The sequence below is a fragment of the Equus quagga genome, chromosome 14, assembly GCF_021613505.1.
Source record: "Equus quagga isolate Etosha38 chromosome 14, UCLA_HA_Equagga_1.0, whole genome shotgun sequence".
Lineage (NCBI taxonomy): Eukaryota > Metazoa > Chordata > Mammalia > Perissodactyla > Equidae > Equus > Equus quagga.
The window spans coordinates 70171634-70315812 of NC_060280.1; the positions used below are offsets into that span (position 1 = coordinate 70171634).

General features: G+C 43.8%; 2 protein-coding genes, 1 long non-coding RNA gene and 2 other non-coding genes across 6 annotated transcripts; 1 reads left to right on the forward strand and 4 right to left on the reverse strand.

Moving 5' to 3' along the window:
• Positions 1–18413: 18413 nt before the first annotated feature.
• On the reverse strand, positions 18414–23089 carry HSPA8 (heat shock protein family A (Hsp70) member 8). Its single transcript, XM_046686139.1, has 9 exons — positions 22960–23089; positions 22034–22243; positions 21512–21717; positions 21088–21240; positions 20443–20998; positions 20025–20227; positions 19590–19788; positions 19126–19358; positions 18414–18834 (listed from the first exon to the last, which is right to left on the reverse strand). Exons 2-9 carry the CDS (start codon positions 22236–22238, stop codon positions 18649–18651), a joined length of 1941 nt encoding a protein of 646 aa, XP_046542095.1. The 5' UTR covers positions 22239–22243; positions 22960–23089; the 3' UTR covers positions 18414–18648.
• Positions 19875–19960, reverse strand: LOC124225899 (small nucleolar RNA SNORD14). Its single transcript, XR_006885122.1, has one exon. It is a non-coding gene; the product is annotated as a small nucleolar RNA SNORD14 (small nucleolar RNA).
• Positions 20297–20383, reverse strand: LOC124225945 (small nucleolar RNA SNORD14). The gene has a single exon (XR_006885160.1). It is a non-coding gene; the product is annotated as a small nucleolar RNA SNORD14 (small nucleolar RNA).
• A 147-nt stretch (positions 23090–23236) lies between the features above and the next one.
• LOC124252172 (uncharacterized) lies at positions 23237–96036 on the forward strand. Its single transcript, XR_006891923.1, has 4 exons — positions 23237–23580; positions 89805–89969; positions 90756–91852; positions 92161–96036. It is a non-coding gene; the product is annotated as an uncharacterized LOC124252172 (long non-coding RNA).
• CLMP (CXADR like membrane protein) lies at positions 26305–115388 on the reverse strand. 2 transcript variants are annotated; one of them, XM_046685421.1, is made up of 7 exons: positions 115012–115388; positions 47729–47886; positions 32252–32453; positions 31386–31553; positions 30822–30965; positions 29864–30005; positions 26305–29259 (listed from the first exon to the last, which is right to left on the reverse strand). In XM_046685421.1, exons 1-7 carry the CDS (start codon positions 115037–115039, stop codon positions 28959–28961), a joined length of 1143 nt encoding a protein of 380 aa, XP_046541377.1. In that variant the 5' UTR covers positions 115040–115388; the 3' UTR covers positions 26305–28958. The 2 variants fall into 2 exon arrangements, with proteins under 2 accessions (XP_046541377.1, XP_046541378.1); XM_046685422.1 differs by having other exon boundaries at positions 30822–30944; positions 115012–115382.
• Between the last annotated feature and the right edge of the window lie 28791 nt (positions 115389–144179).

The window sequence follows — 144179 nt, forward strand, 5'->3', positions numbered from 1 at the left end:
AATGTGTTCTAAAGACAAATAAGGCTGGAGAGAAACTTTAAACTTTATTTGGTAGTCTCATTGTTAGTAATAATATTAGTTTGATTGTTTTAAAACTATTTTATGTATTGTAGAATAATGCTAATAGGTAATCATACTAATGCTGTCAGGAACCAAGATTTTCAATGTAAGAAAAAGATGCAGGGGCAGTGGCCTGCTGGTTGACTCCAATGCACTCTTCTTTGGGGGCCTGGATTCAGTTCCTGGGGGCAGACCTACACTGCTCTGTTAGTGGCCATGCTGTGTTGGTGGCCCACATACTAGAAAAAAAAAAAAAATAGAGGAAGATTGGCATGGATGTTAGCTCAAGGAAAATCTTCCTCAGCCAAAAAAAAAATAATAATAATAATAAAGGATAAATTTTAAAAAGCTAGTAAAGAGAAAGAGATTATGCAGTAAATCCTAATTTCTTCTTTTCTTTTCTTTTTTTTTAATTTTGGGAAGTGACTCTCCACCCGGGGAAGGTGTAAACCAAGGAGTCCAGAATACACTGAGTTTCTTTCCTATGCTTGGGGTTCTCTTATATTGAGTACTCGTTACAAGCAACAGCCATGCACTCAGGCTGCCTTGGGGAAAAATGACTTATTGGGAGGGTGGCCACAAGATCAAAGGAAGGCTGACCAATCACACTTTGGGGAGAGCTTTTGAGTGGGGCAGTCTGGAGGCTGTTTTATTTATGGCAGCATAACAAGTCACCACAAAACTTAGTAGCTTAAAACAACAACAACAACATATTATTTCTCACAATTTTGTGGGTTGGCTAGAAATTCTTCTGTTGGGTTCTCCTGGACTCACTCACAATACAACATTCAGCAGGTGGATAGACAGGGGGGCCAGGAGCAGCTGGGAATGCTGTGAAAACCAGGCCTCTCTCTCCACGTGGTCTTTTATCCTCAAGGAGGATAAACCCAGCTTCTTCAAACAGTGATGGGAAATGTTCCAAGAGGGCAAGAGTGGAGTTCCAAGGCCTATTTTGCAGCCAGACATCACTTATGCTACATTCTGTTGGTCAGAGAACATCACCAGGATATCCCAGATTCCAGGGTTGAGGAACAGACTCCACCTCTTAATGGGAAAGGCCACGCATAATTTATGTCTACTTTTAATCTGCCAAAGTCCATCCTCTGGCCACAATTATTTGCAGCTATGTCTCCCATCAAGAATTGGAGTCTCTGTCTCCACCCCTTGACTCTGGACTGGGTTTGCACCATGTTTTGAATGGTAAAATGCCAGGGAAGACCTGGGTTATAGCGTCCTAGCAAAGTCTTGCCTTTCCCTCTTGGAACGCTCTTTCTGCCATGTGAAGAAGTCTGGCCTAGACTCTATGAGGATTCAAGACCACATGACAAGAAGGCCATCCTGGGCTCCCAGTTGAGCTCAGTTCCCAGTCAATCTGCCACCTGAATGCAGCTGTGTGAGTGGGCCCAACCAACTCACAGAATCATGAGAAATAATAAATTGTTGTTTTAAGCCACTACATTTTGGGGATAGTTTATTACACAGCAATGGATAACTACAGGGGGTCTCCACAGCGGGAGCTGTGCAAAGTCTCTCTGAGTTGTCATTAACACGACTGCTCCAAAGTCTGGCATCCAGGTCTCTTGGCTCCAAGTTGGAGTCAGGAGTCTACTTCTGTATCAACCAGCTATGGCAGGGAGATGAGGGGCCGTGTCTCCCAGCACAGACAGGGGTCGTAGGAGTCACCCACATTGATATCTCCTGTCACCTCCACGCTGTGTCCAAAGAAGGTTGCTCTTTCTGCTTTTAACCTTCAAACCCCAGCCCAGGTAGGATGATTCTGCTTCCTTGCTGCTCTTTAACACAGCTGAAAAATGCTGAAACTTAAAAACAAATTGCCAAGACCTCGAGAGGAACAAGAGACTGAAATAAAGGAAAACAAGAGTATAAAATAATCTAAATAACAAGGTTTCTGGTGTGTGCTAGCTAGCCAGTGATGACAGACGCGATGAATTCTATCAGTACTTACCTCTTATATGCTGAGAGTCATTTTGTCTCTGTTGCAGATCTGACAGCATATCAATATCTTGACCATACAATACACGTCTATAGAACATGGGTCTGTTCTGGGAACTTTCCATTTACAAATTCCACTGGGGGAGGTTTTATTTGGGGAGAGAGAGTACTGCACAGTGTTTAATGTTATAAATTAAACGGTTAGACAGACTAGTATGCTTATTTGTAAAATGGGAATTAAATGTAGGACCTAAGGGCCGGCCTGGTGGCACAGTGATTAAGTTCTTGTGCTCTGCTTCAGCAGCCCAGGGTTCGCAGGTTCAGATCCCGGGCATGGACCTACATACCGCTCATCAAACCATGCTGTGGCAGTGTCCCACAGTCAAATAGAGGAGGACTGGCACAGATGTCAGCTCAGCGACAATCTTCCTCAAGCAAAAAGAGAAAGATTGTCAACAGATGTTAGCTCTGAGCCAATCTTCCTCACCAAAAAAAAAAAAAAAAAAAGGAAAAAAGTAGGACCTAACTCCTAAGAGTTTGGTGAGGATTAAATGAACAAAGCATGAATGGTATTTAGCATAGTTGGCAAATAACGAGTGCTCAATAAACATTTATTGTTGGTAACAAACTGAGAACAGCTTTGAGCACACAGGCATGGCTCATTCACCTTTGTACCCTCAGAATCTGTCACGCTGCCCAGCACATATTAGGGATTCAATAAATGCTCACTGAGTGAGGCACTATTTCTGGGAGTCAGGGCGCATGAGGACACCCAGCAACAAAGTCATTTGCCCAAGGTCACTATTTCACACTACCTCTTCAGAGCAGAGCTTATGAATCTCCACAGTGTGGGTTTCCCTTTAAGTCTCTTGCTTTCTAAGTGTTTAGATCGTACCTGACTGAGCATAAGTCTTGGGGAAAAAGATTCAATCAAAGTTCCAAGCCTGATTCTATTCCAGCCAGAGCTGAGTGTCTGTCTCTCCTTTTCCCTAGGCCTGTGACAATCACAACAAATAGGCTTTTAAATTAAGTAGTGATTTGGAATGTAAGTGAGTGCATTTAAGATGATAAGAGACAGAGAGATCCTAATGGCTGAAATATTTGTCATATCACAAGTAAACGGAGTGTTTCGGGGAGTCACTAATATAACTAATTTTTTCCAAATCCTCCTCTGCTCTGTGTGAGAAGATGAGGTCAGTGCAGGTTGAGCCAGCCCGCAGCGAGCAGCTGTCGGGGGACTGCAGAGAATACTGATGGATGGCTGAGGCGCCCGGACTGTTTTCCTGGGGAAACCAGAGCCCAATTGCTCAAATTAAGCTGAGGCTGCCCAACAACCAGCGGCAGGCTGCTGCAAATGAAAAGGTGGGGAAATGAATGTGCAGCCCAGCCTGCCTCTCCCCAGAGAGGAGAGATGTGCTGATGGGGCGGGCTTGGCCCTGTGCTGGGGTGTCTGAAGGGAAGTTGGAAATAATCTAACGCAACTCCCTCCTCCCATCCTTCCTCCTTCCACCCCCCATTCTTGAATCTCCTATGCAGCAAATGCAGATCACATCAGTCAGACCTCTTTTTGACAGCGCCCGGAGCCTGGCATCTCACTACTTCCAAGGCAGCCCATTTCGATCAGCAAGCTCAGTAGAACAGGGTGCCTCTTCTACGGCAGCCATATTAACATCGTTTGTATGAGCAGTGAACTGAAGCACGGCTGGCCTTGGTCTGTTGGGCTTGGTGCTTGCAGTGTTTAGGCTGACCGTCAAAAATCTGAGTTCAAGTCTTGACCCCACCACCAAATCTGCTATCATATCCTCAGCTGGGAACGACACTTGCCGAGACTCTTCTGGTTTGTGAAAAAGGGGGTGACGCCTGCCTCATGGCCTTTCACAATGGGAAGAAGGGTTGGTGGAGAGGGAGAAATGGTTATTTCCCCTGAACCTCCCAATAATGAAGGGCATCAAATTTAGATTTTGATATTATCTCAAAATAAATATGCGTTCAGCCACAGAGAAATACTAACAAGACTGAAAAGAGATGTGTATCATCCAAGTTGAAACTTATGTCGTTTTAGGGCCATACCTTCTGCAGTACACTCTAAGGAATTTTTAAAATAAATTTCTCCTGGGACGAGTATTATGGTGTTGCACTTTTTAAAGCATTCAATCATTCAATGTAACATTTTAAATATATTACAATTTCTGTAATCTCAGTTTGGCATTTCTTAATATCTTAAGAGTCTAAAAAACCGGAAATGGTCCAGGCCTCTCTCTAAGAGGCTCTGTCTTGCCTGTTTATGAGATTATTGTAATCAAATAAGACTAAGAATGTAAAATTAGTTTGTTATAAAAAGGTTTTATATATTACGTGAGGTATCTAGAGTAGTCAAACTCTTACAAAGAAAAAGTAGAATGAGGGGCCGGCCCGGTGGCGCAGCGGTTAAGTTCACAGGTTCCGCTTCTCAGCGGCCCGGGGTTCACTGCTTTGGATCTTGGGTGCGGACATGGCACCGCTTGGCAAAAGCCATACTGTGGTGGCGTCCCACGTATAAAGTAGAGGAAGATGGGCACGCATGTTAGCTCAGGGCCAGTCTTCCTCAGCAAAAAGAGGAGGATTGGCAGTAGTTAGCTCAGGGCTAATCTTCCTCAAAAAAAACAAAAGGTAGAATTGATAGTTACCAGCCGCTAGGGGGAGGGGGAATGGGGAGCTGTTGTCTCTTGGATACAGAATTTCAATTTTGCAAGCTGGAAAAGTCCCGGAGATTGGTTGTGCAATCATGTGAATGTACTTAAAGCTACCGAACTGTACATTTAAAAGTAGTTAAGATGACAAAGTTTATGTTACACATATTTTACCACAGCTAAAAATATTTTCAGTCTTAAAATCCTTTTTTTTAGTGTTTAATATAACCATTTGGTGTGGCTGCTACTAATAACACTAACAGTAATTATCTACTCAGTCTTTCTTTAAACACGTAGTGAATATCTATTCTGCACAGTGCCGGACATTGGGCAAGGCCTGAGAGAACTTTTAACTGGAGGTGGTGAAGAAATACATGTTACTTAACCTCTCTGCATTACAGTCCCCCTACAAAAGGGGGAATAATAACAGGACCTACCTGAGAGTGTTAAGTTTTAAATGAGCTGTTTATCATAGTGCTCAGAATAGTGTCTTGCATATAGGAAATGCTATATATATATGTTAAAAGAAATAGCATGCTTTTCGGTAAGCCAGTTAATTTTCTGGGCTTTGGTAAAATAATGGGCTACAATAAAAGATTTCTAAGGATGCTTTCAGGTCTACAAATTCTGTGATCCCATACTTTTAGAGGTGAAGCCTTTGCAACCTCCCAAATCATGCATTTAGTTTTTAACCTGTCTAATTGGTTTGTACTAAGACCTTTCTTGATAGTAATTATGTCAAGGTCCAGTTAAGAAACCAGAAGCCACACTAGGGGTGTCAGTGCAGAGAATTTCCTGTGAGAAACTTCTTAAATAGGTAGAAACTGACAAAGCCCAAAGTGGACACTGAGATGCTAACTTCAGGAACAGTCAGTCACCCTCTCTACGGCTGGGGCACGAAGGGAAGAGGAGGGGGCTACCGGAGCCTAGAAGCTTGCAGGAGGGGTCCACAAGGCTGGGACCCAGACCTCTAAGGAGGGGCACTGCTTGGTTGTTGCTGGTGCCTCAGGAGCTTGGAGGAGAGCCTTGTGGAGCACGATTCAGACCTCTGAGGAGGCAGTTTCACCCAGTACTGACAACCTACAAAGGGGGACAATATTTGTTCTGGGTGTGCTGGACAAAAGCTGGAAACTAAAACCTCTTGCCACCGTCATGGTGGAGGGCCATTGCTGGGTGATGCTATCAGCGACAGCAAACAAGAAGTGGGAAGGCCCTCATCCTTCCTCGTGCCTTCCGGTCTGCCTCTGATGCCCTCTAACAAGGGAACTAAACAGGGATCCAACTGGCAAGGAGAAATGTGGTTTTCAGAGTCCCAGGCCCAGCGTGAAAAAGCAGAGTCTAAAAGAATGGGTTTGGAGCTAGAGACAATAGCTTAACAACTGGCATAATAGCCCCCAAACAGCTTCCTGTTACTTTAACTCAGCCATGGATAACGGTTCTGACCTCCGGAGAAATACGGATACGTTCACACTTTTAACTATTCAGAAATACTTCTCCCAACCTCCTCGTGCTTTCCTTTTCCAGCCTGATAGAACCTTTTGTAGATTTCTCCGCTGTGGGCTCCTTAGGACGGGGAGTCTGTGAGACTCATTTCACGCCCCTCTGGACTCTGCATAACACCGTGAACACACAGGTGCTTTCACAGCACTGATGTGAACTGTCAGATTGTGCTAAAAATTAGAAAATTAGCCTTTTTTTTTTTTTTTTGGCAAGGAAAGATTCACCCTGCGCTAACATCGGTTGCCAATCTTCCTCTTTTTTTTCCTTCCCCGAAGCCCCAGTGCATGGTTGCATATCCTAGTTGTCAAGTCGTTCTAGTTCTTGGTTGTGAACCACCACCGTAGCATGGCTCCTGACAGATGAGTGGTGTGGTTCCACGACTGAGAAGCGAACCGGGCCACCGAAGTGGTGAGCACTGAACTTTAACCTCTAGGCCATCAGGGCTGGCTCAGAAAATTAGTCTTTGTATTGAGCCCCAAACAAGTTGCCTATCCAACTTAGCAAACCATCTCACCCACTCCAGGCCTCAGTGTCCCTGGTATGATTAAAGTTCCGGCATCCCCTAGATGAGAACTCTCAATCCCACACTCAAGGGAGTGAGTTGAGAGTGAAATGCAGACGGGATTGGTGGGATGGTCTGTGTGCCCTTTGCCCCTTTCTCTCTCACTTGGCTTAACCACCCTTTCCTCCTCAGATAGCATCAGCATTCGAGAGAGTCAGCCAGTGGAGACCCTGTATAAGTGATGAGCTTTCAGGAAGGACTAAATCTTGGCAAGTTACAGAGATAGAGTCTTGCCTCTTACTGCTCATAGTCGAGTCAGTACAGTGTGGAGGTAACCAAATAGGCTTGGGAGTCAGACTGCCCGTGTTCAGATTTCTGCCATGTCACTTCCTGTGTGACCTTGGGCAAGTCACTTGGCCTCATTTACTCAACTGAAAATCAGAGTTAATAATGCCACTGAACTCAGAGGTTGTTACTCTTCATGACAAATAGTAAATGCTCAATATATGTCAGCTATTTCTGAGTGCCAGGTACTTGACACTGTACTAAGTGTCATTTGCTATCCTGTCATTTAAGCCTTTACATACCTTGTGACTGGGTATATCAACCCCCTTCTTTTTTTTAATTATGACAGTCAAACTTTTCTTTTTTTTATTTTGAGGAGAGATTGGCTCAGAGCTAACATCTTTTGCCAGTCTTCCTCGTTTTTTTTCTCCCCAAAGTGGGGCTTTGTACCTAGTTGTATATTCTAGTTGTAAGTCATTCTAGTTCTTCTATGTGGGTTGCCACCACAGCATGGTTTGATAAGCGATGTGTAGGTCTGCGCCCAGGATCCAAACCTGCAAACCCCAGGCTGCAAAGCAGAGAGTGCAAACTTAACCACTTGGCCATGGGGCTGGCCCCTCAACCCCTTTTTATAGGTCAAGAAACTGAGAGTCAAGTGGTCACATAGAAAAAGGGGGCAGTGCCAGGGTTTTTGAACCCAGGGCTAACTCCAGAATCAGGGCTCAAAGGTGGTACTGCCCCATAAAGGGCCCTTAGGAAATTTGTGGAAACATTTTTGGTTGTTGCAGTGATTGGAGGCACCACTGGTCTTTAGTGGTTAGGAGAGAGGGATGCTTGATGTCTTGCAATTTGCAGGTCATTTCTGCACATCAAAGAAATTTCCACATCTCAAGCGATTCCTGAATATCTTCCAGATATTCAGCTGGTGAACAAAATTTCTATAATTTAGTATGTTAGATGAATGTCCTTCATTTCATTTGGGACAATACAAAGATTTATTCCCCATTTCAGAAATGCATGTTTTGACAGCAGTGCCACTGATTTCTGAGCTAACAAGGCATTGGCGTGAATCAGTCTGCGTTTATAACTCACTTTCACAAAGATTCTGCAGAAGGAGTGAGCATCTCCCTAATTCTTTCTGTTTCCCAGTTTAACTGAATTTGAACATTCATCTATTGAAACACACATTATTTTATTGTAAGTTGTTTTATTCAATTTTCCTTCAGATTTCTAATTACTACATTATATGGAATATTTTAGTTATCTGTGAATTTTATTCCAGGATAGTAAAGAGGATGTCACAAAATTTTTGTGACGCAAAAAAGAGGTTTGAGCTCTAATAGCGTTGGGAACCCCATTGCATTACAGTATACATTTTCTAAAGCCTGGTGGGATTTCACTAACCAAGTTTCCACTCAAATTCACTTCCTGATACCAGTGATCGTACAAGACTGTCCCTTTGTTCATCTCTATGCCACACCTTTCTTCCAATACAAAACTGTGTCCCTTTATTCAACAATATGCACTAGGTCCTACCCCCAAAAAAGAGCAGGTAGCAACTATCTCTAAGATCAGTATTATTATTCCTTTTTTATTGATGAGAAAATCGAGTTCCTGAGTAGTAAGTAACAACCTTGGTACAATTCCTAGAAGGGAATTATAAAGAAAAGCATTCTAAGGGGGAAAACTTGTTGAGGTTTGCACAGCTGGGGGAATATGGTACACAAACCCCAGAGGTCTGACTGTGCTCCATGACTCCCAGAGGCAGGGTCTAGACGAGGGGGATATATGAAAATGAAGCAGCCACAATCCCTGCCTCAGAGGATCTCACTGTCTGGGGCAAGGGGTACAGCCAGATACACAGACATCTCCAAAATGTGTGAAAAGTGCTATACTAAAGGTGCAAAGGTCGTAGGGAGCACTGATTGCAGGAGTCACCAACTTTTCCTAGGAGCGTTCCAGAGAGGCAGGATTTCAGCTGGCTTTTAAAAAGTGAATAGCTCACCAGGTGCAGAAGAAGAAAGGAGTCATTCTAAGCCCACAAGTACCATCCTGGAGATTTTATTCTCTCTTGGCCCTACCTACCTCCATTCTTCCCAGGCTATCTCCAATAGCCACATCTTGCAACACTTCTTGATGCTTCAGTTTCAATCCTTTAAGTGGTGAGTGCCTATGTTTACTTGCATTAGTCCTCTATCTCCATCCTGTTCTCTGCTGGCAGTCTTGTCAAGGATAGATTGCAATGCTCAACAAATTTACCCTTAATATAAGCATGATACCATGATACCCTTTGTTAAAGGGTATCTACGAAAAACCCAAAGTTAATATCATACTTAATGGTGAAATATTAAATGCTTTTCTCGTAAGAGCAGAAACAAGGAAAGGATGTCCACTCTCAGCATTCTATTCAACATCTTACTGGAGATTCTAGACAAAGCAATAAGGAAAGAAAAACAAGTAAAAGGCATACAGACTGGAAAGGAAGAAATAAACCATCTTTACTCACAGACAACATGATTGCTTATGGAAAAAAATCTTAAGAAACTCACAAAACTATTACCAGAATTAATAACTGAATTTAGCAAGATTTCACAACACATGATCAATATTGAAGTTCAATTGCATTTCTACAAACTAAGAGCAAATAATTGAAAAATGAAATTTAAAAACAGTTCTAGTTGCAATAGCATTAAAAATGTAATTAGGAACCAATTTAACAAAAGATGAATGATTTCTTCATTCTAAACTACATTTAATTGCTGACAGAAATTAAAGACCTAAATAAATGGAGAGATATACCATGTTCATGGATTGGTGTTCACTATTGTTAAAACGTCAACTTTACCCGATTTAATCTATAGAGTCATTAAAATCCAATTACAATTCAAGCAGGCTATTTTTTTCTTGTAGAAATTGAGTTGGTTTTCAAAATTTACATAAGAAAGCAAAAGATCTAGAAAAGTCAAAACAAACTTGAAAAAGAAGAACAAAGTTGGGAGGATACATACTATTTGATTTTAAGACTTACTATAAAGCTATAGTAATCAAACTTAATCAAACAAAAACTTAACCAAATCTAACTGTTCCAATTATCTGTCATTGTGTAACAAATCACCCTAAAATGATAACAATAATTTATTTTGCTCGTGAACCTGGGGGTTCACTGGGCTCAGCTGACCAATTTTCACTCAGGGTCTCTCTCTGAATGAAGATGTCAGTCAATTGATGGCTGGGGCTGGAGTCATCTCCAAGGCTGCTTCACTCTCATGTCTGGTGCCCAGATTAGGACCACTCAAACAGCTGGGGCTCCTCAAGCATAGCTCTCTTTCTATGTGGTCTTTCCACATAGGAGCCTCAGGGGGCAAGCTTCCTACAGGACAGCTGAAGACTCCTACAGTGACTGTTCAGAGAACCAGGTGGAAGCAGCATGGACTTAATAATCTAGACTTGGAAGTTACCCAGAGTTACTTTCTCCACATTCTATTGATTAGAAGTCAGTCCCTGAGGCTAGCCCATGTTCAAGGGGACAGGAATTAGACTCCACACCTTGATGACAGGACTGTAAAAAAAATTACAGATATGTTTTTAAATCACATGAACCAAAGAAGTGAAAGGCCTGAAAGGAAAGTCCCTCTTGGCCTAAAAGAAAGCATGGTAGAAACAAGAAAGCACCTGATAAAATGATGGGAAATATCACCTGGGATTCCGAGCTTTCCTAAGGGTCCTGATGAGATAGATCAGCAAGGGCAGGTGGGTAGAAGACAAGAAACCGGGGTGGGGGAGGGACTTTTCCCCACCTCATACAATATGTTGGCCTTACTCAACTAGATGAGGTCCCCAAAATTTCACGTGCCTTCTCTCTTCCACTTCTAGGCCTCTTAAACAGGCTGTTCACCCTGATTAGTATGTCCTTTCTCTTTCCTATGATTATCTCCTACTCATTCCTCAGGTTTAGTTTAGACATTTGCCCCTCCAGGAAGCCCTCCCTGACCCCCAAACCTGGGTAACGCCCCCTTCTATGGGGTGCCATAACTCCCTGTCCTTTGCCCCTTCTGAACACTCAGTAGTGTCTTGTTGCTACCTCTTCGCCTGTTACTTACTAGAGTTGAAGCTTCCTGAGGGCACAGGCAGTGTTTTGCACTCCTCTGCATCCACAGCATCCCAGGAAGGTTGATGAATGACTTAAGTGAGAGTGTGGAATATTCCTGAGCTACAACAGGCCTCAAAGCCACACAACGAAGTGACTGCAAGATCTCTCACTTTGTCCCAAGGTATTGTGCATCACTTCCTTGCACAGGCAAACCAGAACTGGGCAGAGCAGATCTGACGGAGTGATTAGCTAGTCCCTTAGTGTGAATAGCCACCACTGCAACCTGCTCAACCGTGGCCTCCCCTCCGGCCTCCCCAAATCAGCCAACTCCCCTTCCCAGCACCTCTCTGAGAGCAGATCGACCTGCTTCCCACGAAAACCATAGACGCGATAATAGGAGGGGGAAAAAAAAGAGTGGAGGGTAGGACAATTGGTGGCAATGAGATGAACACAGATTAATGATGCAGACCTCGCCCTGGCCACCCCAGCCTGGGCTGGGGAAGGTTCATAGTTGATACCCATTAAAGGGCTTAATGAAATAATTATAATTCACACCCCAGAGCATCAAGGAATCAATACTGGGGAACTTTGGGCCACTCTGGGGGTGGCATCCCACTGGCTTCACAGTTCAGCACAGCAGGCTGAGCTGGTGGAAGTAAATGCAGTTGACACAGAAGTTGCATTAAAAGAGGGCAATAATAGATTAAAAGCTGCCGGGATCCTGGTGCCTGGCCGTCGATACCCTTTATTCCCTACCCCGCCCCAATTCTGCCTCCTCCATGCACTATTAGCCCAAATCAATGGACTGTCAATTGACATCACCAGCTCCAGCATTAATGCGAGCTCACAAAAGAAGCCAGGCCCTATATTATCACTTCTCTCGCTTCCAAATTACCACATAATGCGGGCCACGGGCAGCTTGTGACATGTTAACACTATACGCGATTTGTTGGGATTGGACTAAACATTTCATGACTAAAGATTTCATCAGAGACTTGATGACAGAAATAAACTGCTGCCCATGGGGAAATCACTGGAAATAATAGAATTAGGCATTGTTTGGGAATGAATCCGGAGGGACGATGGGCTGGTAAAGGGATAGAGGGGAACACTGCCCACAGCTGGTGGCCTGTGGTGGGACCTGCTTCAGGGAAAGAGACTGTAATTAAAGGCCTTTCTGTTGGTCCCAAGGAAGAAAAAGTATTTGGATTTTGTCTAGGGCTTACTTTCTATTTTTGTGCAAAAGATGGGGAGGGGATTCCTCTTCTGTGATAACAGAGAATGTGATTGTTATGGGTTGAATTGTGTCCCCTGCCCCCCGAAAAATTATAGTGCAGTCCTGATCCCTACTACCTCAGAATGTGACTTTACTTGGAAAGAGAGTCTTTACAGAGGTCATGAAGTTAAAACAAGGTTGTCACGGTGGGCCCTAATCCAATAAGATTGATGTCCTTATAGAAAGGGGAAATTTGGACACAGAAACAGATGTGCACAGAGGGGAGACAATGCGAAAACATACAGGGAGAAGACAGCCATGAGATTGGAGTGATGCACCTATAAGCCAAAGAACACACGAGGCTACCAGAAGCTAGGAGAGAGGCATGGGACGGTTCCTTCCCTAGCACATCAGAGAGAGCATGGCCCTGCCGACACCTCGATTTCAGAGTGACTGCCTGCAGAACTGCGAGAAAATACATCTCCGTTTTTTAAGCCACACACGGTTTTTGGTACTTTGTTATGGCAGTCTTAGGAAATGTTAACAATAATTATTGTTTAAGGGCCAGCCTGGTGGTGCACGGTTAAGTGCCCAGGGTTCGCCGGTTTGGATCCCGGGTACAGACATGGCACCGCTTGGCATGGCATGCTGTGGCAGGCGTCCCACATATAAAGTAGAGGAAGATGGGCACAGATGTTAGCTCAGGGCCAGGCTTCCTCAGCAAAAAGAGGAGGACTAGCAGTAGTTAGCTCAGGGCTAATCTTCCTCAAAAAAAAAAAAAAATTATTGTTTAATTAGTAGTTAGTAATAACAGCCCTTACTGAGCACTTATTCTAAGAGTCAGGCACAAAGCTAAATGCTCCACATATACTGGCTCATTTAAGTCTCATAACAAACCTAAAGGTTATTATAATCCCCATTTCATAGGTAAAGATACTCAGCTTCAGAAAGAATCAATTGCTTAAGGGCACACACCTAGTAATCTGCAGAGCCGGTCTCAGACAGAAACATGAGAAACACTAAATCAATAAATAACCAAATAAAAAGGTTTCTGGTGAATATTTCCAACGTCTTTTGAAGTGGTTAGTTGCTGCCAGCCTGCTTTCTTTTCAGTCCAATCTAATTTTTTCAACCCCTGCGTGTGGAACCTGTATCTACTTGGTTTGAGAGTCCACAATGTCTCAAATGGAAGTGTAGACACGAGAAAACAACAGCACAGGTAGAAGGGAGAAGGGAGAGATATTGGTCAAAGGGTACAAACTTCCAGTTATAAGATGAATAGGTTCTCGGGACCTAATGTACACCATGGTGATTATAGTTAACAATACTGTACGATATTCTTGAAAGTTGCTAAGAGAGTAGATCTCAAATATTCTCACCACAAAAAGGAAATGGCAATTAAGTGATGTGATGGAGGTGTTAACTAACCCTACTGTGGTAATCATTTCACAGTACGTAAGTGTATTAAATCAACGTATTGTACACCTTAAACTACATGTCAATAAAGCTATGGGATAAAAAGGAAAACAGCACAGCCATGAGTACTTAGTTTCTTGAGACTAAGAACTTTATCATATGTTTCTATTGTTTCTTCTCCTCAATCCTCCTAATTACCAGGGTAAGACACAGACACACACATTTGCAGGTCTCTCTCTCTCCCCCCTCCCTTTGGGGAAGACAGCCCTGCAGCCTTTTTGTGCTTTTAAATTTAAAAAAATCATAAAACTGCTTTACTGAGATATCCATATTCCACACAATTCATCCATTTAAAGTATACAATTCAATATTTTTGTATATTTATTCACAGAATTGTGCAACCATTACCACAATCAATTTAGAATGATTTCATCATCCTCAAACCAAATCCCACACTTATTTGCAATAACTCTGCATTTCTCCCAAGCCGCAAGGCAACCCCCAATCTATTTTCTGTCTCAAAATATTTGTCTATTCTGGATGTTTCACATAAACAATATGTGGTCTTTTGTGACTGCCCATTTTTGAGGATCATCTATATTGTGGCATGTATCAGTACTTAATTTGCTTTTATGGCTAAATAATATTCCATTGTATGGATATACCACATTTTATCTATTCATCAGTTGAGACATTTGGGTTATTGACACTTTTTAGCTATTATGAATAATACTGCTATGAATATTTGTGTACAACTTTCTGTGTGAATGTATGTTTTCATTTCTCTTGAGTACATAACTAGGAGCACAATGCCTACGTCACATTATAATTCTATGTTTAACTTTTTGAGGAAATGCCAGACTGTTTTCCAAAGTGGCTGAGCCATCTTACATTCACACCAGCAGTGTGATCTTCTGCATCCTTGCCAACTTATTGTCTTTTTGATTATAGACATCCTAGAGGTGTTAACGTCTATCTCAGCGTGGTTTTGAGTTGTATTTCACTGATGGCTAAGATGTTGACCATCTTTTCATGTGCCTATTCGCTATTTGTATATCTTCTTTGGAGAAACATCTATTCAGATCTTGTGTCCATCGTAAAAATTGGTTTGTCTTGTTATTGAGTTGGAAGAGTTTTCGTTAATATATTCTGGATACCAATTCTGTATTAGATATATGATTTGCAAATACTTTCTCCAGTTCTGTGGGTTGTCTTTCGTCACTTTCTTAATGGTGTCTTTCAAGCACAAAAGTTCTTCATTTTTATCAAATCCAATACGTCTATTTTTTCTTTTGTCCCTTGTGCTTTTGGCATCATATCTAAGAAACCCTTGCCTAATCCAAGGTCAAGACTTGCAGCCATTTTCTCAGGGCTCTGGGGCTGGCTGTATTCTCTGAATGTTCTGAACTGTGGCCCAGCTTCTGAGGACAGGCCCCATTCCTCCACCCAGGCCTGGTTCACTGTCCTCTCCTATTTCAGACTAGCTGTGCTGCCTCTGCTCACCCCACTCACTCCACATACTGCCCAGATCTCAGGGGCAACCTAAAGACATCAGGTGGTCCTTCAGGCCAAACATTTTGGTAGTTCTGTCATTGCCAACTTTCATTTGGCTAGGGCTACCCTAGGCTTGATCATTTCATCATCTCACGCAACTCTGATGTTGGCTACTCAACTCTGCAAGGTGCAACCATAGCAAAGATCTGTAGGGAGCCTGAGCTCAGCCAGGCAGCCAGCCAGCCAGCCTCACCACTCCAAGACCCATCACCATGGCCATACCATTACAAAGCCCAAAGGGAACACGTTCTACCACTAACCTCTTGGGTTCCTGCTCCATCCCTTTTTATTTATTTGATAAATATTATACGCTTATAATGTGCCAGACACTGGGAATAAAGGAGTGTGTGGATATTCTTGCATTCTTGGGTTTGAGTTTGGTGGAGAATTCAAGCATTTCATACAAGTGTGATGAGTCTCAGGAGCGGAAGGTCAGGGATAATTAGGGAATTAACAAGGGGGCTTAAACCAGAAAGAGTGGATCAGACAGGAAAGACTATTTTCTCTTCCCACTGAGATTTATCTTTTTCCCCTCCATATTTCAAAGCTCTGTCTGTATCCACACCCCGCCAACACACGTACAAATGCCCTGAGATCTCTACTCAAAGCCATACCCACAAGCAGGGCACTTGCTCAACTTACTCAGCTGGGAATGCTTTGCCTGGAACGTCAACATGAATATTTGGGGCTGACTTACTTCCTCAGTATTTGCTATGTTTCCAGTTAAGCAATTTGTGAGACAGACAAAAAACACAAGCTTTAATGAAAATGTTCCAGAAGCTTCTCCTAGGTACTCTTGTAATCATTTTCTAAATAGCTACTGCCATCTAGCGGACAAAGTTGTCTTTACATCCATATGTAGATGACAGAAATGAAAATTCTCAACCTTTCCTACTTACATCCTATCAGTTGCCCCATTCCACCTTAACAGAATCCAAAAGGTTACTTTTCCTTTGAAAGCATAGGACCTGGAAAATTATAGGCACTCAATAGATATTGTTTGAGCAAACAGTTGTTTGCAGGCATTATCATTTTCTTTTCTTATATTACGTTTTAACTACATAAATATTGTAATAATATTGTTCAGAGTAAACATTTCTGTGGCTTTAAAGACAAAATTATTCCTTTAGTAGTTTAAAAGTGTGACAATTACTCGAGCAAAACTTGAACTATGGTAATAAACACACATTTTAAAACACAATTATGTTATTGTTATCTAAGTTCAGTTGAAACCAGCATGTAACTCTTAAAGTTGGACATGGAGATTGAGGGACTGAACTTTTTATGCTCCCTTTTCTATTACACAGGCCCAGCAACATATTGCTTCTCCTGCCTGTCTAAGGAAAACATTTCCCTCTCCCATTTCAGTTATCACTCATGAAATTTAGATAGGACATCAACCTCAAGTTCAACAATTTGCAATAGCTACCACTGATAACTTGCTATGGGGCTAGGTCTGATGGTTTTCACTCATTACATTTGACCTCCCTGCCCCAATTTTCCTACAATGATCTCGTTACTCCAGAGTTAAAAAACGAAAGTGCACTACATTCCTCTTCAGCTGTAACTGGTCTCAAACACATCAAATCGTTGCTCCAGTTCATAAATGATGCAGTTAAAAATAACAAAAACCCAAGTCTGATTCTTCATTAATAAAGGAAAAAATACAAATTACACTCAGACCTGGGCCTTCCCCAAGGATGTGCTAAGAATGTGTTGCTTTCAAACTTCATTTGTGACCCTCAGAAAACATGGGAAGACAAAAATCAAGTTATGGTGCTATAAAGCCCTGGAGAGACTCCAAACATTACAACAGATACATACCTAAGGCACTGAATTCAGTCAACATATTCTTTCAAAAGAAAATTAAGTGCAGCCTCTGCTATGCTCAATAAACTGAACTAGGGTAATGCAGTAAGAACTCTGCAGTTACTGGAGCAAGTTCTTATACTAAGAAACGCAAATTGCGTCACCCAAGAATGGACCTTTTATGAACAGAGAAAGGAGGGCTCAACGAGGTTAAAGTTGGGCCACTTTGCTGTCAGTATAAATTTTGACATGCACACGTCATCATTGAGGATTCAGGATTCTTCTAAACTGACCAGCAGGTGGCAGGCCACCAAGCCTTGTGAATAAAGTCAGCAATCACCTTTAACCCAGTTTCCCTGCTTCAGCCTCGAGGAAACCAGAGGGCTATCAGGGTTTTGTGACTCACACAGGTGATTTTACATGGTTCAGATTTTAAGCTGGCATACTTTTGGCTTGTTGCCCAACAGCATTTCCTGTGTTTAAGACTTGATTCTGAACTCAAGTTCATTGCTAACACATTGCTAACCCAATGAACAAAGACCCACTCAAGCAAATACAGACCTTTGAAGGCAAGCTTACCTAAAGGCAGTCCTATGTAATCAGAACAAATTTGTTACAAAGAACTATTCATAATCAGTTTCTGCCTTTCTAGCCTTTCACATGATTACATAGGCTGTGATTCAGTCAGATGAGATCAGAACTAGATGCCCAATGCCCTTACTTTTCCAAGTTTTGCTTCCAAGGTGAGCAAAGGACCCTTTACCATGTCAACTTCACAGCCAGTTCTCCAAGTTACCTGTCAGCCCTTAGGACTCATGCTGAGAACAGTGAAAAAATGTGCTCACAGAAAAGTTTCAGAAGAGACACCCCACAACAGTCACCTTTTTACTCCATTTCCCCCCAGTTCTCACTGGCTACTCCCTGTTCAAATTGGCTTTGTCCTCTAACTTTGAGCCCTCAAAAGGTTAACTTCAGAATTGGTGAATCACACAGAATACTCTAATATTTGAGATTTCTCCCTTCTAATTTTTCCAACACTTCTTACCCATCAACAGCTTATCCCACACTGGAAAGCATGATTACTGGTATCTGCAGCTCAAACTCCAAAAGGAGTTTGGACTACATGTTACTATAGTTAATTATGAGCCTAGCTACTGACAACGCCAAAACTCCAAGTTCTCCCACTTCTTACCCCAATTCAAAATCTTCCTTACACATTTTCCTGAAGTTGAACAATCTGTATTTAACCACCTAGATACAGTGATTCATTAACACCTAGGCCAGAAAGAAATGGAATCCAACCCCTAAAACCAATGTTGCCTGTTGCCCTTGCAAATATGGAGCCAGACAACTGTAGGGTGCCAATTTTAAATACAGTTTTATTTAAGACATTGCATTTTCCACTTACAATACAGTGCCTATAAAGTGCAATGTTATTTTCCTTTCCCTGTGCATATATTCCATATTCAAGTATCAAGAATGCCCAGTTATTTATTATAGCAGCTCAACTTTAAAACTGCCATGGAATTTGCTACAAATTTGGGTCCTTCAATTGTTTTATGTGGAACAATGCTCAATCTATGCTCGGGTTGGCTTAATCCACCTCTTCAATGGTGGGTCCAGAGGAGGCACCACCAGATGGAGGAGCTCCACCACCAGGGAAACCCCCAGGCATTCCTCCTGGCATGCCTCCTGCACTCTGGTACAGCTTGGTAATGATGGGGTTGCAAACTTTCTCCAGCTCTTTCTGCTGATGTTCAAATTCTTCCTTCTCTGCAGTCTGAGGAGAGAAAAAAATAGTATTACTCCTTAAGCCTAACGCAATCTAATGTTAAAAGATACCAGACACAGAAGCAGCCTACTGTCACATTAAAGACTTAGCTGTATATGAAATCTTGGGTCACTCAGACATCCAAGGAAGGAAGCTAGCTGCCAACATTTGTTATTCTGGTGGAAACCGCGAATGTTTGGACCATTCATCACTGTGACCTTCTAAGCTTTTAAACCCATCTAAGCTTGTGCCTAAGCCCTTACATCCACACCACCCTCAATTTACCAACAAACTACAAACCTGGTTCTTGTCAAGCCAGTTGATGATTTCATTGCACTTGTCAAGAATCTTCTGTTTGTCCTCGTCATTGATCTTGCCTTGAAGTTTTTCATCTTCAACAGTTGCTTTCATGTTGAATGCATAGGACTCAAGTGAATTCTTAGAAGACACCTTGTCCCGCTGCTTTTCATCTTCAGCCTTGTACTTCTCAGCTTCCTGGACCATGCGCTCTATGTCTTCCTTGCTCAAACGACCTGTGAGGTCAATCAGCATGTTTTAGTCATAGCTTTAAGACTGAACATTGAGTTATCCACATCTGTGACCAATTACCACTCTGCAGCTCCTTTAGCAATTAAGAGTGATCAGGGAGCTCTAGATTAAATGCTTTTAGGCAGTAAAGACACTTGAAAAATACAGCTATTACTACACCAAATCACAAATCTTTAAGACCAGATGACAGTGCCACTCAAATGTGCCAAACTTACCCTTGTCGTTAGTGATGGTGATCTTGTTTTCTTTTCCTGTACTCTTGTCCACAGCAGAGACATTGAGAATGCCATTGGCATCAATATCAAAAGTGACTTCAATCTGAGGAACACCACGAGGGGCTGGAGGTATGCCTGTGAGTTCAAACTTGCCAAGCAGATTGTTATCCTTGGTCATGGCACGCTCACCTTCATAAACCTTAGAAGAGAACAGAAATTACTAAGCAATTACAAACGATCTCCAGGTTAGCTTACACAAATCTAGAACTAATAAGGGAAGACTGATCGCTCAGACATCCAAGGAAGGAATTGGCCAACACAAGACTTCTGGTGGAAACTACGAATGGTTTTGGAATCCATCATCACAGCGGGAGAAATCTTCCCCAAGTCCTACAGGATCTCAGTAGGCCAGCCCAAGAAAATACAGAAACGTACCTGAATGAGCACACCAGGCTGGTTGTCAGAGTAGGTAGTGAAGGTTTGTGTCTGCTTAGTAGGAATCGTAGTGTTGCGCTTTATGAGCACAGTCATGACTCCACCAGCAGTTTCAATGCCAAGTGAAAGAGGAGTGACATCCAACAGCAGCAAATCTTGAACATTTTCAGATTTGTCTCCAGATAGGATGGCTGCCTGGACAGCTAGATTAAAAAGACATTAGTGTAAAAAAAATGCAATACAATTCATGTCATCTCATTAAGAAATCTCAATCGCTCAGACATCCAAGGAAGTTGGGCCATCATTAGCTAAGCTTTTGGTGGAAACTACGAATGTTTAAGAATCATTCATCACAGCGAGTGAGTTAGCTTGGGCCTCTTAGGCCACCTGTTTGAACCATTTATAGTAGGGTTATTACCTGCACCATAAGCAACAGCCTCATCAGGGTTGATGCTCTTATTCAGTTCTTTTCCATTGAAGAAGTCCTGTAGAAGTTTCTGAATCTTGGGGATGCGGGTAGAACCACCCACTAGGACAATATCATGAATCTGGGACTTGTCCAGCTTGGCATCCCGAAGGGCTTTCTCTACAGGGTCCAGGGTGCCACGGAACAGGTCAGCATTCAATTCTTCAAATCGGGCACGGGTAATAGAGGTATAGAAGTCGATTCCTTCATAGAGTGAATCAATCTCAATACTGGCCTGGGTGCTAGAAGAGAGAGTACGCTTAGCACGTTCACAAGCAGTGCGCAGGCGTCGGACGGCCCTCTTGTTCTCACTGATGTCCTTCTTATGCTTGCGCTTGAATTCTGCGATAAAATGGTTGACCATTCGGTTGTCAAAGTCTTCTCCACCTAAGTGGGTGTCTCCAGCTGTAGATTTGACCTCAAAGATTCCATCTTCAATAGTGAGGATTGACACATCAAAAGTGCCACCTCCTAAGTCAAAGATCAGTACGTTTCTCTCAGCTCCAACCTGCAGTTCAAGAAGAAATTACCTTATTACCTAAACCTGACAGCTCAAATCAATCTTCAAATAACTCACGTATTACAGATAGTACATACCTTTTTGTCTAAACCGTAAGCAATAGCAGCAGCAGTTGGCTCATTGATGATTCTAAGTACATTGAGACCAGCAATAGTTCCAGCATCTTTGGTAGCCTGACGCTGAGAGTCATTAAAGTAAGCAGGTACTGTGACAACAGCATTGGTAACAGTCTGGGAATAAAAATCGAAAAGATTAAAGCCAAAACATTGCAGTTGGTTCATAAAATAGTCCCACAATCACATTTGTCTACTTGGGCATGCACTCAAGTTACAGCACCAAATTACGGAAACGTTCTGAAAAACGTTATCACCTAGTTTGACAGCTGTTAACTACTGTGTATTCTGTCAGCCAAAACCCCAACTTTATTCCTCAGGGAACCTGGTGCCTAACGTTGCAACCTCCAGCTATTTCCTCTGCCTGTTAATACTGTGCATTACTCACCTTCCCAAGGTAGGCTTCCGCGATTTCCTTCATCTTTGTCAAAACCATAGAAGACACCTCCTCTGGATAGAAACTTTTTGTCTCTCCCTTGTATTCTACTTGGACCTTGGGCCTGCCTGCATCATTCACCACCATGAAGGGCCAATGCTTCATATCAGACTGGACAACAGCATCATCAAATCTACGTCCAATCAGACGTTTGGCATCTGTAAACAGTTATCAAATGCAAATATCTTGTTACCTCGAATTACCTTACACTCCACAGCGGTAAACAGATTTAACTCCTATACAGCCAAAAGTTCATCCAAGTTTTTTCTCGCTGCTACTAAAATATCTCAGCTTTCTATCCTAAACAGTTACAGTTACAAGATGATAGTCATTCAAGACTTTTAAAATTAGTTTTCCCTGTTCTCAGGGATTTCACGGCTGCCTCTTACTTGACAAACTTCTCAAAGTCTCTCAAATTACATGCTGCCTAAACCCCTTAAACGTATGCTGTGGTATTTAAAATCAGTGGCTCACCAAAAACCGTGTTGGTCGGGTTCATTGCAACTTGATTCTTTGCAGCATCACCGATCAATCGTTCCGTGTCAGTAAAAGCGACATAGCTCGGGGTGGTTCGGTTTCCTTGATCATTGGCTATTATTTCCACTTTTCCATGCTGGAAAACACCCACACACGAGTAGGTGGTGCCAAGATCAATGCCAACTGCAGGTCCCTTAGACATGGTTGCTGGCGAGGAAAAAAAAAGCCCGTGGTTTGAAAAACCAATTAAGCGATAGAAATGTTTACCCAAGTCAGGCTATCACGTACGATCACCGTGGCAAATAAAACTACACCTGGCACCTCCCTCAGAATCACTGCCCGTGTCCAAGATAACCACGCGGGAAGGTTCGAGCAGCAATGCTGCAGCGAGGTTGCCGTGCCAACCGCAGAAGAGCCCGCCCCTGGCGGGAGCCAGCACCTGCCCGGAGGGTCTGCGACATTCTGGAGCACGTGGTACCAAGCTCCGAGCTGAACCTCATCCCTCCTTTCCCCACACCGGCAGTCCAGGAGCACCAGGACGCCGCCGGCCTCGCAGTGCTCAGAAGCCCCCTCCCCCACCTTGGGCGCATGCCAAGGATGGTTTCCCCCTTTAAGGATTAGCTACAAAGGGGCAGCCTGCAGCAGCCCGGAAACGGACAACTCAAGGCGCGAGCTCCACTTCCCGCACCCCGAAAGCGGATGCGGCTCCCTCCACGTCCCCGCGGGCGCCGCCCTGCCAGCCCTTCAACGTCCTCGTCCCGACGGCAGCCACAGCAGCGGCCTCACGGCTGGAATAAACCTTACACAGACGGCTCCCCGCACGCCGCCTACGGGACACGCTCTGGAACCCCAGACCACCCGGCCGCCCCAGGCCGCACGCTCTTCTCACTACCCACTAGGTCTTCTGAGGTCAGAGGCCTTACCTTGAGCGTAGACCGGCTCAGGCTGCGAAAACGACACAAACCTAGAAAGCTGCAGCCGCGTTCAATGAGACCGGATTCCGGCCGCCACCCTGTCTCTTATACCCTACCTCAGAACCTTCCAGAAGGGGCCCGCCCCTGCCGGCTGCCCGTCATGGCGCCCTCGACCAATGAGCGCGCGGCTACCTCTCCAAGCCCCAATGACTGACCGACTCTACCTCCGGCCTCGCCCCATCCCGCCCCATCCCGCCCCGCCTCGCGATGACGCACTCACCCCAGCGTTCTGGAACTTTCATTCTCGCCCCCGCTCTCCGAACGGCCCGGGGGAAAGGGAGGGTGGGGCCGAGAGAGCCCGCGCGCGGGAGTCCTCAGTCACCCCCAGCGGGGGTCGGGAGCGTCCGCCTCTGCGCATGCGCTAGCCCGAGCGCACATGCGGGAGGGGACGAAAGGAGGAGAAGGCAGAGGGGCGGGCGAAGTTGGAACCAACCAATGACAGCAGCTCTAGCCGCGCTCTGTATCCGTGCGGAATCGGGGGAGGAAGAGCGCCGCGCCTGGAGGGCGGGGCCGGAGCCGGCGGCCCGGGAGAGAAGACGGAAGTGGAGCGAGGACAAAATGGCCGCGAAGGTTGTTGCGCCCCTCCCCCCCGCCCTGTGTCTTCATCCTCTTCCCTCAACTGTCCCCCAGCATTGTGAACAGGGTCTAGGCCCTCCCAGGGTCCGCATACCCACATTTCGTAGCTAGCATGGCTTTGGGCGAGGGCTGACCCCGAGCGGCTGGGGCGAAAGGCTGCGACCTCAAGGTGCAGCTAGGAGTATCTCGCCTGCGGATACCCGGATCTGGGGTCGGCGGGAGTCGCCCGGCCGTTGCAGGGCCCCGCCTCCGCTTCTGCGTGGGGTGGGACAGGTGAGCCGGGCAGGCCCCTAGAACCTTCGGTTCACTGTGGCGGCTGGAGGTCGGCAGCCCCGCCGCGGAGGTTTGCGGGTCCGACTTTTGACCCCCAACGCCCGATCCTGTGTCGGGTCCCCCAGCGAAATAAATGGCCACACCAGCTTCTTCGCGCCGGGCCTCCACCGCCCGCCGAGAACCGATTCGGCTCCTGGGTTTCCCCCTCCTCCCCTCGTCAGGCCCCGCAGAGTTATTTGTAGAAGACAGGGCAAGGGAGTCGAGCTTTTCCTATGTTGGTGAACCGGGCGTCAGGAACCTGGGTTCCAGTAGCCTATGTCCTTGATTACGACTTTCTGAGCCTGCCTTCTTTTCAGTAACATGAGGTAATACTTTTCCTGCCTTGACTTTTTATTGAGAACTAAACGAGAGGCCGTGCGGAGACGCCTTGAAAGCGTTACTGAACGAGTGCGCAAAATGGTAGTATCCAGAATTTGAAATTGTGGTGCGCGGCGGCAGGTGTTTGGCGCCTTGGCGTGCTAAGAGCCTTTCTCAGGACCTTGAATGCTAGCCGATGCCTTCTTTCAAACAGGCAGGGCAGCTCATGTGCCTGCTTAATAGGTAAGGGGGTACAGATAGGTGAAAAGATTTTTTAAGACTACGTAACTTTTAGTGGCGTGGTTGGAATTAGAAACGTCCCCAGACTGCGGAAAAGGCTGTCAGAAGAGTGAGGACACATTTTCCTTGTGAAAGCCAGTAAAGCCTAGAGAGAGATTGAAACATAAAGAATTTTCTTTCTGTGTTTGCTTTTGGTGGGAACCGTTGGCTTGAGTCCGTGGGCGTAGATACTTCCGCACTTCTCAAGAAGTTAATTTTATGTGATGTTTTTACAACGTATTAAGTGCTTTCATTTAGCACATTTAACCATCAGAACAATTCTTTGAGATATATATTATTCACCCTATGTTAGGAGAAAAATGTGATTCAGAGATGTTATAAACAGCTGGCTGAGCTGCAATCGAACTCTTGATTCCAGAATGTTTGGTCTTTTTTATTAGTTACGCTACGGTGTAATTTCCTTTTTAAAAACACACGTGCTTCCAACTTCAGAAAGAGAAAGATGTGTACTGTGGGAGGCTCTTCTCAGTTTTCCTTGGTATCTACAGTTTTTTCCCCACTCAACTTATCAAATACAATCTGAACTACACCCCACATTTTGCAGCTTCTGTAACTAACCTCTGAACTACCTAGAATATTGTAACCACTGAACCAGTGGAAAACAGAACTCGGGTCCAGATCCACTGGTTTGGGGTATCCCACCTAATAGCAGTGATTAAAGAAAGTGGAACAGGCAACTTCTGTTTCTGGTCACTCTCAGAGTGTGTTCCAGGACTTGGACTATGTCCTTGTTAAATAGAATGATTCAGAGTTTACATATTTGAAGTTAAGAATATGATGAATATCCTGTCTCCACCTCTTTAAGTGGAAGGGGTTTCAAACACAATCAGGATCTAAAAGTCTGGATGTATGGATGATGGATGCAGTGCAGGAGTCTGAGATCTAGAGTTTCTGGGGAATAGGGTCATGATTAACATTTTAGTGCCTGTCACATGCCAAGCACTGTCATAAGTGCTTTGCATAAATTACCCCATTTAATTCTGTGAAGTGTTTTTTTGGATTTATTTGAATCTCTTGGTGTTTACTTTTCTTTTCTTTTTTTTTTAAAGATTTTATTTTATCCTTTTTCTCCTCAAAGCCCCCCAGTACATAGTTGTATATTCTTCGTTGTGGGTCCTTCTAGTTGTGGCATGTGGGACGCTGCCTCAGCGTGGTTTGATGAGCAGTGCCATGTCCGCGCCCAGGATTCGAACCAACGAAACACTGGGCCGCCTGCAGCGGAGCAGAGCCGGCGAACTTAACCACTCGGCGGCGGGCCTAGCCCCTGTGTTTACTTTTCTGTTGCTACTTCATCTTGGCATAAAATACTTGCTTAGTATATAGTGTTTGTTATTTTGATAAAGTTCTTAAGGGCAGGAACTCTCATGAACACTGCCATCATTTAGTATCTCCAGTACTACATAGAATCTTGCCTTGTGAGAAAAAAGTACTTGGTATATTTGTGACTGAAATCAATAAATAATAGGTCGTACTCAGTCTGAGTTGTGTTCTTCACTTGGCAGCAAGCTAATAAACAAATTTCCAGTTCAGCTTATATGAGCTTCAGCCTCCTACAGTATCGCCTTTACTTATTTTTTAATTGCTGATACAGATGCATCTGTAATAAATATTTGGTTTTTGCAATCAAACATAGGCCCAATTACAAGGCAACTTAGAAGTTAAAATTGAAATATAAAGTTTAACACCAGAAATGAAGTAAAATTAGGTCTTTTTGCAATAGCAATTCTGAAATTATTTTTACACAGTGTAACAACAAAGGCATCAACTTCATTATTTTACAACTTTAAGTTTGGTTTATATATTTTATTGAAATGGTTATTCTCTAAACATCCACATCATTCCATTTGTATTTTCTTCCTACAAACATTTTTTCTTTCACCATTTAATTGTTTTATCCCTCTTGTTTGTTTGTTTCATATTAAAGAATCAGAGTTAGTTGATTTGCAAGTTAATGGAATATGGTTTGAACCAGTTTGAACCAGTCCTGACCCTGTCATATCTGAACCCAAAAGCCTGACTCAAAGAAGTGCACTATCATTGCTGAGGCTTCAGCACCTTATCTCTCAGAATCTCCAATTCCTAGAATTTCTCAGATTTTAGGTAGTAATCTGTTTTGTGACTTTTTGTAGATTTCCAGTGTGAATAGATTTCAGAATAATCTGGATATTCAACTGGTATTTTCGTTTTCTAATAACTAACATGTTTAAAAATCTAAACCTCCTTTTCATGCATAGCAAACTGTTTCCTGCTTTCAAGGGCATAGGCAGGAAACCTTAGGTTCAAAGGTAGTAAATAATGATAAGAGCACATTGCTAGTGATGGTACAGCTGCAGCCTCCACAGTGTACTTGTCTGATAATGTTGCCTGAATACCATACTACCAGAAAAATAAAAAAGTAGAGTAAGGCGTTTTATATCTTACAATGAGGCAGTTAGTATAAGAAGCATTCCAAATATGCCAGCCCTCTTAAATTGAACTAATAGCAGACATTCTTTACATTACTTTCTCAATGTGTCTTATTTGCCACCTTTGTTTTTAGAGGAAGACAAAACTCAGATGAAAACTTTCACCCAAGGATAAACCCCTATTTCTTAAAGGACTTTAGAAGGAAATGCATTTGCACTATTTGAGGGCACTATTGTGAGAATTAAATGTAGAAATAGATAACGAGAAATGGGGCAAAATCCCAGATCAGCCTTTTCCCTTTAAGCATCTGATTTCTATTTTAGAAACAATGCTTTCATCACCATATTCGGCATTATATTTTCTTTCCTATAGCCTGCTGCCCTTTTAATAATAATAAATATTTTGCTCTCCCAATGGCGATCTGTTGACATTTGCACTAGGGTCCATGAAGAGTTATTTCAGATTTAGTGTTCTTGCCATAGGATGCATTTGACTAGCAGAGTAGTGAAAACTATTAAGAAAACAAGTTATTGTATTGGAGGCTGCTGCTACCTTTTTATTTTTCAAACACCTTCCTTCCATTAATCAGCTCTTCTGAGAGCTGTCGTGGTGAATCATTTGTGCTAATTCTTTCCAAGAGGCTGACAATAAAAATGTTAAAAAGTACTAACCTAGCCCTCTCCTGCCGCCCACCAGTTATCCTCATCATCTCTTCCCTAAATGTTAATTCCCTTTCCTTCCAGCCCAGAGCTAGACTTCCTTAGAGGCTAAGCTGGGAAAATACTGAATTTCTTCCTGTCTAGCGTCTCAGGAGGGAATCATTATGACATGTGATGCCATTAGAAAACGTTGGTAGTCCCTGATCTTTTTGATAACTAAAGGCTGAGAATCATCAAAAGTCCCAGGTTCTCATCCTTCTCCTAAAATGAAAGAAGTGGAGGAATCTCCAAATTTGGTGCAATACTAAACTTCCTTATACCACTCCTTTACAAAGTAAGAAAAAACTGATCTAATTTTCCCTTTTAGTCTAGTCAATCTTGAAATTCTGATTTCATATGTTCTCAGAAAGAAGAGAATATAATGGTATGTCAGATGATCTTTCAGCATCTTTAAAAGATCTCTTTTTCTCTAGAATACTTCTAAGGACATTGTTAAATGACATATAGTGAATGTTTTCTTGCTCCAGAGATATCTAGCAGGGAAGTCCTTAGAGACTTCTGATTTGAGGGGAAATCCACAATTGTTCCAGTATATATTTCTGATATTTGTCAGTGACCCTCTGAACATCGTTAAGATGGAAAGTTCTTCATAGTCCCTTGTCAAACATTTTGGACACCTTTTTTGGTTCCTTACAGTTCAATGTAAGTAGGAAGATTAGTAGTGGATAGAGTGGGAGAAGCTCATTCATTCTTTTCCATCTCCCACTATGTGAACTTCTCTTGAAGTTAGTATTCAAACCTTATGGTAAATGAAGTCAAGTCAGAATAGAAGAGATACGTCTCCTTTTTGGAGTTTCTCAGAAGCAGTAAGCCCAGTACATGGTGCAAATAGGTATAATATAAGGCTGTGAGTTCTGCTTGACTCTGAATACTCACAGTAATCCAGTAGGTTTGCAGAAATGCATAGAAAATTTATGAACAATACATCATTTCTTCTTGACAATGGTGAATCGAAGTATTGATACAAAACATCTCAGGTGAGAAGTTTCAAGTGTGTTCACTTCCCTTTTCCCCAGCCTTTCTCACCACAGGTCCTGGTCAACAAATGCACAGATTTGGACTCCTGCTTTCCCCGACTGTAATCTACAGACACAAGTAGATTCCTTTTTGGAGATGATCGGCTTCCATCTTTTTTCTTGTTTCTTGTCATATAAGGAAAGTGCTCATTTGAATCTGTTCCATGCAATGCTCACTACTACTTAAATGACCTCTCATCTGGTTCAAAGGGGTTGTGTACCTGGTGACTGAGCTTCAATGACTAGAATAGTCCTAAGATCCTGACTCCTAGGAAAGCACGGGAGTCAAGTCCACTCTAATTCAGACAGTTTGGAAGGCTCTGCTCTGGCTGGGGATCATGCTGGGTGTAGTTTCTGCTTTGGTCAGGGTAGCATGGTGGACCTTCTTTGGCTCCGAACCTCTCATCTCTGGCCTCACTAGGCTGTATGCGTGGGTGGCCAGCCCTGGCTGGGGTGGTGCTTCAGTTGACAGTGTCTGCTGACTGCGTGAGGCACTATTTGCTGTGGAGCGAGTGGAGGAAGAACCAGAGCGTGAGCTCCGAGAGCCTGAGGAAGAGGAACTAGGTTTCACAAGGCGAGCTTTTGGGGCTTCGGCATCTTCTCTGAAGAGGAAAAACAGCAAAGATAAATTTTAATACTGGCAGGACTCTGATAGCTTCCACTATGGTTGCTTCCCTCTGAGGTTCCCCAATAAATTCCCCAAGCTGTAAAACCTCAAATAATACCTGTGGAAGGCAGCCATTTAGGGAAATAGGGACTTTGCCATTTCCCGAGACTTAATGGTTGGCTTAGGCAAACGTATGTTTTCTTAGCCCAAGGGTCAATCCTGTTATTCTGGGAGAATGTGCACTCACCAGTGAGATGGTCTAGGCAGCACTCCCCTTGGTTTGGGGTTTCTCTACGGAAACCCTTTCATGGCCTGTAGGCTATGCCCATTCTTTATTGTATGCCCTTTATAAGCAGAAGTGAATCAGAAGTAACGTAAAGTTGATCCTTTTAAGCCTCTGTGGAGGATAGATAGTTTCACAATGAAGTTGAGGTAAACTAGACCTTCTGTCCCTAGGCTGGAACTCCTTACCTACCAGAATAATTCTTTTAACGGACTCATGGTTAAGAGGAAAGGAGACATTTATGTTGGCTGATCACTGTGGAGCTGGCTGTAGAAAGGAAGCCTAGTGGAAGAGGGGATTTTGGAGGGAGGTTTACCGAATTTCATTAGGTCTCTCTTCTTCCTCATATCTTTCTTTGTCTTTCCTTCGGATTAGCAGCCACACCAAGAGGAAAATCAGCAGGGCTCCAGCCACCATGCCTGTCACTGCTCCTGCAACCATGCCGATGCTTGGTACATCTATTTTCTCAGAAACAAAAGCAAAAGTAAAACCAAACATAAGCTAGGAAATATATGAACTTAAAAATCATAAGTCCTGGACAGGATGAGTATTTCCAGGTCTTTATATCTAGCTTCCTGAGTTCCCTGTTTACCCTTTCGTGGTATACAACTATCCCTCTTGATAGTGAAGAGTAGCAGAATATGCCACCTCAAAATATGCGTCTTTATATTAGGATTATTTTAAGCTGATGATTATTATTTTTTTGAGGAAGATTAGCCCTGAGCTAACTGATGCCAGTCCTCCTCTTTTTGCTGAGGAAGACTGGCCCTGAGCTAACATACATGCCCGTCTTCCTCTACTTTATGTGTGGGACGCCTGCCACAGCATGACTTTGCCAAGTGGTGCTATGTCTGCACCCGGGATCCAAACCTGCGAACCCCAGGCCACCAAAGCAGAACATGCGCACTTAATCACTGCGCCACTGGGCTGGCCCCTTAAGCTGATTATTTTTGAAAAGCAGCAGACAGGAGAAGTTTTGAAAAGAGAAGTTACCCTTTTGTAAACAAAATTTACATTTATAAAGGAAATCTCCATTTGGTCCCCTCCTAGATGTAATAAATTTCTTTAGGGGACTGGTAAATTCACACATCTATGTAAATATAGAGTTAGCTACAACTGTTGAGTGGTCCTTGCAACTACTGCATTTATTTTAGTGCTACCCATGTTCTTCTGGAAATAAAGATTTTGACCTTGACTTTACTCTTACTTGTTATTAAAAATGTTTTACACTGAACCACAATGCAAAAACAAAAACAAACCTTTTGGATACTTACACTGTACAGTCACTCGCACCACACAGCTTTCCTTCCCAGCCTCATTGCCTGCTGTGCACTGGTAGAGTCCAGAGGAGGACATAGTGAGGTTCTGCAGCAGAACATGTCCGGGGTTGTTGTAGTCTACACAAGCAGAAAGAATGACTAATCCCCTTAGTGACAGGATCTATATTGTTTACTTTATTGCATCATTGACTTAAGATTCTCTAATAAAATTTGGTAAGGGTGAGATGATAGAATGTGGGAAGAAGGGTGAACATTCCTTTAAATTGTAGTGCATCCTCAAAAATTACAAAATATTGTGAACATTTAAGGGATAAACATAATGAGATATAATGGATTTATATAATACATTTCTTCTAAATCTCTTTTACCACTTTTAAGTACCATTTGAGAAGAGAAAACAGATTTTTCTGTCCCAGTTTACGCATGAAAAATGGAAGTTCAATGAAGTTCAGCAGTGTATTCAAGGTCACATGGTGAGTTGCTGACAAGACCGGATTTAGACTTCATAGGTAGAGTACTGTTCTGCTGTCTCAGTAGACTGACAGAAAGATGACTTACCAATCCTAGATTTGGGAGGCAGGTGTTCATCCTCTCCCTCCTTCTCTCGGATTCGCTGCCAGTAATACACAATGGGCTTTGTGCCAGAGGATGACTCACATTGCAAAGTCAGGTCACTTCCTTCTGTCAGCTCTCCTTCCAGTTCACACTTGGGCTTTGATGGTCTCACTGGCCAAAAACGAAGAAACATTCAAAGATCCCTAAACAATAGGTCACTGGAAGAACTACGTCCTGTTAAATTGTTTCTCCAGCCATCCCTATGGTCAGCTTGTTGGGATTCAGTAGCCTTTTGCTACCTAGCCATGCTTTACATCACCTGCAGAAACGCAGCCAGCTCCATCCCCTGCACACATAAACACCCAATTCCAGCTGCTTCCAGTGGTGCTGTTGTAGTTTTCAGAGGCTTCTCAAAGAATAGATACTGTACTTCTCAAAGAACAGATACTTTTTTAATTGGAAATTTTAAGAAAGTTGAGTGTGATTTTACTAATACTGAAACGGATAGAAATTCGTTAACTTGGAAGCAACTAAGTAGAGCTTAGTAGTTCCTGCTTTCAGAAAACAGAAATGGATTTGAATCATACCTGAGACATGTAAGTTAAGTACAAGGAGACCATTTAAACATTAGAGGATATTTAAATTTTGTAATAGGCTACTATGGAAAATTGTAATTATTTTTTCTTCTTTTACTATGGCTAAAATACAGAGTATATATACTTCTTTCCAGGGAGCTGGACTAGGTGACCTCTGAATATATAATACAAAGTACTGAACAAGAAATTTTGTACCACCATGATGCATTTGGCTATCCCTTGCGGAGACCTTATTAATAAGATGTAGGCATTTACCATAGCGCTTTGTCTTACCTAAGACTTTTAAGATGACGTTGCTCCACGCATAGCGCCCTGAATTCTTCACTTTGCAGGTATAACGGCCCTCATCACTGGGCTTCAGAGGCTCAATCTGCAGGGAAGCATCTCCTGCCAGGAAATTGGAAGCAAAGGCCACTCGGCCCTTCTGTTCCTCAGTAAAGTTACTGTAGACCTGACGGCTGGAGTAAGTGATCACCTGTGGGACAGACCAAGACAGGGTCAAGCAGTGTGGCTTTCAGTCTCCTGCTGATGTCAAGATCAGATGAGGGAATACTCCTCGTGGAACAAAGCAGTCAAGCCTGGGGCTGATTCTAAGGGCCTAAGAGACCTCTGTTCTAAAGTTAAAAATACAGTATGTTCGTCTAGGCCTTGCTGCTTCTAGAAATTGTAGAATTTTAATTATAAAGTAGTAATTATTTCATTAAGTGCTCAGAACCATTCCATTTTATAGGTAAGGAATTTTAAATTTGACATACATCCTCAAGGTCACTCAGCTAAGTCAAGGAAAGAAGGAAACGCACATACTGGTATCATGAGTTGACTGAGAATGGAGAGAATAAAGGAGAAGGATGAGGAAGAGACTCACCTTTCCCCTGCATACCCTTTCTAACTTTTGCATTTTTCACCACTTGCATGTGATCTGTTCAAAGTGCTAGGAGCTACACTCCTTGTGCTAGGAGCTTGCTTTTACATCTCGTTTATTTCTCACACAATTTTTCCAAGTAGTCATTATCCCATTTCACAGACAGGTCGCAGAACCGGCGCTTGAACATATCCATCTAAACCCATCTAGTTCATTGTTCTGGTATACCACGGTTATGTCTCTCTTGCTTTCTTTTCTCACCTGCATTCATTTCACTGCTAATTGACTGCTCTTCCAGAAAGGTTGGAAATGAAGGAGAAAAAGTAAAACTAAAAACTCAATTTGTTTTGTTCTTAAAAAGTTTAGAGTCCAGCTGAAGGGATTGGAGGAGTTGAATAGTAGAAGTTAATGCTTAAAATTCAGGTCTGACATGGAGGCCTTCATTGTTTGGCTTTCCTTCTTTTTTGGCTTCACTACAGATTAGTAAGAGTAAACTATGTCCTTTCCTTTCATAAAATACACATGAGCTTCAGGTCTTTGTTTTCCAAGGTAGGGAGACCAAAGTTTAAATTTCCCCAACAGAAAAAAATAATCTTGATTTTTACTGAATTTTCATCTGCCTGCGTCACAACCTCTGTTCTTGAACCTTTCTCTAATTCTCTTAGTCCATTGTCTCACTCCTATTAATCACGAAAACCATGCTGATCTGGTCCACCAAGACTTCAGTTTTGTCTTCCCTGCCCCTCAGTAATCATATTCTTAAACTCATTTGATTTAAATGTCAGCAAACCTTTACCGGAATGACTCCTTCCCATCACGTCAGGAGGAGGCTATTCAGATTAGTAAAACCCTTTACTTGTCTTCAAGTAATTTATAATCTAATAGGATTAACAGGGAGAGAAGTATAAACATAGAAACAGGAATGATTAACTTGAAATAGTATCAGAGAGAATGTCCCAGAAAAGTTAGTGGCATTTGAGTTGGGCTTTGAAAGATGAGTAGACTAAAGAAGAGATGATAGAGGCAGGGAGAAGAGGGCTGGAGGGAGCATTCCAGACACACAGAATGGCTCTAAAAAAAGGCATGCAAGCATATGGGAGTCTCCCGAACACATTTCTGGCAGCAGCTGTTTCAAATTGTTTCACTCTACTTAAGCCCTTAACCCCATCCTCGATCACATGATGCTCTGCAACTCATCAAATGCTTTCCTGAAAAGATTTGAAACCGTCCAATAAAATGTCCATCAATTCTCTCTCCATTATATCACACCTCTTCAGTATCATCCATTTTGCCCTTACCACCTCTCTGAGAAAAGTGTTTTCTCCTTTCTCTGAATATTCTTTTTCTTCAGCAAATATTTATTGAGCTCACATGCCAGGTACTGTGCAAGGTGCTGGAAAACAAGCAGCAATAACACACAGTTCCTACTTTGAGGACCTCACAGCCTTGTGGGGGAAAAAATGGGGGAGAAGGAAATAAGAAAATTAAGGTAAATACTGTGATAATATACTTAAAACATTTTCAGTATTTAGTTTTGCCCCCTCATTTCAACCAACACCACTATTGTGATAATTATTGTGATAATATCCTTATCTCTAACTCCAGCATATTTTTGAGCTCCAGTTTCATATTTCCAGCTGCCTGGCTGCTGTATATTTCTGTCCCCTCCAGTCTACCCTACATAGTAATGTAAGTTAATGCCAAGTTAATATTGATGTAAAACTCACATTAGCTCTTGTCTAGCTTTAAAACCTTTAATGTCTCCCCGTCACCTCTCAGTGATGACTAGGTTCAGTCTGGGGTTCTCAAAATGACCTCTGCATTACCTTCCCAGTCTCATTTCCTATTTTGTGCACCTCACATACCTGGGTTCACTCATTTCATTATTTTCCTTTCTTTAATAGGTATGCTTTCTCTGTATTCGTATACCTTTGGGAAAACTGTGTTTTCCCACTTACAAATTCCCTTTTCTCCATTTCTCCACATAAAGAATCCCTATTCATTCTTTTAAATCCAAAATCACTGTTAACTCCTTATGAAATCTTCCTTTATATGACACTGAGACTAAGAATGGCCTCTTTTCTTTGCTCTCATCCACAGCATTTCTTTGCATCATTTTTACGTGAGGAGAAATTATGAAAGACTTTGGGCAAATATGTTGCTAGGTCCCCTTTCTGTAATGCTAGGTGTTGTCCAGGAGATCTTCAGGCATTCTGATTTTATATATGTCTATTGCCCTTGATTGTCTTTGGCTAGGCTATTTTACAATTCCTCAGTCCTTTATTCAATAAACATTTACTGAAAACATATTCTGAGCTTGGCACTGTGCTAGAGATGGTAACAGTACAAAGAAATGAGTTTTATAAGTGTTCTTGGAGACCAGGACATGCCACCCCAGAATGTGCCGCTTTGCATGTGCATAAGAATTAATTTCAGCTGAAGCCATTTGAGCTCCTGAAATTCCTTATCTGCCTAAAGGCAGAGCCTCCCAGAAGAATGAGTGTCATAAATTCCATTCCTTGAAACAACTCTAATATTCTCTTCCGGGAGACCAGAAATTGGCACCACACCCAGATAGACATTGTCACAAACTAGCATATCTCCCATCTGTTCTCCTAAAGGCTCATTTATCTTTCCAAAAAGTCATTTGCTTTTCCCTAAGTACCCCTTCTCCCCATCCGTTTCCCCTACTAAGTTAGGTATATAGAATCCAAATCCTAACTACCCCTTTGAGTTACTCATCTCTGGGTACTCCCAGGTGTTAGATACATAATGCATGCCTTAATAAACTTCTGTTTGTTTTTCTCTTGTTAATCTATATTTTGCCAATCTAATTTACAGTGCCCCGGCCTGAGAACCTAGGAGGGTAGAGGGAAAAATAGATTTTTTTTCCTCCCCTACAGTTTTAAAGGTCAACTTTTTTTTTGAGGAAGATTAGCCCTGAGCTAACATCTGCTGCCAATCCTCCTTTTTTTGCTGAGGAAGACTGGCCCTGAGCTGACGTCCATGCCCATCTTCCTCTACTTTATATGTGGGATGCCTGCCACAGCGTGGCTTGATAAGCAGTGCGTAGGTCACACCCGGGATCCAAACCAGTGAACCCCAGGCCACTGAAGCGGAATCTGTGCACTTAACTGCTGTGCCACCGGGCTGGCCCCTAAAGGACAACTGTTTTCTAAAAAAAGTAAAATGATGACTTTCATAGATATAGAAAATAAACATGTGTCAAAGATTTTATTTAACTCATTCATTAACGATGGAACCAGAAAGATGTTACAACAGCTTCAAATAAGGGTTGGACTGCAAGGATTTATATTCTCCTTCAGACAAAATTCATTTGCATCTCTATGGATAGGAAACATAGGCATCGCCATTAGCATTCCACAAGTTAATTTCTATTTCTGCAGAAATTAATACAAGAGGAAAATTAGGCCTATCTCCAGAAAACTTGGACTCTGAGCATGATGTTCAGGAGGCACCTCCCTGGGGTATTTGTGCAGGGGAGGGGCACGTTTTCAGGCTGGGGTAAGAAGAGATCCTCCATTGGTATGATAATGAGGGGAATTAGATCTCTTCAAGGCTGTTCCCCCTGACCCCTCTCCTCTACTGCCTCCTCCCTTCACATGTGGTCTCCTGGTTCAACTCCCTGAGTCTGTAGTTAGAGTCCTTGAAGGGCTCCTGGGAAGAGCACTGGGGAAGAGTGTTTCCTTCTGGCTGGGATAGGGGTGGAGGGGGCTGGGGGTAGCTTCACCAGGACAGCATCATCAGGCTGCTCCCGAAGGCTAAGGTGAACTCTTGAAAGACCTCTGTCAGCAAATTGGTAAGCATGACCAGTTAAAGAATATTTAGGAGCCAGAAGAGAGGGTAGGAGGAAGATAAGTTGTCATCCAGAGCTACGGCTGGAAACGTGAGCCAAGGCTGGACTTGAATGTTAAGCTAAAGAGATCCAAGATGAGAATCATTTAGTCAACGACTTCTGAGCCTCCACCATGTGCCAGCGCCTGTTGTAGGTGCTTGGGAGATACCAATGAACACACATGTAAAAATCCCAGCCCCTGAGGAGCATATATTCTAGTGATGGGGAAACAGACACAAAAGAACATTATAGGGTATATTTGACAGTGTGAAATACTCTGAAAATCATAGAACAGGGAAGGTGGGCCAGGGGGACAGATTGCAATTTAAATAAGATGGTCAAGGTAGACCTCTCCAGAAAGTGCTATTAGAGTAAACGCTTGAAGGAGATGTGGAGGCAGCCTTGAGCTATCTAGGGGAAGGAGAGTTCTAGGCCAAGGAAAGAGCCAATACAAAGGCCCTAAGGTAGAAGGTACCTGGCATATTTGTGGAACAGCAAAGAGACCACATAGCTGGAGTGAGCTTTTAGGAGAATAGTAGATGAGGTCAGGCAATGGGGGCATATCATAGACCTCGTGGTCCATTGTAAAGATGATGGCGTTTACTCTGAGGTAAATTGGGGTCTATTAGAGAGTTTTGAGAACAGTATCATGATTGATCTGTTTTGACAATAGGTGGCAGGAGGTCAAGAGTGGAAACAGGAAAACCAGTCAAAAGACTATTGTAAAGATCTAGGCAAGAGAAGCACTGCCTCCAGAGTGGTAGCAGTGGAAGTGGCAAGAAGTGATCAGATTCTGAATGTATTTTGAAAATAGAACCAACAGGATTTCCCAATAGACTGACCGCCTTATTTAAATATGTATTTGTGGTATGAGAAAAAGAGAAAAGTCAAGGACTACTCCTGTGTTTTTGGCATGAGCCTATGAAACAAGAAAATTGCCATCAACCAAGAGGGGCAAGATTGGATAGGGCAGGTTTGGGGTCAGTGTGTAGGGTGGGAAGGGGAATCAGGAGTTTAGTTTTGTACTTATTACATATTAGATACCTGTTAGACACCCAAACTGCTTTGAATAAGCAGTTACATATATATGAGTCTGATGTTCAGAGGTGAGGCCTGGACTGGAAATACGCATTAGGGAATTAAAAGTATGTGGCCAATATTTAAAGCTGTGAAACTGGGTAAGATCCATGAGGGCATGAATATAGAGACTAAGAAAAGAGAAAGGAAAATGAAGCTATCCAAATAGTGGATATCTAAACACAAAAATGAGAACTCAGAGTAAAATACCACCAACCTCAGAGTAAAATAAATGACTGTCATGGATCTCTTTAGCTTAACATTCAAGTCCAGCCTTAGCTCTGGATGACAACTTCTCTTCCTTCTGACAAATAAAAATGGCAAGCAATAGGATATATTGGAGTATATGAGGAAGCCATTTGGTATAAACCTAATTCGGCCTGACTTTGTTTTTTCCAAAAGGGCCTGACTGTGGCTATTGAGCATGCATTGTATATCTGCTTAGACATTTCCTATGGCCAGAACAAAGGCCCTTGAGATAAAGGTGCAACTTTCCCCCACATTGGCATTTCCTTAGGGATAAGCATCTTTCCTTAGGCTAGGAACTGATTGCTACAGTCACCTTTGACCACCCAGCTTCACCTGTGACCAGTCAGCTGGAGACAACAGACTGCCACCCTGCTGTGTTCACTGAGACAGAAGACCTACCTGCTGTTTCCATCAATCTCCATGCTGACAGAACAGTCTCGCGACTATTGTAAAAGGGACATTTCAATCCTATGTGAAACATCCCGTTTAGGGGTATATAACCACTCTGTGCACCGGGAAGAAAGGCCCCGGGCCACGGTCCTCAGATTTCAGCTCAGAATAAACTCACCCAAATTTTCATTTATAGATTTGTTATGGATTATTTTCGTCGACATCCTACCCTCTCTTCTGGCTCCTAAATATTCTTTAACTGGTCATGCTTACCAATTTGCTGACAGAGGTCTTTCAAGAGTTCACTTTAGCCTTCGGGAGCAGCCTGATGATACTGTCCTGGTGAAGCTACCCCCAGCCCCCTCCACCCCTATCCCAGCCACAAGAAAACACTCTCCCCCAGTGCTCTTCCCAGGAGCCCTTAAGGACTCTAACTACAGACTCAGGGAGTTGAACCAGGAGACCACATGTGAAGGGAGGAGGCAGTAGAGGAGAGGGGGCAGGGGGAACAGCCTTGAAGAGATCTAATTCCCCTCATTATTATACCAGTGGAGGATCTCTCCCTACCATACCCTGAAAACTTGCCCCCTCCCCAAAACACCATAGGTAGGTGTCTCCTGAACATCATCTTCATGCCGAGAAATGTTCTGGAAAGTACAGGAATGCATGATTTCAGTCAAATGTCCAGTGTTTACTCTCAGACAGACGTTGTGTCTTGAATTTCTGCATTCTTTTCAATAGACGCTGCAAGTGATGGGGGGAGGGGCAGAGGGAAGGAAAGGGATTTAGGTCTAGGAATATTGGGTTCAGATCCCAGCTCCGAAATCCATCTTGGGCAAGGGCCGGCACCTTTTAAAGTCTAAAAGGTTTAGAGTCCAAGTTTTCTGGAGATGAATTAAGGTCTAATTTTCCTCATATATTAAAAGAAAATTAGTATAACAATTCTTATTGTTGGAGGCCAACTTCACAGGCTTATAGCAAGAATTTTAAGAGATGCCGGCTGTGAAAGGGCGTTGTTCCTTCACTCGGTGACTATTTAGCGACTGTTCTGTGCCAAGCACAGTGCTTGGCTCTGGGCTTAGGAATGTAAATTAGATGCAGAAATGAAAATCCATCAACACAATGCAATACACTCAGTCAGGGATTTTTGTTCTTATTTAGCAAACATTTATATGGTATGTATTTTGTGCTAGGCACTGTTCTAAATGCTTTACAAATATTAACTCTTTGCATTTGAGGAAAAAAAGGTAGCATGATACAATGAAAAGTTCAAGACAAGATTAGGGAGATTAAGGAAGTTAGTCTCTCCAGTAAAGTGCTTAGATTTAAGGCCATTCTTTTGTTTAAAAAATGTTTGTAGAGTACCTTCTATGAGGTGGGTACATATATCTCAATCTGAGACTGAGGCAGTTAGAGTGTAATCCTGCTAGAATGGGGTAGTTCTTTTGGGTCCTCTGGTATTCATTAATTAATAACTGCATTTCCCATTGAAGGGGGCATCCCAGAGAAGAGTTCCTAGGGCCAGGGAGAGATTCCTATCCTAGTCTTATCCTTTAAAATGCAACCAACCTCATTTGCCAGGCTGTGGCCAGCATCAATTCTGAGGAATTTCTTAGCTCCTCCTCACTGCTTTTTGTTTTTCTCCCAATCAGATAAAACCTATGAACTCAGACCCAGAAAAATGCACATAACATATTGTTTTGCAAATAATTCCAGAGGGTTCCTAGCATTCAACTAAAGCCCTGTGCTTTAGACTCAGACCAGGAAGAGCTAGGATCACAGCTCTTCTCCCCACATAGTACTTGTTTGTTTTAAATGTTTGCAGGGCGTTGTTGGCCCCACATCCTGCTGCACTTCATAGAAAGAATAAGTTCCTTGTGGGGTGGAAAAACCTGCCATAGAAATGCCAACCCGGTGGGACAATGGGGAGAGGAGGAAATACATTAGCAACAGGAAAACACTGGAAGCTTTAGAACTTATCTCCACTGTAAGACTGAAGGTAGGCGGCTGAGTTTGGAGATAGGACAAGTAAGCTTGAAAGACCTAACAGGCATTCAATTAGTGTTATTTTCTTTCTTTCTGACTTTTCCATATTTTCCCCGGGTGCATACTCATCTACTAAGAAGTCAGTTTGTGCTTCTTAGGAAGAATGAAGAGATTCTAAACCTAGAAATCACTAAAGACCTGGGTAGTTTTTAGGAACTTTGGGTTTTGTGGGCTTTCAGAGGTTGGTGCCTCTTTTTTGGTCTGGGGGATTTCTCTCTTGTTCATTTTAATATTTGAACTGACATCAAGAACTACTTTTGTCTTGGGCCTGTCTGGTGGCGCAGCGGTTAAGTTTGCACTTTCCGTTTCTCAGCGGCCCGGGGTTTGCCAGTTCGGATCCCGGGTGCAGACATGGCAACACTTGGCAAAAGCCATGCTGTGGTAGGCGTCCCACGTATAAAGTAAAGAAAGATGGGCACGGATGTTAGCTCAGGGCCAGTCTTCCTTAGCAAAAAGAGGAGGATTGGCAGCAGTTAGCTCAGGGCTAATCTTCCTCAAAAAAAAAAAGAAATACTTTTGTCTTGAAAGGTGCATTTGACTTTCGAGAGCCTTCATAGGTGTGGACTAGAGTAGACTCTGGCTGCTTTGGACAGCTGGAAGTACAGTACTGTAGGAGCTTTCAAATTCTTTTGAACAGACACATATTAAGAAATACATTTTTCTTCGCGACCTAGCATACACATATATAACTGAAACATAAGGTTCATGAAAGAGTGTTAAGTGCAGTACACTCTGATATTTTCTAGTCTGAGTTAAAATGAAACAAAACAAAAACAAAATGTCTAGTCATTTAGGATCCACTGCTAAATCCTAATTTTAAAAAACGCTGCACCAGGGCCCAGTGATTGGGAGAGCTGGCTAGGAAGTCAAATGGTTTACTTTCAAGTGGGAGTGCCTCCACTTAGAGCTGTGTGCCTCGAGTCAGTTAATTAACCTTTCTAAACCTTAAAGTCTTCAATTGTAAACCTGGGATAAGCTACTTCATAGGATTTTTGTGGGAATGAGATAATAAGCACTTATGATCACTTTTATTAGGCTGATTCTGAGTTCAAGAAAGCCTCTCAGGTTTCCAAAATTGTTCAGCCCAGTACCCCAAGAATATTAATCATTCCATGTATTTGTATAGCAGAACTCCCCTGGGTTGAAAGCCTCCATCTGTTTCCCATCACCTGTACTCACTGGACTGAAGCTTGGCCCTCTGAATGTGGGACCTAAGGCCAGTGCAGCCTGGACCATGCCTCACCTTTGGCCCCTGGCCCTTACATCTCTGAATAGCCTAGTCCCCAAACTCCATGTCCCTTGATTTTGAACAAATGTCTTCTGATGTGTCTTTGTCTTGGATCATGCAGTCTTCTTCTGAAATGCCTCTCCCTCTTTTATTTTTGCCTAAACAACACCTACATTGGCCTCAAGATCAAGCTCAAGGGTCACCTTCTGTGTACATAGCCTTTCCTGGCTCCCTGGTTAGATTCACTGACTCCTTCCCGCGAGCCTCAGCACTTTGGGCACATCTATACCATAGCACTTTAGTACATTCAGGAAGCGCTGACTCCTGTCTGCCTGTCTCTCCTTTCCCCCAAATCCTCTCCCAATAGTTAATGAGGAAAAAAGGGATAGCTAAGGTAAGTATTTAACATCTTTGGAAAGCAAAGATTATACAACTCCAAAATAATCTTAATATAATTAAATAACTATTACGTAATATGAGAATTTCACACACACACTTCTGACACAGATTGGGGCTTATTTCCATCCTTCCAGTTTGGCTCAGTTTTTTTCAGGCATACATTAAATCTCAGATGTTTGTGTGTCTCTTTGTTTTATTTTGTTTTTCATTCTAGGAAATGTAATGCTGAGACTAAGCCACTGATTGAGGTGTGATGGGAGAACAATGAACATAAATTTAATCTTTTTGCAAACAAACAAATTAAATATATGAATTACAGCTGCTGTAGGGCTGTTTGTCTTCTGACATTCCTGATGGACCTGTTCCGGATGCAGTTTTCGAGAGAGGAGGCAGGACAGTTTGTTAGGCCTTGGTGTGGAACAGATGGATCAGCTCAGTTTTCTGGTAACTGCTCTGCTGTGCCATTGTGAAACTGCTTTGAATGAGATGGATGTAGGCCCCTCTCTCTATGTTTTAGATAAGGATTTTTCTTGCTCAAGGCCAAAGTGAAAGGGGGAAAAGGTGAAGGGGTGGCCGAGAGGCTTGGCATGGGAATTGGAACATCTCTGTCCTAATTTCTCCATCTGAAAAATAGAGGGGAAAGTTTTCTGTTGTGTGTTCCTGACTGATGTTGGGAGAAGTGGTCACTCTTTGGAAAGTCCAGGGTATTTCCATCCCTAGAACCAGAGGGAAAGCTCCAGTGTTCTAGTGGCCATGCTATCTAGGCTGAAATTCACATCTTCCTGAGACTGCCTACCCACCTCCAAATGTTTCCTGCGTATCTGAGTATCCTAGACAAAGGGACGAAAACATTTTCTCTTCAGATTGAAATGCAAAGCTAAACTTGGGATCTAGGTCATTGGTTAGCCTACTTTTTAAGCACCATGTCCACTCCAACCCTTTCAGTCACCTTCACCCTCATTCCCAACACCCTAGCAATTAAAAAGCTTTGGCAACTTTACCCACTAAGTTTTTATCATCCCTTCTTGATATCCCACTGTCTGTGAGTGTAGTTGAAGCCCTTATTGTACAGCCTGAAATTATTCAACTGGTCCTGCTTCTACTCAAGTCCCCCTTCAATCAGTGTGCTACACAGTGCCAGCGTGATTGCTCTAAAATGCAGACACGTCCCTTTTACTCTTAAAATCCTTCAAGAACTCCATGACATTACGGGAAACGTTTGAAGCACCCCAGCATGGCATACAAGACTTTCCATGTTCTGGTCCTGCAACTTCACAGGCTCACATTTTGCACTCCAACTATACTAGCTGCTTATAATCTTCCAGAATTTTCCAGCCTTTGTGTCTGTGCTCTTGGGATTTCCTCAGGGCAATGGCTTCTATTAACACTCAGATCAGCTGTGCCTTCTTATAGAAAGCTGTCCTTGACCTCTCCCCTCCTCCAACTACTCTTGGCCAATAGCTCCTCTTTTGTATTCACCTAGAACACTCTGCTTATCACTATCACTTACTTCTTTTTTTTCCTTTTTGAGGAAGATTAGCCCTGAGCTAATATCTGCCACTAATCCTCCTCTTTTTGCTGAGGAAGACTGGCCCTGAGCTAACATCCGTGCCCATCTTCCTCTGCTTTATATGTGGGATGCCTGTGTAGGAGTCTGGAATTGGCACCCCAAGATATGTCTCTTTGGCATCAGCATTATTTGAGGCTGATTGCTTTTGATAAACTGGGACAGGGAAGGAGGCTCTGAGGAATGGAACTTGCCCTTTGTTAGGACACATTTACATTTGTAAGGTAAATCTCTATCTGTAAAAGGTGCCTCCTTCTCTGTATCAGGAAGAAGAAAGGAGATGACCTTCTCTCTAGAAACTCTTAATCAATGCCAAAGGCAAGGACTTAAATCTGCATTTTATTGTGCTTGTCTGGTAACCTCCTGTAACTGACTTCCCTCCCCCTCCCAACGGTGGCATTTCTTTAAGGATTAAGCATCTTTCCTTAGGCTAGGAACTGATTGCTGAGCTCACCTGTGACCACCCAGCTCAAGACAATAGACTTGCCTCCTGCTGTGTCCATCAAGCGCTGTGCCAACAGGGCAATCTTGTGACTGTTGTGGGAGGGACATTTCAATCATATGTGAAACACCCTGTTTGGGGGTACATAACCACTCTATGCACCCCACTTCTTCAGTGCCCTTTCTTCCTTCCGGAAGAGAGGCCCCGGGCCATGGTTCCTCATAAAGCTTTGTTTAATTTTCTCTTGCTATTCTGTCTCATGTGAATTTAATTCGTTCTCCGGCCAGACGAACCCACATTTTGGATAGAGGAAAAGTCTTCCTCCCCTACACCTGCTACAGCATGGCCTGAGAAGCGGTGCAGATCCTTTGGAACCCAGGATCCAAACCGGCAAACCCTGAGCCACCAGAAGCAGAACATGCAAACTTAACCTCTGCGTCACCGGGCCGGCCCCTGTCACTTAGTTCTGAAACTGTCTCTTTAAGAATTTTTCTCTTCACAATAGAGTGTGTGTATAGTGGGAATCCAAGAAATATTAATTAAATTTAACTAAATTGATTTTGATCTTTGAGAACTTCCAATAGTGTCAAGCTTTTTCCTGCATCAAGTTCTTTGCATAATTAATTCTGCCTGGAATAATTTTCTCCTCACACTCTCCTTATTTCCTACATAGCACATATTACAATTTCAAATTATTTATGAAGGTAATATAGCTAGTAGTTAATGATGCGGGGTCGGTGAGCTGAGGAGTCGAAAGAAAGAGTTCTTAGACTCTTACGATCTGGCAGTAGTGCTCTTTTATTTAGAGAATAGAATAGCATGGGGACAGGACCCATGGGCAGTCAGAGCTGCTGCTGCTGCCGCTTCTGCTGCCCCTGCTGGCATGAGGACAGGACCCATGGGCGGGCAGAGCCACTGCTGCTGCCCCGAGTTGAGGGTTAGGGCTAATTTTATAAGGCATGGGTATGTGAGTCATCTCTTTACAAGACAAAGGAAAGAACATGAAAAAAAGTTAAAATGGTATCAGTGCAGGTGGGGTCTGGTCCTTGGGCGTCCCATGACTTTTAGACAAGAATCAAATCGGATTAAGTAAAGGTTAGAAAGGTTAGAAGCCACCACCCTAAATCAGTTACATGAGATTGCCAGACAGCAACCAACTTAAGTTCTTGCCTTCCCCATTAAGAGTTTCTAGGGACAAGGTCATCTCTCTTCTTCTTCCTGGTACAGAGAGGGAGGCATCTTTTACAGATATTTACCTTACAAATGTAAATGTATCCCAACAAGGGCAAGTTCCATTCCCCAGAGCCTCCCTCCCTGTCCCAGTTTATCGAAAGCAATCAACCCCAAACAATCCCGATGCCAAAGAGACGTGTCCTGGGTTGGCCAATTTCAGGTCCCTACAAGGTCATCCCCTCTTCCTTCACAAATGCAAATATCTCTCAAAGAGCAAGCAAATTCCAGTCCTCTGAGCTTGCTTCTCATCTGCAGTTTTTTAAAATTAACCAGCCTAAAATCCCCATCAGTTAACAGCCCAGGTACTGATGTCAGAGTGCCTAATTTCAAAATGCAAAATGGGTGACCTTAAGCAATTTTCTCACTTTGTGTGTGTATGTGTACATGCCTCAGTTCCTTATCTATAAAATGGGGCTAATAATCCTGGTTATGAGGATTGAGTTAAATGAGATGATATGTGTTAAACAGACTTGTGCCTGGCATGTAGCTAACATTTATTGCATTCTACTTTTAAACAATTTTTTAAAATTTTTGAATGTCATTTTGTTGTAAACTCCAAGAAGGCAGGTGCTCTGATATCATCTTCATTATTGTATTCCAGTGCCTAGTATGGCATACAGAAAGTGTCAGATGAATTCATGTAATCTGAATGACTGAATAAATGACAACCCTTACTTTAGACTATTAACTGAGGATAAGTGGAGAACTGTGAGTGCTATCAGAAGCCATACGACTGGCCTTCCTTAAGCAACAATTAACTTCCTAAGCCCTTATACTCACTTACGTACATAACCAAGCAACTCTTTTTTTCTTGAAAAAAAAAATCTAGTTTAAATTTCATCTAGTTTCAATGAAAACACTTGGGTGAAAGTTAGATGAGTAGAGTCATTCTTGGATTTTCATTAACAGAACATGGGCTCTTATTTACTTCATTCAGAACTGAGAGTATCATGTCTAGGACTGACTAAGAAGTTATTGGAATAAACATGCTCAGGTTAAGGTGACCTTGCTCTACAAAGAACAGAGAGAGTCTTAGGATGACGTACTAGAACAAAATGACAAACTGTATCAAAATAACAAGGCGATGTAGCCAGTTTTTTAAGCAGGGTAAACTCCACTAATGATCCTGAAATTTATTTTCAGTGAAAACCTTAGCTTTTCCCCACATAAACAATCTTATAAAATTAGTGATATAGACAGAGGAGAGGAAAGGGCAACTTTTCACTTTTTCAGTAGGGAAGGAAGTAAATCTCTGAAAAAGAAGGAAAATCTAAAGTCAGCTTCCCTAAGTTACAGAATTTTAAAAATCACACATTTTGAACAAATAGATGTAAAAAAAAAAAAATAAGTCAGTGGGTAAAGGGAGTGAAAATAGTTATGCTAGAAAACATAGGTTGAGGAAAGCTACAGTGGCTGAATGCAGCCAAGGCAAAAAGGATAATACCAGTAGGTTACTCAGTTCTCATTCTCTAATAAAGGCCAGCCGAGTGGATCATCAGGAGCAGAGTACTACAGGTTCTGTTCACACTGCCAAAAGCTTATAAAAACCAGTGGACCATCATGGTGGCCCTACCCAATCTGAGCCCTGAAGACCCAGGGACAGCTCCTTTATTTTCCAAGTCTGGAACCAGTATCAATTCTTTTGCTGTCCAATTATATGTGTGTTAAACATGTTCATTCATGTCCCATACTTGTTCCTCTGTATCATATTATTTATCATATTGCACAGTCTTAGAGGTTGGAAGTCATGGCTTTGTGCAAATCTTAAGCCATATGGTAATGGTTTCAGAGGAGGAAGAGCGGCAGGTTTCCTAGTGTAGGTATAGTTCTGGCTGCTGGACTAGAAATTCAAGGTACTGCATCTTAGTCCGCTTCTTAGGAAAGACATTAATCGTGCAGGTTCCCTCCTTGGGCAAATCATAGATGCCTTTCCAGTAGTTCTTGCTTGCCCAAAGAACATAGAATCTCTTATCCTCACAACACAAATACCCTTTCTTCTCTATAGTTTTGTATCTAGAGTCTTTCAATTATCAGCCAGATGAGAAAGCAATTCTAGGGGCTGGCCCCGTGGCCGAGTGGTTAAGTTCGCACACTCTGCTTCGGCAGCCCCGGGTTTCATAGGGTCGGATCCTGGGCACAGATACGGCACTGCTCATCAGTCCATGCTGAGGCGGCATCCCACATGCCACAACTAGAAGGACTCACAACTAAACATATATACAACTATGTACCGGGCGGCTTTGGACAGAAGAAGGAAAAAAATAAAATCTTTAAAAAAAAAAAAAAGAAAGCAATTCTAGCCCTTTCTGACCCAATGAGAAAGACTGGAGGACTGAGGAAAGGCAAACACAGGAGGCCAAGGAGAGAGAATGAGGGGGGCTCTAGTCAGGTGTGTACTCACCACTTTTTGGTTCCCTTCATTATCGGTGAGTAGCCATTCGATATCCAGGGTGTCTTTTTCTGGAAGCCCCAGTTGATGGTGACAGGGCAAAGTGACCTTTTCCTCTGCCACTCTCTTGATCTCAGTGTGAGTCCCCAAGGTTCCAGCATAGTAGGAAACTGGAAGAGGAAAACCTCTAATGAATAATGCAATGTGTGGGGAGCAAATATTACAACTAATAATTATTGGATGTTGCTGCAGGCAAGGGGTAAATCGAGGTGTTGGAAGAATCCTAGACAAGAAGTACTGGAAGTCCTGCGGTCTCACTCTGGCTCCTCCATTGAGTGAATTCATCACGTCTTCCTTAACCGCCTGAATTACACTCCTACTAATGCCCGTCTTTCCTACCTTACTGGGTTTTTATGAACAGTGAAATCACTCAGGTCACCAACAACTGTCTTTTTTTTATTGCTGAGGAAGACTTGCCCTGAGTGAACATCTGCGGCCAGTCTTCCTCTTTTTCGTGTATGTGAGCTGCCACCACAGCATGGCCACTAACAGACAAGTGGTGTAAGTAGGTCTGCGCCCAGGAACTGAACCCAGGCCACTGAAGTGGAGCACACAGAATTTAACCACTAGGCCACTGGGGTTGGCCCACAACAAGTTTGTCTTTTGATCCTTCTCTCCCCTACTAGTAGAGGCTTCTAAAAGGATGGAAACCAAAGGAGAAGGCAGGGGTTGGCATCCTCCCCAGAACAGGCTCCTGATGCCAGTTCAATCCTTAGAGTCTTCTTAGAGACAAGTTTCCCTCTCAGACCTCTGAGTAAGTGCAGGAATGCCTCTAGGCACAAGTGTGCTCTTATAGGCAGTTCCTGCTTCCCTTAGTGACACACGTTCTCTCATGCCCCCGACTTCTCTCTCTCATTCTTTATGGTTTCATATCACATGGTTTCAAAATATGAGGCAGCTCTTTCTATCCAAAACAAAATTTTGAGTTACCACATTTGGATCCTGTCCCGCCATCCATCTATTATCTCTTTGGCCAATAGGAAGTCAATTGCACTTTTGGCTTTCTTTACCTCTAACTTTCATCTTTTTCCAGGAATGGTATTTTGTCAGCAACTTTGGACTCCGAGCTCACCTTCTCTCTTTCCTATTAATCTCTCTCTTAGTATCTGACTAAAGCTCTGACATTGTTGACTGTTAAATCTACAGTATTGATGACTGATGAGTTGATGAAACCTCATAGGATTCTAGGTATGATGTGTCTGGCATTCAAGGTGTGCTTCAGCTGCAGATCCTCCTTTACTTCCTTACACAGTGATAAAGAAGCTCAGCATGAAAAGTGATCTCTCTCAAATCTTTCACGGTGTAAAAGGGTCACACAGCCTCCAGGTTGGAATAGCCCCTAGTGCCAGGGCTTGTGTGAAGTCCTTTCTCCTGGAGAGAACTCACTCTGCCACTTCAGAAGGGTTTTAAGCACTAAAGACCAAGGATCATGACTAGCAGAAGCATGTAAACTACCTCTCATTTCCTCTTCATTTCCCAAAATTGAACAGCAGCAAATCTGTGGGAAGGAAAATGGCCTGTATTCTTGCCTGCAGGGAAACGAAATGAGGAAGGGGGGGAGGGACGACTGTGGTTCTCTCTGCAGGGGGGCTGATTGGGCTGAAACTGCAGGGTTAGAACCTCAAAGGTATCCACTCTAAAAGAAGCAGCAGATGGATTCCCAAGCTCCATGGCAGAGAAAGGAGACTATAGAAATCTGCTGGGCTTAAGGAGGCATCTTCAAAACCAACGGGATAAACTCCTTGTAGGGTCTTAAGTGACATTCTCAAGAAGGTTTCTGTTATTTCTGTTTAAAACTTGAAACTACGATGGGAGTGGCCACCATTTAGTGAGAACTTCCTGTCGCATGACTCTTCACTGAGCACTTAACCCTATGAAGAAAGGATTATTATTCAAGTTTACTGAGAAAATTTAAAGAGATTAGCAGCTTGCCTGAGATCACACAGCTAGGAAGTAACAGAGCAAGGGCTTGACCCAGATCTGTCTCACTGCAAAGCTCACGCTCTGGCAGCCATGCTATGCTGCTCATGCCCTGTGTTTTGCGTGGCATCCCAGATGTCTGGTTCTCCCATTAACCTGTAAGCTCCTTAAATTTAGGTACCATTCACCGCTGCATTCCCAAAGCACTCAGCCCAGTGTCTCGCACACTGCAGATACCCAATAAATATTTGTTGAATTGTTTTGAATCTAACCCATACACTCATTTTACCAATGAGCAAACTGAGTCCAGGGATAAAAGAGCTGCCCCAAGGTCCTACAACTCATTTAGTGGCAGGAATAACCTATGTAAAACCCATCCTCCCTCAGTCCCCATAAAGCAACTATAGAGCAGCAGGGAAATTAGGAGTTGGCACTGAACTAAGCTAAGCTTATAAGAAGGAGCTTTGGCTCCTACCCCTTATCACTTTCCACTGGACCTACAATGCTCAAATGAAACCAGTGCCCCAGACCCCAGGTAAAACTGGTGAACCCAGCACCAATTTGGTGCATACAGTAGGCACTTACTACACATTGAGTAAATAAATGCAGAGAATCAGCTATGAAAGTTGCCGATTTGAGCCACTAGAGGGAATCAGAGGCTCAGATTTGGTTGATATCCTGAAAGGAAAGGAACAGTGGTGGGTGGTGTGTTTTGCCAGAGCACCAAGTTCTATTTATACCACATTCAGAATTAAATACAGCAGTGCAGGGAGGGGGCCCCTCAGTGAATATAAATGACTTTACCCAGGCAAGGAGCCTCAAGATCAGAGTGCACGAATCTCTAGTTTTCCCTGAACCTCAGCTCCTCAGACTCCAGGAGGCCATGGGGCTCCCTGCTGATTTCTCAGGTCCTTCTGTGCTTTTTTGACCCACACTGGTATTCCACAGCCTAAGCAGACAGGGCCCTGGGCGCTGTGTATAACTCTGAAGCTTGGCGGTGCTCGTGGGGGCTGCTGAGCATGTGTCTGCCACCTGGTGGGTGAGTGAAAGGGGCAATCCAAACACCCCGTGGCTAGACCTGGGTTCCCCGGGCATTGAAGGGTTCATCTTCTTTAAGAAAGACCTTAGGGATCATCAAAATTTAACTTACAAGGAAACTGCAGCCTGGAGAATTGAAACGTCAAGTCACAAGCTAGTTAGTGGCAGAACTGCAAGTAAGGGAATAGTCTCCCCTGGGTGTCTGGGACTTTTGCAGCATTCAGTGATGCGGAGAGGTGCTGGAACGTGCCAGTCGTGAGGACAGCCTCTGTAGGCATGTGCAAAATGCAGTCATGGAAGCCTACGGCTCTCCATAAGTGGAGCCTTCTGCATACAACTCAGGCACTTAACAAAAGACCTTTGGGAGCTTGGGAGAACTATCCTCTCTGAGCCTTCGTGTTCTCCTCTGCAAAATGGCAATTAAATGAGACGCTGAGGTGAAGCACCTAGTGATGGCACACAGGAGTCTCCCCCTAAAATGCTCTTCTCTCCTAGAAGCAGGGGCTTTTTCTCAGATGACTGCTGCCTACATTCAGTTAAGACTAGTTTGTGGTTTTCTTTTCTAAGGGGATTTACATTTATTAAAGATTCTCTTGAACCTTCAAGATCTCCTACAAAGAGATGGGGTAGGGGTAACATTTTTTCCCCAACATGAATACCTTTATATCACTGAGGGAAAATAAGCTACGTATTTTGAAGATGAATCCATTGAGAAGATAATAGTAAATTTTTAAAAGGCAATTTCTATAACCAATTGACTATTCTATTCACATTAAAACACTCATAATTGAAGTCTTTTTTTGTTTGGTTTTTTTGAGGAAGCTCAGCCCCGAGCTAACATCTGCCAATCCTCCTCTTTTTGCTGAAGAAGACTGGCCCTGAGCTAACATCCGTGACCATCTTCCTCTACTTTATACTTGGGACGCCTACCACAGCATGGCTTGATGAGTGGTGCTATGTCCACCCCTGGGATCCAAACTGGTGAACCCCGGGCCACCAAAGCAGAACATGCACACTTAACTGCTGTGCCACACTGGGCCAGCCCCCATAATTAAAGTCTTTAAAAAATTTTTATGTACAGTGGCCAGCCTGGTGGTGCAGTGGTTAAGTGTGCACGTTCCGCTTCAGCAGCCTGAGGTTCCCTCGTTTGGATCCCAGGTGCGGACATGGCACCATTCATCAAGCCATGCTGTGGTAGGTGTCCCACGTATAAAGTAGAGGAAGATGGTCACGGATGTTAGCTCAGGGCTGGTCTTCCTCAGCAAAAAGAGGAGGATTGGAGGCAGATGTTAGCTCAGGCCTGAGCTTCCTCAAAAAAAAAAAAAAAAAATTTGTGTACAAAGAGCTAGAATTGTTTCTGGGGTCAGGTAGATGTCCTGAATGACCCTTTGAAGAAATTCATTTAGTCCATCTTAATGAAGCCAACATCCTTCACGTACTGGCGGAAACATTGTTTCCATCCCATATTGAGGCCGTATTTCCAGATCAGACTGTGTTGGTTTGAGCAGAAGTGGTACAAATGAGAACCATGGCTGAATTTTCTCATGATGGCTCCCTGTAGAACCACAGACGCTTTCACAGATGCATCTTGCTTTCACAGATACAACAAGGCAAAAGGCCAGGGGTAACTTTTAATAGAAACTAGGATGTTGCATTTAAAATATCTATTTCTCTCTTATTTCCCTAACAGAGAATTCTACTTCTCAAATTCTTCCTGAAGGCCTACAGAGCACAAGTTGCCTGAGATCTCATGGTTGGGTCTACATCTTACTCTCCAAAGAGATCCAAAGAATGGATCCTCCAGTGCTACCATCATCAACACAGGCACACATGCTCCAAGGCCCCATTTAGAAGAGGCCACAGTGCTTGGTGCATAGGTTGAGCACAAGTGGGTTCTTTTTTTAGAATTGAGTTGTTGGTTCCAAGGCTGTGTAGACGTGCAGTTTACAAGTAACAAAGTTAGAGAGCCATACTAGTGATGGTCCCATATCAGGATCAGGAGCTGTGCCATTCACAGTGTTTAGTGTACGGCAGGGCACCCGCTAATGGGCAGTTGAGGCGTGCAGGCTCCTTCTTCCACTCAGTGATTGCACTTTTCTCAATGAACCTGTTTACTTACCTGAATGGGAAGAGAATTTTCTTGTGTTTTGTTTTACACAGAATATTTGAAAAAGTATCAGGAAAATCAAAATCATTGAATGTCAGAAAAATAAAAAGGATTTTGGAAATTTTAAATCAACTTCTCTCATTTTATGGATCAAGAAATTGAGGCGTAGAGAGAAGTGACTCACCCAAAGCCCTCCTGATTTCTAGGCTAATATCTATAAAATTCTGTGTGTGTGTGTGTTTGTGTGAAGGCATGTACCTTCCAGACTGTTTCTGGAACACTGTGTGCAATTCAAGATACAGCATGATGCAATAGAAGGAGCATGAGCTTTGGGGTCAGGCAGATGTGGATTTTAGTAGTGGCACAAGACCAGTTAATTCCTTGACAGCAGTGAGTCTTTTTTCTTCTCTGTAAAACGAGCATAAAAACATCGACTGTGAAAGATTGTTGTAAGGATTTTATATGATATACGTAAAACGTCTGGCACTGGCATGTCATATACAGTACATATGCAACAAATGGTAATTATTATTAATAATAATTGTACACACCGTAGTTTGAAAGACAAGGAAAACCGGAAAAACATGCTAAGGAGGCGAAGCAAAATTGAGAGGAGTCTAGAAGTCAGTGTGCTTGGTAACTGTTAATATTTGGCCACATTTGCTTTGTCTCTTTCCCCATATATATATTTTTTGCTGCACCAGTTGAAAGTAAGTTGCAGATAGTACAGCACTTTACCTGTAAAAGTTTCAGCAAGCACTTCCTAAAAATAAGGATGTTCTTCTACACAACCACAACATCATCATCACACCTAAGAAAAGCAATACTATTGTTTGGAAGATCATTTCTGACAAGAGTGGCTAAGGAAGACTCTGATGAGTGAGCGGAACTGAGCTAGTTCTAGAAAGACGGCCAGGCTTTTCCTGCACAGACATGAGGGAAGGAACAAAGCTTTCCTAGTGAAGGGAGCAGCTTGAGCAAATGGCAGCACCTGTGCTCTGTCTGCTCCCCTCAAGCTCTCTCACTGTGAACCAGGGAAGTTTCTCTTCTACATATTTTGTCTTCTCAACCCCATACCCAGCCCAACCCCAGAATCTCTTCAGCCAGCTCCCTTTATGAGGCCTTTGGAAAAGGAAAACCACATTCACTATGAGCTGCTAAGCAGCTGATATATTTTAATGTCTTCTCAAATGCAAACACATATTTGATATTTAGAGAAAGCCTAAAGCTAAAGGAACGAAGCTTGCAGGTGATTAGTGGAATTGCAGACATCTGGGAATCAGTGTGTTGCCTTGCTATTTTTTCCTTCCAGGAGGTGAGCATTTGTTCCTGGAGTCCCTAAAATTAGTGGTGTAGGTGCAAGGACCTAGGCGGCAGCCTGAGCCGTGGGCTTTGGGAAGGGGAGGCAGATTTTGAGCTTCCTCCCCCTTCCCACTAGGCTGTGGGTTGGTTTTCTTTACTTTTTATTTTCTAAATTTTTTTTAAACATTGGCACCTGAGCTAGCAACTGTTGCCAATCTTTTTTTTTTTTCCTGCTTTATCTCCCCCCAATCCCCCCGGTACATAGTTGTGTATCTTAGTTGCAGGTCCTTCTAGTTGTGGCATGTGGGATGCCACCTAAACGTGGCCTGGCCAGCGGCGCCATGTCCGTGCCCAAGATCCGAACCAGCGAAACCCTGGGCCACTGCAGCGGAGCGTGCGAACTTAACCACTCGGCCAGGGGCCGGCCCCTGTGGGTTGGTTTTAGAGGAGGAGAAGGAGCAGGGGAAGGGGAAGGGAGGAACAAGATGGAGTCGGGGAGGAGGCTGACCCAAAGAGGAGAGCAGAGCAGAGCTGGAGGTAGGAGGAGAGGAGAAGGAAGGGAAGAGGGAGAACCTTGTGCTGATAGAAGACAGTTGAAGAAGTTTTCAGACCAAACACAGGCTGATTAAAAATGATTAACTCAGGGGGCTGGGCTGGTGGCCGAATGGTTAAGCTCGCGCGCTCCGCTGCAGGCGGCCCAGTGTTTCGTTGGTTCGAATCCTGGGCGCGGACCTGGCCCCGCTCATCAAACCACGCTGAGGCAGCGACCCACGTGCCACAACTAGAAGGACCCACAACGAAGAATATACAGCTATGTACTGGGGGCCTTTGGGGAGAAAAAGGAAAAAAATAAAATCTTAAAAAAAAATGATTAACTCACCTCCTTTCCCCTTTGTAAAACACTGACTCAATATATACTCTATACGTATTCAACCACATTAAAAAATTGCACTGCGGGGCTGGCTCCTTGGCCGAGTGGTTAAGTTCGCGCGCTCTGCTGTGGCGGGCCAGGGTTCGGATCCTGGGCGCGGACATGGCACTGCTTGTCAGGCCACGTTGAGGCAGCGTCCCACATCCCACAACTAGAAGGACATGCAACTCAGGTATACAACCGTGTACGGGGGGGGGGGGGGGGGGGGGGGGGGGGGGGAGATAAAGCAGAAAAACAACAAAAACAGAAAGGTGCCAAGGGAAAAAAAAAGATTGGCAACAGTTGTTAGCCCAGGTGCCAATCTTTAAAAAAAAAAAATTGCATTGAGTTCTTGTCAGTTATAGTGCTGGAAATATGAACATAATTTCTCCTCTACCCTCAAACCATTTGAAAGCTAATGATTAATAATACTTTACATTTATTTAGTAATTAACAATTAAGTCAGGGGCCAGCCCCATGGCCGAAAGGTTAAGTTCGCGTGCTCTGCTTCCGTGGCCCAGGGTTTCACTGGTTCGGATCCCTGGTGCAGACATGGTACCGCTCATCAGACCATGTTGAGGTGGCATCCCACATGCCACAGCTAGAAGGACCCACAACTAAAATATACAACTATGTACTGGGGGGACTCCGGAGAAAAAGCACACAAAAAAAGAAAAGAAAAAAAGACCGACAGCAGTTGTTAGCTCAGGTGCCAAACTTTAAAAAAAAAAATTGTCAGCTTGTTCAAATGCATTATGGCATGTGAGCCCCATGACTACACTGTGAGCTAATGTTATCATCTCTGTTTATTTTTATTTTTTTCTGAGGAAGATTAGCCCTGAGCTAACATCTGTACTGATCTTCCTCCACTGTATATGTGGGTTGCCGCCTCAGCATGGCTGACAGGTGGTGCAGGTCCGTGCCAGGGATCCAAACCCACGAACCCTGGCCACTGAAGTGAAGCATGCCAAACTTAACCACTATACCATGGAGTCAGCCCGTTACTTCTGTTTTAGAGAAGAGAAAACTGAAGACCACACACCTGAGGCCACACAGCTGATGGGTGGCACTGTGGTTGACATGACCCCACCTCCGATTTTTATCCTATTCTCTTTGCCTTGAAATTGGCTGGCTGGAAACACAGAGATCATGATGATTAAATGCAGATGGCACAGAGGTAGGCAGCAGAGCTGATCTGATTGGACACACTTAAGATCTATAATTATCTTGCTAGCTGGGATCCTGAGTCAAAAGCAAGACGAGTCCAGGCTGTATTAATAGAGGTCTGATGTCCCAAACATGGGGAGCAACAGCTTCGTTGTACTCTATGTTAGGCAAACGAGCAGATCCAGAGCATCTGTGTTCAATTCTAGATGCTGCACACGAAAGGGACATTGACAAAAAAGTTGGCATTCAGAGGGTTGTGACTAGGGGATGATGGGGTCTGAAAAACATATCATATGAGGAATAGTTGACACAATTATAGGTGAAAAGTTAGGAGGAAGAAAAACTAAGAGACAGTATAGTAGCTACCGTCCAACATTTAAAAGGCTACAAAACAAGTAGTAGGCTTATTGGATGTTGTTCCTGAGGGCAGAATTAGGTCCAGATGGCTTAAGAGATTCAACCATAAAATGACAGACTGAGAGATCTAAAGCATCCCTTTCCAGTTCTGAAATGATATGATTCTCTTGCAAAAGATTTATTCCATTTTGGCTTAATATGTTGATAGACTTTCTAACAGTCCTGTGTGATAGGAGAATGAGTTGTACCATTTAGTGAATTTTCCACTACTGGAGTCGTTCAAGTGGGAGTAAGTCAGGGGTTATGAAAAGGATCATTATATGTTGATGTGGAACTCGATATTTAATGTCTTTCCTAAATCTAATATTCTATGAAATATTTAGTGATAAATATAATAAATATTCAAGGCACTGTCCTAGTTGAATGGGATGCAAAGTATAAGATACAAATGTATACTATAATCTGTCAATGTATTGTGTCATCATCAATTTGCTCTTACACAGGTTATACACATGGTCTAGTTTTGTTCCATTGTCAGCATTACTTTTAAAGATTGTCAAAGTGCTCTTTGAAAGAACTAAAAGGAACTGGCCCATGTGACTATAACATTTCTTTCCTATCTGTGGATATTTTAATCCACAAGGGGGCAGAATTTACTTAGACAGGATTAGCCATCCCTCACGTTTAATATAGTTCTTATATTATTAGTAAAAAGAATTATAATTGACAAAGAATTATAGACTACCTAGGATTTAAGCTTGATAAGCACTTTGTTGCCGCTTGTAGTCATATGTTAAATTTCAAACCATCTGCATTTAATTTTCAAAAGCCACGGGAAAAAGGAAATCTTAGAAAATATGGTGAGGTATTTGAGAGGAAATTTATCAAGGAAATAGAAACATACACTATTTTAATAACTTAAGGTCACTGTTTTAACTTTTCCCAGCTGAAATGGATGCTTACTTTGAGACCAAAAAACTTGTTTTAATTGCAGAATGTATTATGAAACAAATCACTCAGGTACTGTGAAGTATTGTCCATACAGAGTCAATAGGGAAAGGCAAAGAGGGAAAGATAAAAAAATCTGTCCCAGATAGCTTAGAAGGACTGAGGAATCAGGAAAAGAACTCACACGGTCCTTTCAATCTTGGAGTTTAGCTTTGCTTCTAGGCCAGTATCATACTGAATTTAAAAATCCTGAAATGCTCTGGTTGTATGTAATCTAGAATCTCAAGCTTGGGTAGGCCTGCTGAAGGTCACTGTCTTGCCTTCAGGGAAATTTCATATTTAAAACTAGTCTGCTGAAATGTATCAAAACGTTCATATTCTCTTATTATCATTGAGAATCTGAAATCACAGCAAGTCTATTCCAAGATCTTGACAGATCTGTTAGTATCAAATTTTTTATTATAGTATATTATAGGCTATTCCGGATACTGATTTCTACAGCATTTCCTTAAACAAACACCTTATCCTCAATGCTTCAGATTCTAGGTGCTACAAACAGGAACATTGACAAAATACTTGGCACCCAGAGGGGAGTAACCAGGAGTGCACATTTGTTCAACGAATATGAGTAACACCCCTGTTACCGTACCAGATGCTGCTGGGGATACAAAGATGAATGACGTTGTCTTTTGTCTATGAAGAGATCACAACAATAGAGGAAACTAGCACCCAACAAACCCAGTTCAAGGCAGTGTGTGATCAATATCAACGTGAGGGTCATAAAATGGTATATGAATTCAGAGGAGGAAGATCACCAAGGTGATCAGGGGTGCTTCATAGAAAAGGAAATATTTAACATGGGCCTTGAAGAATAGATTGGAATTTTAGCCACTGTAAACGATAGGTGATGATTGGAAATGGCAGCCTGACTACTTAGGAAACCAGTCACTAAGCTGACCTCAGCATTTGACAGATTGGAACACTGCTGTGGACCCTTAGTCCTGACAAGTTCTTAAAGGCTGGTCAGCAATATCACCTAATTAGCATTAAGCTGTGCCATTGCCTTCAGACTGGACGTTGACCGTTTGGGAGTAATGTTTTATCCTGATTTCTCTAGTAATAATTGTCAGGGGGAAAATGCCAACCTGGTCTACAGGGATCACTCTGCCACTCAGAAATACACAAGTTATCCTCAGAATTCTGTCCTCAGTAATATGCTAGTACAAGTATTCATGTTCACATATGCAGAAAAACATACACACACCTGTCCAGAGACCCCACAAGCATGCCTGTGTCAGTACACAGATCAGATAAGAATGTGTGCCTTTGATTCTGAGATCCCCTGCTAACCTATTTCATTGACCTATCTATTTATAGCCTCTATCTCATTCTAAATGCTAAGTCGCTTTCTAAATCTAAATCTTTTATTACCTTCAGCAGAGAGATTTGAACAGAGGGGGAAAATTAAAAATAGACACAGACTTACGGCTAAGAGGGCAATAGTCCATTTTTAGGGATTCGTGGCAGTGGAGAATTGAGACTGTGTTGATAATTAAAATCCACTGATAAATTAAAGCTTCAATTCAGCCTTTAACTTTATCCTTCCTCCTCCAGCTTCCTATTAACACCAAGGAGATGACTGGTCTGAACTTCCTCTCTTTCCCCTCTTAGTCACTCTCTCTCGGGACAGATAGAAGAGCCAGGAAACAAACAAAAAGATAGTAGAAATTTGTCATCAATATATTTTAAAATCCCCATATGGAAGCATTTATTAATAATAGATAATTTTTGAACACATGTGCAAAGCATTGTACTACTCGATTTACATTCATTTCCATTTTTAATCTTCTCAACAGTGCTGTGAGGTAAGCACTATTATTATCCTCATTCTGCAGACAAAGATACTGAGACGCAGAGAGACTAACTTGCGCAAGGTCAGACAGTTAGTAAGGAGTAGAGCTATGATTCTAATACAGCCATTTTAGCTCTAATACCTATACCCTTAACAGCATATTATACTCTCTCCCTGTATATATATTTAACAAAAATTTTATTGATCTGGAGTTACGCTAGTATTTTTGTGAGTTCCTTCAAAGCTTTTCATCATCTTCTTTTCTACTCTTGGTCATATACAGAAACGCTGTTAGAAGTCTAGAGAGTGGTACTCTTGGAGGAAGGGGTAGTGAGTAGAAGGGAACATGGGGAGGCTTCTAAGGAGCTGGCTATGTTCTATTTCTAGATTTGGGTGCTTATCACTTGGGTATGTTCATTCTGTGAAATTCATCAATCTCTACTCTTATGATTGTGCATTTTTCTGTGTGTATGTTGTACTTTTTATTAATTATCTATTGCTGCATAACAAATTGTCCCAAAACTTTGTAACTCAAAACCACAAACATATTTTATCTCATAGTTTCTGTGGCTTAGGAATTAGTACAGCTTAACTGGATAGCTCTGGCTTAAAATCTCTCATGAGGTGCAATAAAACTGTTGGCTTGGACTGTGGTCTGATCTGAAGGCTTGACTGAGGTGGGGAGAGTCCATTTCTAAGCTTACACATGTGGTTGTGGGTAGGTCTCGATCCCTTGCCACGTGGGCCTCTTCACAGGGCTGCCTCACCACATGCCAACTGGCTTCCCCCAGGGTGGGTGATCCAAGAGAGAGCACAAGAAAGTGCCTAAGATGGAAAGTCAGAGGAGATATCTCATCACTGTTGCCATATTCGGTTTGTTATAAGCAATTAAATAATTCCAGCCCACACTCCAGGAGAGGGGAATATACTAGGAAGCAAAAATCATTGGGGACAATCTTAGGGGCTGCCTACCACATTCTTTAATACAAGTTTCAAAATTATACATTAACTTCTTCTGCCTCCCTACTCACAATGATAATCATTGTCTTATAGAATTAACAATGCTTTAACCAATTCACTAGTTTTTTGGCAACTGCAACATCCCTTAAGAGTAGATTATGACATGAATTATTCTTTCTGTTTTATAGAAATGTAATAATAAGGTTGATATTATCACTTTTATGTTTGTATAGCACTTTTCAGATTTCACAATTCTTTCCCATACATATTTGGAGTTTTGTTGTTCAGAATAAATGGGAATTGTAGTTTAGTGTTAGTTTATCTGAAAGTACTCTGAAAATTATGAAAATGCTTTATAATATTAATAATATCTGGCATTTATTGAGTGTTTACTATTTGTCAGTTACTGTATGCTAAGGGATATGTATGTACATATATATTTATACCTAAAAATTCATTTAATTATTTAACCCTATGAAGCGGGGCTTTGCCTCATTTTACAGAGCAAAACCTAAGACTCAGAGAGGCTAAGTAATTTGCTAAGGTCTCAGAGCTTATAATTGGTAGAGCCAAAATTTCAACTCAAACAGTCTGACTTCAGACCTCCTATGCTCCACAAATGGTATAAACTATAACCTTCATATCACTCTGGCAGTAACTTTTCCTGGAATATGTCATGGGGCAATTTTTTAAAAAGCTGTGCCATCCTGATGTGAGGTGGGGAAAAAGGAATTATCTTCAAAGATTGTGGCAGGTAGAATGTGAAAGACAGTAATTCCCCATATGGCACTTATATCCAACATTAAAGAATGTGGTAGTCTTTCTTCAAGAGGCTGACGCTACTGACCTATGATCATTTGAATAAAGTGTTTGGAATATATTCTTACTAATATGTTCATGAAAAAATGACCATATTCATCAGACCATTCAATTAACACAGATTCTTTAAAAAGGGTTTAAAAATAACGAGCATATTAGATAAGCCCTTAAAGACTACAATAAGCTCTAATATGCTTCTCCATGAAGTGTGTGAACAGAACTATAATCAGGCCTAGCTCATGCTTCACAAGAAACATCTCAGCTTCTCTTCTCCCAGAGACAGATAATGGCAATTAAAAATCTGGACCTTGATCTGGATGCCACTTAATGATGGTGTGCAGATAAATCGGCTAGAGCAGACTTCAGCTTCTCACATTAAGGTGATAAGAATAAGCCCCGCGTTGCAATTGAGCTCCATATACCCGGTATGTATCTCTGTAGAGAACGTCAGGTCCAGCAAGGGAGGATTTGTAATGCCGAGTAATTTCTCCTAACTTTACTTTCTTCCCGTCATTACCCACACCCAAATGACTCAAATGGCTTCTTCATGCTCATTTATTCATTCATTCACTCATGTATTTACTCAAGTGACCTAATTATGAGTCTTGGCTTTGGCTTGCCAGAGGATTGTCTTCCAGATGATCTAGGCATTTTCACTAGTGCAGCAAACAGGTTCTGGCTGACCTCCCTTTCTCCCTGCCCACAGACCCAGTGAACCTCATACTTACAGGAGAGGAGTAAAGAACAAGAAATGACCCAAGTGCTTTATTATTTAAGATGGGTGGTTCCCAGATCTAGTTAATTATTAGCATCATTTAAAAAGCTTTAAACACCTTTTTTGAATAATGTAATATAAGCATATGGTAAACATTTAAATAGAACAGAGTAGCATACAGCGAAAAGTGGGTCTCTCCCCCACACCTGGCCTTGTTTCCCTCCTTCAGGTACCTGTTACTAGTTCATGTGCATTTGATGTCTCACACTTCATTTCTGGTTCAGCTGCGTATAGATTGTTGGGTTGGATGTAATTTTCACTCAAATTTCAGAAGGCATCACTCCATTGACTACTAGCTTCCAGAGTTACTACTGAGAAGTCTGATGCCACTTTTAATTCCAGTCTTTTGTGAGTGACCTCTTCTTTCCCTCTGGACGTTTTTAGGGTCTTATCTTTATCTCTAGAGTTGTAAAATTTTATCCTGATAGGTTTTTGGTGTAGGTCTTTTTTCTCCATTTACTGTTAGGTCATTTACTCTGAAATGTCAGGAAATGTTATTACACTATTTAAAAATAATTCCTTCCTTTTCTCTTTTCCTCTTTGTACACATATGTGTCAGATATTGGACCTCTTGGCTTGATTCTCTATTTTTTCTTTTGTTTGGCACCTGAGCTAACAACTGTTGCCATTCTTCTTCTTTTTTTTTTTCTGCTTTTTCTCCCCAAATCCCCCCCCAGTACATCGTTGCATATTTTAGTTTTGAGTCCTTCTAGTTGTGGCATGTGGGATGCTGCCTCGGCATGGCCTGATGAGCGGTGCCATGTCCATGCCCAGGATTCGAACCGGTGAAATCCTGGGCCACTGAAGCAGAGCGTGCGAATGTAACCACTCGGCCACGGGGCCAGCCCCTCTAATTTTCTTATCGTTGTCTCATGTTATTTGATTGAGTTGTCCCAAGAGTTTTTTCAAAGGATCTCTTAGGAGGCATTATAAGATAGTCATTAAAATCAGGGAGTCAAATACATTTAGTATACACTCCTTTCTAGTTGTATAACCTTTGACAGGTTCCTTATCTTCTCTGAGCCTCAGTCTTCTCATCTATAAAGTGGGGAAAATAATTGGACCCAATTCATGGGCATGAAATGAGAATTAAAGCATGTTATGAGGATTAAGTTAGTTTTAATACCTGTCTGGTACATACTAAATTTTTGAGAGTAATTATTAAGTTCCTTTTGAATAATATTCTACAATTTCTCCCCTTATGTCTCTGAGGATATTAATCACAGGGTTCTTTTCATAGTCTGTTTCTATTTGTTTTTCTCTTACTTTTCTTAAATCCTCATGTTGGAGACAGAGATACTAAAAAAGCTTTTTGGAAGTACTATAAGTGAACAGGGCTTTTTGCACAGTGGATTTCTCTGTAGGCTTTTTCATCGTGGAATTCCCAAATGCCAGTGTCTGTAGGCTTTTCTTGGAAGCTGTTCTTTTTCTCCAGAGAAGAATTCTTAAGTCACCCCTCTGTCAGTGGGAGGTGGGTAATGGCTGCCAGTGGTCTCTGAGCGGGGCGGGTAAAGGGTCAGAGGAGTCCTATTCAGGATGCAAATCAAACAGCCTCAAAGAAAAGACCTACAGACCCTGACTTTGGGAATCCCTGTGTTTACAGCTGGTCCTTTGCTCTTTGCTGTGCCTGAAGTCTCTGAGTCTGGTTCTCCCAAACTCCCTTCTCCTGTGGGATGGGCGAGAAGTTGGACCTTCTCTGTGGAGGGTGCAGGAGAAATTTAGACCTTTTTAAGCAGATTTTCACCTGATCCCCCAGCTTTAAGCCCGTGCCTCAGCTCGACTTTAGCTGTGTAGCTTCCAGTCCTTGAGCCTTTTCATGAACTGGCTTGCCCTGTGTTAGCAGCTGGTTTTCAGCCACTGTGATTTGGTAAGGCAGTTGTCTCTCCTCCATCTGCTTCCCTTCATCCAAACATTTGTCAACATTTCTCTTTCACCTTTATGGCCTCCCCCATTCTCTTGTCCTTGTGGATTTACATCTGTTTATTCTTTCATTTTAATGAGATTTGGGGAGGACACAGGAAAAACACCTGTGTTCAATCTACTGCATTACCTAAAATACCAGTAAGCGATCTGGGGGGGTAGGTATTGTCTTCTATACTGTAGACATTTTCTCTGCTACTTTTTTGAGAACAACTAAACACTTGATAATATCTGTGACTTTTTATCCTCCCACTTCCCCTGTTCAACAGATGGTCATCTTTGCAGGGTCGTGTTCCTCATCTATGACACTGCTGTCTAATCCTGTGCCTGATAGGACAGTCTTTTGGGAACAGAACTGCTTGTCCTTGTCCTCAGGATGCTCATGTTGGAGACAGGGTGGTCACATTCCTGCTGGAAAGCATCTCTGCTGCAACATCTTTTGCTCAGCATGATCGCAAAGGAGAAAGGATGCTTCCATTTCTACGCAGATTCTCTCTTCTCCGTAAGAACTCGCCTGAGAGAAGGGTACCAGAAAAATGTGAAAGCAGTTCCTCATATGGAATGAGGAAATTGCCAGTCGTTTTGCTAATTTTTGACCTATGAAATGCATAGAGAAAAAGAGCGTAGGGACATTTTTTAGTGTCTTGTTTTCCCCCTTCCTTCCCTCCCTCCCTCCTTCCTTTCTTCCTTTTCATCAGGTATGTTGTATTTCAGCTATTTTGGTTCAGACTGGGGAAAAATGAAGCAAGGTTTCAGAACACATTAAAGGAGTACTGCAGAAATCTCAGGGATGAGGCCATCACTCTGGTGTAATGAAGCCCTCCCCGTTCCGCCCAGCAGAGCTCCTTCCTTCCCTCTCAGCACTTTTGCTGTGTTTGCAGCTTGGAAACCCAACCAGAGGCAGAGGCCTGCCTAGGAAAAATATTTCTTCAAATCTTTCATTTTCTCTGTGGTCTTTAAAAGCCACTGTGGTTCTAAGTCCTGGAATCAGCTTTTCTGGGCATATCACATTGGCCTCCAACTGTGACCTTTCTCAGGGCATGAACTCTAGAGAACTCTAGCAGAGATCTGAAGACTTTTGTCCATGAGAAATTGGTGGCAAGCCCTATGAGGAGCTGTGTGGGACACACAGGCAGATTTCCTAGACCACCAGCTTCTCTATCAACCAGTGAACCAACAACTTGACCATGTATTAGGTTCCAGCGTTGCACAGAGATTCTGTGAAAGATACAAGAGTAGAATTAACACCGAATTCCTGATTCCTGCCTACACGGAACATCCAAAAGAGTTGTAAATTGTATGAAAGAATTCTGTGCAAGAAAGCACAGAATTGGCACAAACTCTAACACCACAGGAGCTCAGAGGAGATGGAAACTAATGGATGATGAGAATCGGTGAAGGAAGTAAGACTTCCAGTCTGAGGGGTCATAGCATTTAAGTATGTAGAACGAGTGACAGGTTGAGGGGAACTTTGTTGAGACAGAGAGGCAGGACTAGTGCTGGATGTTTGAGTTGCAGTGAGTTGATCACTTAAGGTTGAATTGCAAGCGAAAGAGAAGGGGAGCTGAGGGAAGAGAGCAAGTCATTTGAGGAGAGACTTAGAAAGGGAAAGTTTCTAGAGAAATACCATTTGAACTGGCCCTTAGAGAACAGCTCTGTGGTTTTTTTGGTGGTTGTTTTTAGTTTAACAATAGTCTCTGTTTTTATTTTCGATTTTCCCAGCTGACTGGTTTATCATTCTTTGAGATTAATTCAAAGGTAGCTGGAGACTTATTTTTGCGCCCCCCGCCCCTCCACCCCTTTGTAAATCTCCAAGCTTTAGGTGGGCTGTAGTGTCACAGGTGAGTGAATTGACATAAAAAGGGATTCGGATATATTTCATTCAGCACAGGTCTGTCTGGCAGCAGAGGCCTGGAGTGCCAAATCCCCACTTCCCTGGGTTGTGCCTCTGAAATAATCTAACAGCCATCAGCCCATGTTGCTTTTTAGAATAACTGGTCATATCATATCATTGCATGTCTGTCATTCATTCATTTAATAAATACTTATTGAGTACCTGCTAAGTGTCAGACACTTTGAGGTGCTGGGGATTCAGCAGTGAACAAAATGGATATTCTCTTTATTTTGTACCTCTCAAAAAGATACGCTTATCTTGCTGAAGGTCATAGGCAGTGTGACAGGGCCACACAGAGTTATAGAATAATCACATAATCAGTATTTTCTTGGAGTGTGATTTTACTAAATGGTAAGTAATTGAAAACAATGCCCTCTATTTAAAAAATATATATGGATGGAACACAAAATCCATGCACATTTTTAAGCTAAAGCAAGACTTTAAAGAAACGCCCTTGTGGCGGGAGGTTTTGGATTATGTTCCCAAATCCTCAGAGGGGCACATGCATGCTTCTCTGCCTTTAGGAGCACTTGGGTGGGAAAGTTTGCAAAGCACTGCCTACTTAACAACCTCTAGTGGCTTCACCAAGGCCCGCAGGATCAAGTGGAAACTGCTTCGTGAGCATTCAGGGTCCTTCAGGACACGGTCCTAGGCCACTTTCCGTAGCACTCACTCTCCTTGCTTCCGATGGAAGGAGTGACCATTTCCTAAACACGCCAATTACTGAACACATACGGAGCACCCACGAGGCTCTGTGCTGGGATGGGGGTTCATGTTTGACAAAGACACATTCCCGTCCCCAACCCACAAAGAGTTAGTCATGCTCTTTTCCGCCTCACCTTTGCTGCCTGGAAAATCCCTCTCCCCCTTTCAAGTTTGTTGCTTTGCCTGAATAGCATGAATTTCTTTTATCTGTTTTCCCATTCTACTCAATGGACACTACTATTCTAGTCCATTTTGTCGTGCCTAAATATTTGCTCATCTTTTCTCCCACTAGACATTAAGCTTCCCAGGCAGGGACATTTTTGTATCCATCTTTGCAGTTATACAATGCTTGTCACCAAATAGGACTTCAATGAATGGAAGCTGAACTAATTAATTTTTCAGGGGGACAGGCAAATTCTCTGTGAAGCTCATCTGAAAGCTTTAATTAATTTATTCATCATCTATCCCTTCATTAATTAAATATTTACCAACTTTCTACTATTGAGCCAGGCTTCTGAAGGTAATAGTGAGGAAGACAGAATTAGTCTCTTCCCTCAGGAAGCTTATAATTATGTGAAGAAGACTCTCAGGCATAGAAGAAAAATACCTAATTATAGGTATTTAATTATAATAAATGTGATAAATTAATATAATTAAATAATTAAATGAAATCTGTAAATGTGACAAATGTTATAAAGGAAAAGTACAGGAAGCTATGAACATATAATTCCATCCTTAAATATACTTTGATTTCTTAATATCCATACAGTTATATTGTTTGATTATAGTAGAATTCCTCTTCCTTTTCAAACTTTTCCTTAACTTATTTAAGCCCTTTTTGAACTATACTGTTAGACTGTTCCACCTGCTGAGATAATGACTTCTTTTCCATGTTGGTAAAGAAGACTTCTTGTGTAGGGAAGGGGGATTGAGGGGGACAGCCTCTTTCACATTTTAAAAACCAGAGCAAAACCTTCCTACAGAGGAAAAATGATAGCAATTCTACACAAACTCTTTTATAAAATAGAGAAGGAGAAACACTTCTCAACACATTTTATCAGTATTACTCTGATCCCCAAAGCCAGATCAAGATATCGTGCGCATACACACAAAATCACAGACATGAACATAGATGCCATCATCACTTAACAAATCAAGTCAAGCAATTAATACAGAGAATAAGGCATCACCAAGTGGGTTTTATTCTCAGAATGTAAGGTTGGTTTAATATTAAAAAAATCAATCATTGTAATTACCCATATTGATAGAAAAGGAGAAAAGCAATATCATTTCAGTAGATGAAGAAAAAGAATTTAACAAATTCAACACCCATTCATGATTTTTAAAAAATTCTCAGCAAACCTTAAAGGGAACTTATTAAAAAACAAAAAAAAACAAAACCAAAATGGAACTAGTAGTTAAAAGGTGAAAAATAATTAAAAATTTAATCATCAATGACATTTTTTCAAATTGAGTCATCAAATGTATAAATGTGGGAAAAACCTTGTGACACTTCTATGCTAATAGCTAATTTTATTTAGCACTTGCTAACAGCTCTATGAACATTATTTTACTTAATCCTTACAAACACCCTGTAAAATAGGTACCATTCTTATTCCCATTTTACAGATGATGAAACCAAGGCTTAGAGAAATCAAATAATTGCCTAAGGAAATACAACTGGTAAATGGCACAGCCAGTATTTGAACCGTAGGTCTGTCGTTTGGAGTTTGTGGTCTTAACCATTGTTCAGTACTACTTCTCAACTAACCACTTTATCTTATAAATTAGTACACTGAGCATCAGGTGACATTGATTCAAGTTAATAGCAAAATTGGGACTAGAACCCAGGTCTTCTGACTCCTGGGGTACTGGTTTTTTCCAGAAACTGTGTTACTTTCACATCTAATCCACCCACCCCTTCCTTTTTCACCAAAACACACATTTTTCTTCCTTAAGAAGCTCCAGGCCTGAAATACTTGAGAAATAAATATAATTTAGAGAGCCAAGGATTGAATTTCATCTTCTGCTCTGTTTAGCATTCAAAACCACTAAGCCACATAGACGACACTGCCCACACTCAGAAAAGAGCATGTTAAAGCAGGATTGAGTGGAATCCTCCCTTCATAGGAATGCAGATGGTGACAAAGAGAAAGTAGTAAAGGAAAAAGAAGGTAAAGAAAGTTAGGAGTGGGGCTAGAGAATGCTGTATGATATTCATCTCTCAGAAATTTGAAATTCTGGAGCCTGAACAGGGGGTGTAAGTGCCCCAGGAGGCCTCAAACTGGCCCTTTTGTGACAAAGATCAGTTTCCATCTTCCTACTCACAGCCAGAAGGGCCTCTTAGAGCCACCAAGAGGTGCTGGGAAGTGGCCCCAGGGCCATTAAGGCTCAGAAGCTTTGCCCTGCCCTTTGGAAAGATGTGGCAAAGTTAAAAAGGAAGAAAAAATTCTTCACAATCCACGAACGTGAATTAAGAAGAAAAAGAGTATGGAGTGGATGGTCTCTAAGCAGGTCAGGAGGGAGAAAAACAGTGTCAGCAGCCTTTTACACAGTTGAAGTCCCTTAAGCCACGCTCTCACCCAGATGGAAAGGAAGCCACCTTCCCTGGCAGGCACCCACCGTGAACCGCACCTTTCCTGTGTCCACACCATGGAGGGGAGTGCGGAACAAGCATTTTGAAAATGTTGGGGAAGAAAAAGTAGTTCAGGAGTCAGAAAGTAGTTCACAAATCTAAAACTTGGTTGAAAGTTGCTTCTAAGCAGCACGTGGTACACATGTACTTATGATATTCAGACACAGCAGAAAAAGTGTGCTACGACCTGCGTAGTCTGCTTTTCTTCCCAAGTAGATTTCAAAAATAATATACATCATTCCAAAATAGGATGTAGATGATCATTCTTCCTTCCCCCAAAATAGTTTGACCACTTAGTTTTAGTTCTTTGTTGTCCTCTCTCAGGTACAGAGACTATCGAAATTTACTTGCCCCATCAGTTCCATTAAGAAATATTTCCTGGTAGCCACGGAGGTTAGAACATAAATATGGAAAAGAATATTTTGAGTCTTGGAGAGAATTCTTCACTCCTTTTAGTTTAATTTTATATTTTTAAGATTAGGAGCAAAACAAAACAAACGGGCAATAACAACAAAATTACCCCAAAACTTAGCTCCTCCAAACTGTTAAAATAGTAGGTTTAACAACAGTGAGGAGAGTGGCTACCTGAGCTGGCTTAGGTCAGATTGGAGTCCTGATTCTGCTCTTTACTGTGACCTTAAAAAAGATCCTTGACTTTACTAAACCTAGTTTTATTATCTGTAAAATGCATAATAATAGTCCCTATCTCACAGGGCTATTGTAAAGATTAAACGCAGTGTAACACTTGTTTTAAAGCCCATAGAAGGTAGTATGAAATAGATCTTTTCTATTATCATAAGGAGTATAAAAGGGGAAAGAAAGTAATAATCCTAGGGGGAGGGAGGACATATACTAAGAAACCTCTAAGGAAGGAACAGAACTGACCCCAAGTGGTAAGGCAGGGCCTCTGCAAGCACAAATAGCACCTTTTCTCAGCAAACTGCAGAAAGATATGACTTATATCTTCCTCCAGGCTGATCCAGTCCCACGCCAGGCCACACAGCTGGTGAGTGGGCAGCAGCCCTTATTAAGGGACTCAGCCAAGGAATGATGCCCTGGGGGAAAGGTCAAAGATAAATACTGTACGATTCCACTTATATATGGAATAGGGAAAGCTGTTTGGAGGGTAGCCTTGGAGAAGGCTATTTCCTAAACAACAGTTTCTCCAATGTTTCCTATTTCTCTATGCTCTGAGAGTATAATTGCCCACTAGGGAATTCCAGAGTTGTTGGGATGACCTGGAGATATGTTCAGGGAAACAGGAGAAATTTCCAGGGACTTCAGTTTGGAATTGACAGGACCTAATGACTGGACATAAGCTGGAAAAGTAGCATAGGGCTAGACCAGGAAAAGTTTGCCTGACATCGTAAGGAGATTAGAGTTTATCCTTGATGCGTAGGCAATGGGGAGCCAAAGGGGTTTTTAAGCAGGGGTGTTTCATGTTCAAATTTACACTCTAGCATGAGAGCTGTGTTAGCAGTGTGACAAATGGACTGCAAGGGGAGGGCTTGGTTTCATGGAGGCCAGCTGCAAGAAATCTGAGAGCAGCAATAAACAAATTAACTGTTTTTGATCCTGTGAAATTTTTCCTTTTTCTCATTCACCTCAAGAACAACAAAATACCCAAGAAAGTTGTCAAACATCTTTGCAATGTTTATGTTGACATTCTTAAAAGTAAAGTATTTCTGTGAAAACAGCCATCTTGATTTATAGAGTGTATAAACTGTATGTGTGTATGGTCAAAGCTAAGGACTTGACAGTTAATGTCCCAAGAGGGAAGAACAGTGAAAAAATATCCTGAATGAGATGTCTGTCGTAGATATTTTTCAGGAGTGTGGGCTGCATATTGAGTTGTTTGAAGTAAGATGATTGCCCATAGATTTTTATTTCCAGTGTGGCATTTCATAGATAGAAACTAGATTATTACTTTTAAGCAATACTTCTGAAATGCAGGCCCAAAATATGTTAACTAATAACTTACCATAAGTGGAATCTTACTTATGGGCTGGCTAAGAGTCTTTGGTTTTAGGTGTGACTGCTGCCAACGTGGACTGACAGGGTTTGTGCTCATTCCACACTAGGTAACCAAACCTGTGTCCAGTTCCCCGAGCCCCATAGAAGTTTCCATGCAACTCCTGCTTTTCTAGAAAACCAAATTAACCTTCCACGTTGGAATGTTGAACTTTCCTTGCAGACCCTTCTTTCAAAGTTCAGAAAGTGGTATCAGCTGCAGAGGAAAGCCTTCAGAAGGAGGAAGCGGGAGCGCGAGTGTAAGAGGAGAAAAGGCTGGTGGAGCCTGCAGGGTCCCAGAGGGGAGATGGCCATCTCCTAAGAATAAACAGTTTCACCAGAGGCAGCGCCGGGACATCTGCTCGCTGTTTGCTTTGGACAGCGCTGGCCAAGAGGTCTCAGGGTTACGTTCTCCCCGGAGATCCAGAGCGGCCCCCAGCAGCCCGGGCTCCCCGAGCACGCTGCCTGCAGCCTGCAGCCAGTCCCCTGGGGCTGCCAGCGATTTCCGGAACTTTATGGAAAGGGGAAGGCGGAGTGAAAACTGCCTCCCGAGGGCGGCCACCCCCGCTGGGCCCAGCTCCTCGAGAACAAAGAAGTCAGTTGGGCGCCCCGAGCGGCTGGGCTTCTGCGGCGGGCCCGCCGGAAGGCGCCAGGCTCGGTGATTGAAACCACATGTGCTGGAGGTTTCTGAGAGCCGCGACCCAGACACCAGGGAACAGGCTCCGGCCCCCAACGTTTCCCTTCTCCTTCTGGTCTCCAAAGTCAGATCCTCTGAGGGGCCCTAGACCGCCAGTATCGGGGCAGAAAGAGCAGTAGTTGTTTCTTCTTCTTCTTCTTTTTTTTTTAAATTTAATGAAAAGGCATCCTCTTTCCATCCCCCAGAAAACAGAAAATGACTCGAAACCACCAAGGCCTGGGGCCGCTGCCTCAGAGACCCCTCCTAGATTTCTCTACCTTTGGGAGATGCCCTAGTTACCTCAGTATGAGACAGCAAAAAGGGGTAGATTCTTTTTTCTTTTTTTGGTGGTGGTGGTAGGGGGAGGGGGTGGTGAGGCAAATTTATCAAACTAGTATAAGATATACATTAACCCTTTTCAATTAAAAATTTTTTTAAATTACAGGACTAATGCATAAGTATATTCTCATCATAAAAAAATGAAAACACTTCAAGGCCTCCTTTGACGCATTCTCCCCAACCACCCCCCAAGTAATTCCTGTTATTAATTTTATGAATATTCTTCTAGATTTTCCTCTGTGTGGTTATATGTACATGTATGTGTACGTATAGAAATAGAAAACTTTGTTTTACATTGAGTGAAAACAGGATTTTATTGTATGTATTGTTTGTAATTTATTTTCAGTAGGATTTGAAAGTTTTTCAGGCGAAAGTAGAGTTTAGCTTCAGCTCCCAAATGGGATTTACAATCAGAAAAGGTGAAAGAAAAGCAAGATAGAAGGATGAGCTATAGAAGCTTATCAGCACTTTCTGCCTATGGGTCAAATCCCACAACACTCCCTTTTCACGTCCCCCAACCTTTTGAATGGCCTGGAATTAAGAATGATTTTTAGGAGGGCTAGCCCTGTGGCGAGTAGTTAAGTTTGCCCACTCTGCTTCAGCTGCCCAGGGTTCACTGGTTCAGATCCTGGGCGTGGACCTAGGACTACTTGTCAAGCCTTGCTGTGGCAGGCATCCCACATAAAAAACAGAGGAAGACTGACACAGACATTAGCTCAGTGACAATCTTCCTCACAAGAAAAAAGGACGGGCCCCTTAGCATAGTGGTTAAGTTCGGTGCACTCTGCTTCGACCACCCTGGTTAGCAGATTCAGATCCCTGGCGGAGACCTACACCACTTGTCAGCCATGCTCTGGCGGCAACCCACATATAAAGTGGAGGAGGATTGGCATAGACGTTAGCTCAGGGCTAATCTTCCTCAGCAAAAAAACAGAATGTTTTTTACATTTTTAAATGGTAGAAAAAAATAAAAGAATAATGTTTCCCGACATATGACAATTATGTGAAATTTAAGTTTAGTGTCCATAAATAAATTTTATTGTAACACAGTTATACTTGTTCACTTTCGGTGCTATATCAGACAATTCTCTGCTGCTCTTCATACGGTTTTCATGGCCAATTTTTTTGGAAGTGGATGGCCAGGTCCTTCTTCCTAGTCTGTCTTAGTCTGGAAACTCCACTGAACCTGTCCACCATGGGTGACCCTGCTGGTATTTGAAATACTGGTGGCACAGCTTTTAGCATCACAGAAACATGCAGTTGCCACAATATGACAACTGACAGACGGGTGGTGTAGTTCCCTGACCAGGAAACCAACCCAGGCTGGGGCAGTGAGAGTGCAGAATCTTAACCACTAGACCCCAGAGCTGGCACAAAATTAATTCCTGAATTACTTTTAGTAATTTTTTTATGAGGTGGCTTATATTGTCTTGTATTCATCATTTGCATCTCTCTTCCTCTAAAGCATAGTGAATGCATTTTGAAGACAGGGACTGTGTTTATAACTCCTTTGATTTTGCACAAGTACACACAAAGACTTCAACAGTACTTATTACTCAAATTTTCTCCTCTCTATGGAGGCCCAGCAGATGGGCTATTGTTTTTGGCAGAGCCAGAAAGAGAGAATTCAGTTGATGTAGTCAAAGTTCTTCAGGTTTGACCTTGATCCTGAGTATCACGGGTGGGTTAGGGGAGGCAGTGGGAGATCAGATTGTCCAGGCACTTCCTTTAGGGATACTAGAATGATCTTAAAAGTTGTTGAAAGGTGAGCCTAAGATTAGAGAGTGCCTCTTTAGGGAAGTTTCCATGGCACCTGGCAGAGGGGGAGCTGGGAAACCTACAGAAAGTGGCTCTGACCTCGGCACAGCATAGTCAAAACCCTAAGTGAGAGAAGGGGGAATTGGAGATTATGGGGTTCCTGGTGTAAAATCACCTAGGAAAAGTTGTGGATGAGGTCCTTGGCTGGATAGGATTTCTTAAAATAGGCAGTCTGCTCCTGGACATGAGCTCACGATTTCTTCTCTTCAGGCCAAAGTCTCCCATCTCATCTCTGCTGTCTCTGCATAGGTCCAGGAGGGACACATCAAGAACCTAGTGGAGATTCCTAACAACCTGTTCCCTGGCCAAGCCTCTCGTCTGTGCAAGGGCACTGCCAGAGTTCTGGGTGGTCTTACTTCTAGCTCCCACTCCCCAATGTTTTAGCAAGCTGTCTAAGAGCAGGACCCATGGCTCACTGTCCCTATGTGGTGGAAGGAACACCCTGACAACTGACCGTGGTGGCTAGTTGAGAGCTGCTGCCCAATGTGAGGGCTCTACTAAGTCTGGCCACGGGCAACTAAGGGAGGAGGACACCCCTTTCACTTGCCAGCGTGCTGCTCTGTGAGCGGGTTCAGATCCGCTAATGGTTTTAATGTGCTGAGTGAGCCGTGCTTCTACCCTGTAATGCAGAGTGACATTGCACTTCCGAGCCTTAGTGAGCTTGATGGACTCGCCAGGAAATAGCACCTACTGCATTACCCCTGTCACCTTGCATGTCCCCTCCTGCTCTTCAGCTCACACCTATAGCCCTCCCTGGAGGAGAATATTCCTGACACCAGCAAACTTGGTTCTGGGCCAAGGGCAGGTAGCTCTCAGCTGCGTCAGTTTCTCCCAATCATTAATGCTGGTTAGGGTGGGACAAAGTGCACAATGATGGCTCAGGTGAGAGGCTGTGAGGCAACCCGCCCCAGCATTATGTCCTCTCATTCTCCTAGTGATGCTTACAGTCCTGTTGGTTAGACAGCCATTCATGAAGGTTGCTTTTTCCTGGTAAAATCTGGATATCCCTGGGAGGGGTAATCCATTTCAGCTGTTAGCTTTCACTTGTCAGAGGGCAGTATAATGTAGTGGTTAAAAGCAAGGATGCTGGAGTTAAGCACCTGGGCTTGACATCAAGTCCCACTACTATTTTTTTTTTTAAATATGCCCATTTTTTTTTTTTTGAAGATTTTATTTTTTTCCTTTTTCTCCCCAAAGCCCCCTGGTACATAGTTGTATATTCTTCGTTGTGGGTCCTTCTAGTTGTGGCATGTGGGATGCTGCCTCAGCGTGGTTTGATGAGCAGTGCCATGTCCGTGCCCAGGATTCGAACCAACGAAACACTGGGCCACCTGCAGCGGAGCGCGCAAACTTAACCACTCGGCCACGGGGCCAGCCCCAAGTCCCACTACTTAATAGCTGTGTGACTTTGAGCATGTTTCTTAACTTTTCTTTACCTTGCTTTCCTCATTTATAAATGCAGATAAGAAAATCATGTACTTTTAAAAAAAATTTGACTTTTTTGTGGTAAGAGCACTTAAGATGAGATCTACCCTCTTAAATTTTAAAGTGTACGATACAGTATTGTTAACTGTAGGTATAATGTTGTACAGCAGATTCCTAGAACTTATTCATCTTGCTTAACTGAAACTATGCTGGGTGATTAGCAACTCCCATTTCCCCCTCCCCCTAGTTCCTGGCAACCACCATTCCACTCTTTGGTTCTATGAATTTGACTATTTTAGATACCTCGTATAAGTGGAATTATGCAGTATTTGTCCCTCCTGACTGGCTTATTTCACTTAGTATAAGGTCCTCGAGGTTCATCCATGTTGTCTCATATTGCAGAATTTCCTTTGTTTTTAAGACTGAATCATAGTCCATAAAAAAAGGAGAAGGGCAGGTACCAAATAGCGTGGTTGTAAGGACTAAATGAGATTATCCATGCAAAGTGTTTAGCGCTTGGCACATGTAGGCACTCAGTAAGTTGGTTCTTATTATTTCTTTATTCCTCTTGTAGTAAGTGCCTGTTGTTTTGGGAAAACTGAGATGAATCAGGCGCAACCCTTTTCTCAGGTCACAGTCTTAGTGGGGAGTTAGATGGGTAGACAAGAAGAAGTACGCTCACCCGTCGACTCTGTGACATGTCCTCATTCTTAAAACTCTGCCCTTAGCTTGTGTGACACCCTGTGCTCTCGGGTTCCCTCCTTTCTGGTCCCTGTGGTTGGGTCTTCTTCCTCACGGGTATGTCCTGTGAATATTGGCGCTGCCCCAGGCTCCATCTGCAGCTCTTTTCCGTCTCTCCCTCCACACTGCTCTTGTTCTTCTCATCACCCCCCGGCTTCCATGCACCTAAATGCTGGTAACTTCCTAATCTAACCCTACCACCTAGACCAAGTCCCGCAGATCCAGCTGAAGTCGCTCTCCTTGGATGTCTTACAGGCACCTTGAACTCAGAGGGTCCCAGACTCAGCACCATAACCCCTGTGTTCCTTAGCTGACTGAATGGTGCCATCGCCTGCTTCCTCAGCCAGAACCAGAGAGGCACGTGTGCTCCCTCTCCTCCTTTGCTTTACACTCACCCCCTCCCCGCCAGTCTCCCAATGCCTTTGACTCTGACCCCTCTCCATCCCTGCTGCCCTGCTGGAGTGCACACCTCCAGGATATTCACTGAGTTTCCTCCAAAATGGACTCCTTGCTTTCAGTTTTTTTGTTTGTTTTTGAGGAAGATTAGCTCTGAGCTAACATCTGCTGCCAATCCTCCTCTTTGCTGAGGAAGACTGGCCCTGAGCTAACATCCGTGCCCATCTTCCTCTACTTTACATGTGGGACACCTGCCACAGCATGGCTTGACAAGCAGTGCACAAGTCTGCACCTGCGATCCGAACCGGTGAACCCCAGGCCACTGAAGTGGAACATGTGAACTCAACTGTTGCACCACCAGGCTGGCCCCCTTGCTTTCAGTTTTATACTTTCCAATTCATTCACTACCTGTTTTCTAAAATGCCATTTTTTTTTTTTAGGTTCAACTTCTACTTCAAATTCAGTATAGTAGAAAGACCCATGGTGACTGTCGCTTGGCTCGCCAACCTCATCCCTTGTAACCTTTCCATTCTGTGCTATGTTCTAGCTGCACTGAATCCCTTCCTATAATATGAACCTTTATACCTCAGTCTTTGCACTCACTGCTTCATCCACCTAGAGCACACTTCCCTACCCTTACATCCTGCCTGTGACCCCATGGATTACCTTCCACTGGTCCCTCGAGACTTAGAGGTCACATCCTCCAGCAAGCCTCGCTTGATTGTCCCTCCTCTGTGTTCCCCGAGCACTGTCTGCATACCTCCAACCTGGCACTCTGTATTATGACGTCTCCCCTCCTAGACTGTCAGTGCCTGGTGGTTCAGGGCCATATCCTTCCTCACTACATCTTCAGCACCTTGTGCAGTGCTGGTACACAGAAGGTGCTCAGGAAATGGTAGTTAAAGAAATGAATGGAGGTAATATAACTTGCCTTTCAGGGAGGCAGTATAGAGTAGTGGTTAGGGATGTTAAGTCTCGAGCCAGACTGTGTACATTCAAATCTTGGTTCTGCAGCTTACCTAGGAGTAAGTTACTCCATCTTTCCATTCCTCAGTATCCCCGTCTATGAAATGGGCATAATAATAGTACAAAATCTCATGAGTGAGTGGTGAGAATTAAATCAGTTAACATATGCAGGAAACATAGAATACTAACTGGCATGTTTTAAGTGCTACGTAAGTGTAGCTGTTCCATCTAGGCTTGTAGAACTTTTAAGTAGCTTTCAAAGTTTGCATTTGACCCAGGTCTGTCTGACCTCAAAGCTTATGCTATTTCCACTATACCGTGCTGTCACAGATTTGTATGAACTCTGCACAAGGGCATTTGGATGGAATCTGAGTAGAAAAGGAAGGAGCAACAGTGGTCTGAAGTTCTGGCAGCTTAAAGTTTAACATACAAGGATGTGCCTGATTGTGGCAAGAAGATGGGGAGAAAATTTGGCCCTATAATAGGACCATCCTAAATTTACATGTTCATAAAATGAGTTGGTTCCTGTTCTACTTTCTGTCAGTCGCGTGGGAGCCACAGATAGTCTCTTGACAGCTTAGCAGCTGGGGAGGATATTGATGCCTAGGATTGTTTCGTTGAACAATGAGGATCTTTACTCCCAGCATTCAGACCTTCTAAGAGATGAACAGATCATGCATTGAAGAACTCCCAGTCTTTAAACTTCTGCCCTCATCCCATCTGTATCTCCTTGACGTTTACAGTAGGAAGAGGGCCAATTGGGTGCATGACCCAGGCTCTGGTCGTTACTCACATTCTTAAAAATTAGCAAGACTTTTCCTTCACCAACTTACTGCCTCTGTTCTATTCCATAGAGGCTGAGGTCTAGCGTGTCAGCCTGATGTCTTGGCTTCTCTTTGAAACATCAGTAACACATTAAGGGCTACTTCCACCCTGTCACAGCTGTACCCTCACAGAGCATATGCTCACTGCTTTGCGAGGCAAGGGTCATATTCTATTTCCTGTACAATCAAAGCATATGCTCAAACACTGGAAGTGGGCTAGGATGTGGTGAGGGGTGGGCCAGACACAGGGGCCCTGAATTTTAAGGAAGCAGGTGATAAGAAAGTGTTGCTTAGCTTCTTGAACTCTTAGCGCTTTTGCTGCATGCACAAGAATGGGATTTGCTCACTGTAGAAAGGGCCTAGGTCAAATTGCAACACTAAGCAGGAAGACGTTGCTCTTCCCATGAAGAGAATAAGTTCTTGGAAAGCAAGGACTATCTGTTGCCAGTCTTTATAGTTTTCACAAAACCTACTTATTGAAACAAACTGATTTAGGAGCCCCCAATTATAGTTATATCCCAGGAGAATAAAAGAACAGCAGGTCAAGTGATTCCAGCCCACCTAAGCTTCTTGATAGGCAGAGTGAGAGGAGAGCAAGTCATGCTGATATATTCGGGTGTCTCCATCTTGTCTCACCACCTTTCTCCCACAGCCAGACTTGTTCATTTAACAGGGGGCTCTGTTGTTCAGGGGCCATGTGCCAGGCAGAGATGCAGTGTGGGGATGGCAGCAGGAAGGAGGGAAGGAGGACAGGAGACCATCTAAGAGTTTATGGGAAAGGACCTCTGGGGTGAGGCATGGAGAGGAAACCATTGGTTTCTGTCTAGAAATCTATTCTATAAATAAGTTATTTCACGTCATCCATGCTATTTCCCCAGCAATTCTGTACAACAAAGTCCATATGTGAAAAAGGCTGCTGCCTGTAGTGACCTGGTGGTCAAAGCCATTTCCTTGAAGTTTCCTGGTCTCATAGAGGTCTCCTTTAGGTTGGATTTACTTGACTGCATATGAGGCTATCTAGGGGACATCTGTGAAGTCACAGACACTTGTCCTCAAGGTCCTTCACCCCTGCTTTTTATGCTCTTTCATGCCCCTCTACTGGTGTCCCACCTGCTCACTTTCATTCATTCGCTCACTCAGAAGGTGTTTATTGAGCTGCTAACAACTGAAGAATCTTATGACATATTTGGTATGCAAAGACAAATAAAATCAGGTCACTTTCCTGGAGGAACTCATAGTCTAGTGGGAGATACAGATATATGAATTCATAATTACACTGTAATATGCTAAGTGCTTGTAAGAGGTGTGTGGGAATGTTGCTGCACTTACGTTCTCCTGTTCCAACTGAGCAAAGTCAGGAAAGAATCTGATAAATTAATTCATGCTGAGATACAGAAGTCTGATGAGAACAAAATGCATCACCCTTCCCAGGGGCATTTTTGCTTATTTCATAGCATCTTCATTTTTAGCATGTTTATCAATCAAAACCAACACAGTCTGTCTGTTTTAAATTTTCCCAGTTCTAGGACCACTCCCTAATCCAGGCTCTCATCACTTCACACCTATCCTGATTTTGAACAGCTTGCTGGCCCACCTCTTCGCTCTCCAAGCATTCTTCACAGCCTGTCAGATTAATTTGCCTATAGCACAATTCTAGTCGTAGCCCTTACATCTGCTGCTCAAGCAACTTAAACTCTCTCCACCTCAACCTCCTCATTTATAGAAAGGTTATAATGATGCCCTGCTGATTTTGAGGAAATGGGATAATTTCTATTAAAAATCATAATACTTGTAAGGAGTTATACACAGATGTTATTATTGGTATCATTTTACTGCCTAGCCTAAAAGCCTTCGGTGGGAGAAAGCCTGTCTGCAGCCCAGGCCTACTCACTCTAGCTCCAGCTGACTTTCTCAAGTGCTTCTCTTCTCCTCTTCCACAAAATGAATGCTCCGATCTTACAAGATTGGTCTAATCGACATCCTCTGAGCATGTCTTCTTTTTTTTTTGAGGACGATTAGCCCTGAGCTAACATCTGCTGCCAATCTTCCTCTTTTTGCTGAGGAAGACTGGCCCTGAGCTAACATCTGTGCTCATCTTCCTCTACTTTATATGTGGGACACCTGCCATGGCATGGCTTGTCAAGCGGTGTGTAGGTCTGCACTCGGGATCCAAACTGGTGAACCCCGGGCCACCAAAGCGGAAGGTGTGAACTTAACCACTGTGCCACCAGGCCAGCCCCTGAGCATGTCTTCTTAAAGCCCCATCTGAACCATTTTCCATGCTGTTCCTTCCACCTAGAATGCCCTCTCCTCCACCCCCTCCCTCACTCTGCCCTCATCCGAATCTTACTCTCCATTTTGGCTAGCTCAGTTCTCACCTCTTCAGGAAGGGCTTCTTCAAACCACTCTGGCTCGTGGCGATTTCTCCATCTTCTGAGTTCCTTCCTTCCCACAGTACCACACACCTGGCAGGTGGCACAGCAGCCTTACTGATAGATTTACATAGCTTTTCACATGAGTGTCAATGCTTTCCTCCTCTAAACTAAACACTCCTTGTTATGGGCTGAATTATGTCCGCCTCAAATTCATAGGTTGAAATCCTAATCCTCAGTACTGCAGAATGTGTAGGTATTTGGAGACAGGGTCTTTAAAAAGGTAATTAATTTAAATGAAGTCATCAGGGTGGGCCCTAATCCAGTATGACTGGTGTCTTTACAAGAAGAGGAGATTAGGACACACAGCTGCAGAGGGAAGACCAGAGAGAAGATGGCCAAGGAAAGAGGCCTCAGAAGAAACCAACCTTGCTGATAACTTGATCTTGGGCTGTTAGCTTCCAGAACTGTGAGAAAATAAATTTCTGTTGTTTAAGTCACCCAGTCTGTGGTATTTGGTTATGGCGGCGCTAGCAAACGAATTCCTCCCTCAAGAGCAGCCACTTTTGATTCGCTCCAAAGCTCGAATTAGGGAAATATTTGCCTCATACCTTGTCGTTTTTTTCCTGTCTCCATATTTCCTCCTGTATCTTTTCATGTTGTATTTCATTTATGTCGCAACCAGACTGTCAATTGCTAAAGCACAGAGCTATGTCTTCTATTGACATACCCAGTAGGGCCCAGAAAGGGACTTTGAGCACAGAGGTTGTGGAAGGAAAGCCTGAAGGGGAAGCATGTTGAAAAAAGTGTTTCAGCCACTGGGCTGATACAGATTGCCCTCAAAGGAAGTTCGTTGAGGACGCTTCTTTTTCCTAAAGGTTTTCTCTAGGAAACTCAATCTCTTGCCATGAACCGCATCTGGCTGAGAAAGTACAGAGCAATGACATTAACCGTAATTGACATTAAAGCATCCCCCTGGACCACTGCTGATGGAGCTCCCAAGGTTTCCGGGCTCGGGTGCAGCAAGCACTGACATTCAAGCTTGCCCATCGTCTGGAACACTGAACCCGTCTCCTCTCCCCAGGCACAGAACAGCCTCCAGGCTTTGAGCAAATAAGAGCTGCAGCTCTTTTCTCTTCACGGAGGAAGGCGCCACTGAAAACTTTTATCTGATCTTTTTCTCTGAACTTCCTTTTCTCTCCTGCCAGCATCTCTCCTTTGAGTCCTCTTGCCACAACTAAATCTGTCCCCAGAGATTTACCTCTCCCTCTTAAAATTTTGGCCCAAATATGGAAAATACCTAATCCTCTTTCTTTGTGCTCCTTAGTGAAGCAGACACAGGCTGGAAGATTCAAAAGGAGCTTTACTATGAACTAAAAGGGGGAGGGGAACAAACATATGCAGAGCATAAAAATATTTATGAAGCGTTTGTCTTTAAACAGCTGGCCCACTTAACTGGCTCATAAGGACTATTCTTTCCACCTCTGGGTTGAGGAAATTCCTCTTTAATTCTTAGGCTTTTCTTCCTTTGGTTCTTTTCTATTCCCTTTCAGAGAAGCATTTGGGATTAGACACCTGGCATATACGGGCCAAAAAATGGGTCGATGGCCACCCCGGGATGAATGCAGAGCCCTCATACTTCTCTGCTCTCATTCCTCACAGCAAGACAGAGCCTACGCTGAACAGACCCTCTCACACCCTCCTCTATGCAGGCAGTCTCAGGGATGATGTCTGTGCCCCCATCCTGACTTGAGTTCTATTTGTCAACGAGAAGCTGGTTTCTCTTTGTGATTGGAGTATAAGCCAGCAAACTTGAAGACACAAAACTAGCTCCCTATCCCAATGCTCTGACTAAATAACATATTTATTATAGGCATCTTGGCTAGTGGGACAGCCCTCCATGGAGGCCAGATAGGCAATGGCCTGTTCTGTTGTATTTATGGGCCCACTTGTGGGGTTTGGAGGTCTTGCCCATTTGTCTTGTCCATGCAAACAGGGCCTTGAAAAGGTGTATATTTTATCCCGGAGTTTTATAGTTTTAGCCTGGAAGATACCTCGGATCTCTTATCATGTCAGATATCGTGAAATATAGCATAGCACGTCAAATAAATAAGGTAACACTTAGAATTAGGGAATGATCATTGGTTTGGAATCAGGAGGTCCAGGCTGGAGCCCTAGTTCTATCATTAACTAATCTCAGTGAGCCAAGGAAAGGCCACGTAAGGTCAGAGTGAGAAAATGGCCATCTGCAAGCCAGGAAGAGAGCCCTCACAAGAAACCAAATTTGCCAGCACCCTGATCATGGCCTTCTAGCCTCCAGAACTGTCAGAAAATAACTGTTGTTTCAGCTACCCAGTCTGTAACATTTTGTTGTGGCAGCCCAAGCAGACTAATACAGAGAAGTAGATCCTTCAGCCGCAGCCAAGCCTTCAGATGACTATTGCCCCAGCTCGACTGTAAACTCAGGAGCAATCCGGAGCCAGAACCACCTGGCTAAGCTGCTTCTGAATTCCTGTGAAAAAATAAATATTCGTTGTTTTAAGTCACTAAATTGGGGGTGGCGGGGTGGTAATTTGGTATGCAGCAGTAGATAACTGATGCAAGAAGTGAGGGAGAGAGCCCTTTATCCCAAGGCAGTATACTCCGCAGGGCACTTGCATAGCTGGAAGAAGGAAGCATCATTTGTGAGACTTTACCTGGGGGACAGAGCCCAGCTATGCTCCATCCCACATCCATTAATGATGATACCTTCTTCCATCTATGCCAAAGGGTGGAGAGATGTGGTGGACAGATGCCTAGCTATGCTCCATCCCACAGATAACATCTCCCAAATGATGCTTCCTTCCTCCCAGAAAGATTTGCTAAGCATCCCCAGCAGCAGTGCATATGGCTCCAGGAAAAGCCACCAAGGATATCACAACATGGACACTTTCTTTTCAGGATTCTGTCTTTTACTTGGCTAATAAATTATTTTGGTTAAGATTTCTATTGAATACTGAGGCTTATGAACAAATGAATATGTAACAGTTTTAGGAGCAGAAACACTCAGAGATATTAACTCGTGAGACAATGAAGAAATCATGGGCATTAAATACCTGGAATCAATTTATTAGCTGGCTCTGCACTCCAAAATAAAATTCAGAGGAACTTGGAGAGGTGATCGTCACAGTGGTGGAATACTGAGTAGGTTTAGGACATTAGGCCTAAGCTTAAATAATTCCAGTTCAGGAGAATCTTGGAATGTTAGAGCTAGAGTATCTTAGAAATCGCCAGGACAACCTCTTTATTTCACCATGAAGGAGAAGTGAAGGCCCGGAGGCCAAGTCACTTGCCCAAGTGTAAGTGATATGGGTGTAAATGATGGAGCAGAGACTAAAGCTCTGGCCTCTGCATTTGAAGTGCAGGTGGTTCCACGCCCTTCAGGGCTGGGAGGAGAGCGCAAAAGCCATTGCCTTCTTGCGAGGGAGACCTTGGACCTGAGTCAGCACTGCACCACTGCCCCCCCCCCGCAGCCATTTCCTTATTTTCTCCTGCTCCTCACTATGTGGTCCCTTCTGCACAAAACCCCCAGGTTTCGTCTCAGAGGCTTTCTCACACAGATCACTCAACCCACCTGAAAAATACTCTATGCTGATGAGAGATCACCTTACAACTGTTAGAACGGCTGTAATAACCAAGACAAACAACAACAAATGTTGGAGAGGATGTGGAGAAAAGAGAACCCTCATACACTGCTGGTGGGAATGTAAACTGGTGCAGCCACTATGGAAAACAGTACAGAGATTTCTCAAAAAATTAAAAATAGAAATACCATATGACCCAGCTATCCCACTACTAGGTATTTATCCAAAGAACATGAAATCAACAATTCAAAGAGACTTATACAGTCCTATGTTCATTGCAGCATCACTCACAATAGCCAAGATGTGGAAGCAACCCAAGCACCCATCAACTGATGAATAGATAAAGAAGACGTGGTATATATATATACAATGGAGTACTACTCTACCATAAAAAAAGACAAAATCATTGCATTTGCAACAACATGGATGGACTTTGGGGGTATTATATTAAGTGAATAAGCCAGACAGAGAAAGCCCAACACCATATGATTTCACTCATACGTGGAAGATAAACAAATACACGGAGATAGAGAACAGATTAGTGGTACCAGAGGGAAAAGGGGTTGGGGGGTGGGTGAAAGGGGTAAAGGGGCACATATATATGGTGATGGATAAATAATAATGTATAAGTGAATTTCACAATGTTATAAACTATCATAACCTCAATTAAAAAAAAAAGTACTCTATGCTGCTTCGCTCAGACTCTGATATCCAGCAAGTCTTTGTCAGGGTAGGAAGACCGTGTAAGGGACAGTGGCCTGGAAGGCAGGGTTAGGTGACTGGGGTGCTAATACTGGCCACCTGAGATCTACCCTGGCATCTTAGGCAAGTCACACACTGCTTTGCAGCGCCGAAGTGCCCTTCCCATTATAGCTGCCATCTCATCAATGAGAGAAAGCAATCCCTTTGAATGAGCTAGCTAGCTAACTCTCAGTGTGCTTAAATAATATAATGCTCTGATCTTGATAAAATGCCTCTCTCCCGGAGAAGCAAGGCCATGGTGGAGAACTCAGCACTGTGGAAGGTTGGAGTGCCAGTTTCCACTGCTACAAATCAGACTTGGAGACTCAAGGGACAGTGCTACCATGGCCTGCTGGCTTTGAGTGGACCTGTTCACCTATCTGGGCCTCACCATCTCCCTCTTTAAAAGACATTGCTTGTTATTTTCTCATCCGTGCTATGCTGTTGGATATATTATTTTCATTTTGCAATAAGTCCCAAAGCCAGTAGATTACTTGCGTATTTACAGTCCCTAAAATCAGAGTTAGTTCAACTGCTGTCCTCATATTGTGCTGTATTAAACACAAGAGCTTTGGAACTAGACAGACCTGGATTCAAAATCTGCTTTCTCACTTCTTGGCTGTTGGACTTGGGCAAGTTGCTCCGCCGCTCTGAGCCCCGGGTTGATTTCATCTACAAAAGGTGGTGCTAGTAGTACACAGCTCCCAGGGTAGTTATGAGGATTAAATGAGAGCATCGTGCACGGCGCTGCGCAGTGTATGGCACAGAGAAAATGTTCAGCGAATGTTAGCTATGACTGCTGCTATCCTATATCTAGTTCATCAGCCCCTTTGTGTGCCAGGAACTGTACTGGACACCGGGGCTGCAAACATAGACAGCCGCTGCCTCAAGGAGTTCGTGAAGTAGTTGCTATGCAGGGCTGGTTCTGAGGCATTTGGAAAATGTGGGGAAGACCAATGATCTGTCAAGCATTAAAGAAATGAGAGTGCTTAAATATTGGTGTGTGTGTGTTACTTTAAAAAAATGATTAGAGTGGTGTCTGGAAAGCCCAGCAAAAACCCAATATCTCCCAGGAAGTATTTAACAGCTATTTTCAGTAAGAAGTAAATATCAGGCTGCAAACTTTCCAGAATGTGCTCATACCAGATTACCTGCGGGCCATTGTGAAGAGAGCCGTGCATTCCCCCATAGGGCGAGCCTGGGCATGAGAGGAAGGAGGAGGAAGAGACAGAGACCCAGTGGGTGAGAAGGGTAAACAGGGTCTCCTAGTGTCTATTTGGGTCCCTATGCTGCAGGCAACCCTCCAAGCAGGTGTGGGACCCATCGGAGTGTGTGTAACATCTGAAGGAGAACATGAGAATGTGTAGCTTACTGCCCAGAGTCAACAAATGCTGAGAATTTGTGTCCTGAATCAGTTATGATTTATGTTAATTTTACTGCTCTGATCTTGGGATAACTATCTCATGCTTAACAGAATAGGGGATGGCCAACTGACAATTATAAGGCAGTGAGGTAAGTGCTGTTACAGTGGAGAGACGCTGAGCTTTGCCGGGGGCGGGGCACGTAGGAGGGGCAGCTCCCTGGGGGGGGGGGGGGGGGGGCGTGGAGGGGAATGGGGGTGGGGGGGTTGAGGGGGGGAGTGGGGGGGGGAGGTGCGGGAACACCCTGAGGAAGGCTGTGAAGCCCTGAGTCTGTGAGGGTAAGGCGGTGTTTTCCATAAGTCTCTGCAAATACTCTCAGCCGGTTAATAATTGTCGCTTTAAGAAATTCTTTTCAAGTTCTAGTCCAAAAGGGAAAAAATGAGGAATTCGTCTACTTTTTATTACATTTACCATGTTTGTTTGTTTATTATAAAGACCTCCTACCTAATGATAATGATGATGATTTTATTTTTATAACAAGCTATTAAATGCTCTGAGAACCACAAACTCTGCTGATAAGAATTTATTTCAATAATCCAGCTCCACCCTCATGAACTTAATTTCTTTCCTGGGAAGGTAAATAAATAGTGACATTTGGGGAAGGACAGTCCTTAGAAGCATGATTTGCTGAGTGTCTTCTCTATACTCTTTAATGATTTCCTAAATCCTGGCTCACATGAACACTAACTGTTCATTTTCAGGGAAAAGCAGGGAGTGTAGCAGATAAGCAGCACCAGAACCTTGGGAGAAGGGGCTGAATTGTGCGCAATTATTTGGGATGGTTCGGGTTAGCGACAGGTCTTGATTTACTGATTTCCTAAGATGTGTAGAACAGCTTAGGCCTGTTGCACTTCTCTTCCTTAGAAAGCTCCTCCCTGTAAATATCTCAGGCATGAATGCTTCGAAGAAGTTGACAAGAAACTTGCTCTCCCATTTATTGATTTAAACAGGCAACTTTAAGTTTCCTTAGCTCTCCTCTGACAGCGATACTGAAAAGGGGTGGGAAGGGTCACTGCTCATGCAAAGGTAGGTACTGAGTACAAACTTGATGCCCAGCCTGGGCTCTGCCCCATGGGATTTGCAAGACAAGTAGTCTAAGACTTGGTCTCTAACTGCAAGTTACTTATAATCTATTTGAGGAGGTAGGACTAAAATAGATGGAGCAAATGATTTAATGCATTAAATATTTACCAAGCCCCTACCATGTGCTAACCCAGTCACGCTCAGCCTGCCTGTGAGAAGCACTGTGATTTCTTCAGATGCAGAATGGCTGGGCCTCACACCCAGAGCAGTGGCCCTGCAAGAGCCTTTCAGACTTGCATCAACATCATCTGGGAACTTGCTACAAATGCAAATTCTTGGTCCCATCCCCCAGTCTCAGGGGGTGGGAGTGGGGGCAGCAATCTGTGTTTTAACAAGCCTTCCAGGTGTTTATGATGCACAAATGCTCAAATTTGAGAACCATCTGATTCAATAGGCCTGGCGTGGGAAGTGGGAGTTTGGGCTCCTGAATATTTCCAAAGCTGAACAAAGATGTTGATGTGCGGTCAGGATTGGGAACCACTGGGCTGGTAATACGGGAGATGCAGGGATGCAGAGAGCTTAGTCTCTGACATGAAGGAGCTCACAGTTTAGTGGACAATATTAAACCAAATGCTACTGAATGCCCCAGAACAGCTCTGTCTGCGGGAAGTTCCTGGAGGAGCTGGAGCTCACCCTGTGTCTTAGAGCTGAGCAGGATTCCAGAAGGCTGCAGGAGGACCTTTTCAAGGGACAGAAAAGCAAAAGGGCCAGGGCCAGGAAGGAGAGGGAAGAGCAGACAACCACCTGCTCTTTACGCAGCTCTGAAGACAGCATCCATTTATTCAATTAACAGACATTTCCTGAGTGTCTACTCTTACTGACTATTTATGATTTAGAGCTCACTAATTGCCAAAAGGGATTGGAGGTGGTTTACAATGTGAAAACACATCTAACAGAAAAATAATGTGAGGAGAATAGAGTCCCACTAAAAGGAACTGGAAGACACATCTTTCAGGCACCTGGGATGAATTAATTGAGGCCTTGCTGGGAGCAGGGCCCTGTGACAGATGCTGTGGGGTTTGCCGAGAGAGATGAAGGAGGCAGAAAGGACAATCAAAATGCACATCAATAACCCTACTTGGACAAACAGCTACAGCAGTTTAGAGGTCATTTCCAGCTGTCGAAGTGGGTGCCTGTGTCTTGAAGGAGGTCAAAGGTGTGGGTGCTGAGATTAGGGCCACAGCTGGAAGTGGGAAGGAGCATCAGTGGAAGGAAGAGTATCCACAAAGTCCCCAAGGGAAAGAAGTAATGGAGATAAAGAGTTGGATAAATCAACAGGAATCGGGAGATTTCGCACAATGAAAAAGCTGAGACTAAATCTTAGAGGGGCTTACCTTCGGTTGGAGAATCTGTGTCCAGCTTGTGTTAGTAGGGAGACGCTGGAGGTGTTACAGCAGGGAAGTAACAGGAGGCAAGTTATATTTTAGGAAGTTGAATGTAACAGAAGCAGGTAGGGTGGAGTGGAAGTAGAGACTATAGGTAGGGAGACCACTTAGGAGCTTATATCTAATCTAAGGGGGATTTGGATGGCCTGAGCTGGGGATGGCAGGAGCAAGAGAAAAGAGGGTAGTTGAAAGAGAGGCTTTGGAGTTATAATGGACAGCTTGCTACTCAAAGTGTTTCAGAATCTGCATTTTAAAAAGAATCTGCATTTTAACACAGTAAAGTTAGAGAAGCCTTGGTTACCAGGACCTAGCAACCTCCTGAAGGTAGGGAGTAGGGGGACATTCTAAGATAACATCAGATCTTCTGAGGATTGGATCATAAGGGTTTGGGGGTAGAGTCAGAATCAGTTTGTGTTAAGGCTGAGAGGACCAGCATGGGGGTTCAGGGGCTCATAAAGGGAAATGTTGCGAGCCAGTGTTTGCTTAATTTTTGTATTTTTACTCCAAATCATTGTATGGTGGAGCGACTTAAATCACATTGTATAAAATTCTCTCTGTAAAATGGAGAAATAACAATATTGCCCTGATTTTATGTTTTATAGGAAAAAAACCCAAATGAACGCACCAAATTTTTGTCAACAATAATGATAATAGTGATGATAACGACAAATACTACCATTTACTGAGTGATTGCCCTGTTCCAGATGAAGTACTAAATAGTTTACTTCTATGCAAATGAACAGTAATGTACCTACCCCAAATTTCCCTTATTTGTTATAAATTTTTACCTTTTGTACCATATAATTTATCTATTTATCCATCTGTTTCCCCCAATAGACTCTTGGTTTTTCCAGTAGTTAACCTAGCATCTTACAATGAACTCATTTTTTTTTTTTTAGTGAATGAAAATCCCGTTGAATGAGAGTAGCTATCCATGCAGTGCTTTCAACACCACCATACTTTGGCACATATTACCGTGCACTCGCTGATGTATCTGCCTCATAGGAAGAGACAAGTTTAGTCATTCTCCTGTTCCCAGTATTGAACCCAGTGTCAGACATACAGTAAGTGCTCAATAAATTTGGATGAGTGAATGAATTTGTAGTTTGCACTAAAAGGTTTTTAAAATGTGTTAGTCAGCTCCTAAAGTTAATAAAAGGAACCTCAGAATCCTCAGATTTGAATTTCACCAAAGAATGTTGTAACATTATCAAGTATGTTTTCATTTGGGCAAGGAAGAAAGGATGTCATAACAGAAGTGTCATGATTTCTACAAAGTTCTAGGAAAAGAAACCAGGAAAATGAGATTTTGACAGTGTCATTCCACACTATGGAGAGGACTGGCTGTTCTTCTGATAAAAACAGACACCTCTTCAGACTGGAGACACCTTCTCCAGTTACACCGGCCTGGTGGGAGGATCCTCATATCCATGAGAGCAACTTCCGGTCTGAAACCTGGCCTCCTGAGGATATGTGACCCCCCCCAGTCAGAGTGTTCAGAGCAGGTAACTAGCCTTGGGACAGCTGCTAAAAGCAGCCTGACCAAGCAGAAGGAAGTTTGAATCCTAGCTCCACTAGATGCTAAATCTGAAACCTTGAGCAATTTACTTGGCCTCTATGAACCTTCGTTTCTTCATCTGTAAAATAAGAATCAAACTAACCTTTCAAGGTTATGAACATTAAAAAGTAAAATCGCGCGTGTAAAGCTCATAACCCAGTATCTGGTACCTAGCACAATAATATCAATGCCCCTTGTCCCTCCCCTGCCTCTGCCCATCCTTCTCCCACCCACCCTCAGACATTCCTCTCACGGTTAACAAGGACATTATTATTCTTCTGCATTCCTGCAGGTGCATGCAAGCGCATGGTGACCACCTCAAAGTACTGTTTTCCTGTGGCCTCGGCATCCACAAGCCTTCTCCTTTTGTCATCATTATTTGTCGTTTCCTGACACGCTAGCAATTCATCCAGCTAGCTTTGAGGACAGTGTTCTTTTTACCCAACTCTAAGTCTGCAGGACTGGTTCCAAACCCTCTTCTTAACCTTTCATCATCCTAGGCACTAAGAGAGCACAGAGTCTACCTAGGACCCACGTAATCCACTACCCTCTCCTGAAGCAGACACCATGGAAATCACAATGATGCAAAGAGGCAGAACTTGCCAGAGGTCAATGACTAGATTGGACTGTGGATGCTGTCAAGCCATCTTTCCCTTTCCCAAGTTCTGTTAAATGTTTGCTACTTCCAATATGCCTAAAAGGGAAAATTAAAGAATAATTCAAGGGGCCTAGGGACTGAATTCCCTACCACAAAACCATATGGGCTTGTCCTACATTAAAACTCCGCTAAAAATTCATGGTTTGTGGCCACGATCCTTCCATTCCTTCTACCCTCCAACCTGTCTTCTGCGCTGGCTTGCTCTTACATCGCAGACTGAAGAGGGAGCAGTTGAGCCTGAGTTCTGGGAAATTCCTAGGGTTTGCAGGTAGGGAGGTTTCTAGTAGTTACCACCTGCCTCCCCAAGGCCAGGAGCCTCCCCTCCAGCTTCATCACTTTCACCCAACCCCAGGGCTCCACGCGCTTCGGAGGGATTGCTATAAATGGTCATCAAGGGGAAGCGGCCAGAATGCCAAGAGCTACAAGCCTGACAGAGCTTGTGTATCAGCCTGACAGCTTCAATAGCCCAGAGTCTACATGGAATCCCAAACAGCCCTCGTTTCTTCCTCCCCAACCACAGGCCGCCTGCCTGCCTCCCTGGCCTTGTTTAAACAAGATGAGAGCAGGCTGTGTTTGGACTAGCAGGCTGGTGGCCTTTCCCCAGTGCTGGAGAGCAGGTCAGCGTCACTGCTCAGCCTGAATGTGAAGTGTGCTCCTGCTTTTGGGTCGTCCTGACTTGTAGAAACTGGGGACTGTAGGAGTTTCATCATCTCAGAAGTCTGCTGCCAAAGGTGAGACATGTCCATGAGAAGCACTGATTGCTTGGCTCTGGTGTAGTAATAATTACAGTGAACATGACCGTGTGCCAAGCACGGCATGAGGTACTCTGGGGTAATGTGCATACAGTGCTCAGCACGGCACTTGGCACAGAGTAAATGCTCAATAAGTGATAGCTATTATTATCAATAATCCTATAGATCATCCTACGAAAAGGTAATATTATTATTATCGTTTTTTCTTTCTTTTTTGTTTTTTGGTGGCTGAGGAAACAGACACTCAGAGAAGTTCAATAACTAATTCACGGTTTCATTGCCATCAGGTCAGAAAGATGGAGTGGAAAGCCAGGCTGGTTTGATTGCAGAGACTCTGCCATGCCTGCGTTCCGTGCCACCTCTACCAGAGTGGCAAGAGATGACCACGGAGTATAGCCCAGCTCTGAAGAAGTCACCTCCTTACTCTGGGCTTGCAGTATGAGTTGAAATTATTGACCTCCAAAGATCCTTCTAATGTAACCTGCTGTGACTTGAAGTTGATGATCTCGGGGGAAGGGAGAGCGCCTTCCTAGCGGAGAAATTTGCCTCCTTCCTTGTCCAAGAGAAGGCTCTTTGCAGATGGAGGAGGATTGCATTCCAGGAGAAGCAAATGAAGAGCCTGGGCTCTCATCCAGCCCAGGGAAGAAAGATGGACAGACTACCTGGGGTGAAAGATGCATCAGAAAGCAGAATGCCTGCTCTCAAACTGACTGAGGGACGCCAGTCTGCCAAGGTCAGCGAAGGAAGTAGGACTGAAGAAACCTTTTCCAAAGAATCTGAGCTGAAAATGCTGTCAGAGCTTGGAAATCTGCCATCCTAACTTCCTCTTCCCACTTTATCCACTGCCCTCCTCTGGTCCACTACGTGAGACATGGGCTTTTTGCTCAGAGCAAGCTGCAGAGGGAGGGTCATCTATCTAGCGAGGGCAGTGCTGTGGCACCACACCCCGAAGCCGGGACCAGGGCACACCAGCTTCAGCCAGAAAGCACCCCAGGCTAGTCACCCACACAGGCTCTCCCCATGTACATCGGGATTCAACTGGCTTCGTTTTGTGGCTTTTCTCTGAAAGCCCTCTTTTCCTTCCAGACTTGGAAACAATTGCAGTAGTTGGGCTAGTTACTTTGGAATGAGACGGGGCTGTTCTTGGGTGTCTGAGAACCTCTGGAGCTGCTTTTCTTCTTGCCAATTCAATTGTCCTGCAGTGCCCCTGTGAAGGAGATAGGGCAGCTGAGCAGCTGTCCCTGCCCAATAGTCAGTACCCTTCCCAACTCTAGCCTTTTCCTGTCAGAATTCTCCTCCTCCAAGAAGCCCTCTGAGATTGGATCCAGCAGCAGTTTCTTCTTGTCCTTCCCCCTCTCCACAGAATTTACAAGGTTCACATACTGCTAATCATGTTCTCATTTACATTTTTCTGAGGTTGGTGCTGTGTCTCAGGTTTCTACTTTTTGGTTTTCCTTCTCTAATTTGTATATTCCATTAGACTGGGAGTCCTTTAAGAAGAAAAAACCTCAAGTGTCCTTATCCCCCTCAGTCCCAAGTTTTGCAGTATCCAGTCTGGGCTTCGCAGGGGGCTATGCTGCCTCCATGCAACAGATTCACTTTGCCTTGAAGTCTCCAGTATTGCAGCTATGAGAGGGACGGTGGGGAAATCTCTGGTCTTCAGAGACCCTGGACGGCCATAAGGAGGACAGCAGAACAGAGCCGGTCCCCCAAAGGACAAAATGTCTATTTTTGCACCTGAAAATGAGCTATGGGACCCCTGCTGGGGAATAGCCTCCCAACACTGGGCTCTGGGGAGAAGCTGCGTCCGAAGGCCCAGGAAGAGGTGCAAAGAGGGAGAGATTTTGCTTTGGCTGAGAGGGCCTCCGGGACTCCCAGAGGAATCCCAGGCCTCATATATATTTATGTGAACTTAAGATGCTAATGAACGTTGTGGAGCCAAGAGCCCTGCTGGGCTCCGTGAGCAATCGGCCCCACTCTTAACACAGTCTTCTTTGTCTGCAGGGCTTTAGGTTCAAATTGCAGATCTGGCTTTGGAAGTACAGCTGACATGGAAACCTGCCCAGGCCTATAGCTGAATCACAGTGGGCTCTGGGAGACAGCGGAGCTTCCCACCCTGTTTCCTCGGACAATACACTGAAGCCAAGGGCTGGCTGACGTCACCTTGTCCACCTTCCAGTCTCCAAGGAGGACAGTGTCCAACTCCTTTTACAGTCGGAGGTTTTTACCCTATTCTGAAGGCATCTCCACTAATAATGTATGAGAATTCCTGGAAGGATGTTCTGAAAGGGCTACAGTCTTCCCCTTCACTGTTTTGATGACACCTTTCCAGGGACATGTCACCCCTTGCACATTTGGGTACCAACCAGGAGCTTCCCTCTCCTCTTTATCATTTCCCCAAAGTCAAACCTCTCTTTTCCCAGGCTTCCCCAGAATAATGATCCGTAAGAGCAGATATAGTTTGCTTTAACCTCTTAGAAAGAACTCATTTCTGGGACAGGATGGTAGGACTAGGATCCTCCTAGAGTGGGCCACATGTCACTCAGGCTGGGAAGATCAGTGCTGGCGTTAGTCAGAGCAGGAGCAACTGTCCATGATCCAGGACCGCTTTTCCTAAGGCTCGTGCCACCTCATAGCCTGGATTTCTGAGAGAGACCCTGGTTGTGTCCTGTTATTCCTCAAGTATTCTCGTGCTAGTCAGACCACAAACTTGCTTATATCTGTAAAGGACAGTCTTCCATGAACGTATGCACGGGCACACGTAGATATGGGCTGACACGTCTGTTTGTGCATGCCAGATGGAAGTCTGTGCCTAATAACCACAAGGGAATGATTGCACAGTGCCTGGCTCATTACAAACATTTTAATGCGTATGATCTCATCTTGGTGTGGCTAGGGAAAACAGCACAGGCTTTGCAACAAGATATATACAGTACTAGGTTGTGACTTTGGCCAAGTTTTGAATCTCTAAGAGCCTTACTTTTCTGCTTTGCAAAATGGAAGTTAGTATCCTCATTTTGCAGATAAGGAAACTGAGGCTCAGGGCAAGTGACTTACCTAAGGTCACATAGCTGACAGACTAGGGAGGTATCCAGGGCTCCCCTGTCCATCAGATTTTTTTTAAATTCCAGTGCTGGGAGTCTAAACTTCTATGAACCTGGAGCTTTCCCCCTGATGGAGAGGCCAGGACTTGTCCTTCAGAGTCAGTTCTTCCTACACTTACTTAAATGCTGCATCTACTATAATATGCTTCCTCATATTTCCCTCCAAATTTAGTTCTTTGGAAATAGGAGGGAGTTTGAGAACAATTTTTTTTGCATACTATGCATAATAGGAAGTTCCAACTGTGTTCTCCTTTCCTATTCAGGGAAGCAAGATGGTTAAGAGGAAGGGATGACACAAGCAAAGATTGTCTGGACTTAAATCACATGCTGAATCTGGCTCCTTTTCCAGCTGGACTCTAAAGCGCTATCTCCTGAAATGTAAGATTTCACATCTAGGCCTGACATTGGGTCTCTTTGAGCTGATTTGTTAAGCATTGAAAAAATAAATAACAATGCCTCCCACTTGCTTCCTCCTTCTGAAGATGTGTCTGGTCTCTGGGGAGACTTTGTACTGGATGACCTTGCTGGCCTGTCCCTCTTCTCAAGAAGGCCCTTCTGTCCAGAGGCAGCATCCTAAGGTCCTTTATATTCTCTTTCTATTTCAGGCCCCCATGAATTTTCTTTAATCTAGACATTAGGAAATACTTAAGATTGTTTTTTAAATGATCATTTAAGGATTATTTATTTCATAGCCCGTTACTCAACCCAGCATTCTTTCCCTTGCCTTAACCCATATGGTTTGCGTTCACTGTGAAACATGATAGTGGGATGTCAAGCTTTTGAAAGTACAGGCAGGGAAAAAGGGGAAAGGCTCTATCTTGCAAAAGTGGTAGCTTTTCCTTCATCTTTCATGACCCAAAAATGTAGTTGGAAGCATTTTAGCTTTGGCTGGATTATGATTTACTTGGGCCATTGCATTTGTCGATAAAGACTGCAGCCTTATGAGTCTCAGTTGCAACTGGAAATAGAACTCAGTGGGTCCTAATATCAGAGAAAACTTCAGGGGCCGGCCCCGTGGCCGAGTGGTTAAGTTCGCACGCTCCGCTTCAGCGGCCTAGTTTTTCGCTGGTTCGGATCCTGGGCGCAGACCTGGCACTGCTCATCAGGTCATGTTGAGGCGTTGTCCCACATAGCACAGCCAGAGGCACTCACAACTGAAATATACAACTACGTACTGGGGGGCTCTGGGGAGAAGAAGAAGAAGAAAAAAAAAAAAAGATTGGCAACAGATGTTAGCATAGGTTCTAATCTTTAAAAAAAAAGAAAAAGAAAACTTCAGAGGAAGATGTTTATCCTCCTGCATAAAGAGCTGACTCTGGAGGATCACATCTTGGCCTCTGCTTCAAGTGGAAACTTTAAGGTTCAAGAAGTTTTGACTCCTAGGGCTGTGAGCTACCTCACGAAGTTCTCTCATCTAGTGCTTCCCTAACTCTAGGGTATAATTTGGTGCCACTTGTCCATGATGAAACTTTCATGGTTTCATAAGGAAGTAAGAAAAAACACAGACAATGTAATATGTATGGCGTAAAATGAGATAATGGTAAAATGCTTAGAATGGTGCCTGGCATACAGTCAGCCACTCAGCAAATGTTAGCTGTCGCAGACAGAGAGCTTTTAGGGTATGGTTGTCAATTGTATTTTTGCTATTATTTTTGTTGTGTTGAAATGCCATTTCTTTTTAGGAAAAATTTCAAAAGTAGGATGATAATTCCTATTTTTGTTGAATATCTATAGTCAGCAATATTTTAAAAGTGGGCCCAAATTTATTTTTGAAATTTTACTGGTCCTTGTAATCTAAAAGTCTGAGAAACGCTAATCTAGGCATGCCTATACCCCAAATCAAGTTTTGTCTAATCCATAAATGGGTTACTTTTTGAGTGACCTGAGGAACCTTCACTTCTTGGGCTTTTCCACATTTGTCCACAAGGAATGGCTGTCTCTGGGTGGGGAATTATACTGGTGGTCCATGACTCTGTAGACTTCTTTCAAAGGTCAGGATTGAGCAAATGGAACCCTTAGCCACTGAGACTCATCCTCCTTCACCTTGCTCAGAACTAGGCTTTCCCACTTCAACTACCTATTCTCTCCTGGCTCATTCACACCTGCCGGAACCACTGGAGGTGGAAGCTGTATCTCCCCTGAGAGACAGCCTCATCAGTGCCAGCAGTCCATTTCCGTCCATGAGCTAAGCCTGTCAAGCTAAGTCTCACCTTTGCTGAGAATTGACAGTGTACGTAAAGAGACAGTGCATATATCTCCTTCGCTATTTATATCACACGAGTGAGAATCACCATTTTGTGTGTAATATACTAATACTTCATGGGTGACGTCTGGTGTGAGAGATACCAGGGTAATGCTATGCTCAGCTCTGAGCCTGCTCACTGCAGAGACACGGCTCTTCCCAGAGGTTTAGGACAAGGGGGGTCATTCATTCATGTGTTCAACAAGCACTGTTGTGTACTATGGGTTAGATACTGCGGGGAAAGCAAAGATGGAGCAAACCAAGGTCATGCCTTCAGAGAGCTTACAGGCCAGAAAGTGAAAGAAGATATGTATGTGATTAATTATATTCCAAAGAGTAGAGGTGATTGGTGACATAATGGAAAGTTTATGAGACTTTAGAGCAGACAGAGGTTACTTCAACTGAGAGGAATGAGGAAGGTCTTTAGTAAAGATGGTATTGAAGCCATTTAGCTATCCTGGAGCAAGGCTCTGTCTTTGCATTCAGAGTCCTTCCGGAAATCCTCACTACTTTGGGGTGTTTCTTGCTCCCTTTGATGCAATGGGTATTTGGGGAGGGGGTTTCAGGAGGCAAGGGTGAGGGAAAAGGGGGCAGCTGGGAAGACGGGAAGTGGGTATTGACGCTGTGCCTCCTGCCTCTTGGGTATCCTCTTGGAGGCTCTGGTGGGTCACCTCATCCTTGCTGAATGGAGAACTGAAAAGAAGGGCCCCTGAGCTGGAGGACCAGTCCCATTTGGTTCCATTTTACTTCATTTTCCAGCCCCAAGAACTTGATGGTTGATTTATCTTGAACCCAGATAGAAGGTTCATGGGAATGCAGAGAATTGAGACAGGGCTGGAGATGTGGGCCCTGCCTCAAGTTCGAAACAGATCAGACAGGGGCTGGCCCCGTGTCATAGTGGTTAAGTTTGCGTGCTCTGCTTAGGCGGCCTGAAGTTCACAGGCCCAGGTCATGGGCGCAGACCTAGTCCTGCTTGTCAAGCCACGCGGTGGCGGCATTCCACGTAAAATAGAGGAAGATTGCCACAGATGTTAGCTCAGCTCAAGCAAAAAGAGGAAGATTGGCAACAGAGGTTAGCTCAGGGCCCATCTTCCTCACACACACATACACACACACACACACACACAAATCTGACACCTACAAAATAGTACAGAAGTCTAGAAGCAGAGGGAGACCGAAGGAGCCTACAAATCTGGATTACAGCTGAACCTCAGGTCTAAACCTTCTCCAAGGCTTTCTAGGGATCAGAGATGGGTTTCCATCCTTCCTGGGTCCAGATCAGAACCTGAAAAAATTCATTACTAAGAATGCCATCCTTTCGGATTTATGAAATATGTTTAAAATATCTTGCTTGAGATGATGGTTTCATGGGTATATACGTATGCCAAAAACTTAACAAATTGTATGTCTTAAATATGTGCAGCTTATTGTATGGCAATTATATCTCAATAAAGCTGGATTTTTTTAAGTACTTAGAATTGGTGTCAAATAGCCTCCTCCATAACAACGCCCTCAATAAGTCAAGGCCCTGCTCCCCTGCACAGATTAGGCTCCTTGAAGGTCCTGCCTAGTGCTACCTTGTTCTGTAGGGGGGCCAGGCCTGCCAACACAATAAAGATAGTTAAAACAGGAAACGATCCAAGTCTGCACTATTTCTCACTCAGATTCCCACTGTCCTCATTCCATCCCTTCGCCCCAGCATTTTTCTCCTTTTCACAGTCTGAGAGACCAGGCTCAAATCCTCGCTTTCTCTTACCAATTGAGTGACATTGGACAAATAATGAGTTTCAGCATTTTGCTCATCTATAAAATGGAGATAGCTTAGGGTTCTTATGGAGATTAATTCATCTACATATTGAGTGCCCATAACATGACTTCAATTAACGATGGTCAGCCCAGTTATTATAATAACTGGGTAGAAAAGTGAAAGGAAACAGGAATGTTTAGTTTGTAAAAAGGAGGAGCAGGAGGAGAGGCAAACAGGAAAGGGCTTTTGGGTAGGAGGATGTCTGGCTACGATGTGGTAGAAGCAACATTGTCTCTGAAGCTCATTGGCCGTCACTTGGGGCAAGTCACTTAAATCCCTCCGCCTGAGCCTCCATTTCCATATTTGTAAAGTGGGCATCGATACTACGGGCTTCAGGCTGTGGCTGTGAGTATTACATGAGGTGAAGGGTACATGGAAATGTCCAGCACAGCGCCTATCACTGGTAAATGTTTTTAAAACATCACTTTATAAATTGGAGGACCCTGTACTTGTAAGGTGATTATGGCAGTTACTAATCTTCGTACCCTCCATTGGTGGCAGTTACCAGGGAGGGGGACTCCAGCTCAGAGTCAAAAGTCCTTTTCAGTGGTAAGAACTGTCTTAGAGCGGGAAGGACGTTTTGCAAGTATTGAGCTTCCTGTTACTCAAATGGAGGATGGATGATCATCTTCCAGAAAGGATCTCTGCTGGGTGGAAGGGGGAAGAGACAGACTTGTAAAAGTTTTCAACAAGTAGACATTTAATCTTCTGTGAACAGGGAAGGCTGGGGAAAGGTGGAGGCTGCACCAATGATAATAATGATGATTATAATAAGTACTATAAAGGCAAACCCTATAGCGGCCAGAGGGGACCTGGTCAGCCCGAGCTCAGGGCACTTTCTTTCCATGAGGCAGAGAGAGTGATGGTGGGGACGCTGGAGACACATGCCTAGACGGCTGAGTGTCTGTGGTCAGAGGAGGTTTGGAAATTCTAGGGGAACCACTCTTGCCTCTCAAAACAAGAACTGTCATGCCCCATCATGGGAAGCCCAGTGGCAGCCAGGTACAGTAGCCGTGATCAGCAGGGACATAGGCTAGTACCATTGACCCCCTTCGCCGTCTCTAACTCAGGTGGCCATATTCCTGCAAACAGTCTTTGAAGATGTGTGTATACTTTAAAATCCTTGGGGTTGCTGAGCGGTTGAAAGAGCTTTGGGCTAGGAACCAGGACACTGGGCTGGAGTCCCAGCTCTGCCGCCATTAATCAGCTATATGATCTAAGGAAAGCAGCCTAATCTCTCTGAGCCTCAGTTTCTCCCCCTCTGGCTGTCTCTTCCTTCCTGAGAGATATTTTCCACAGATGAATCGCATTGGCTGGGAACTTGTTGGAAAAACAGACTCTCAGGCCCTACTCCAGACCTACTAAATCAGATCTTGCATTTTAGCAAGATCCCCAGGGGGTCCATAAGCACCTTAAAGTCTGCGAAGCATGGGTTTAGATGTCTTGAATAGTGTATTAACTATGGCACCGGCTTTAAAGTCAGACGGCCTGGGTTCAAATTCGGAGTCCATGGCTTACTAGCTGTGTAACCTTCCGCAAGGACTTAGCCTCTGTAACATGCTGTGTCCTCCTCTGTAAAATGGGATCCAATTATACCTACTTGGCAGAGTTGTTATGAGGATTAAAAGAAATAACGTATACAAAGACCTTTGCTCATAAGGGCTCATCCGTGCTTATTCATCATATCTTTATTGGGCATCTGTGTCTGTGTCAGGCACTGTTCTAAATACTGAGGATACAGAAGTGAATGATATAGACAAAGTCCAGGATCTCATAGAAACAGACAATAGACAAGTACACAAACAGAGGTAAAAAGAAGATTTCAGATTGTGATAAAGGTTAGCAAGAAAATAGAACAGGGTAATGTGAGGGGGACCAGGCAGAGGCTCCGGTTAGAGGGGAGGTTGAGTGGGGCTCAAGAAAGGTCTCACAGAGGCAATATTTGCACTGAAACCTGGAAGGCAAGGAGCCAGCCTTGCAAAGACCAGGTGAAGAGCATTTCCAGGGTTAGAGAGAAACAAGCGCAAAGACCCTGGGACGTTTTCAGGGGCAGAGGCTTGGGCAGGGCTTCCTGGGGTCTATTCTAAGTGCAAGGGAAAGCACTGAGGCAGAGCCAGAGCAGCAGCCCGGAGCTTGTGAGGGCAGGAAGAAGCTGCGGGGGCGCAGGTGACAGCGTCAGCTCCCAGTGCCCGCAGTGGGAGGAACAGGAGCAATCACTGGGGCCGCAGCCTCCCACTACGGAATCCTGCAGCGCCCTCCATCTACACAGCCAGAAGGATTCGAAATTCTCCACCAATCTCTCCTTTGCAGGGTGAGGCCCAGAGAGTGAGTTGCCCAAGGTCACTTAGCACTGCCTGAGGTAGGTCCCCAAATTGGCCTGTAAGCTATGAATGTGTGTTATTTCCAGGGTGAGACTGAACAACTATTTCACCACCGTCTCCACTCCACCCCCGCATATCCTCCCCCTTCCTATGCCCCAGGCTCTGCGTCTCCAAGCTCCTGCCCTGTCACCCACCCCCTGACGCAATGCCCTCAGTCACCGTGTATTCACCTCATTACACACATTCTTGCTCCACTGTTAGCTGGAGTAAGATCCTACATCTTAATGACTAACCTTTTCCAAAACTCCCATTTCAATTCCTGTCTGAACCAAACATTTTGGCATTTAACTACATTCTGCTGACATCTTTCACCATTTCCTCTGTCAGTCTGGTCCCCCCACCAGACTGCGATGAGCAGGGTCTCGGGTCACGTACGGCTCCATCTCCACCCACTGTACCAAGCACACAGGAGCTGCTCCATACTGGAAATCTGTATCTTCTCATAAAATCCACCCACAACCAAGCCCTTCGAGATCCCAGGGAAACAAAACACACAGAAGAAATCATTATAAAACCAACCTCGGTCAGAGACATCTCTCTCTACTATGAGAAAAGGGACGGTTTGATGCTTGGTGCCGGGGTGGGATAAATATCAGAGCAGAAAATCAGCTTTGTCTGAAACAGCTCTAACTGAACGCATGAACACATTCATCTCCAGGCCTGCCTGTCATTCCCTCCCTTGGGCTGCCCTTATTTCAGAGCTCCTGCTGGGCATGTGACTGGGAAGAGACAGAAAGTTGACAAATGTGGGTTATGCGTCTTTCGTTTGAGGCTGCTCTGCAGCCCCAGAAACACAAATGTCTTTTTCTACCTTACCTGGTGCCTGTTAGTTTAACATCTGACAGTCAGTTTTTAGAGCAAAAAGATTAACAAAACATGACACACCACCATCATTTAAAGGATTTGAACAATTGATTTGACCCAGGTCTACTTTGAGATAAGCCAAAGTCTAGAGAAGTTGATGAAATATATTAGGAGTTGGCCAACTGCCTCCTCACCTGGAGCACAGATTCAATTCCTTCTATTTATGTCTGAGCAAAGGGATCACCATGGGGAAGAATGGGCTGGGTAACCACTGACAACTCATTTGCAAAGCAGGATTAGGGTCCTGTGATAAGGAGCCAGGTGTCAAACAGGAAAACACGCAGGTTTGGAATTCTGCTTTTATAGCCGCACTATTCCTTCGGTAAATAACTCTGGAGAGGCTACTATTTGCCAAGCATGGATCTATTATATGGTTTGTCCTCTTTGCTTTTATCTCACGTGTCTGACTCTCCAGACCCCAAGAGTATAGCCTGCTGCTGTCCTTGCACGCACTCTGGTTCATTTGCTGTCTGCTACTCACAGCTCCAGCCTCTCCCCAGGAAAAGGGCCAGTGAATCCAGGAAACTTCAGAGCGTTTATAAGAGCATCATCATTTCAAGGATAGACCGAAAGCTTAACCGTTCATCACTGATGTCCAGACAGCATCAAGACACCCTCAGCCTGTCATCCCAATTGGGTCAAATGTGAGATCTGTAACTCCTTTCTTCCTCGGCCTACAAACCTAAGTCTCGCATGTCAATGCACATCACCTGGGATGATAGCAAAGCTTTTTCCAGGTCAGATAATTCAGGTGCAAGTTTTCCATTTCCCCAACTCCTGTCAAAGGCAACTTAGGTCCTGCTCCACAGCTTCTCAGATGTTTCTTATGTTGGGGGTCGGGGGGGAACCTTGCTAAAATGTAGATTCTGGTTCAGTGAGTCTGCAGCGCGGCCTGGAATTCTGCATTTCTAACAAGCTCCCTGTGGTACCACTGCTGCTAGTTTGGGGATCACACTTTGAGCGGTGAGATATTCCACTGCCAGGATGACCAATCAAATGGCTTTCTCAGGACTGTTCTGGATCTAGCACTGAAAATCCTGTGTTCCATGTCCCGAGCAACCCCTCAGTCCTGAGAAAATCAGGATAGTTGGACATCGGACCTATTAAACAAACTTCACCCTTCCCAGAATAGAGAGCAGCCATACCTGGCAAGGCTCTTCCAAAGGAAGTTCATCCACTGCCCACTCAGTGAGCTGGAGTGGCAATGAGACAACTGAGGATGGAAGCCAGCGAACAGTCCTGCTGAGTGCTGTGGGATGCTGCTGCCACTCATAAGGGGAGCTCATGGGCATGTGCAGGAGAGGGACAAGCAATGATTTGGGAGCCAGATGACCTAGCTTCTCATTTTGATTCTGCTACCAACTAGCTGTGTAACATCAGGAAAATGTCTTAACCTCTCTCTGGTCCTTTTCTATAAAATGGAGGCTGATGATATCTGCCTCACAATGCTGTCATGAGCCAACATATGCATAAGCACTGAGCCTGGAAATATTAATTTTAAATCCCACCAACACTTTCTGTAATCATTGAGTGACTTGTGTTTCCTCTGCTCGTCCTGCCTCAGCGATGCCTCAGTAGAGTTAGTGATATGCAGGGTGAATCCACCAAGAAAGAACAGAAAGAGGAAAGAACAGGAAGAGGACCTTTAACTCCATGTGCCCGGGCAGGGGCCACTGCATTGGCTAAGCACCCGTACACGACTTTTGCCATTCACCCCCAGAGGACCTGAGAAGGGTAAGGAAAGAAATCGGTCAGCATGGCTGGTTGGCTTTGTGCACTAATGAGGCTAAAGTTCAGAACATGCTGGAAGGAGACGCCACATGCCCTGAAAATTATTACATGGAAAAGAAATCACCGAAGTCTAAAAGAGTTGCACTGCTACAGGCTTCCCACGACCAAATCTAAACAGAGGGTTTTCAGGATGTCACGCCACCCCTGCCCGTGCACCTGCTCACGGCACAGCTCTAACATCCCCCTACGGCTGGAGTCAGTCCTGTTCAGGGAGCAACTAAGTGGGCGACCTCTCCAGTGGAAGGATTCGGAGGCATGTTGGTCAGGCCCCTCTACCTGCAAATATTTCCCCCATCTTCTGTTCCATGCCTACAAATAGCATTTCCTCTTTGGGGTCTTTTTTATGATAAATAATCCCATTAAAGATACCCTAGGTTGAGGTAACATCCTTACTTTTACAAGCTTACTCTTTACATTCACTAACTTGATCATGCATAAGTTTGTTCATCTGCTCACTCATTCACTGTTGTCCACGTATCTAACGTGTGCCAGCCACTGGGCCTGGGATTACGGACACTAGAATACTGTCCCCTGCTCGCAAGCACACAGGAAACACAGAGAACCCCAGATCACACTATAATGTGACACAGCAATTCCACTCTAACGTGACACGTGCCATGGGAGTACAGATGGGCCAGCAGAGCTGTCTGCCCGGGAAAGCCAGGGAAGCCTTTGCTGATGAGATGATTGTGGATCCACGGTCTGGAAGGATGGGTGGGAGCTGGTCAGGGACATGTGAAGAGGCAAAGGGAAATATAAGATCAACAGTATGGAGGTGAGGAAGAGTGAGATATGAGGCCTGAAGGCAGACCAGGGGCTGGTACCAGCAGTAGCTTAGGATCAGTTGAGAGCAAAACCTTTCAGGAAAGGTTGTGGGCTGTGAATGTGAAGAAGTGGGAGTGGGGACAGGCAGGAAAAAAAGCAACAAATGAAAGAAGAGCTTCACAGAGTTCATGCTTCCTTCTCTTCTCTCTCTGCCTCTCTGTCTCTGTCTCTCTGTTTCTCTCTCCATCTTTTCTGTCTCTCTGTCTCCGTCTCTCTCTCTGTGCCTTTGTCTTTCCCTCTGTCTCTCTCTCATTAAGTGCCAGATCTGAGAGCAGGCCATATTGGGCCCAGAGAGAGAGAGAGAGAAAGAGCAAGGAGAAAGTCAGGCCAAGTGGCCGGCATGTGAGGGACTGTCACCTGGATTCCTCAGGGCCTGGGAAGCTGCAGGACTCCGGGAACAGGGAGTGAGAGGCAGTGGAGCAGAGAAGGTGGCTGCAGAGAGGTAGCCCCATTTCCAGGCTCTTCTCCTTTGAGAGAGGAGAGGACGGAAGGTGGGAGCCTGCTGCCCTCTGCTATTGGCTGGAGCTGGGTTGGGGATGGAACTCCCCCAGACAAAAGCAGATGGAGACCAGGCCTCCCCTGGAAACCCAGACTCTACCTCCCCGGCCCAAGAATGCATTCTGAGTGGGAATTCTAGGTCTGCAGAAATCTGGGACATTGTTTAGCCCTCTTCAATGGGGAGAGATATCATATTCTTTGCTATTCAGGTGAATGGAAAAAAACAGACATTTTTTTCTCACGTTGAGGTTTTCCTTTTCTCCCAAATTTAAAAATGAATATAATTCAACAAATTTTGAATGTGAGCGTTGGGCTCATTGGAGTCTAATTTTGGTCAGGACAAATGACTGCCTGAAAAATGGAGAACGCAGGGACCTGCACTTCCTTATTAGGCCGAATCCTCAAAGACCAGGTGGACCCTGAGTGGCCCTGGTCTGTGCCTCGCTATATGTATGTTATCCATCTATCTCTCCATTCCTGTCTTCCCCAGATCAGTGCCGAAGCAGAAGGCAAACTCAGCTCCCATCTCCTGTTTTGCTATATTCAAGCTGTAGAGCCTAGGACAGAACACCTCACCTCTTCAGTCTCACTTTTCTGACCTGTCAAATAGAGCTAATAATTCCTGCCTCACAGCTGGTTGTGAGGATGCAAGAGCTTACTTGTATAGAGTCCCTAGCACAATGCCTGGGACCCAGCAGGTGCTCAGTATAACCATCCTCGACACCCAAAGCAGAAATGAACCACCCAGGATTTGCCTAGGCTGGGGCAACCCAAGGTGGCCCAGGCACTCGGGAACGTGTAGTGGAGAGCCAGAGCCTAGGAAAGAAGGCCTGCACGTGGTGGTGTCTTTTCAGCAACCTGCAGACAGTACGCCAAGCAGCATAAAGAAGGGCACCTCTTGCCCAGGGCTAAATAGCGCAGAAAGTTACTCTCCCAGAGCAGCTGCAGAGAGCTGGGGCACAGACAGGGTCCACATGCCTCTTGGGGTCCTGAAGCAGGGCGACATTCCCAGAAGGACATCTAGGAACTTGTCTGCAGGGTGGAGGAACAGCAGTGGCCAAAGCTCCAAGGCTGGCCCTGCTGATCTGGTGTCAGCTGACTTTACACGGACCCTCCAAACATCCACTGGCTGAGCCTCTCCCAGCAAGGACAGTCATGGTAATAATGACAGCCATTTATTCACTGTTTATTATCTACCAAGCAGGGTGCTAAAATTCTTTATGTGCATTGCCCCATTTAATTCTCACAACAAACCTATGAGAACTAAGGTCAGGAAAGTGAAGTAACTTATCCAAGGTCACACAGTCATGAAGTGGCCGAGCTGGGCTTCAAAGCAGAGGTCTGAGGACCCCAGGGCTGGGCTCTTTTAGAGGTTGCTACACTGCTGGTCCACATGGAAGCCTTATGCGCTGTCCCCGACTCTCCCCCTGAAGAATGATTGGAAATAATTGGAACTGTCACTGGAAGTAATGCGAAGTGACAGAGGCTGAGTTAGAAGGCTTATTGCTCCGAGTCTGAACGATCCCCACAAACCCAAACCTAAATTTAAACAATGAAGCCACAAAGCGATTTCCCTCTCCGGGATTTGATCCTCCCACCCTCACCCCCAAACAGAAAAAGAAGTAAGACCATGTCAGGGGCTGAGTCTCCGTTCAGCACAACGAATTTCTTCTGGAACAGAAAGTTTCTCCTTCGCTTGATCCTAATCACTTTCCATGTAGAGGGAGACAATTAAAACCTTGAATGCACAGACCACCATTCTTAATTAAGAGATCCAAATTCATTGATATATTTCTTTCTCTCTCCATTTTTTAACATCCCATGAGGGATGAGGAAACAGAGGTAACTATGTTGCTGGCAGGTTGTGATGAAGAATGAGACCATAACTTCAAGTAGGCAAGGACATCGGGAGATTGACTCCCTCCAGGAAGCACCTGGCCGGATGCCAAGGACATACCACTTAATCTATACTTTCTGATGACGATGGGGCTGATCTGTCAACCCACCAGCTGTTTATTTAGCACCAACTCCACTAACGTGCAAGTGCCGTGAGGGATAAAGACACAATCCCTGAAGACCTACATGGAAGAAATACCCTATCTCCACAAGACAGCACATAAGTTGCTTCTTCCCTGGGACTCCTAGAAACCTTGGTACTTTCCTCGATTACGGCACTTTCATACAGCTGTAATTCGTTGTTTATGAATATGTCTTCCCTACTGGGCTGAGCTCTGAGATGGTAGAAAGTGTACCTGTTGTATTACTGGAGTCTCAGAGCCTAGCCCAGGGCCTGAACTACAGAAGATGCCTCCCTTCTATAACTGTTTTGTGAGTGAGAATGTGAATGGAGTAGAAAATGTAATAGTACACATGTGGGTGGTAAAGAAGATCATAAAAGGGAGATGAAGGAGCTGCTGCCGCATCCATGAAGCAGAATGAGCTCAGAGAAGCTGCTCTGTAAACCCCAGGAGCTCAGCGGTTTTAGCTTAGCTTTTTCATCCTCCCCTGTTGCTATTTCTATGCTTCCCCCTTCCTCCTCTCCCTCCTGCTCCTCTCCTTTCTTCTCTGTCCCCTTTGTGACCTGAACTCTCCAGATCCTCTTTGCTGCCTCACTTCAGAAAAACTTCCAATATTCCACACCGACGGGGGAACCCTTCTGTAGACGGTTGCCCATTTTTTCTCCTTAGTATGGGCACAAAGGAAACAGTGCCCCCCCCCCCCCCTGCCCCCCCCCCCTCACCCCCGCCGGCTTCTATTGAAACAAAGCCGCCTTCGGTCTTATCACCGCCAGACTTCGGCTGAGGCAGCTCACACAGAGAGAGACCCAACTGACAGTCACTAACAAAATAAAGGTTGTTTGATTTGGGCATTCTTCCCCATTTTGGTCTATATGGTGCCAAAAGAAATAAACTTTTATATTTCTAGATTCCAGACAGTTGGGAAGCTCAGATAACCAGAATTTTTCTTTTTTGTACAGTCTGCATTCTTTTTTGGGGAGAGGGGGACAAAGAAGTCAAAACTGCTGAAAACAGAAATTTAAGTAGAAAAAGCAACATACAGGGCAAGTCATACCCAATCATACACCTTTACCACCCACAGCCTGAGGACTGTGTGCTAACCAGGGGGGCTCACACATCCCTTTTGCCTTGCCCAAAGCAGGGCAGGGTCTCTACAACCATAACGGTGAGTACAAGAGTGTTCGGATCAATTGGAAGGAACTCATAATCAATCTACGATATATGTAGTAATTCCGGGTTAAAAACAATAGTCATCAACCCAAACAAATCATTTCTTAATTATGTGAAGGAAGCGGGGGGAGGGAGTGGGTAATAAACCTTCTAACTGAATTTTCCACTGTGGGATTTATCGTTTGGCATCCTGTAAACAAAGTCTCTGCTTCAGCCTGACCCTCTCTTCTTGGTAACACAGAAGCCTTGATTTCAGAATAACTAAGTGCCTCCTGGTAAACGGAAAGCAAATGGTCTTTGGAACCCAAAGTGCTAGGTTGGCGTCCTGGCTCAGCTGTTTACTAACGGGGTAATCTTCAGAACCTCGCTTTCTCTCTAAGCCTCAGTTAGTTATCTGCAAAATGGCATAATAATGATGTTTACTCTCAAAGTCTAACTTGAGGATGAGATAAGGTCTGTTACCATACTTCATAAACTAAACCTTGTACAATGTTAGAAACGAATTCTACTGTCACAATAATCCTACCCATATAATCCTCTCTCGGGTACTATAAGTGAGCCAATAATACACAATTCATATTTCAAAATCCAGCCACAAGTTCAAACCCATGCAAGGAACCCAGTGAGCCATACACTTAATGCGTGCACTTTATTACACGTAAATTATGCCTTAATTTTAGAAAGTGAAGAAAATGCTTAATGTTGCAAATAATTTCACACAATAGACCCTCTGCAGAGAAGTCTACCTTGGGTGTCCCTGCTAGGGCTTGCTTTATAGGTAACTCTGCTTAGGATGAGGTCTTCTTGGTGAGTATTTCAGTTACTAAACTTCCTGGGCAGAGGTTTCCGGCCATCCACCCTCGCCTTGAATGATGCTCCCTGGCTAAGCAGGAAGGGCCACAGTGCAGTTCCAGGAGGCGTCACTACTGCTCTCTTCACATTAGGCAGTCGGCCCTTCTAGATTTACAATCACATGCTACCAATGAGAGAGCAGTGCCTGAAAAAAATCAGATAAACAGGTAACACCGTGTGTTCCTGGTCATAAACACATCCAGACCAGTCGGCAAATTCTCAGAATTAAAAAAATCAGAGAAGGCTGGTCGTGTAAGGAAACTTAGAGATAACCTTAGTCTAATAATCCCATTTTACAGAGAAAGAAACAGAGGCTCAGAGAGGTATGATTTGCCAAGAACAACCCAGCAAAATTATGTAGCAGCTAGACCTATTGATTTCCCGTTCTATTCCTTGCAGGCACCCACCCACATCTTTGAGTCTTTGGGTATAATTCCCTTTTCCTGAACATACCAGACATTATACAAAGCACTGCAGAAGTTTCCAGGATTTCCAGTTGTGATGGCTAAATTGAAATGTTACGACATCTGCCCTATTTTTCAGGCAATTTCTCAACATAAAAACCAATGCCAATTATTCAGCATTGAAGCATCTGAAGAGCAACTGTGATACTGGAGCTTAACTACACGAGCTGAAAAGCAGGGAGAGACATTTTCTGTTTCAAGAACGTGCGCTAGGACAGATCATGGAATTACGGGTCTAGTCTCGGCCCTTCTACTGGCTGTTTAACTTTAGCCAAACCTCTCTGAACATTGGTTCCTTCATCATAAAAGAAGGGATAGGTTTAGATTAAGGATTTACTTAGGTTCCAAGGAAGGGTATCAGGAAGTCAATGAACCCCTAGAAGTTATAGGCAAAATTTGATGTCTATGTGTCTTTTTCTAAGAAGAAGATTCATGGTTTTCATCGGATTCTCAGAGAGATCTGGGTCTCAAACTTTTAAGAATCATTTATTTAGATAGTCTGTTAGTTTTCCCCAGTTCTGACAATATTTGACTCTACTTTTTAAAAAATGTCTGTGTATGGGGCTGGCCCCGTGGCCAAGTGGTTAAGTTCGCACGCTCCACTGCAGGCGGCCCAGGGTTTCGTTGGTTCGAATCCTGGGCGCGGACATGGCACTGCTCATCAAACCACACTGAGGCAGCATCCCACATGCCACAGCTAGAAGGACCCACAATGAAGAATATACAATTATGTACCAGGGGGCTTTGGAGAGAAAAAGGAAAAATATAAAATCTTTAAAAAAAAAAAGTCTGTGTAGTTCATTATCATTAGGTACGTTCATGAAATATACTCACGTGTATACTGCCCAGCTGAGTGCAAGACAAAAATAGGATGAGACAGATATGAACCTACTGGGGATGGATCATTATTATCACCATCACCATTAATGTGAGAAGATGAGGGAAGGACATGGAATCTTAGCGAGACCTGTCGTTATACTTCAGACCAACGGACTATGCATTCAAGCCTTCCTCAAACTCATTTTCTGGGAATGACTTCCGCATCCTGGCAGAAGTTTCAATGAAGAAGGCTACTGTTAATCTAGTACTAACATACTCGACATAACAAAATCAGTTTGTTATATTATCTGGTCCCTGTCCATGTAATGTTCTATGTACAATTTTTTAAAAAAATAGTACTGGTCCTATTTGCATTAATGCCAAGGAAGCAGAAAGGCAAGCTGAGGTAAAACTGGGTCCTCACAATTGTGTCATCCACTGTCAAAGGGTGAGAATCCTCCAATCTTTCAGCTTTCTTGACTTTAAATGTTTCAAAGGTCCAATTCTCTTAACAAATAGTTCCCAAGCTTTTAGTTTATGCAAGGTACTGAAAGTGGTACACAGATGAAAGAGACACTGTCCTGTCTCCACGGAGCTTACAGTCTGACTGGGTATTAGATGAGCATTCAGGTCACTGTAATACAAACAAGCATAATAGAAAGGCTACTGGGATTCAAAAGAAGGAAAGAAAGAGTACATTCTGCTGAGGGAATCATGGAGGGCGGCTAGAGGAAGTGGTTTTTGAGGTGAGACTTGGAGGGTGAACGAGATTTTGATCTGCAGGGACAGAGAGTAAGAGGGCATTTTTGGTGAGGAATTATCATAAACAAAAGTATAGAGCCAGAAAGAAGCCTGGGGCATGTTTAGAGCACAGGAAGTAATCCAGGTTCCCTGGAGAGTTGTCTAGGGGCAAGGAGGAGAGGAATTATGAATGATATTATGCAAAATTTTATATGAGAATGAAGTGTTTGTACTCAATATTACAAGCCATGGAGACTACTAAATGTTTATGGGAAAAAGGAGTGAGATCATAGAATTATAGAAATCTTGAATTCACTCCTATTTTACAGACAAGGGAGTCAGAACAAGAACTCAGACAGCTTGCCAGATTCCTAATTCAAATTCTTTGCATTATACCAGGTGCCTCACAAGGTGACACTGGTGGCAGTGTATAGGTTGGAGAACAGAGAGTTCAGGCAGGAGAGCAACATGGCAGAAGCCCAGGAGAGAAGTCCAGGTAGAATAAGAGGACACAAGCCTCAGGGGAGGAGGGCAGGAGGGGCATCGGAGTTGGGGGAGGGGCTGGGGCTGGGGCACCCATGAATCTCCCTTCTCTCTCCTCCCTGGGGCTCACAGCATTACTTGTTCACTCCCATCAGAGAGTCAGGGCATTTGAGTCACTCACTAGCAGGTCCAGAAAGCAAGGAGTCAACTGGTCTATCCTTGTTCAGACTACGAACTCTTAGCCCTTCTGACTCCCCTTCAATACTGTGCATTCTCCAGAAAAAAAGAGGCCAGAAATCATGTCAGCGGTGATCAGAAGCAGCCCTGGAACTGCTCCTTTAAGGGACTAGTAGATGATTTTAGGATTCAGGCAACTCTGGGGTTTTCTTTCTGGCTTTACTAAAAAGTGCCAGAGCATGCCATGGCTCAAAACCACTTTGGAGACAAGGGAATTCAGCCCACAGAAGCACCTCCCCAAGGGCTTCCGACCCTTGCAGGGATGTCAGTCAGAGAGGGGTTCCTTCAGTGTTGCTCCCCTCAGCTCCCTTTCTCTGGTTCAACAGCCTCATCTCGGGTCTCCTGCCTTGTCCCTTGTCCTGCCCGAAATTCCTCTCTTCTGTGACTTCTTGCTTGAACAGTTTATTCAACTTAGAGCTGGGACATCATGAGTCTGAGTCTGTCTCACAAAGGCATAGATGTGGCAAAAGCTTAATAGTAGGTGTGAATGATGAACATCCAGTTGTGCAGAATTCTAAGTCAGTAGTCCACTTTTTCTCTTCTACATGGCTTTAGCTTGTAGCAATGTTATAAAGACAGAACCAAGAAAGAAATCATGAGAAGTAGCTTCTGTGAAAGGACACAGTATCAACCCAACAGATTATTTTCTCACCAGAGGAATGATTACAGGTAGTAGGCACTCAGTACAGAAGGGCCAGCGAATCAATGACATCTTTTGTCGCCTCAGTGAGTTCCTCTATCTCATGAACTGAGAGGACAACCATCACCAAGCCTAGCTGATTTCAACTGACCTTGTGGGCCAAAGTCAATTTCCTCTTTTCAATGTAAACTGTGCCCAAACGCTTCTGAATAGAGAGCAAGTCCTCAAAACCATTTAGTTTTGTTTCCCTTCCCCAGGCCTCTCCTATAGGGCAGGACCACGCTGACATCTCATGCTTGATGAAGAGAACTAAACTGGACTTCCCTATGGAGAACACTTTTAAGAGCCCTTCTGTAGTGACAGAAGGTTGTATACCTGGCGGTTTAGTGAGTAATCTCTGAAGGCAGACAACCTACATTCGAATCCTATCTCTGCTAATTATGAGCTTAATGCCTTGAGCAAGTCACCTCTTTACACCTTGATTTCTTCATCTGTAAAATGGGGATGATAATAGTGGGTAGCCAATAGTGGTGTGAAGAATAAATGAGTTAACAAGACAGTACATATAAAGTGCTCAGCATAATAAGTATTTAATGAATTCTAGTTGTTTTTAATAAAGCAGCTCTGAAGTTTGAGTCTCCTGAACATCTGGTAATAGATAGCTTAGGGTAGAGGCTAGTAAAGGTGACAAAGGTGCCATCCAGATATGCCAGCTGTGTACAGGGGTAGCATTGCAATACTTGGCTAGTATTTAAAGAGCTTTGAAAATAGTGGTTCCCCAACTGCCCTGCTTGAGCAATAGTTTCGGAGAGTCCATCTCTTGTATTCCTCTAACCTAGGCGGTTGGTGGCCTCAGGCTGGCCTAGAGAGCCATGCATATGGCCCAGTGGGTTTGTAAAGTTTAAAAGAAAAAAATAAAAAGAGAGAGCTCTAGACATCCATGTCAGGGTGACTTTTTATTGCCTCTCACTTTTGTTTGGGGGTTTTCTAGACATCAAGCCCTCTCAAACTCCTGGAGTTTTAGGCTGTCAGAGCTAGAAGAGACTCAGGAACCATCTAGTTTTCTTGTTTGGAGCTAAACAAACTGAAGCCCTAGATACTAAGTTGTCCAAGGTCACCCAGCTAGTCAGTTCAAAACCAGGACTAGTTCTTGGAGGCCCGGCGTCCAGGCAAGCGCTCACTGTCCCACGCGCGGCTGGCTTTTTGGTTTTCTGAACTCGAACTAACTTTCGGTCCAGTCCCTGGGTGGACCCCGTGCTTCCGTGGTGCATATCCTGACTGTTCTTCAGCTCTCGGCCTGCCTTCCCTGCCCCCGGTGCCTCAGAGACTCTCAGTCTCCCTCCTGTCGGCTCTTGCCCACACACATCCTCAAGTGCACAGTCCTGCCCAGTCCTGAAAACCCACCGGCTTCCAAACCAGGTGAGTCTGTGCCTTAGGGCCTCTGAGGCCCCAGGAGTCCTGCCTGAGTGACACCCAGAGGGACAGCAGGAGGGCTCCTCCCTGCCCCAGAACCGATTTCTCTCTGGTTCTTCTCTTTCTCTCCATTTTTTCCTAAGTCTTCGTGGCACTCGCTTTGCTCAGTCTCCCTCAGGTTGGCTCTTCTGCTTCGTAGTATCCTTCTCTTTTCTCTCTTCCTCTCCACCTTCCCCATTTCCCTCTTCTTCCTTCCCCGGGTCATGGCGCGTTTGCACCTTCTCGGTGCTCCTGGTGCTCTGCCCTTTCCCTCTCCTTTCCTCTCCCGCTTCTCTTCCTCCATTCCCTTCCTCTTACTCTTCAACACATCTGTTTCTAATCGGAGCCCTCGAGGCGCCTGTTTGAAACAAAAAATCTTCCCCCACCCTCAGGAACCTGGCACAAAAATTCCTGAGTAAACCTTCCTTCCCCGAGTTCTCCGGTTTCCCCAGATGCTCCTGAAACTAAACACTACCCTCCACATCCATCGGTTCACGGCCAAACTCGACCAGGAAACACCCCCACCCCCAAGCCTGCTCCAGGGCCCAGATGTGTAAGACGTTTTCGATGGCCGACTGGGCGGCCCCCAGCTGCCAGATGTGCTCCTCTGCAGCCGGGAGGCAGGGACCGAGGAGTCCGGCGCACTCCACGGGCTGCGGGGACAACCGTTCGGAGCCAGCGTCCGGGCTGGGACGCACGACTGTGTTTGCCCAGGGCCATCCGATCTCCTGCCCTCGCCGAGGCACTCACCTAGCCAGAGGAGGAGGAGGAGGGTCATCCCGATCCCCGGACGCGGGCACTTCCCCGCTCAGCCGCTGCCTGGCTCCGGGGCGGCCGGGCGCAGCCGACGGACCTTTGGCGAGCTGGGCGCGGCGCCTCGGGGTGCGCGCGGGGTGGCAGCAGCCATGTGCCGGCGCGGGAGCTGGCCCCGCGCCCCCGCGCCCAGGCGCCCGCGCTGCCCGGCGCGGAGGGGCTTCCAGCGCTCGCCCCACCAGCTCGCGCCCAGACGGGAGCAGGGACCAGGGTCAGAGAGGAAAAGGCGAGGCGGAAAGGCGCTACTGCTTCGTGGAACACTTTTCCCTGTTTGGAAAGAAAAAGGAGTGAAGAAAGAGAGAGGGGAAAAAAAGAGAGTGAGCTGGAACCACATGGTTGCCTCCTCCCGGCAGCCCCTCCCTCCCTCCCTCGCTCGCTCGCTCCCTCCCTCCCAGCGTTTGGGGTGAGCAGCGGGGCCCGTCGGCCGGCGGAGAGCGGGAGTCGCTGGGCAAGGCTCCACCTCGGGGCCCGAGCGAGGGCCCAGGGGGTCGGGGCGCGCAGAGGCGGGGCGGCTGCGCGAGGCCTCGGTGTGGAGTTGATTCTCTGTGGGAGGGCATTGGCGACACCTCGGCTAAGAGCCGAGGGATGAGGCCTCAGTCTCCCGGTCTGTCCTCACTTTGCCCTTCCCTCCGCTTCTCTCTGGATCTTTCTCTCGCTCACACTCGTTCTGTCTGCTTCCGTGTCTCTCACAAATCTGCCCTGTCTCCCTCTTCCATCTCCTTCCCCCTCCCTCCCTCTCTTATTCACATTCTTCTGGCCTCTCCTCTCTCACCTTCTCCCTGCTCTCCCCTCTTTTCTCCTCTCCTCTGCCCTCCCGGTCTGGTTTTGTCAGTAGGAAACTACAGACCGACCATAGAGACAATAAGTGTGGCAGTGACAATTAAGACAGTCAAGCAACCCGTCTGGCTGTGGCTTTCCTGGCTTCACTGCCTGTTTTGGCACCACAGGCGCCCTTTGCCTCCCTTTCCCTTGGCCTTTCTTGTCCTCTCTTTTTCTTTCTGTGGTCAGTATTTACAGTCGCCCGCCCTCAGATCCGGGCAGAACTAAGCTAGCCATCAGCCCAGGGAATCCCGCTCAGTCCAGAGCTCAGTGGGTGGGGTCCCTTAGGAAGCGCTGGAGCAAACCCCACTGCATGTGGCCCTGGCCCAGATATGCACACCCCCCACCACCACCCCTTTTAGAGAGAAAAGAAGGCCGAAGGCATGGAATTCCCTTTGTGCAAGGGCCCAGGGAGCTGGCCTAGGAGGTCCGCGGAGGGCTGGGGGTCAGCGCTACCGGTCTGCCTTCTGGGAGGGGACTAGAGAGGGACAAGGCAGTGAGGGCCACGCTCAGGTCTCAGGTGTCTGGAGCTCCTGCCGTGCACATGTGTCCTGGGCCCTGAGGAACCTTGGACCTGCGCTCTCGGGTCCCCAGCCTCTGGATGTCCCTGAAGCAGTGGACTTTCCTTCAGCCACACTAAGACATGCGGAACTGCTCACCTTCAACCTCACCTGAGCCTGTATTGGGAGCCAGGGCCAGGGCTCTGAGAAGCTGGGTTCTGTAAGAGAGATTGACCCCTCCAGGCAGGACAGGCAACCGGATCACACGTTGCCCTGTTTTCCAGTCCTCTCTCCAGGGGTCTTAGATCCCAGGAGCTGAACAGTCCTCTCTAAATAGCTAGTCCTTTCAGGTTGTAATCAAGAGCAACCCATTTCACAGATGAGGAAAGCAGAGGCTTGGAGAGGCTATGGGACTCTCACAAGGTCACTCAGAAGGAATGGGAAAAGCAAGGGCTGTTGCTGGGGTTTGGGGTCAGCTGTGGAGTTGCTGTGGTAGAATTCCGGCATTTGTTCAGCCCTGCTTCTTCAAGAACTTTTTATTACGCATCCACTCTGTGCCAGATGCTTTTTTAGGTGAGGACACAAAGTGAATAGAACTTGGTTATTGACATTTTTTAAACATTTGGAACTAGTATGTTATGGCAGCAGCTGTGGACTGGGAATCATGTCAATTATTTAATATTTATCTTTTTATTTAATTCTTATGACAATGCCAGAGGATAGGCATTTTTAATTCCACCTTAAAGATGTGGAAACTATAACCTAAAGAAGTTAAATATCTTGCCCCAGATCACAAAATATTAAAACTCCTCTATTCTAATATTAATATTCTAATTTAGTATTCTAAAATATTATTATTTTTATATTACAAAATATGTAAAAGTTCTCTTTGACTCAGTACTTTCATTTTCCATTTTATGCTTCTTATATAATAAGGGAAATAGAAATATTCACAATTATAATACATATGTGAATGTGTTGAGAAAAATGTTAGTTTTTCTTAAAGGCTGAAGAAGGTGGATGGGAAACTATAGAGTGAAGGTGACTTTTTGTTATTCTGCTTTAAAATTCTATTTGACATTTTGATATAATCTCAGACTTACAGAAAAGTTGCAAAAATAGTACAAACAATTCTTGGATACTCTTCACTCAGATTCTTCTCTTTATTTCTTTCGAAAGGAGATACTTTCGCAGCAGTTTTAAAGCCCCGTCTCTAATCCTCCATCGCTGGTGGCCTTTCTCAAGAACCTGGTGACACCATTTATTGCTTGAGGGCTGGAGTGCACATGGCGATAGTTGTGTGTTTAAACCCATGTTGCTCAAGCTGAGGGTAACAAGATGCCTTCAGTTTCAAGTCATTAGTCACCAGCATAGAAAATGGTTTGACTAGGCTGAAATTGGGTCATAAATACTCGGTTTTCCCATGTCTAAAGTCTTATAGCTAGTAGATATTTGGCATATATTCCCTGGGGAGCGTCCTTGGTCCCCTGGAGATGACAGTGCCTAAATCCAAGGCCATTTTTCCATTGTGACGCAGCTGTGGCTCAGAAGAGCAGAGTGCCTCCTCAGATGGCTTGTAACTCAGCAACCCATGCCTACCTCCACTGCATCTCACACTGATTGGGCTGGGTGCCATGGGGAGCCAAAGAGGTATGTGGAAGTCATCCTAAACGGATGTCTCAGTCCAGTGGGAGAGAAAACATAAACATGTGAAATGTTTCAACAACAGTACAAGAAAGTTGCGTAGTTAAGTGCTGGAATAAACTATCCTGGCAGTAAAAACACTGGGAATTCCAAAAAAGGAGGGGGCAATGTAGGCTGGGGCAGTTGTGAAGGTTCCTCGGGAGAACAATTCTTGAGCCAGGCCTTGGGGGATGAGTACAATTTCAGTAGATGAGAGACACTGGGGAGGACCACTGAGGGGTCGGGGTCAGAGGCACTCCTGGCAAAGACATGGAGTTGGCAATAGCTTTGGTGTATTTAGGGGGCATTGAATGAAATGAAAAATTGGTGTTGGAGCAAAATGCCCTGGAACAGTTATCCTGAAGCAAAATTGTGAAGAATCCTAACGTGAGGCAAAGGATCCTGGAACTTGTTCTGCAGCTTCTCCAGACTCATTGAAAAACAATTTAGCAAAAAGAACCTTGGTGAGGACCATATTTTAGGAAATACAAATTAGCAGCCTCTGGGCAGAGGGTCACCCAAGGGTTGGCCAGAGGTGGAGAGTTTAGCATCCTTTGCATCTCTACCAAGTTCCCTACCCCCATGCTTTAATGTGGACAACTGACATTTTCCCAATATTGTGTACAGCGATGTGCATATGAAGCTTCAAGACAGGTCTCATATCCGCCCTACACTATGGGAAGCCAAAGAATGCCACCCCAAACGTCTTCTCAGTAGGAATTTTAGAGCCACTACAGGGTGTGCCTGAAACAGTGGAAGAAAAACCTGGCAGAGGAACTGGTTAGAACCTTGCATTAAATGGGGAGATGAGATGGGCCGGGGGGGGGGGTGGTGAAACAAACATGGAAGACATTTGGAAGGAAGATTAGACAGGTTAAATACCCAACAGTGATTGTGGGCGGGAGAGGGAGTGGAAGACAGACAGGTGCCAAAGGTAGGCATAAGTGATCTAATATATTGTTATATACCCTAAGATTAATAACAGCTATTTCTTGACCTCCTAGTATATTCCAGGCACTGTAAGCATCATCAATCAGCCTCACAATACCATATTGCAATGAGGAAACTAAGGTTCAGAAAGAGTAAATAAATTAGTTATCATTCCATGGTTAGTAAATTGAGGCAGGATTTGAAGTCAGAAGATTGAAAGTCCTTATATGTCGCTGTCTTTTGATGGCACTACTCATGAACAAGGCAAGTCAAGTAAGTTAACTTGTCAGGAGGGGAAAGATCAATTTAATTTGAGACGTGGTAGCTTTGAGGGGATGATAAACCATCATCCATCTATCCATTCATTTGTCCATCTATCATCCATCTTTCTATTCTTTCTTTCAGTCAATAATTCAGTAAATCTTTGTTAAGCACCTACCATGGGCCAAGCCCTGGGAAATCAATGGTGAACAAAGTGAAAGTTGTCCTTGCCCCCCAGAAGCTTATGGTGAGTTAAGGAAGATGAACAACCAACAAGCCTTCCCAAGGTGGAGTGAGAAATACTCTGAGAGGGAAAGTGCAGAGTGCTGTGGAGCTGACCCTGAACCTAGTGTAGGAGATGTCAGGGAAGACCTGGGGAAAGTCCTATAAACTGAGTCGGAGGGGAGCGTGGTGAGGAAGAGGGAGATCTGTGCTATTGTCTCATTGCATAGGACACCTGGGAACCATGGACCACATCTTTTCATCCCTTCGAGCTCCAGTATCCATCCACCTTTGCCCATTTCTCTCAGATGAAGACACATGCTCATGAGGGCATTCAGGAGAAGGCAGCTGTGGGATAAGGGAAAGAGCTCTGGGCTTGGAGGCGGACCGTTTGAGTTCTCAGTGGCTTCGAACAGATCCTTTGACTTCACTGAGCCTTCCTTTCCTCCTTTCCTGACACTGTTATGAGGAAGAACTGAAATTATGGTGAAAGCGCCTACCGCAGTGTTTTACACATAGGACACTCAGTAAATATTTGTTCCAACTAAAACTTGAGTTCTTGGGATTCCATTCCCTGCAGTAAAAAAGAGCCAACTTCTGTCTCGTTTCCTTTTTCTATTAAAACGTGGTTATCTTTATATATTCTTTCCTGCCCTGCAAGAAGACTTCTTGACTTGACTGTTCAGTGTGCTGGTTCTTTTTCTGGCTTACAGTTAGAGGCCCCAGCTGGCTTTCAGAGTCTTGAAGGGACACCTTTTCCTGAGGCTGTGTCTGAGGAACCTTGTGTGCTAATGAGGCTAAGGAAGAAAGAGTTCTCACCAAGGTAGAGAAAGCAGCTGTGCACGCCCCATGGGACCTTGAGTGGGGCAGAGGTGAGAACACTGGGCCCTGCTCCTCTCACACCATGAGCCGGCAGTCCCCAGCTTTGATCTGGGTGGCCAGCTGAGAAACGGATTTTTGTGGGGCTAGTGTTTCTCGTAGGACATTTATTAGTGAAGAAATAACCTCTGCCTCCATCTGCCTGCCAGGACCCATGATGTATAAGTTTGCCCCTCAAACCCAGTGGGGTTTTGAGGGTACCAGTGGGGAAGCCAAGCGCCCAGATGGAAAACAGAGAAGGTTTAGATAGCTACTAAGCCTAAGGATTTACAGTCAGTCTGTGCTCTACATGCCACCTTCTTCCCTGAGGTCAGCTAGATGTGGGGTTTCCCAGCTCCTCCCCACATCGTACTGCCAATTCCTGCTAAAGTAACACCCTCAGAGAAGCAGTTCAGGCTTTGGGAAGAAGACAGGCTGATTTTGAATTCCTGATTTTGAACTCTCCTTACTGTGTCTAACTTGGAGGGGGGTTCTTAACTTCTCTCAGCCTACGTTATTTCATCTATCAAGTGTCTCATACAGCTGTTGAGAAGATTACAAGAGATTGTATAAAGAAAGCGCCTTGCACAGGGCACATCTGTACTCAGCCAAAGTTAGCTCCCTTCTGGTTCCCCCTTAATTAATGCAACAATATATGCCATGACTCTGGGATACATTGTAACCAGGTCTGCAGGCAGTCCTTTTACCGCTGGAAGAAGAGGAAGACAGCACCTCCTTCCTTTAAGGGTGGATTGAAGTCTAGCGACTCCCTTAGAAACACACGGCAGGGGCCGGCCCGGTGGCACAGCGGTTAAGTTCACAGGTTCTGCTGCTCAGCGGCCCGGGGTTCGCCAGTTCGGATCCTGGGTGCAGACATGGCACCACTTGGCAAAAGCCATGCTGAGGAAGATGGGCATGGATGTTAGCTCAGGGCCAGTCTTCCTCAGCAAAAAGAGGAGGATTGGCAGTAGTTAGCTCAGGGCTAATCTTCCTCAAAAAAAAAAAAAAAAAAACCCAGGGCAAAAGGAGTAGTTAAAAGTACTCCTGTGAGGGGCCAGCCCAGTGGCGCAGTGGTTAAGTTCACATGTTCCACTTTGGTGGCCTGGGGTTCACCTGTTTGGATCCCGGGTACAGACATGGCACCGCTTGGCAAACCATGCTGTGGCAGGCGTCCCACACATAAAGTAGAGGAAGATGGGCACGGATGTTAGCTCAGGGCCAGTCTTCCTCAGCAAAAAGAGGAGGATCGGCAGCAGATGTTAGCTCAGGGCTAATCTTCCTCAAAAAATAAATAAATAAATAAAAAATAAAAGACCTCTTTGAAAAAAAAAAGTATTCTTGTGCTTTCTCCCTTCCTCACATCATTCCCCATCTCTGAGTTGAGATAAAAAATCAGAAAGTTTTTGTTTGGTTAATAATACTCAGATTTATCCACAAGACAAGCTGTCGTAAGGAAGCCATGTGAGAGGGGAACAAGACAAAGCACTAAATTTCAGATCATTAGATTGAAAAGGGTACTAGAGGCTTCTGATCTAACTTCCTTATTTTACTGAAAAGGATACAAGCCCAGAGAGGAAGAGCAAATTGTCGAGGGCCACACAGCTAGTTGGGGGCACAGAAGTTCTAAGAACCCCAGTCTAATTCCTAGTTCAGTCTTCTTGCCACTGTCTCAGGTGGGCCTGTTGTGATCCCTGGGTGACTTCTCTCCAACGAGAGAGGCCATGAGGCAGGTGACAAGATCTATGCCTGGCTTCATTCCTCAGCCAAATGGAGACCTTTGGTGATTTTTCTGAGAATCCAGTAGCATGTTTTCCTCTGTGACACGTAAGCACACGATGGAGAACACAAACCACCAAACCAGGAGACAGAAATAGTTCCCATCTTCCCCAATGGGGATTGGCCACTTGCTGTCCCCATCTAGCATGAGCCCTCATGTACTCTTCATTCGTTTAGGCCGAAAGGACACGTCCCAGCCCGTAAGCCTGCCTACTTCCACCTCGGTGCAGCTGCTGGCTCCACCATCCAGCTGGATGCGTCCCGAGAGTTCCTTTTGGTTGACCTTCCTCATTTTGTAGACTGAGACCCAGGCAGGGATGTGCAATCTCAGGGTCACACTCAAGTTAGAGGCAGAGCCAAGCTTGAGCCGAGCACTGGTTGCCTAGCAATGAGCCCCGTTCTCTTTCCAGCCGTGTGGAAAATTATCGCACCGAGTGGCTCTGTCTCTTCCTAAAAGGTCAGGAATGAGAACAGAAAACTCCGTGTTGTCTGCTGGCAGAAACAGGTGTGATAGGGCCCAGGGAAGAGCTGGGATTCTTTTTCTAGTCATAGATGACGATGTCAAGGCCATAGAATTAAACTGAGGACAATATATCCAAAGTCTGAATATGCCACTGGTGTCCTATAGGGAACTGGTATTTTTGTGGTCTGGGATGCTGGGAATTGTCAGCAGCTGCTTGCAGCTGCTTGGTGACAAGACTGACGTCTATGGTGGCCAGGCTGAGTAGATGGGAGGGGAGGTTCCCAGCCTGCCAACCACCACATGCACACAAATGCATGACAGCAACTCAGACCACTGTCCTGCAGCCTCTCGCATGACCTCACGTCTCCTCTGACTATACTGTCCCCAGGAGGTGGGGTGCAGTATAGGACAGCTGTGACTTGAAACCACTGTCTGAGAGGAAGAGGAAGTGATGAACAGAACATGAGGTGTGACATCAGGAAACCAGGATTGAGCCCTTCCTGGCACTGTCACTTACTGAGTTATCTTGAATAAACTATTTAACCTCTCTGAGTCTGTTTTTCATCTGAATAAAATAGGGATGGTAGTGCTTTGTGAATGTGAGGCAAATATTATTAGGAATGTAAGTTGTAGGAATTGGTGTGACCTAATTTCATTGGTGATTCTTCTCTGTTCCCCCATTTCTTAGTTGGGGTAGATAATAATTCAGTCCAGGAGCGTTTAGCGGGTAGCCATGATAGACACAGGGGGGCACACAGAAGAAACAGAACCCGGACACAGGACTCAGGGTGAGGCTTCTCCCTGCTGACTCCCAGAGGATGTGCCAAGCCCAAAGGCAGATCTGGACAGACCCTGTTTACTGGATCACCCAACCTCATTCCCAAGACAACACCACCAAAAAGGCTAAAAAGTGGAAACATTTTCCCAGCCTCCCTTGCTCCAGGGAGGGCCACATGACAGAGTTCTAGCCAATGAGTCAGGGGTAAGCGAAATTTGCCAGGGAGCTTTTGGTAAACATTTGCTTTATACTACGTGCAAACCAGAACTGGATTTTGCCTCTAAGGGGCAGTCAGTTTAAAGGGGGGATATATAATATACTCTTAAATAACCATAAAACTAAGCTAAAACATAGCCTTGATCCTAAAAAAGGTATAGGGGAAGTGCTGTCGAATTTCAAAGGAGGGAACTATGTCTTCCTAACTAGGGATCAGGACTGCTTCGTGCAGGAGGTGGTATTTGAGGTGGGAGGGGCTTAAACACCCAAGACTGGGGCATTCAGACGTGGTTCCTAGCCCCAGCTTCCATCACTCTTCTGAACCACGTTATAGGGAATTGAATAGTTCTTGCCCGGTGATGTAATTACAACTCTGGACATAATCACATATGATTCTGTCTTGTGCTCACAGAGTACTTTCTTCAAAGTCCTTTCCAGATACAATCTAACTCATCCCTCTGAAGTGGGAGGGGTGGATAAAGAAGAAAGAAGGAACCTCACAGACATGAAGCGACGCCCCAAGATTCTAGAGTTGTTTGGGAAGAGAGCCTGCTGATCCCCTTGGCCATGTCACTTAAAAATGGTTAAGTAGATCATTTTATGTCATGTATATTTTACTACCGTAAAAAAAATCATTCATCTACATCACTTTCTCTTTAAAAAATCTGCTCCTAAACTGTCCAGATCAGATGTGACCTAGTTTATCTTTTGGAGATCGTCCTGGTAGACGTCAAAGAGCTAAACCTTGAATCGGAAAGCCCAGATCAAATCTCAATTCTGCTGCTCGTTAGCTGTCTGCTCTCGTTCTTCCTGAGCCTCCCTTTCCTTGTGTTTGGTCAGATATGATAATATTGACTTTGACAACTTCACCAGGCAGATGTGAAAATCCATTGAGATAATTTATGTTCATGTGCTTAGCAAACCACAGAACAGTAAACAAATAGAAAAGATTTTTCGAGAGGACGATGAGGTTCTCTCTGGGACCTTTTCTAATATTTTCCAACTTTTCTTGCCAAGAAGGTCCTTCGATCACACCTAAACTCCTTCTGACGCAGCTTCAGCCAGCTTGGAAATGGCTTTTCCGTTGGGACGTTTCCAAATTCCCAATTTAGAGATCCTTCCATCTGGCAGGTGTTAAAGGGAACAGGAGGAAACATAGCAGAACCATTTGAAACTACTAACTTTTTGGGCCAAGGACAGAATTCTTCTCGAGGTCCAGTTTGGTTTGCAAATTCCTGGCTGTCATAGCAAACTGAAAAGCAAAGGAGGACTGTTTAGTGTCATCTTGGACTGCAGCCTGGGCTGGGAACGCACTCAGGTTGGCCAAAGGAAACAGTGCTCGCTGGTAACCACTCTGTGCCTCTCTCTCTGGGCCCAGGGACGGCCAGGCAGGGAGCTCCCCAGCTCAAGCCTTGTTCTTGCTGAACAGCTTCCCGCCATGGGTCACTCAGCTCTCCATCTGCCACTCCTCTCCCAATGGCTCAGCCTGATCCAAAGTGAAGAGGGAATTTCCAGAAAAGGCCTCCTGGGAGATGGAATTAACTCCGCATGAAAGCAGTGGTCAGCACCTCTTGTGAAGAAGTACGAAGATGAAGATGGCTTGGGCAGAAGGTGGCTGATTGCACTTCCGTGGTACAAGCGGCCAGGTTAAGTTCAAAGTTGAGCTCTGCTGACCTATCCAAACACTTTCAACCAAGGCTGTTATCTCCAGGGCTGGCATTGGTGACCTAAAATGTTGAAGAGCTAAAAAATGTAATTGGGGGCCGGCCCGTGGCCGAGTGATTAAGTTCACGCGTTCCGCTTCGGGGGCCCAGGGTTTTGCCGGTTCGGATCCTAGTCTTGGATCTAGCACAGCTCGTCAGGCCATGCTGAGGCAGCATCCCACACGGCACAACTAGAAGGACCTACAACTAGAATACGCATCTATGTACTAGAAGAAGAAGAAGAAGAAGAAAAAGATGGGCAACAGATGTTAGCTCAGGCGTCAGTCTTTAAAAAATGTAATCAGCTTCACAATATAAAAAGAAAACTGTGAATATGAAATTAATAAGTCGCTCACTAAATCTACAAAGATGTTATGATGTCATTTTCTTTAATTGCTACATTATTATCACAAGACTTTTTCCTGCTTGAAAACAATTCGCAGGCTAGTTTTACGTTATTGGCAGAATGCCTGATTATGTGCAATGATTGCCAAGAAATCATTGTTAGGCCAAATTTCAAAAGTAGAATTATTAAAAAAAAATAATAATGCAGTATTTTTATAGTAAAAACAGTTAGAATGAGATTGAGGATATTTTAATATGCTTAATATGGTGTGGTATGGGGCCTCTCAAAGGCCTATGAAGGCCTCAAAACGTCCCTGCTTACTGCTTATAAGTTTGTTTTTTTGTTTTTTGAGCAAGATTAGCCCTTGAGCTAACACTTACTGCCAATCCTCCTCTTTGTGCTAAAGAAGACTGGCCCTAAGCTAACATCCATGCCCATCTTCCTCTACTTTATACGTGGGATGCCTCCTCAGCATGGTTTGATAAGCGGTATATAGGTCCACACCTGGGAACCCAACCAGCAAACCCGGGCCTCCGAAGTGGAATGTCTGACCTTAACTGCTGTGCCACCAGGCTGGCCCCTATAAGTTTATTTTTCCCTCTCTCTTTTTTTCCCTTCTTCCTCCTTCCCTCCCTTCCTCCTTCATTTCTCTCTCTCTCTCCTTTCTTTCTTTCCCTTCCTCCTTCCCTTCTTTTCTCCTTCCTTCATTCTCCTCTATCTTGCTTCCTCCCTTTCTTTCCCTCAGGGGGCACAGTATCATTGCCGTCTGATACTGAAGCCGTAGGAAATAGTGGAGAAGCTCTCTGGACTCTGACGCTTGTGTTATTGCTGTAGGAACCTGGGCACATTACTATCTATCTGCTCCTCTGGTGCCATCTATCCACTTGTAAAATGAGATAATCACAGTTGCTTCCAAGAGTTCTTGTGAAAATTAAATTACATTAGCAAAAGTGTTTTGTCAAATGCTGGTTGTCATTACTATTACTACTAATGGTAATACCCACCCACACTTCAGTAGTCATCACACAGACACCGATATGCCCTCTATCCACTAGAACATTTGTATTCCAAGGTGTGCAGGAACTATGTCTATGTTTCTAGTTCTTTCTGGCTCAGACAAGTACAATATCCTGTCTAAAAGTCAATTTTGTTAGCCCCATTTGATTATGATGTTGCTCTCCCCATGGGTGATATTTGAAATCACTGTGGAGGCATCATCTAATTCTGGAGACCTTCTAGTGTGTCAAGAATCATCTCTGTATTTGGTGGATTATGCAAGGGGTTCAGGGGCTCTCAGAGAAGGACTCAACTAGGTCAACTAGGGGCCCCAGACAGTAGCTGCTTACACGTACCAACCAGAGTGGAAATATTACAATATTTAATAATGAGTGTACCACCTTAATATCAGCCTTTCTCACCGCAATATGATCTATTATTAATTTCTTCATTTATTCAGTCTGTTAACGTTCACAGTTTTTGAGCAGCTTCTTTGTGCAAAGCATTAGGTTAGACACAGTGGAGGATATAAAGAAGAGTAACAAAACATACCCTAAGGAACAGATGGTCTAGGAAGAGAGCTATGGCATATAATCAAACAACCTCAGTAAGGGCAGTGTGTGAAAACTGTCATAAGAAAACTATACTCATCTTGGGAGTCAGGAGCATGAGGTCCCATCTGGCAGGTGATGACAGAAGTCTTCGTGGAGAAGGTGAAGTTGGGGCTTCGAAGGATGAGTGACATTTCAATACATGAGTAAGAAGGAAGCGGACGTCCAGATGGAGGAAGCGGCAAGGGCAGAGGCTCAGAGGAGTGAGAATAGGAAAATTTTGAAGGATCCATAAGTGATAACATTTTGTGGGAGAGTAATAAACACGTGGGTGGGCCTGGCCCAGCGGTGTAGTGGTTAAGTTCTTGCACTCCTCTTTGGTGACCCAGAGTTTGCCCGTTTGGATCTGGGCGTGGACCTAGCCCTCTTACCAAGCCACACTGTGGAGGTGTCCCATATACAAAAAAATAGAGGAGGATTGGCACAGATATTAGCTCAGGGCGACTCTTCCTCAGGAAAAAAAAAAGAAAAAAGAAACATGTGGATGATGTCAGTCCAATAGAGGCTGAAGGGGAACAAAGTTTGCCACACCAAAATGTGTCTTTTTAACCCGAGGATTATTTTAGGCTGTTAGGAAACAGAAGAGTCAGAAAGTTTTTCTTGTTACCTCCTCCTTAACTCCCTAATTGAATTTAGATAAATGACCTGTAACAAGAACAGAGCTAACGCCAGAGATATCTACAAAGAATATGCGCTAAGTGTGGTGGGGAAGACTGGACAGGACCTAGAGATCAGAGTCCTCTCCATGTCCCACTATGTCTGCATGGCTTGGCTAATATTTGTTTACCGAACACTTGCTTTTTCCATTTCCATGTGAATTGCCTTCCTCCCCTTTGAAGTCCCAAACCACTACCCCCAACATCTTCTTTTGTCTTTAGCTGAAGGTGGCATTTAAGGTGGTGGCTTCTGCCATTTTGGCAAATTACTCAATTTTCCTGAATCTCTCCCATGTATACATGTTATTAAACTTTGTTTCATTTTCTCCCATTAATCTGTCTCGTGTTAATTTGATTTTAGACCAGCCAAAAGAACTTAGAAGGGTGGAGGAAAATTTCTTCCTCCCCTACAGGCCAAATCATTGAAAAAATGTCTAGGCTTTATTCAGTAGGCAAAGGAAGCTGTCAAATGTTTTTGATCTGGGGAGCAACACAGTCTTTACAAAGACTGGTTAGATTTACTTACTAAACACCTTAAAGAAAGAGGGTGGGATTGGGAATGGTTAAAGGAAGTGAGAGGAGGGTGTCGGGACCAACTGGAGATGGAAAGATCACCTCTAAGGCATTCAGTGTTCCAGATAAGAAGTAAAGTGGGCTGAGCTGATCAAAAGCCATGTGCCTAGAAGGAAGAGATGACCAGTGTAAATTTTTGTCGAGAGTAATGAGATTTGGCAATTGATTAGAGAAGAGCATGGGAGATAGGGAGAAATAGAGGAAGCCAATCATAATGTTGATTTCAAGCCAGGATGACAAGAATTATAGTTCTAAGACCAGAAAAATCATAGAAGCCAGGAGAGGGAGCTGGTTGAGAGAGGAGAATCCAGTGAATTCCTTTATGTTGAGTTTGAGGAATCTAAGGGACACCCTGGTGGAGATGCGCACTGGAATTCTAGCTTGCATTTGGGTTATTGGTTATCTACATCAGGAAAGGGCAGCTGGGCAGAACCAGAGCTGCCCACAGGGACAAGACTGCTGGAAGACAGAGAAAACTCACGAGGAAACAGGGCAGTTGAGGGGATACTGAGATCTCCAGGCACCATCAGGGCAAACGGTAAGGCAATAGGGAGGTCCGAGGTGGAACAGCAGGTTGAACCAAACTTTTAGAGCTACAGACATCTTCTAGGTCAGACTGGCAGCCCCAGCGACCTGATGATCAGTGCTGGCCTGGGGCAGTGGTTGCCGTATCTGGCAATGCAGCAGAATCAGAGGGGAGCATTTAAAATGACATATTCCACACTCCCCCACCTCAAGGCTGATTCATTACTTCTGAAATAGGGCCTGGAAATCTGTATTTTTAAGTTTCACTTCACATTCTGGTTCTTAGGTGTTAGTCTGGTGGGGAATAATGGCTCTCATCTCTGCTTTGAATTGGTCTTGGATGCTCACTGCAGGGCTGATCCTGTAGACAAGACCCTAGTGCTCCTGGTCTTCTCCCCCTCTCCCTCCTCCTCCTCTTTCTTCTGAGTAGTGGAGAAGAGAGCTACAAAAAGAGGCTTGTCCTCAGATTGGCAAGGGCTTGGCAGAGAGGTGAAGGTGAGAGCTCTTCCAGGGAGCCCTCTGCAGAGACGTGATAGTGAAGCTCTGGTTGGGGACCAACCACCAAAGGACAGAGCGGAGAGAGAAAAAGAAAACTGGGCACAAGCACCACGCATCCTGCTGTGTGCCCATCCTCTCAGACAGCCTCCTTTTCAAAAGACAATATCAGCTCTATGAGGGCAAGGATTTCTCAAAAATCTCTTATGGAAAATTTCTAACCTAAAAAAAAGTAGAGGAGGCTGGCTCCATGGCCGAGTGGTTAAGTTCATGGGCTCCGCTGCAGTGGTCCAGGATTCGGATCCTGGGTGCGGACTTGGCACCGCTCCTCAGGCCACGTTGAGGCGGCATCCCACATCTCACAACTAGGAGGACCTGCAACTAAGATATACAACTATGTACGGGGGGGGGGGTTTGGGGGGATAAAGCAGGAAAAAAAAAAAAAAATTGGGAAAAGTTTTTAGCTCAGATGCCAATCTTTAAAAAAAAAAAAAAGTAGAGAGAGTAGTATAATGAGCACCCACGTTCCTATCACCCTGCTTCAACGATCAGCCACACCAGGCTAATCTGTCTCACCTGTTTCATCTGTACCCGGCGCTTCCTCCCCAGCCTCCACCATTCTGAAGCAAATGCAGAAAGATATTTTACGTGCTCCTCTGATCTCCTATTTTGCAACCCATCTGCTCTTTGCTGGTAATAAAAACAAGTTCTGAGGATGGGAAGAAGGGATCATGGAAGAACCATCAGCTTACCCTTAATTCCTCTTCTAGACACAAAGAAGCAGTCATAAATTTTGCTCCTTGAAATTGTCACCAAGTTTCTGAGCAACATATGCAGACTCTAACAATGGAAATACACAAGAAGCTCTTCCCTGCACCCGTTAGAAGCAGAAGGGCTGCATTCTGAGTTTACTAGAGTCCTGTCTGCAGCAGCCTGGTCCTAATCGTAAACAAATGATAATTCTGCTCCAGCGGGGTAGGGCTCTGGAGAGCAGAAATACGTGCCTGGTTCAAGGGGCTTAGTGCAGCAGGCAGGAGCTAGTGAGCCTGGGTGGTCTCCTGGTCACAGATTTCAGAGACTGTTCTCCCCCTCTCATGGAATTCTCTCTGTTCTGAGTCTACAGCTCACCCTTCCCCTGCCGGGCCCCCTTCTATCGCTCCACCTCTGCGCCCAATTATGGAGCAGAAAATCTAAAGAAGGTAAAAGAACGAGGAGGAAGGAATTTTGAAAAAACTCAAACAGTCATAAATCTCTTAAACCAGTTAGTCCTCTGAGAATCAAAAAGGGGTCAGAGGGAAGGCTCATGGTGGTGGGAGTATGTGCAGAGAGAAAGGGCTGCAGAGAGTGCTGGAAGTAACTGAGGCTGTGGAGTGAAATTTCTGCATAGGGCATGTCCTCTTTTGGACCCCATCCAAGGAGTTCTGGTTCCTGAAGTGCCAAGTCAAGTGTGGAATCTTCTGTGCAGTAGCCTTTATCATTGAGATGTCGTGAACAATATTATAGTAAGGTGCTAACATTATAGTGCTTTTCAGATGGGGATATTTAAGCCTCTTAAGTTATGGGAACCACGGAATAAAATGGAAAATCTTTATGGAATTCAATTTTACCAAAAATTTTTTTTGGAGAGGGGAAATTTTTTTTTGTGGTGAGGAAGATTGTTGCTGAGCTAACATCGGTGCCAATCTTCCTCTATTTTGTATGTGGGACACCACCACAGCATGGCTTGATGAACAGTGTATAGATCTTTGCCCAGGATCTGAACTCGTGGGCCCTGTGTCACCAAGTGGAGCATGCCAACGTAACCACTATGCCACCAGGCTGGCCCTGGAACTATTATTTTTAATATTAAAATAATTTTGGGTATGTAATGGAATAGAATATAAAGATTTCATGAATTTATGAAGATAAACACAAACATTTAAAGTGTCCCAATTATCGTGGCCTATTTGGAGAGTTATTGTCTTTCTTCTGCCTTTAGAGATACTTGGGGGAAAATTTGACAGGTGCCACCCTGATGTTCCATGGGATAGGTGAGTTATTATGATTTTGCAGTGTCTGCCCATCTGACTTGTCGGCTCCCATCTCCTGTGAGCCTGAGTCTGGCAGTTTTGTGGTCTTCTGGGATGGACTCTCGCTTCCCTTTCTCCGAGCCTTTGTCCAAACTGTCACTTATGCCTGGGACAACCTCCCACCTCCTGACAGCTGCATCGCATCTCTTCCTCTCCTTATAATGCAATTCAAGGTCATTTTTTCCAGGAAGCTTTCCCTAAGTTAAGAGAATTGACTCTCAAGAGAGAATCTGAAAGAAGTACCAGACGGGAATGCCAAAATTCCATTCTGATACTAAATATTTGTATAGTTTTGTATAAGACTTAACAGTGTATAAAACTCATATGTGCATCTTATTTAGTAATCATTACAACCTTATGGAGTATATAGGGCAAGGATTTTTTTTTCACGAAGTTTTAATATTGATTACATATTGAAATGGCAATATTTTGAATATATTGGGCTAAATAAAACATAATTTCACATTCTTTTTAGTTCTTTTAATCTGACTACTAGAAAATTTTTTGAGATATAATTGACATATAACATTGTATTAGTTTCAGGTGTACAACATAATGATTCAATGTATGTATATACTGCAAAATGATCACCACAATAAGTCTAGTTACCATCCATCACCATACATAATTACAAATTTTTTTTCTTGTGATGAGAACTTTTAAGATCTACTCTTGGGGCCAGCCCTGTGGCATAGTGGTTAAGTTCGGTGTGCTCCACTTCAGTGGCCCAGGTTGTGGTCCCAGGCACAGACCTACACAACTTGTTGGTGGCCATGTTGTGGGCGGTGACCCACATACAAAATAGAGAAAGACTGGCACAGATGTTAGCTCAGGGTGAATCTTCCTCAGCAAAAGAAAAATCTACTCTCACAACTTTCAAATATACAATACAGTCTATAGCCGTACCACCCTGAAGTGGCCCAATTCATCAAATATACAATACAGTATTATTATTAACTATAGTCAGCGTGCTGTACATAACATCTCCCAGGTTTCTTTTGGATACGTTTATGGTCCCGTGTTTCACGTATAAATCTTTGATTCATTTGGCTTTTGCCCTGGTGTTTGGTATGAAGTATGATTCCAGTCTAATCTTTTTCCCAAATGGTTATCATATTGTCTCTAAGCCATCTATAAATAATCTGTCTTCCTCTACTCAGGGGAGATCCCAGCTTGATTATACACCTATTTGCCATGTGTATTTGTGTTTATTTTTTTTAATTTTCTCTTCCATTCCATGATCTTTCTATTCACTGCCTGAGTCTGCACAATTTATGTTAATACAGCTTTAGAATATATTTGGTATCTGCTAAGGCTTGTACTCTCCTCATTATATTTCTTTTAAAACATTTCTAGGATATTCTTACATGTTTATTTTTTCGCGTCAACTCTAGAATCAGTTTGACTGGTTAAAAAAGAAATCTTGACCTTTCATTGAGAGTGCATTAAACTTATAGATACATTAGAGAGAATTGACTTCTTCATAATGCCCTGTCTGGCTGCCAAAGAGCGTGGTAATTTTTTTCATTCAGTTTAGTTTCAGCATTTTGATGTTTTATTCATCTTGCATATTCTTCTTCTTCTTCTTCTTTTTTGCTAAGGAAGATTTGCCCTGAGCTAACATCCATGCCAGTCTTCCTCTATTTTTTAGTATGTGAGCCACCAGCACAGCATGGCTGCTAACAGAGCAATGTAGATCTGAGTGTGCAAACCAAACCTGGGCTTCAGAAGCAAAGCATGCTGAAGTTAACCACTAGGCCACAGGGGCTGGCCCCTCATTTTTCATATTCTTAAGTTTATTCCCAGGTATTTTTATGCTTTTTAAAAATTGTTATAAAATAGGTCTTTTCTCTCATTATATCTTGTTATTTGTATATAAGAAAGTTACTGATCTCTGTATATAGCTGTGTATGAGCCAGCTGACGGAATTTCCCTAACTCTAACACCTCCCACCAAGCACCTAAGATAACTAATTGGTGACCAAGTGACCCTTCGTGCGTCTTCTTGGGAGTTGGGGCTTCTTGGAGTTTAGTGACAACTGGTACCAGAGAAGAGATAGAGAGGGTTGATTTCATTTATCTTTCCAGGATGAAGAATAGACTGTTAATAATCTCTTGTCAGACTGGTTCATTCTCAGGGCCTCCTTTTTTTTTTTTTAATGATGCTTAAAATATTGAATATTCTACTCACACCCCTGCTGCCACCACCAGGCTACAGGGTGTGCGCACACACCCGCACACACGCACACACTCTGTCATGCTTCAGTCATTCAGTCACTTCCCAGGTGAGACGCCCCGGTGGTTAATAAAGTATTTTACTAGAAACCATGGGTTCCCCTTGAAACCGTTTTGCTTTGTATATATTAGCTACAATTTAGGTGATTTCTCTACACTGAGCATCTCTAGGAAGAAACCTCAGGAATTATCATCATCCATTTAGGCTTTGTTTCAATTCTGGTCTTTATTTTTTGTTTGTTTGCTTTTTTCTAGCTTTATTGAGATATTATTGACATATATATAAGTTTAAGGTGTACAATGTGATGAGTAGATACATGTATATGTTGCGAAATGATTGCCACGATAAGGTTAGTTAACACCTCCATCCCCTCACATAATTACGACCTCTGTGTGTGTGTGTGTGAGGTGATAACATTTAAGATCTACTCTCTTAACAACTTTCAAGTGTATAATGCAGTGTTGTTAATTACAATTATCATGCTGTGCATCGGACCCCAGATCTTAGTCATCTTACAGCTGGGAGTTTGTACCCTTTGACCAACATCTCCCCAGTCCCCCCGCCCGCCCCAGCCCCTGGCAACCACCATTCTACTCTCTATTTCTGTGAGTTTGGCTTCTCTGAAAGTCATCTCTCAGTGCCAGGTTAGGGTTTCCTCAAGGCCTGCGGAGATCTGCCTGGGTAATAAAGCTTAGAAGTGATGATTTTCCCTTTGTCTTAAAACCTAAAATAATTCTCTGGGGAGTGACCAGGAAAGGAAGGTAATCTTTGCTCGGTCAGGGAGCCAGCCTAACTTTAAGCACAAGTGGGCAGTGAAGAAGGGAGAGCAAAGAGCCACTGCACAATGTTATTCACGCTCCGTGAAGTTTCACATGGGCATCATCTTAGGGACAGAAGGAGGTAACACAGCTCTGTCTGAGATCAGACAGGCTTTTTAAAAAACCTTATTAGTGATGACTCTGTTAAAGTTCCAGAAAAAGTTTGTTATGCCAATTTTAGGATCTCAATTTAACATCCTTGAATTTGGCTGGAATTCTAAAGCGTTAAAAGAAATCCTCACATTTGACCTAAATGCCCATAGAACGCCCTCTCTCTGGCGATATTTAACACCTCAGAATGAAAATACATGAGCTCATTGGGATTGCCAGCAAAGGGCACAGCCGTTTTCACACTTCTTCTGCCAGCAAGATAACACTTTAATTTGAGCCTCTGACTCTTTCTCACCCTGGAGGCCGAGGTGGGGTTACTTGCTGGGGCTCTGGGGCCTCCGTTCTGCCTGCTTCATTGGTGGGTATCAGCATGAAAAACGCAAGAGTTGTTTGACTTCCTATATTTTTCAATGATGCTTGAGCGACTCGGGGGTTCGCGTTGCAGCATCGGGGAGCAAAGTTAGATACAGGGTCTCAAGGCCTTTGTCTATCGCTTTCTCTCACCCCCTACTCTTTGTTAAAAGTTTAGCTAAGAAAAAAAAGTGTAAATTTACAAGTTCTGGTAAAACTCCCTTACGTCTGTGACCTGACTTTCTTCAGTTTGAGTCTTGTTAGCTCCTGGATATGGAGCTTGCAGTTCTTTATAGTTTCTTGAACCCCAGTGAGCACACCGAGGTGGCAACCTTTTCATAGCGGACTGTTGCAAAGAAAAACACACCCACTAGCCTGGCCTGGTTCACCCCTACATTTTGTAGCAGCATAATTGCCATCAAATCAGCTAACTACAATTCCAGCCCTTTTTTTCCTGGATTTATTTGCCTCAGTGCTCAGAGACATCCAAGTCATGCGTTTCCATTTACACTTTTCTTGACTAAAACGTTAGCGTCCAAAAGAAGAAGGAAGAAAGCCAGCTGGAGCTGCCGTCAGCTCAAGCAGATCATTGCTGGCCTTGATGGCATGCATCCCCGTGCTTACTGCTTTTCTGACACACCCTCAGCGTGGGCTTTCCTGGCTGCCCCTCTGGATCAGCCTCGTTTGACCCATTTCTTCATCGCCTGCCTGTGCTCCCATCCTCTGTCCTGTTGCCTGGCTTTGTCTTCCAGCCAATCCCAATATGACTGAAACTGTGGACCTTGACACTTGAAACTAGACTCGCAACAGCTCTCCAAGGGCCCTGAGAATACGTATGAGCATTTAGTGAGAACCCCTTATGTATCAAAAACCGTGTTCGGCCTTTATACATATTACCTTGTAGATCCTCACAATATTCTTGCAAGTTGGGTGATAGCAACCCCTCCTCTCTCCACAGCATATTACAGATGAGAAAACTGGGGCCTAGAGAGGCAAAGAAATTCACTGAAGCTCACAGAGAATGTTCCTTACGTATAGTAGCTAGCACTGTGCCATGCACACAGGCCCCAGGTAATGGTTTCAATGGCAATAATGATGCTTCCCTATCTGGATATGTCATTCCTATGACACCATCCTCCTATCTGGAATATTGCCTCTAAGCGCGACCTAGGAGGTCAAGTCCTAGATACCTTGAATCTGCTGCCCGCTGCTCCAACTGCCTTGGGCTTCACTCTTATCTTGTAATTGGGGTGGGTGATGGGGAAGGAGTTGGGGGTGGGAAAAAGAACCTAGGGGGCAGTCTCTTCCCAAGGTGCTATGGGAGTTCCTAATAATGTGTTAATTAATGGAATCCCTGCATGTATCAGGCTGCCTAAGTGCAAAAGACATTTATAAATATGATTATGATGTAGATGACATTTCCAGAAGTGAAAATCTGCTAGAAGGGAAAAGTAGCTGGTAAGAGATGACTAGGATTAGAAAATGCATAGAAGCCAACGCCATGAGGTCCAAGGTCCTGCGACCCCTTCATTGGTTGGTACAGCGATGGCACCCATGAGCTATGCAAATTAGGGGTATTCTTCTAGTGTCTTGATGCCCGAGCTTCGTTTGGATTGCTGTATCATCCAGCATTCACAAACATTTCCATCTCCACTCCTTACCCTTCTTCCTTCCCGACTCCATGCCCCAGCAAAGGAACTAACTCGGCTCCAAGTACATGCCCCAGGCTTTCCTGCTTTTCTGCTTTTGCTCAAATTCTTCGCTCCATCTGGAATGCCCTTCTGTCTCCTCCTTTTCCAAATTTCTAAATGTTACTGATCCTTAAGGCCTTGTGAAAAGTCACTTTTCTCTGTGAAGTCCTCTCTAATCTGTTCAGCTAGAAATGGTCACAGTATATTCTCTATTTCTTTTTTGTAGAATATTCCTTTTTCCTCCTTGTAAACGTATGCTTTCTGAAGGCTAAGTTCCTTTCTCTTTCAGGATTGTATTCTCAGTCTATAATATGTGATTTTGTATATAATAGCCGTTTATTCATCCATTCAGAGAAGGAATGAACGAATGAAAAAATCTTGAGAGAATGTTGAATTGTGTGTGGTGCTAGGTTGAGAGATGTTCCAAGAGAATTATATCTGTTAATTTATTAATTTGTTAATATTAACTTATTCATTTATTAGGTTCGACTTCTTCTGCTGAGATTTATTACAAAATCCCTTCTGTCTTAGAACTTATAGTCTCTAACAAATAAATATGAATAACAAACAAAAGAGCTCACAGTCTCCAAGGAAAATATATTAAACCAAAGTGTGAGATAAATACATTTTATGTGTTGGATGAAAGAAGGAAGGGTAATTGTGACAGAGGTTGCACTTAGGAAAAAGATTTCCTGGGTCTGACAAAGAAGAGGGAAGATAGAATGACTAAAAGAAAGATGGGTTTTGCACATTGATTGAGAATACAAGTTGGCACCATACAGAACATACAATTGTTCTCTAAGACCCTTCGTGGTAACAGGACGTGTTTGTAGACCATCCACTTAGCCTACAAACATCTACTGAGAAAGTACCTTGAGCTAGGCGGTGAGGTTACAAAGATCAAAATGGCATAGTTCCTCTCCTTGAGGAGCTCACAGTCTGCGGGAGGGACAACAAAAAAGTGCTGTAAAGAGGGTTCTACCCAAGATTGGGATGCTCTGGGAAGAGATAGGAAGAACTTTAATGCCTCTCAACAGGTGGGGAGGTTTCAGGGAAGACATGGCCCTCCAAAAAGTTCTGAGGAAGCCCCATGACGTGAGGGTTCAGGATACAAACTCTAGACTCTGACCGCTTCAATTCACATCTGATTCCACCATTAACCACTTGAGTAACTCTGACATGCAACTGAGACTCAGTTTCCTTCTCTGTAAAGTGGGATAATTATATTGCCCATACCCGTAGATGGTATGAAGATTGAAAGAGAAAATCCCCAGGTCCAGACTGACTCTTCATTCAAGATTCAAGTGAATACCTCCTGGTTCACTAAGGAGTTGATTTTCGTTTGTTTGTTCCTTAACCTTGTAGCCCCAGAAGTTGGCATCCAAAGGAAGGGTTGCCTAGCTAAGCAGATAACTTTCCTCTAAAGAATATCAAAGTTCAGTTAAGCAATTTTACAGGTGGCTGATCACAGATTCTCAAATTAGCATTCACATAAGATGATAGCTTATAGATATATAAAGCAGCCTATGCCTTGAAATGAGCAGGCTTATTTTCTAGCATGTTATTGGATGAGCAGGAAAGAGAGAATGAGGGTCTTTATCCAGCTATTGGGACCCTGTGAATTTGTCAGATTGGTTCCGTATGGGGAGGATAAAGGACTCCTAAGAGCGTTCCTACCCTGGGGCTTTGGTTATTGGAGAGTGGATGATTGTTTTGTTTCAATTTTTTACTAGACAGCTCACTGGCATCCTATTGCAATGAAAATATCTGTTTATTGCAGCTCTGACTCTGGTTTAAGTGGGCAGTGGACCATTAAAACTAGAGAGAATGCACATACATCTCTAATTTCTGCCTTCAGCAAAAATTGCTTTGATATAGGCTTATAATGGCAACCATGTAAAATCATGCCTGTATAAATAGCAAGATTGAAAGCAGTTAGAAATTTGAGATTATTAAAGTTGTTTCTCGAGGTGGTGTCTTTTCACTTAGTAGTAATCTCCTGTCGAAAATGAACATTTCGTGTTCCATTGTGATGATGAAAGAAGCCAAACAAAACAGGAAGATAGGAGAAGGAGGGAAATGATCAGAAAAGAGCGAGAAACGAAGGAGATGGGAGACATGGCAGAAGGGGAGGGAGATTGGGTGGGACGAGTGGAGAGAGAAAGGAGGTAAAGACAGGGAGAAAAAAATGTCTGTAAAGTGGAGTTGAGGCTCATGGTGGCTGTGATTTCTGAACAGTGTTAAGCAGGGCCAAAAAGTAGGATGTCTATTCACAAGTTTCCCTCATTCATTTTGGGAAACCATTCTGGGAGAGCATTTGGGAGACCTTTATTTAATTCAGGGTTTCTTTTTTTATGATCAACCCAGTCCATCTCAGTGCATATACAATCTGTTCCAAACAATGCAGCCTGTGAGCTTTCTCTAATTTTTTTGCAGTGAATAAATCTCATCTCCCCAGGTGGATTGTGGTGTCCTGCAGGCAAGGTCGAGGACCCTGTATTTCACTTGTATTCCCTGTACAGTGTTTCACAACTCTTTCCACCCCTCCACACACACTCAGAAAATGGGGTAAACAGAGGAGGCCCTATCCCAGCTGAAGGTGCCTGTGCAGACTTTTGAGTTAATTTTTCTGTATGTTGTAAGATATTGATGTACTTTCATTCTTTTGCATGTGGCTGTCCAGTTTTCCCAACAGCATTTATTGAAGAGACTTTCCTTTCTCCATTATATGTTCTTGGCTCCTTTGTCAAAGGTTAGCTGTGTGTAGATGTATGGTTTTATTTCTGGGCTCTTAATTCTGTTCCATTGATCTATGTGTCTGTTTTTCTGCCAGTACCATGCGGTTTTGATTACTATAGCTTTGTAGTATATTTTGAAGTCAATATATAGTGATACCTCCAGCTTTGTTCTTCTTTCTCAGGATTGCTTTGGCTATTCAGGGTCTTTTATTGTTCCATATAAATTTTAAGATTTTTTTGTTCTTTTTCCATGAACAAAGTCCTTGGAATTCTCATTGGGATTGCATTGAATCTGTAGATTGCTTTAAGTAATCTGGACATTTTAACTATGTTTATTCTTCTAATCCATGAGCACAGAATACTTTTCCATTTCTTTATGTCTTCTTCGATTTCTTTCAATAATGTCTTACAGTTTTCAGCATATAGGTCTTTCACCTCCTTGGTTAAATTTATTCCTAGATATTTTATTCTTTTTGTTGCAATTGTAAATGGGATTGTAGTCCTGACTTCTCTTTCTGCTACTTTGTTATTAATGTATAGAAATGCAACTGATTTTCATATGTTGATTTTGTACCCTGAAACTTTGCTGTAATTGTTGATTATTTTTAGTAGTTTTCTGGTAGATTCTTTATGGTTTTCTATATATAGAATCATGTCATCTGCAAACAGCAAATTTTTATTTCTTCCTTTCCAATTTGGATCCCTTTTATTTCTTTTTCTTGCCTCATTGCTCTGGCCATAACTTCCAGTACTATGTTGAATAAGAGTGGTGAGAGTGGGCCCCCTTGTCTTGTTCCTGTTCTCAGGGGAATGGCTTTCAGTTTTCCTCATTAAGCATGATTATGGCTGTGGGTTTGTCATAAACGGCCTTTATTAGGTGGAGCTACTTTCCTTCTATAGTCATTTTATTGAGAATTTTTATCACAAATGGATGTTGGATCTTGTCACATGTTTTCTCTGCATCTGTTGAGATGATCATGTGATTTGTATTCCTAATCTTGTTAATGTGCTGTACCACATTGACTGACTTGCAGACGTTGAACCATCCCTGCAACCCTGTATAAATCCCACTTGATCATAGTGTATGATCCTTTTAATGTATCGCTATGTTCTATTTGCTAATATTTTGTTGAGGATTTTTGCATCTACGTTCATCAGCACTATTGGCCTGTAATTTTCCTTTTTTGTGTTGTCCTTGTCTGGTTTTGGTATCAGGATAATGTTAGCCTTGTAGAATGAGTTAGGAAGCATCCTGTCTTCTTCAATTTTTCGGAATTGTTTGAGAAACATAGGTATTAAATTTTCTTTTAATGTTTGGCAGAATTCTCCACAGAAGCTATCTGGTCCTGGACTTTTGTTTTGGGGGAGGCTTTTGGTTACTATTTCAATCTCTTTACTTGTGATTGGTCTATTCAGATTCTCTATTTCTTCTTTTTGTTGGGAGGGAGGAGGAGTCTCCCTGAGCTAACATCTGTTGCCAATCCTCTTTTTTCTTTTCGCTTGAGGAAGATTAGCCCTGAGCTAACATCTGTGCCAATCTTGCTCTCCTTTGTATGTGGGATGCCTCCAGAATGGCTGAATAGTGGAGTAGGACTGTACCTGGCATCTGAATCCATGAACCCCGGGCCACTGAAGTGAGCCATGTGGAACTTTAACCACTCAGTCATGGGAAGGGTCCCTTTATTTCTTCTTGATTCAGTTTTGGGAGGTCGTATGATTTTAAGAATTTATCCATTTCTTCTAGGTTATTCAATCTGTGGGCATGTAGCTTTTCATAGTATTCTCTTATAATCCTTTGTATTTCTGTGGTATCTGTTGTAATTTCTCCTCTTCATTTCTAATTTTATTTATTTGAGCCTTCTCTCTTTTTTCTTAGTGAATCTGGCAAAGGGTTTGTCAATTTTATCTTCTCAAAGAACCAGGTCTTAGTTTCATCGATCCTTTCTATTGTTTTTTAGTCTCTATTTCATTTATTTCTGTTCTAATTTTTATCATTTTCCTCCTTCTGCTGACTTTGGCCTTTGTTTGTTCGTCTTTTTCTAGTTCTTTTAGTGTAGTTTAAGATTACTTATTTGAGATTTTCCTTGTTTGTTAATGTAGGCCTGTGTTGCTATAAATTTCCCTCTTAGTACCACTTTTGCTGCTTCCCGTAAGAGTTAGTGTGTTGTGTTTTCATTTTCATTTATCTCCAGGTATTTTTAAATTTCTCCTTTGATTTTTTCATTGATCCAATTGTTGTTCAGTAGCATGTGATTTAGTCTCCACATATTTGTGACTTTCCCAGCTTGTTTCTTATAGTTGATTTCTGGTTTCATGGTATTGTGGTCAGAAAAGATGCTTGATAATGATTTCAATCCTCTTAAAATTTATTGAAGCTTGCCTTGTTTCCCAGCATATGGTCTATCTTTGAGAATGTTCCATATGCCCTTGAGAAGAATGTGTATTCTAGTGTTTGGGGATGGAATGTTTTATATATCACTATTAAGTCCATCTGGGCTAACGTTTCATTTAAGGCCACTGTTTCCTTGTTGACTTCTTGTCTGGATGTTCTATCCATTGATCTAAGTGTGGTGTTGAGGTCCCTTACCATTATTGTGTTGCTGTTAATTTCTCCCTTTAGGTCTGTTAGTAGTTGCTTTATATACTTTGGTGGTCCTGTGTTAGGTGCATACATATTAATAAGTATTATGTCCTCTTGGTGGAATGTCCCTTTTATCATTATATACTGCCCCCCTTTCTCTCTCATTATCTTTATATCTTGAAGTCTGCTTTGTTTGATATAAGTATGGCTACACCCACTTTCTTTTGCTTGCTATTTGCTTGGATTATCATCTTCCATCCCTTCACTCTGAGCCTATGTTTGTCTTTAGAACTGAGATAGGTTCCTGGAGGCAGCATATTGTTGGGTCTTGTTTTAATGCATCTAGCCACTCTGTGTCTTTTGATTGGTGAATTCAATCCATTTACATTTAGAGTGAGTATTGATAAATGAGGGCTTAATGCTGCCATTTTATCTCCTGTTTTCTGGTTGTTCTATACTTTCATTACTTCTTTTCCCTTGTAATTATGATTGCCATTTCAGTTTGGAGGTTTTCTGTGATGGTTTTCTCAGTTTTCTCTTTATTTATGACTTGTGACAGTGCTCTGATTTTTGTTTAGTGGTTGCCATCAGGTTTGTATAAAAGATCTCATAGATGAGATAGTTCATTTTCTGATAGCCTCTTATCTACATTAGCCTAAGCAGGTTCCATCCCTTTCCTCTTCCCTTTCTGTGTTATTGTTGTCACAAATTATTCTTTTTTTGTGTTGTGAGTTTGTGACTAAATTGAAGTGTTTATAGTTATTTTTGATGCTTTCTTTCCTTTATCTTTTATGTTATAATTGTTTGCTAACCTATACTGATAGAGAGCTACAGTTTTCTGATTTTGTCTGTCTATTTATCTCCTTGCTCAAAGCTTTGTAAATCTTTGCCTTTTTGCTTCATGTAGGAGGGTTCTCTTTATCATTTCTTCATCATTTCAGCAGGTCTAGTGGCAATTAACTCCCTCAGCTTTTGTTTATCTGGGAAAGCTTTTACTTCTCTGTCATCTCTGAAGGATAATTTTACTGGATAGGGTATTCTTGGCTGATGGTTTTTGTCTTTCAGTTTTTAATATATCATTCCACTCTCTCCTAGCCTGTAAAGTTTCTGCTGAGAAATCTGTTGAAAACCTTAAAGGGGGTCCCTTTGTAAGTTATTTTCTTCTGCCTTGCTGCCCTTAATATTTTTTCTTTGTCATGGACTTTTGACGGTTTTAGTATTATATGCCTTGGAGAATGTCTTTTTGCATTGATGTAATTGGAAGTTCTATTGGTTTCATGTACTTGTATGTCCAATTCTTTCCCCAGGTTTGGGAAATTCTCAGCTATTACTTCTTTGAACAAGCACTCTGCTCCTTTCTCCCCTTCTTGTCCCTCTGGGATACCTATAATCCTTATGTTACTTTCCCTAATTGAGTTGGATATTTCTCGAAGAACTTCCTCATTTTTTTTAAATCTTAGTTCTCTCTCCTCGTCCATCTGAAGCATTTCTATATTTCTATCTTCCAAGTCACTACGTCTCTCCTCCATAAGGTCTGCTCCATTTTTTATGCTTTCTAGATTATTTTTTATCTCATTAATTGTGTTCTTCATATCCAGAGTTTCTGTATGTTTTTTTTTTTTTGAAGGGCTTCAGTCTCTTTGGTGAAGTATTCCTTCTGTCCATTGATTTTATTCCTGAGCTCAGTAAACTGTCTGTCTGTGTTTTCTCATAACTTGTTGAGTTTCTTTATGACAGTTATTTTGAATTCTCTGTATTTAGATTGTAATCTTCTGTGACTTTAGGTTTGGTTTCTGGGGAGCTGTTATTTTTCTTCTGTTCCACAGTGTTACTATAGTTCTTCCTGGTTTTTTTTTTCCCCCTAAAGATTGGCACCTAGGCTAACAACTGTTGCCAATCTTCTCTTTTTTTTTTTCTTAAGGATTGGCACCTGGGCTAACAACTGTTGCCAAGCTTTTTTTTTTTCCCCCCCGCTGTATCTCCCCAAACCCACCCTACACACAGTTGTGTATCTTAGTTGCAGGTCCTTCTAGTTGTGGGATGTGGGACGCCACCTCAACGTGGCCTGATGAATGGTGCCATGTCCGCGCCCAGGATCCG

Bases quoted from the DNA above. Each gene is read 5' to 3' on its own strand.
- CLMP (XM_046685421.1), bottom strand. From the start codon at position 115,039: ATGACCCTCCTCCTCCTCCTCTGGCTAG. The intron at 47,887-115,011 runs GTGAGTGCCTCG...TTCCTCTTCCAG, and splicing joins CCTCCTCCTCCTCTGGCTAG to TTTCCTACTATGCTGGAACC. The intron at 30,006-30,821 runs GTAAGTATCCAA...CTGAGAAAATAG, and splicing joins GGTGCGAGTGACTGTACAGT to ATGTACCAAGCATCGGCATG.
- HSPA8 (XM_046686139.1), bottom strand. From the start codon at position 22,238: ATGTCTAAGGGACCTGCAGTTGGCATTGATCTTGGCACCACCTACTCG. The intron at 20,999-21,087 runs GTATGTACTATC...CTTGAACTGCAG, and splicing joins CTTACGGTTTAGACAAAAAG to GTTGGAGCTGAGAGAAACGT. The intron at 19,789-20,024 runs GTACGTTTCTGT...TTCTCTTCTAAG, and splicing joins AGCCTGGTGTGCTCATTCAG to GTTTATGAAGGTGAGCGTGC.